Below are 144,179 nucleotides of genomic sequence, written 5' to 3'. Positions count from 1 at the left end.
GCTGGCCATCTTTTAAGCTGGTAAAGTTTAACAAAATTCTGAACACACCTCTTAATATAGCTGATGTACTATTCAACATACCTACCACCTTTTTGAACATTAAACTTTCTTTGTTACTCTATGTGTTAAAATAAAAAAAAAAGTAATGAAACTTTAGCATTCAATATATTTACCCGATTTTGTATTATGGGTTCATCTTTGCCCATTTTTTTCTTTTTTTTATTGCTCCGCCACGAAGTGTCGCCGGAGGCATTATTCTCTTTTAAGTTCTACATTTGTTTTTGCATGAAAAGTTATGGCGGTGTTAACACGGTGTTATCACGGATCTTGCGGTGCAAACACGGAGGATGCGTTCTTTACACGGTGGACGGCGTTTTGAACACGGTCCATTTCAAACTGCCGAGACCGCCACGAAAAATTAAACATGCTACGTGAACCTGTAAGTTATAATATGTTGGGTTGTGCTTTCGTGATTATGTATGCCTTTTTGTAGGAGTACATGTTAATACAGATATGTTGAAAATTAATTAAGAGAGTAGAGGGAAAAGCGATGTTGAAACTTAAAAAAATACACCATTATTATGTTACGTAAACCTGTAAATGAACAGGAAACTATGCAGAAATGCTATAATTATTCTTCTTTGATATGTATGTCTTTTTATTGACTGTTGGTAGAGATATATGAAAACTTAATTAAGAAAGGGAAAAAGAAGATGTTGGAACAAGCAAGTACTTCTACATCACTTGATATATGTGACAATGCACCTCAAAACAAACAAAAAGTCGCCAGACATGAATTTTTAGTTAAGACCATATTCTGAAAGAACAGACTTGAAGCTCTAAAATGATGTATAACTCAAATCAAATGGACTCTCTTAACCTATCTAAATATTGGAAAAAAAGCACAAACTCAGGAAAAGTGTGAACTGAGAAAAGAGGCTCTGAAGTACAGTGTCTATTCAAGCGCTTAATCTTTACCAAACCGTGCTGGCTCTGCGATGAATGGGACAAAAAACAGGAAGTAATCCACCAGAGTAACAACAATGAAGGGATTATCAGATTACATTTAAATTAAGCATGCCTCATTAACACATTCTGTCCATAATTAATGCCAACTTTCAAAGCTGTAGGACTATCCTTTCAAGAGTTATTAGAGATGAAAGTGAAGAGTGTGGACAAGGTTTTTCAGAAATGAAAAAGGGATTCTAAAGACACACCTAATCACACTATTCTACCAAAAATATTCGAGATAAACTGCTAAAAAAACACACTTTCTTGCCCGTTTCATGATACCAAATTTTAGCATAATGTAAAAGAAGACCCGCTCTTTCAGAAAATATGAAAAAGTCAAGTTTGGCTAGGTTGACCCATTTCACTTATTTTCAGTCCTCGCGCAAAATCAGTGTGTGCGACTTTATGTTCGTTTTGAGGTGCACGGTCACATATATAAACCTGCAAATGAACAGAAAATTTGTAAACTATGTTGGATTCTGCTTTGACATGTATGTCTTTTTGATAACAAATAATACAGGTATTTTAAAAGTTAAAAGAGAGAGAAAAAAGCATGTTGAAACTTGAAACAAGACAATTGCTTATTGCATCACTTATGTCAATCTGTAGATACAGAGGGTGTTACAACGTTTCGCAATTTCTTTTGAATTGTGTGTACCTAACAAAGCAATACCTCCTTGTTGTAACCCATTGAAGACGAGCGAAAGGGCTCTGATTGTAACCAGCTACAAGGGCTTGGTATGGACTCCTCCACCTTTCGGGGAGATCCGTGTTTAAATACTACCGCGCCAATCCGTGTTAGTGCCGTGTTCAAAACGTGTTGAGAACGTAGTCACATCGCGTTTAAGTGCTTTCCGCCATCGTTGGGACACGGTTCACGGCGATTTGAGAACCGCCATGAACCGCCATCTAAACCGGCGATGTGTGATCGCCCCATTAGTTGAAGGGTTATGCGAAAAACAGGACCATTTGGGATTTCTGAAAGTGGTTAAAGGGGATGGCTAGCAACTGATCAGTGGGAATCAGTGGGAATGTTGGGGATGATAGCTCCAATCCTGTGGGATTCATTTGAGAGTACATTATATATCTATTGTTGTGTGAAAATTATTTGCTTCAGAATGGTCTCATACTCAAGTAATGTGCATTTTAATGTTTCCGTAGAGTGACGGGGCGATCATTAACGATTAATTGCAGATTACTTGAATATGACACCATTCTGAAGCAAATAATTTTCACAGAACAATAGATACAGTTTGTATATAATGTACTCTTAAATAAATCCCACAATGATTGGAACAATCATCCCCCAGCATTCCCACTGATTCCCACTTATCAGTTACTAGCCATCCCCTTTAAGCGCTTTATGTGCGCTTCAGAATCTCTGAATAAGTATTTTATTTGGTTCCTTGTGACCCAAAACGTATATGACGACATTTAAAGTGCATGTGCACTGGTGATATCTACTTGCAAAGTTTTAGAGAAAAAAAAAAGGAAATGGCGGCCATTCTGGACGCCATATTGGATTATTAGTCGGGTACCTAAGGGGGCGGGGGGGGGGGGGGTCACCGTGCACCCCCCCTCCCCCCCAGGACTCCTCGAAACTTACATTTTCAGAATCCTCATGACATACCAAAACATAATCAAGATGTTAACAGGAACGAAAAGTGGCTGTTCTAGGTGAAATTTAATGTATTCTATTGTTTTTCATAATTTCTTATGTATTTCTTTGTTTTTCAACTTTTTCAACTTTTGTTTTTTCTTTGTTTTTCTTTTGGAAATTGTCACTGACCACTTTTCTACCATAATTAGCACAAAACTAATCAATGAAAGTGATTAATTGTAAAAATAATCAGGTTTTCATGACCTTCATGACAGAGCACCTGTTTTCCATAGGAAATGTACACAAAATCACAAAATTGTGCCCGTTTTGGGGGGACATTCCGTTACAATAATGGGCGTGACTTCGCAAAAATATACGCGGATGTTGCAAATTTGGTCTCAAAAGTTGTGCGAGATTTGAACAAACAAAGTCAAGAAGCCTCGCGACAGATTTATAGCGCGAAACTTCGGGGGGGGGGGGGCGGATCCCCCCCTGTCCTTACAGGGTTAATGTTGCATGAAAAAAAAATCAATTTTCACATAATCTCATTTTTAAGGAGGTCGTATGCTTTACTAAGTATTTATTCATATCTTTCTTTTTGATAAACCGAAAGTCACTTAACTTCGTGGGTGCGTTCGACATAAATGTATTTCTTCTGTTTCCACGACAACAGGGTGTGCTATATATATATGTATGTATATAATATATGTGCTTACATGTAGGGCCTACATAGTAGGGTACCTAAGGAGGGGGGGGGGGGGGGGCACCGTGCACCCCCCCCCCCCCCCGGACTCCTCGAAACTTACTTGACTTTGTTTTGTTCAAGTCTCACGCAACTTTCGAGACCAAATTTGCAACTTCCCCGCATACTTGTGCGAAGTCACGCCCATTTTTGTAACGGAATGTCGTCCCAAAACGGGCACAATTTTGTGCTTTTGTGTACATTTCCTATGGAAAACAGGTGCTCTTTCATGGAAGTCATGAAAACCTGACTATTTTTACAATTAATCACTTTCATTGATTAGTTTTATGCTAATTATGGTAGAAAAGTGGTCAGTGACAATTTCCAATAGAAAAACAAAGAAAAAACAAAAGTTGAAAAAGTTGAAAAACAAAGAAATACATAAGAAATTATGAAAAACAATAGAATACATTAGATTTCACCTAGAACAGCCACTTTTCGTTCCTGTTAACATCTTGATTATGTTTTGGTATGTCATGAGGATCCTGAAAATGTAAATTTCGAGGAGTCGGGGGGGGGGGGGGGGGGTGCACGGTGACCCCCCCCCCCCCCCCCCTTAGGTACCCTACTATATGGTATTCGTGTGCGCTAACATCTCTTAATATGTATTTTATTGAGTTCTTCATGCTTCAAAACGTATACTTAGACATTTAAATTTTGAATTTGGGATACCTCGTTGAAAAGCTATAAGAATTTTAGGAAATGGCGGCCATTTTCAACGCCATCTTGGATTGCGGAAAATGCTCATGGAGAATTTATCGGGGCTTTTAGTATGTTATTCGGGACACATTCCTCGAGCTATCGTTAAAAAAAAAAATCAGCTTGTTACCAGAAACGTCCATGTTAAAGGTCCTGTTTACCTTTGAGAGCAGTGATTTTACAAAATGTTCAAGATATCACTTTTGATGCATATGTGTAGGTCAGTTGTATCACAAAACATCCTTCCATACATTTTTTTTTTGCAAAAAAAAACTATCAAAAGATATCACAATTTTTCTCAAGAAACCATAACTGTAGACGGTTTTGTCTGGAAACATTTTTATTATAACTATTGTTCACATTTTGTATATTTAACAATACTTAACATCTATCAAACTGGTTCAAATTTTTACATTAGTTGTTTTTATCAATAACTCACATTTTAGAACAATTTTGAAGCACTAGTTCTGGGTTTTTGTTTCATCTGCAAATGTTAAATTATACCTTTAAAACTAATACTCTTGACCTAAAACATAGAATCGCATGTACCTGTCGTTCAAAAGACCTTTAATAGAAATACAGGAGAACATAATCATAAGCAAACGCCTGAGGATAATGGCCTCTGAAATTATTGTCTAAACAATACAACAAGCTGAGGTGATATACTCATGTCACCACTCCCTGAGTGGAGATAAAGAAAGTGGGAAATATAGACAAAAAGGGGCAGAAATGTGAAGTGTTTGTGTGGAGATGAGTTGTGGGTATGTGTGATAATGCATACCCTTGTCTTTTATGTATACGATTGTTCTGTACGTTCAGTTCGGGGCCCATTCTTTAAGGATAGCAGTGAACAGAAAAAAACAACCAACGAAAACACATAAACAGCAACCTGCTCTGGTAAACAGACATACATTTAATTCGGATCATCTCTTTAAGCTGTTTTTTAAATAAGTGAATATATGTACGTTAGTTATGGTTGTCGGGTAAAAATTTCCAAACATCAGGGCCATGATGTCTTAAGGATTTTTGTGCTAAAACAATAATTGGGTTGTCAAGATGATAACCAGATGAACGGCGAATTGGGTAAGAATGAATACCAGTACTGGAATTAGGGATTAAGAAATCATTGAACACCATGGGCCGTTCATTGAACGTGTATTTGTGCATAAAAATAGTTGTTGTTGTTGTTGTTGTTGTTGTTGTTTTGGAAAAACGTGATAATCATCAACCTTGAACGTTAAGAAAACAATGGGTCTGAGGGAGATATTAAGTAAAAGGAGTTTGTAATCAACCGCACTGCACGCTTTTGTAAAGTCAAACCACAATTTTCCCACATGATGTTACAATACGTAATGTATAAAGATAATATCAAAGCATTATTCAAATAAACAAAGACTTCTGAGAAACCAAGTTTCTCAGGTGTTATACGATTCCGATGCCTCTAGAAATTGAAGTATGAACATTGTGTACGTGATCATTCCAAGATAAATTTAAGTTAGTAGTAATGCCCAGGAACTTAATAGATGTCTTTTCAACAATTGGCTGTCCGTTAATACATATACAATAATCAATATTTGAAATATTATGTAACTTAAGTCTCACAAAATTTGTCTTTTAAATATTTAAAGATACAGGCAATAAGTATCATAATTAGTTCTACTTCTATGTGTAAAGGTATTCAAATTTTGTGTACGGTATTGTCTTCTGCACTGATACTCACCGCCATCTGGCGCAGAAATGATGGCACCATTAGTAGAATCGCATGAAGAACTATCTCCCCCGCATACACGACAATCGTCATAAACGAGCGCTGTGTTCCCACTGCCATCACAGCCAAAGTTCTTGTATTGATGATTGCCATAAACGAAAAGAAATGTATATTGAGAGAGAAATGATTACTCGATCATGTTAATGCCACATCAATTGTGGGTGATGTTTGTTTATTCCAAGAATCCGAATGTTCCGAATGTTCGAACAAGCAACATTTGTAGAGTTATTCCGAAGGTTAGTTTGTTTGTTTGTTTGTTTTTTGTTTGTTTTTCCCGAGGTTCGTTAATCCGAAAATGCATCTGAAGGATCGATAGTTCGAAGATGAAATAGGGTTCGGACTAACGAAACTTGTTTCTTCTCGGAATAACGAACCTTCTGAAATAACAGACCGGTGGAATAAAGAATTTCGAAATACACTGTAACTTTTCTTTGGATTAACAAATTGTAACCTTAATTTTACCAAAATCTAACAGATAATCTAACCTCTTAACCTCTGAATTTCCTCAAATGTAACTCATCATAATTATGAGTATTAGATAGCGCAATGACATGTGTTACACATTATGTGTTAACATCTATTTCAAAGATATTAATTATAATACGTTATTATCATGACAGGCATAGAAATGCACAATGATAAAATCGTTACAGAAGGGTTAACACCGTTAAGCTCAGGTGTAGAGCACAATAAAACTATTGCATGAACTTGTCAACATCCAAGGTAAAACAAAGATTTACTGCAAAAGACTGCAAACAAGAAAAGGGGAAAATGCATCAAGAAATAACAACGTAATGTGGTTTGAGAACTTTTTAGAGTTTGGAAATATTGCGTCTCGTGATAGACACCTGAGGATAACATCACTTTAAGAGTTAATGATATCTTCTTTACTTTACTTTCAAAAAAAAAAGAAATCGTTCTCTCTTTATGAATTTCTAGCCACACCTAATCAATGTTAGGTATTTTCTAAGATTTTTCATGGCAAAAAAAAACCACAACAACAACAACACAGACCCTGTCAAGAGTCTTGTGGAAATGTCCCTAAACTAATATCTGTATTTTGTGTACCCGGTCTTTTACAAAAGAGTATTCGACGGTCATAGTAAAAAGCAATGGTAAACCAGTCTAGGCTGAAAGTTGAATTTAAGCTTACTTTGGCAGCTTGGTTTTGACAGCCCTAAGTTAAACGCCCTGTCCATTATAATAATTTACAGAAGTTATCAACAAGATAGACTTCAGTTTTCGAAGTTTGTTTCTGTGAAAATGAATGGCTGATAACCGGACTATTGCAAACCGTTAAGTGGTATAATAGGTAAGTGAATAAGAGCATATTATAGACATGAACCCCAGTGTATTTGGATTGCAACGCTTTAGGTTGGTACCGGAGGAGCCATTCAGACTCACCTCGATTCCAATCTTTCACTAAAGCAAAAATGACAACAGCGACTAGTTGGTCATTTGACATTTTCCAATAAACCGTAGATCGCATGGTCTCAGACAAGACATTCTCAAGACATAATTGAAGCCTTATCCTTTACCATTTTCATTGTATTCTGATGTTTCATTGGCAGCAAATACAAGGCAAACAATATACAAGACACTGGATATTTCTCTAAAGACAGCGCATATATCGAAATAAAATCTAAGTGATACAACCTCATTCCATATAAAACATCATTTCATATCCTATGGACTTTAATAAGTCACGGTTATTAAACCTGTTTTTTTTTCTGTAATTATTATAGAAATAACACTACGAACAAATAAACACTTCTCAACTCGAAGTAATTTTGTCTTCGTAGTCGTCTCTAAAGACAAAGCAACAATTCCCTGCCTGTATTGAAGGAAGGACTGCTGCTACTGTGCTGCTGTATCATCATTTTACGATAATAAATCATTGTAACGATAATGATCATCATCATTGTAACGATAATACCATGCGTATTACCTCACACTTGCCATTGACGCATAACTTATTCGTTCGTACGTCTGCCAAACGATCATCCCAGCAGAGAGTGCCGTCGTGGAAATCCCTCGGTCGAGTTTGCAAGAGATCCGTGTCGGAAAGGCAGTGCATTACACACAGATCATCACCTGTTGGCAGAATTTGATCCCAAATAAGACATCAACTCATGGGAGATCAGAACAAAATGAAACACAAATATTGAAATAGAAAGCAACGCAGAAAGTTACATAACCTCACTTTACAACAGGAACGTTTCATGAGGTATTTGTCTGCCCTCTGTACAAATGAAACTTGTAAGATAAGTCATGATCTGTATTTTCAACAAAATGTAGGAAAAAAAGGAGAACCAAATGGAAACTTTCATTTACTGTATTCCGGGCAGCAACACTACCACCTGGCTGTCCCTGATATGAAGATCAGCATTTGCCGTCTTACAAATTTCATTTGTACAGAGGGTAGACAAATAGAGGAAACACGTACGTCATATCTTCATCCCTCTGTAATAACATTTTGCTTTCAAGAACTTTCTAATATGCCCATAGGCCTACATGTCGCTGTTGGGCTATCTTCCCAAACCGCAAAATATCCCGCTGGTTTGAACTTCGGGCTGATGAAGACACTCCTATAAAAATCTATAGCCTGTGGAGACCATGAAAAGGAAGGCTGGTCCTACTAGGATAAACACGGAATTCCCCGTTAACAAATATCGTGAACAAAACTTAAACGTAGCACACACGTCTTTTAATATAGTCCGGTGGGCAGCGAATGTTTAACTGTATAAGTAGAACATATTTGTAATGATTTCAAAACCGTAAATTAACAAAATACATGTGATAATAAGTAACAAAATGAAAAAAAAATATTGATTTTTTAAAATATAATATTATGCATATGCACAGTACCAATTGAATAAGGAGAGGAATGGAAATGGAGGGTCCCAGTAAAAAGCCATGCGTGTACGATACGGGACCCTCGGAAAATACATAAGAGAACGAGTACTGAATCAATGAAACTACAAACAGATATAAAGCAAACTAAAAGGAACCAATGTCAAATAACATGAAATCAAATTAGGAAGGAAAAAAGACGGGGGAAAAATGAAACTGCAACACGTGTCATCGTGGACACGAGAAAACTGGATTCCATGATGTATTGATTGATTGATTCAATAGGGCCTGTCTCTCCCTGTGCTACCAGGTTTGTTTGTTTGTTTTTTTTTTTGTTTTGTTTTTACCCTGTAGCATGGGTACACATACATGGTCGGTCCGATTTCATAAATCTTTATTTCATCTGCACAAAGGAAACCATTCGAAACCACTAGCGTAAGTCTCGTGAAATAGAATGAAGCGCACCGTCGACCCGAGTCGAGATTATTCGGCTGTGTGTTTTGTACTAACAACAGAGATCAGTTGTATACGATTCGTTACGGAGATTCTCAGCGTTCCCACTCTATGGTATTCCCACCAAGTTCTTGGTCTTTAACTAACCTTGTTTTTTTCTTATTGGCGTTGTTATTTCAACTTTTGTTTCAACAAATGGAATTTACTTTGGTCTCCCTTGTCCTCTACCGGAAAGAACACAGTGCAAAATACAATAACAAAAGTACAGCGTGAACCTTGTCCCACAGTGTTCACAAAGTCAACTGTATTAACGCACAGCGCTTGAACACACTGTAGGACAGTGTGTTCCCTCCGGCAGGCTTACTTTGGAAACTATTTGTGCAGAAAGGACCTAGTGAGTTCGCTTTCTGTACGCATGCCAGTATCTTGTTACTGTGTACCATGGTTATACGCGTGTTTGTTTCGCAGATATTGCTGGCTTTCAGGATGCAAATGAAATCTGCAGGGATAGTGTCAAAGAGTGGATGTGTCATCCACACCCAACTTTGTCAAAATTGTGTGGGGTTGCCCCCCCCCCCCCCCAATAAAGATCCTGAGTAGGTATAACTTACCATTAGGTGATCATGGATGTCTTACGTGATATCTACAGTGCAACCAGATGAAAAGCCAAATTATGCAACTCAACTGTACCTATGTTTATTGATCCGTTAAGATCAATGAAAGTTGAGGGAGATTTTGCGACATATGATGAGCAGACTTACTGTACAGGGGAGTACCATCAATATAACAAGCAGAACAAGAATCTATTTACGTACCTGTAAACGTTGAGGTATAATCCTTCCAGCTGTATAACGCACCATTGTTTGCTACCGAATTCGTACCAGCACATTGTTCATCACGGAAGGTATCTTGTGCCGTCGCACACGACTGAAGAATGTGAAATCCACAAATAGGCATGGCTAACAATTTCTGCATATTTCCTCTCTGTCTCGTCTGTCTACATTTCAACTGTTTTCCAAATGTATTATGTGCTAGAACATAAGATTTATAAGTTATAATGCATATTTTCCTTGTAGTACCAAAAGGAACCGTTTGAATTTACTATTAAAGGGAGATCATTAAATTTATCTCGCTGTCTGCGAAAGGTTAATGGTTTTGCTCACCAGGTTTGTACAAGCAGGGAGTTTGGGTAGCATCCACCTCCCTGTACAAGACATTTCGAGATAAATGTAACCAATGGGCTAAAGCAAGCAGTGACATGCTCATCATGGCATTTCATCAATAGGAAGTAAAAAGCATAATCTATCATTATAGCCCAACAAAGAATTCTAATGCTCCAGCAGGCTGTACCCCGACATCAAGAACCCATTAGAGACCACTAGTAGAGACCGTTAGATAAATCTGATGGTTTCTAACGGTTTCTGTTGGAGTTGTGATGGACCAACAACAATCATGAACATTCTAATGATCTAATAGACACCGCCAGAAACGATTATATAATTTTTTCCCTTGGAAAAAATATAAACATCCAAGACAAACTAAAAACAGTCGACGACTCTATCAAAACCTATTGGATCATTACAAACCAGCATGAACAGATTTTTTTCATCAAAACCTATCGGACCAATAGAAACCAGCACATACAGTTAGAACAAATTTTCCATCAAAACCTATCGGACCAATAGAAACCAGCACATACAGTTAGAACAAATTTTCCATCAAAACCTATTGGAACATTAGAAACCAGCACATACAGTTAGAACAGATTTTTCCATCAAAACCTATCGGACCATTAGAAACCAGCACATACTGTTGGGACAGATTTTTCCATCAAAACCTATTGGACCACTAGAAACCAGCACATACTGTTAGAACAGATTTTTCCATCAAAACCTATCGGACCATTAGAAACCAGCACATACAGTTAGAACAGATTTTTCCATCAAAACCTATTGGACCACTAGAAACCAGCACATACAGTTAGAACAGATTTTTCCATCAAAACCTATCGGACCAATAGAAACCAGCACATACAGTTAGAACAGATTTTCCATCAAAACCTATCGGACCATTAGAAACCAGCACATACAGTTAGAACAGATTTTTCCATCAAAACCTATCGGACCAATAGAAACCAGCACATACAGTTAGAACAGATTTTCCATCAAAACCTATTGGACCATTAGAAACCAGCACATACTATTAGAACAGATTTTTCCATCAAAACCTATCGGACCGTTAGAAACCAGCACATACAGTTAGAACAGATTTTCCATCAAAACCTATCGGACCATTAGAAACCAGCACATACTATTAGAACAGATTTTTCCATCAAAACCTATCGGACCATTAGAAACCAGTACATACCATTACAGGAGAGTTTTCCATCAAAACCTATTGGACCATCAGAAACCAGCATATACTATTAGAACAGATTCTTCCACCAAAACCTATTGGACCATTAGAAACCAGCACATACCCTTAGAGCATATTTTTCCATAAAAACCTATTGGACCATCAGAAACCAGCATATACTATCAGAACAGATTCTTCCACCAAAACCTATTGGACCATTAGAAACCAGCGCATACTATTAGAACAGATTTTTTTTTTTCATCAAAACCTATTGGACCATTAGAAATCGGCACACACCGTGAGAGCAGATTTTCTTTTTTTAATCACAATCTATTGGACCATTAGAAACCAACGGGACCAACAGAAACTGAAAGAGTACAATCCTTTGGAAATGATTTGCATGTCTGTGCCAAATTTTATTGTATTTCCATTTTTTCTATAAAGACAGTGACTGCAGCACGTTTTGTTTCCTCATATGCAGCAGGAAATTTATCACAAAGTGTCGGACATCAGGAATTTTTGCAAATGCGATTTCACACTTTAATATTTATAAAAGATGAAAGAAAAGATTTTTCTTACTAAACATGATGATAATGTTGTTCAGTGCATAGTGACATTGTGTTAGAAAGAATGGAACTCACTATCATGTAGGCCTATGAGAGGTTTGTAATCAAGGATTTCGCAAGTATTTCAATTTTTCTGATGCATGTTGTGTTCTAAGCCATGTTAACAATTAGGCTTACTGCCGGAATAAATTTGCCAGATCATTAAAGACAGCCAATCCCTTTTACATGCAAATTTTTGAAAAATTGGTGAGAACACATAGATATTGAATAAAACATTATTTGGAAACCTCCTGTAAATTTTGAACTCAAGAGGGTCTTCATTTGTTTAGTAAATTGACCGTTAAGATTAGAATATTTTTTTCGTACTACGAAAAAATTACAAATCTAAACTACTAGTCTAGTTTTACAGACCTGTGTGATGCATTTAGTCAAACGTGTAGATCATGTAAATGGTGTGTTGTTATTTGCTATCGACAACAAAGTAAGAGAAGCTAGTGAATTCTTCATTTCTAGCTGACAGCTTTAATATGCATATCTTTTGTTCGAACTTCGAAGTATAAGTACAATTATTACAACCACAGGAGGATTAATGTATGCAGCTGTGCCTATGTCCACAGAATACGTTACGGTGAGCGTTTGGTGCATTATTAGAATTTTAACGGCTAACATCCTTCTAATATCACATAAATGTTATAGATTTACAATAGTCTTGTCATTCTGGTAGAATATATCATGTTCTGTGCTATTTGGGAAGGAATGCAAAAGGGAAGGGCTATCTTTAAATTGTGCATTTTACATTGTACATCTAATTACATTATACATTGTACATTGTACATTGTACATTGTACATTTAATTACATTGTAAACTTGTAAATTCTACTTTTGTTCTGTATTCTAAATTCCTCTTTGGGTTTTCTAATGGTCCATTCCAACTTTCATGGTCGATTAGCGTAATGGTTTTTTTGAGGGGGGAGTATAGTATTCTTCTCACGGTTTTCTCTAATCATTTTTCAATCGTTTTTAATGATCCATTAATATTTCACTTTCCATATCGAAACTATTAACCTAATGTTTTGTTCCAGGAGAATGCTACTGGACATAACGCAAATGCATTTTAATACACAGCATGGATTTCTAGGCTAGTGCACATGTTGTTTCTTTGAATTAGGCGTATCAATGTTTACCTGTTATGGGCTACTGGCAATGACAGAGTCATTATGGGAGAAGAATGCTTACAATATGAGACTAACCTTAACTGGTAAATGAGACTATGATCATGGAACTACAAGAGAATGTCTTGTAGCTTCATGTCATAAGTGCACGTACCTCTTGATTGCACAGTTCATAATCATGGCTGTCCCCGACGCATGGCTCTCCGCCCCACTGTGGCGTAGGATTAGTGCAATTGCGGATTCTGACTCGAACGCCGGTGCCACAGGTTCGTGAGCACTCGCTAAAGTTGCTGTATTCAGTCCACCCGCCGTCCACCGCTGGGGCTACGTCTAGCTTTGAGCTGACACACACCCCTCCGATACACCACTGAGAAACACGAGAGAAGATCAAACCAAGACATCATGAAATCAGGGTATATGAAATAATGGGACAAACGTTCAACAATAATGATAATAATAATAATGTAGCTGCGTCTCTTGCCCCTATGCCTTTATGTTATTTGACAGCCTCCATCTAATAAGCACGACAGCAGCAACAACAAAATGTTAGCAAATGTGTTTGGTATATATAACGTTAAGATTGAGAGTTTTATGTGCAGATTTATAGGTGTTGTAATATATATTTATAAATATAAGATAGGGCCTCATCCACGTCAAACTCTGCTCATGATGACGGTCCCCTTTATTGACTTCTCCTTTGTTCATATACAAAATTTATGCCTTAACATGTTGCTTTAATTCATATGTTATTAAAGACTGATGTTGTTATGAATTTGTATTGATTTGTATGTTATACTCTCCTATTTTTTTTCGCATACTCTGTATCACTTTGTTTCAATTTGTTATTGTATTTGGAGAAAGAAAATGCAGAATAAACCAAACCAAACCAAACACTAATATAACCATTGTGTGTTTTTGTTTGGAATGTTGTTATTTGTCAATGTATTATTTTTGTGCACATGACTCAATGAATAAAGTCTGTACCCCAATATTTATTTCATTTTAAGTTTGTATGCTGTCTACATAGATACTTTAAAATGCTTTAAAAATGATTATTGTCTATGATATATCATTTCAAATTACCTGCATGGTACACAAAAATATATTTGTTGTAAAATGCTCTTACTGTAAAGAGATAAAGTTGAATGAAAACATGATTTGGGGATTTTGATTCTCGACTGATCTACGTTTTACAAACTCCGTTTTCTGGTAGATCAGTCTTTTCCATCTATTTATCTACTTTTCTGTTACCACTGCAAAGTATGCATTGTTTATATTCAGTTATTTGCACATTGTATAAAAACTAAATTGTTACAAAAAAAACTAATTAAGATCTGCATTGCTTACAAATTGGTAATAATGCATGATTTATTAATTCATACTTCAAACACGGCAGGATTTCAAACCGGGTCCATAAAGAGTTAAAAGCGTATGGACCCGGTTAGAGCCGTAGAGACCCGGATTGACCCGCATCGTAACCAGTGTCAATTCCTGATGGATTCCGGGGGAAACGATATCGGCGGTGAAAAATTTTTGAGTCATGATCAAAATTTTCTCACGGGTTTCAATTCCGTATTGATATCCGAATTGACCCGGTTCGAACCGCATTGACTCGCATCGACTCCCATCGACCCGCTGAGTAAAACCGTATGGAACCTTGCCGTATACCGCATTGCCTCCAATCCAACGGATGATGACATGGTTTACATCCGGGTCGGTACGGATCGAAGCGGCTTGACACGGGTCGATAGGGGTCGAAAATGATTCAAAAGGATTTAAAAAGCGGATTTTTATGCGGTTCGATACTTGTCAATACGTGTCTCTACGGCTCAAACCGGGTCGATACGGTTATAATTTCTTATAGACCCGGTTCGAAATCCGGCCGTGTGTGACTGTAGCATAAATTACCCTCCATTCCGTGACTAATCCGGCTCATTTTCACCCTGATCAAATCCGTTTTGGTACCCGACCGTGTGTGACTAGCATTACAATCTATTCATTTCTGTGTAAGAACATGTCAGCTCTACATCACGTCGAAATCCCGTCCTGGGCCCTGTTGCATAAAACCCTTAATACCGCTGGACTTACCGCTCCTTTCTAGCGGTAAGTCTTTAAATTAGCGGTAAATTTTATAATCCTTGATGCTGATTGGCTGTGATGCCTAATTTTGACGGTAGTTACCATTGAAATTCAATGGTAAGTTTCATGCAACGGGCCACTTGGCTTTACACATTAACTCTTTCACATGACTTAATTGTGTAGTTTGTAATAGCAGCTGGAAGCTTTGTGATATAGGCTACAGTGGTTATATGTCTTATAACGTTTTGGCCGTACAATTTATGATCAACATTTATGATGGGGAGGATTATCTACATTTGTCAGAGCTTCTGTAAAATCAGGCTCTCCGTGCTGGATTCGCCTTTAGGAAGTTGTGAGAGCAAGAAAGAGAGAGAGAGAGAGAGAGAGGGCGGGGGGGGGGGGGAGGTTTTGCCTACCATTTCTTCTCCACACGATGTTCCTTCTGCTGTTGTCCCATAGAACTCTGATAAAAGTGGTGAGTTGGGCAGCATGCACCACAGCTCACCACAGTCAGTCTGTCAGTTGCCGATCCAAGACAAGACGGAAAAACAGGGGGGAAAAATAGCCAACAACATAAGAGAATAGAACATTTTTGCATAGGGCCTGTGACGATTCACTTCTCTTAAAGGGATAAATGATGTGATTTACACGGGAAGTCAGTGCTTACATGATTGCATTTTCATGTCACAAATGTGATGAACAAAAAAAGGAATAATCAAAAGGTATATGATTATCTGAGTGTGGTAGAGAGTACAGGAGTGCAACAGATTATCTCTTCACCCACAAGGGTGACAGATTCTACTTCGTCTGTTATTGATCATATTTATACTTTAGATAGTCATACAATTCATTCAGATATCATTGAGACAGATGTGTCAGATCATTTTCCAATTTTTGTCATTTTTGAAAATGGGAATAAAATCATGAATGCTTTTGTGCTGAAATTTGCCCGATCCTACAAGTTATTTAATGCCCAGTCATTTCACGAGGATCTAGGGAAAATTGGATGGGCACATGTATCTAGATACGAAGATGTAAACACAGCTTATAAAGTTTTTCATGATAAGTTTGAGAAAATATGTGATAAGCATGCAACTACAATAGAATATAATGTATCCCAGAAAAAGAACAGCCCTAAGAAACCTTGGATCTCATCAGCGATTCTTAAATCTATCAAGAAAAAGCACACCTTATACAAAAACTACAGGTCATCAAATTTTAGTGACGAATACGGAAACAAGTATAAACGGTATCGAAACACTTTGGTAACAGTTATTAAAAATGCAAAGAGATTGTACTATTGCAATTCTTTTAATCTTAACAAAAGTGATATGACAAAGACCTGAGATACCATTAATGACTTAATTGGTAGAAAGGGTAAGAATAAGCATTTGGATATAAAATCGTATCTTCTGAAAATGAAATAGCCGAAGAACTCAATAACTACTTTGTCACTGTTGGGTCAAATTTGGCAGAACGGACACCAAATGGGCCTCCCAATAGTTGTTTTCAGGATTATTTGGATGCCAGAAATACAAAGTCTTTGGCTCGGAAACTTATAAGAGAAGAAGAAATTATGGATATTGTATATGCTCCTGATGCTACAAAGTCTCATGGATATGATAACTTGTCAATAAGATTGATCAAGGACACAGCACCATATACTCTTTCCCCATTGACTTATATCTTTAATTTGTCATTAGAAATGGGCCAGTTCCCAGATGCACTTAAGATTGCAAAAGTGACGCCTTTGTCCAAGAAAGGTTCGAAAGATGACCCAGGTAATTACAAACTTATTTCAGTTCTGCCAGTAATTGCAAAAGTTTTCGAGAAATTAGTCAATGGTCGTCTAATGGACTTTTTAGAGTCCACTATAATTTTGTACAGACACCAGTATGGATTTTGTAAGAAATACAGTACAAAATTATCATTAATTGATTTGGTTAATACATTAATACACTCAAATGATAAAGGTGAAATAACCCTTGGTATATCTATAGATTTCAAAAAGGCGTTTGACACAATCAATCATCGCATCCTTTCAGCGAAATTAGAATATTATGGCATAAGAGGCATTGTGTTGCAGTGGCTCCAAAATTACTTCTCAAACCGATCGCAGGTATTGTGCTTCAAGGATGAAATATCCAGTAGTAGAACGATCACATGTGGAGTACCACAAGGTTCAGTGCTGAGACCTACACTGTTCCTGTTATACATCAATGATTTACCTAGCTCATCGAACTATTTTCAGTTCAGACTATTCGCTGACGATTCAAACATTTTCATATATTTCCGAAAGGTACAAAAGAACTTGATATGAATGACGTGAATGGAAAACTGATTGAGATGCAGAAATGGTGTATTGTGAACAAATTAACTATTAACTTGAAGAAAACAAATCATATGATTATTAAAGGACCAAGACAACCAATTGCAATTAAAGGTGTGTTAACAGTCTCTGAAACGGTTATAGAAAGAGTACATGTAGCATCTTTTGTAGGAATCCAAATTGATGAGACCTTGATGTGGAAGGATCAAATTCAATGTATCAACAAATGCATTAGGCGCAAAATTGGGCGCAAAAATAGTTTTTAAGTCAAGATACTTTGTTCCAAGACATGTTTTTATGCTTTTATATAAATTCCTTTTACAATCACATATACTTTATGGAATTAAAGTATGGGGAAGTACCTACAGAAACCACTTAAATTGTATATTTTTAGCACCAAAAAAAAAAAAATGGCCGTGAGAGCAATTACATTTTCCCCCTTAAGAACAAGTTCTAGGCCATTATTCACCAGTCTAGGAGTATTAGATGTTTTTCACCTGCATGAGCTTGCAGTGTCAACCTTTGTATAATGATCCTCACAAGGCACATTTACCACATTCTGTAACGCAATATTATGAGCAACGCATACAGGACTATATAGAGGCAAAGATAATTCCATGCTTAGACTCCCGAAATGTAAAACGACACATGGTACATTTTCTATATCTTTTGTCGGGTCAAAGTTCTGGAATAGTTTGCCCAGAAATATTCAAGTGGAAAGAACAAGATCTTCATTTCGAGGAAACCTAAAAAAAAAAAATCACTTGTTGAATGAAGTTTAGTGATTAAAAGAAAATTTAGATGTTTAGTTTAATGTACTTTTATAGTACAGTTACTTTAGATAAGAAGGGTAGACCTTGCAATAAGCATCTTTAAATACATGTAGCTATAATGGGAGAACCATTCTCGACTAGCACTTGTGCTAACTTTTGGTTCCCCCTTTAACAACACTATCTTCTGTTTTCTAGTTGTGTTTTTTTTCAGAACCTTTGTCTATGCATACATGTATATATTACATACTTATTCATTCTCTTTGCCTTTTCAGTGATAAATGTATCACAATGAAACTAAATCAATTATGCCACATGTATTTTTATGTAAGATAAGTATAAGTATGTAAAATATATGCTTGCATAGCTGTAAAACCTTGTATGTCATTGTATTCTCGTAAAAGATTTGCATGTTATTGTATCTCACAATATGTAATTTCATGTTATCATGTTATCATATTCACATGTATGTTGGTAATAAACTCAACTCAACTCAACTCAAAAGACATTGCAGGGAAACATGCAATTATTTGCATTTTGTTAATTCTATCAGTACTTAAGCCATTGTTGGCAAAAATGATCTCATTGACAGAATAATGAGTTCTCCTTTCTTTTGTAGACCTATCCACGCATTCTGAATATTATGTTCTTTTGTCCACATAGTGATGATCAGGGTAATATGAATCAATACAACATCTATTTGCATTGCATCGTCCCTTGTGAAGGAAGTCCCGCAATGCGTTGAACAGTACTTAGTGAATACAGTGCATATGCACTGCATGGCTTCTACCAGTAGAGATTTTTTTTTTTTTGAATTGAATTTGAATTGAATTGAAAATACTTACAAAGAGAGTGCTGCTGTAAGCAGTTTCATCTCCTGTAGCTATTTGACACTGTTCGTCTGCGTCATAGGTGTAACCCGAAAGGTCAACAATGCTGGATAGATTGCTTCCGGGTACGTCATCCAAACATGTCTGAGTGCTAGAAAGTGGAGGGGTTAAATAAAGTACCGAAGTTTATTGATTTTATCGCAGACAGAACCGAAGTCGATTCGTACCATGGTAGATATGACGATATGACAAGACATTGAGATACAGAACATTCCCTTTTGTACTACCTTTAATAGTGACAATGTTTCACAGTACTCCCAGTTAAGAAAGACAAAAACAAAACAAAAGCATAGGGTCCTACATGCTTCTGTCGATACAAATATTGTGGAAAATCTAAGGTAACGGAAGAAAAAAAAGAAGCACAAAACATGCCTTCCATGATAAGAGGAAAGTGGTGGAAATCTCAAAGTCATTGATGTCTTGACATGGTATGTCCTCGAAGATAGTATTTGCCATGTACTAAAGACCGGCTACAGAAATGCTAGTTAAACTGATCAGATGTTGGGAAAGATAACACGCATATTATGTGACAACTTTAAACCTCATGAACTTCCAGTTACGAATATATTCTTTTTCTTTTACCAATTAGTAACTGAACCGTCCGAAACCACACGTCAGATTACTCCCTAAACAGCCCAAAACTGCCCGTCCGCTTTTTTTTTAGTTTTATGCTTTATTTATTTGTAATGTTTTTAAATAGAATATAAGATTACGTAACTTGAAAGAGGTGAAAGGTCCACAAAAGTATATCATAACTATCTCTGTGACACACAAGTCTCTTTGCAACGTCTTGATGGGCTTTCAAATAAACATAACTTATAATAGGCAAAAATAAACATGCGTGATCCATTTTGCATAATTTAGAAAGTTGTCGAAAAGAGAGTGATATTGCTGTACCTTCCACAGAACAATAGATTATTACATGCGAAATCTTCGGTTGCTAAAGGGCTTAGGATAACTCCATCCACGTATCATCTAGGCCCTTCTAAATTTAATGTAGTTAGCATTGTCATGATCCTTTTAGGTGCAGTAAAATGAGAATATTTGTACAAATTGACGACGTTTTGGGTAGCTTCATTGAATGTGCGTGCTTGCTTGCGGTATCAAGTATCTTGCCCTTTTGCAGACCCACATACTCTATTCATGTGGCTTCCTGCATTGCCACTAATATTCTTGGGAAAAACCAAAACGACGTACTTGATGAATATCTTCATATGGTTGGAGCTGCACGAGGACCACTGAAATGATTCGCTATCTCTGGCGAGCGATGCCGACATTATGTTGACGCCTTCTGCGCAGCCGTAGGTGCCGTCGTGCCATAAGCCCAAGCTGTCATTAAGATAAAACGACCTCAGCAGTCAAAATCGCGACGAACTCATCCAGAGCTACGCAGACACTCAAAGGGATGGTGTGGTATTGGCCGAGGTGACGATTCAGCTTTTAACTTTTGCAAGATACCTAGGCAGCAGTCACTCATATGAAATGTTAAAGAGCATTCAATTCTATACGAGGAATTCGAGGCTTTTGGTGAAAACCGGTTGTGAAATGGCTGAATGAAAGAAAAACAAAGCGATCCTAATACAAGGTGGGACCTACCTTTTACTGTCCCACTTTTTTATTAGGTTAGCTTTATTTTGGATATCTCGGCCATTTTAACACCAATTTTCATTAATGAACTTTGAATTCCTCTTAGAATACATTATGCTCTTTCTTATGTCATAAATACGTTGGAAACTTGAACCCCATCTCAACCGAAACTGTACTATTCCTTCATATCAATTAGAACATGCATGGGGTACTGTACTGTACTGATCCTTGCCTGCGACGTTAGAAGAGCACATTTTACAGGCACAAATTCATAGGTCGTCGTGTCTTCATAAAGGTAAGTAACATGTCGCGGATCACTGCACGAATTGAAGGGAGAGAGAGACAGATACAAATTTTGTACAGACAGACAGACAGACAGGGGGATGAAGGGAAAGAGAGGAAGGGTGTGTGTGTGTGTGTGTTTGTGTGTACGTGTATGACGGATTGTGATGTGAGTGCATACATTCTCGGGACTATACTGCCTCTTCCCATGTTTTCATGTACAAGTACATGCATAATGTTTTAAAGGGATTGTACAGTTATGGTTGAGACCTAATTTCAGGTTTCTAACATTAGGTGAGATAATGAGAAACCTGTTATAAAATGTGAAAGAACATGTAATTCTATGAGGAATTCAACGTTGATTTGATGAAAATTGGTTTTGAAATGGCTGATATATAAAAAAAGAGCGATTCTAATAAAGTGTGGGACCCACACTTTATTACGATCGCTTTGTTTTACTTTGTTTTTTCATGTTTCAGTCATTCCAAACCCGATCTTCGTCAAATAAACTTTGAATTCCTCTTAAAATGGTATGTTCTGTACTATATCATAAGTGTTTTCTTGGTATCTCGCAAAAAGTTAAAAACCCAATTCTCATCTCCACCAAAACTGTACTATCCCTTTAAGTGTGTGTTTTGAAGAGAAATAGGAAATCGTTGCAATCATAAGCCCCGTCTTAACAGATCCTTCCATAAGCACTATAGTTACCGCAACCGCGCCAGGGTAGCTCTTCTATAAGAACTCCCCCGCGGTAAAATTCCTTTGATACACTCATCACGCATGTGCAACATTGCAGACATAGGTTTGTGTCTGTTAAGAATGGTACCCCTCGATCTCTCCTACGTTTATTTTGCCCTGAGGCGAGAAATTTGTTCTCCGGACGCTGTCCTGAACATGTCTGGGTACTGTGCTGCATTTACACCATTTTTTTTTTCCGGCGGCCAGGGCAGCCCCGCTTGCCCCAAACCTAGTGCGCCGCGGGTAGACGAGATATTCTCCTGTTTTTGTTTTTGTTTTTGTTTTCCTCCGTATTCTAGTCCTGTTCGTTTCGGCCCTCGCTCCGGTGAACATGTAACTATCAGATGCTGTTCTTACGGCGTCCGATTAAATTCCGGATTGCCTCCAAGTTTTGATACGGTCTATTACGTGCTGTCACATTTTAATGCGTTCACTCCGTTTTATTACGGCCTACAAGGTACTTATCAAAAGCGGGACTGCCGTGGCATTTTTTTTTTTTGACAGTTTAAAAATCTCACACGGCATCCATGACAATCACGGCCTGTCCCGTTTGCCCATCCCGTTTAATTCACGGTGGCCTGAAACGTGACTGCCGTGGCCGCCAGAAACATGGTGTTAACGCAGCATTAGGTCTGTTTAAACAGGACTTTATGAGACAACGCAGTGAGATGGGATAGGCAAACGTGACAGGCCGTGATTACCGTGGATGCCGTGGATGCCGTGGACGCCGTGATAAACCAGGGTGAATGCAACAACTATCAAAACACGACGGCACATAATAGGCCGTAACAAAACCTTGTTTTGTTATTGATAGTCTAGACTTACCAGACGCCGTGAGGACAGCGTCTGATAGCTATATTATGTTCACCAGGGCGAGGACTGGAACGAACAGGACTACAATGCGAAGAGAGAAAAACAGGAGAAGTATGTGTCATCTACCCACGGCGCACTACGTTTCGGGTAAATGGAGCTGCCGTGGACGCCGGGAACATGGTGTCAACGCAGCATTAGTGTCCCCGTCTCACTGTCTGATGTGTTGTTTGGGCAATCCATGCATGGTTAGTTTCACGATCTGAAAACCAGAAGTACGTACAATGGCAGAACCACACTTGTCTGGAGGGGGAGGGGGATCACAAAAACCATGCTGGCATCAGCACCCTGTTGTGGAATGGCTACGCCATTTCTTACCAAAAAAAATGAAAACAAAAACAACAATGCCACATTTTCAGAACTATTATTCTATTTTCTTTCCCTATAAAAAAGTGTGTTTTTTTTTTTTTTTTTTTTTTTTTTTAGGAATTGCGGTCTAAACATATTGCCCTACCAGCAATAGAAAGCTAGATTGTTTATTATAAAGACTGTAAATCTGTTCGGAATTGTAATGATGTGCGCCAAACTGATGTTACAGCGTATTCAAATCGTAGTTCCAAGACATGCGTTCTCAGTGAGATCTTGTATATATTTTGGGTAAAATCTTATTTCGCTATTATTTTCTTCTAATTGCGATGATTGTACGTTTTTCTTTGACAGCCCTACAGTATGGGACGGCATTGCCCACTCCACAGCTTGGCTTAGGAATTTTGACACCGGTTTTTCTCCAAAATATACTACAGTACAAAGTGACTTCATTTGTTTTGTTTTATTTTGTCATCAAGAGCAATTACAATCATTGTGAATCATAATTACAGTTGGATTTTTCTTGAAATTTTTGTTCTTAGTATCTCAAATTTGACCAGCAAATATAGTAGAAACATTAAATTGTATCAACAAAGATGATTAGCGGATAATGAGCAGTCAGGTTTCAATCACGCGATCACTGATCACGGAAGTGTTGTTCATTCATAAAATCCTATTTATTCCTTTCTTTTAGATGATGGCGACTAATGTTGAGCTACTTTTAACTCCAAGAGATGTGAACCCACACTATTCTTGCCTTGACAACGCTGTATCGATGGTGAGCCCCTTTCCCAACTATATTATTAAAAAATGCACACGAACAAGTTGAATGTATACCGTAATTATGAGTTTATATGTAAATATGTACATTAATGCGCGGACCACTCACTACCACCCATTTGGTAACCATTATGTGTGTGTTAGTGTGCGAGTGTGCGCATGTGTGTGTGTCATATGTATAAAACACAGACAATCACAGTTCTTGTCTTACGCGATACATGTTGGACTCACCTATGACCACTTTCGTGCGACATCACAAACCCAGCACTCAGTCCGCAGTTCTCAGTGATTTGACACTTGCTATTCAGACTGCACACTGCCCCTACGTACGACAGTCCAAGGAGGTTATACTGATTTGATGAATGGAGATCTTCCCTGAAGAAACAGATAACGATAATAATGATAATTGCAGATACACACTTACAGATATGCATTACCATGATACCCTTATGCCACATAATGAAAGCAATCGATCGTGTATAAAAAAGTCGATCACAGGCAAACATATAGATACGCAATAATAACGCACTCATATAAATCTAGGGTTGTTGGTTTTTCTTTGGCATAAAATGTGTTTATTATGATTGAATACAAACCAACACCGTTCGTAAACAAAATAAAGTCAGAAATCACTGGCAATTCCTTAATTTTAAATATTCACCAAGTACCTTAATTTGAAGATTTTAATGCGATTTTATCGGTACAGAACAATGAAACATGAAAACCTTGATGAAGTAAATAATTGCTTTATATCTTTTTGTGTATAGAACGGATGAGAATGGAAAATTTGTGTTTGTATTTTCACGTTTGGCCTTATTGTAGCTCTTGTGCTGAAAATTTGAATATAACATAAATAAATTTTGTACAAGATAGGAAAATTTTGCAGGCACTCAAAATCTTACTTTAGTATACGTTGCGTTATTCACAACACGGAGATGGAGAGAAACTAATGTTGAAATCACAAGACAGAGTAAATTAAATGCGTCACTACCTTGCAAAATTTGACAGTTTTCTTGAGAAATTATATGTAAGTTCCAATATTTATTTGTTCTGAGAACTTATGGAACAGTTTAGTCTTTTCTCAATAAATACAATGATTTTTTTTTCATAGAATTGATAGAATTACAGCATTCATCTCTGAACAAATTGTTTAATGTTTTTGTTTGTGATTAGACATAGTATTTTCTGAAATTTAAAGTTATTCAATACCTTACAAGTATATAGTAACAAGTATAGTATTCAAAAATCTATACAATTTTGTGAAAGTGGATGTATCGTGGCTCCGTAGATAAGACCGAGGGCTTTATGAGGGATAATTTTGATTATAGTTTTGGTTGAGATAGAGATTCAGCTTTCCATTTTTTGTGAGGTAATGAGAAATCTTTTATGAAATAATTATGAAAGCATACAATGTGAAGAGGAATTCAAAGTTTATTTAATGAAAATTGGTTATGAAATGGTTGAGATTTCCAAAACGAAGAAGTCCTGATACAAGGTGGGAGCCACCTTTTACTTTTTGTTTTTCTTATTTTGTTTTTAGGATATCCCGGCCATTTCAAAACTGATTTTCATCAAATAAAATTTGAATTCCTCATAGAATTGTATGCTATTCAACATTTCGTAAGAAGTCATAAGAAGTCATCTCGCAGAAGGTTAAAATTTGAATCCCCATATCAACCCAACTATATCCATCCCTTTAATCTTCAGGTCTCTGGTTTTAAGTCCCTTGAAAGCATACAGTGGTTGCGCTTTTCTAGGCGAGGCACTTTATCCTTATTACCTAGTCCTTCGGAGGAGACTTAAAGCCATGCACCGGTGGCATGTGATTTGCTTTCCAGCATGCATTACTTCCTTAGTCACCTTGTTGCGCTCATCATACTTCACTTCAATTCAGTGACTCCTCTTAATACCCAGAAAGCACACCTACCCGCTAAAGAGGATAGCCAAGTCCCAGTCGTCCTGATTGTCGTCGTCATTATAGCTGAGTTGAGCCTGCCACTCGCAAAAGTCATCCAGGGTGCTGTCCGCATCTGGTGTAACCGTGAAGGAACTGTGCTTTCGTCCCGGCAAGGCGCCTGCATTAAGAAATGCGGAACGCGACGAACTTTTATCAATAAAGATTCTAACTGTTGAATAATTTGGTCATAATCACAAAGTAATCATGGTAATGAAGAACAAAGATGAATAAATCATAGTAGTGGGGCAGATATGTAGCAAAAATTGGTCGAGATGCTCAGATGCGGCAAAAAGTGTGAAATTTTGCATAGAGGGTATTTTGAGGCGCTGATTTAAAAAAAAAAAAAGCCGGATCCAAGAGATCTGACCACGGGATCGGCCGCCACTTTGAATACATATCTAAAGATCCTTATCTTCAGTTCCAAATGACCTGTGGCACTAAAATTTTGTACACATGAGCGTTTTGACACGTTGAATTTGAGGATAGATTAATTTGAAGTGTCTGACAGACATCGAATGGCTGCCATTTCGAATTCCAATTTGGCCGCCTCGACGAAATGTTTTAAATCTTGTCTCGAGCTCTACTTGACGAGCGACGCTGAAATTTGGTTCAAACAGGTATTTTAACATGCTGGGTTAAAAAATAGAATAATATGACTTGTGTGACAAACGCTATGCTCGCCATTTTTGATCTTGATATGGCTGCCAAGACAAACAGCACGACTAACATTTGCGGGCATGCAAAAAAGAGCAGCAAAAATAAAACATAATGAACTCTTGCTGACGTCACAATGTACAAATAGCAGCGCGCACTCAATCAGTTACAAACGCGCGCTCAATCAGGTAGCCTTAATTACAAACCCGAGATAGAGATTTTTACCACTCCAACATGGCAACCATATAGGAAAATTCAAACTGGCTGTCGTGCAGCTTGTCACACATGTCAAATTAATCTTTTATCAAAGTTATCACATTACCATGCTTTTATGTATCAAATTCCAATGGCCTATGTCATTCAGAACTGAAGAAAGGGATCTTTGACGGCGCCCATATTGGAATTCAAAATGGCGGCCGACCCAGTGGACAGATCTCTTGGATCTGGCAGTTTTTGAAATAAGTGCCCCCAAATACCCCTATGTGCAAAATTTCATACTTTCCCCAGGATGTGAGCATCTTTTTCACATATCTGCTCCACTATAGTAATAATATAAAATACATCTCCAGGAGGATGACACCAGTGAGAAATACTGCCATATCAGCAATTCGTGGTTGATGATTTTTTTTTCTATTTTACGAAGATGCCAAAAAAGATAAAAAAAACCTTAAGTGAAACTGTTGAGACATAGGCGGAAACGTGTGTCACATGCTGTGCGATTAGGTTTCTTAAGAAACCGTTGCTTCATGAATAGTCACCTTCTATGTATCAAATCAATCACATTACGCTACTTCCAACCTCTTTTTCAGTTCATATTGTTTCAAGCAGAATAGATGGATGCGCTAAACTGATACATGAGTGACTGATTGGGCTTTAAGATTAACCATACATTGGTATCTGATTAATTGTTTCATTTCAATGAATAAACATGCTCTGAGAAAATACTCGTGCCAATATAATCAGCTTCTTGGCACTTGTATTACTTGGTTTGATAAGAGTCCACTATGTTATAGGGTTATGACTGAATTTAACAGCACTTTCCATCAAAACACCAAACGAAAATACAAAGCATAGGATCTGAAAAAATACTCCAGGTAATATGATAAACTTCTTCATATTTTCCTTACTTGGTTCAATAATTATCTACAATGCCTGCCTTATGACTTAATTCAAAATTCTTTTCAAACAAAATACCAAATGAGGATGCAAAATATTAAATATGAACGAATTTTCATACAATTTAGACATTTAGGCCTACACATAATTATTTCAGCAATGTAGGGTACAGTCCCTTCGGTAGGCAATATCTTTTTGCCTTTCATATTCAAATTTCTGACTTCCTGAGAGTGTATATATTCTAAAGTTTTTATAACAACTGGAATTAAGCTTTGTGTAAAGTTTTAATCAATATGTGATATTTTTGGGAAAAATCGATTTACTTGAAGGTTACGTCTTCCATTTGTGGATCAAAACATCATGTTTGTTATCAAGTCATTTTCATATTTATTCATTATTTCCATTTTACGTTTTGCATGTTAGACATGAAAAATACGAACAGGTTTAAGGAGACATTAACTTCTAGATAGACAGAGACAGAGAGAGAGAGAAAGGGAAAGGGAGAAGGAGACGGAAAAGCAAATCAAGGGGGACCCTACCGATGGAGTGTTTGTGATGGCTATCATAAATCGCACCACTGAAATCCGTATGTCAATATCCAAGCTTGGGTCGCTAAATCTGCGACTCATCTGCAAACGAAGTGAAATGAAAAAAAAAATGTAGTAATAAGCACTGCATACTACTGAGCAAAATGACAACAAAGAAATGGACGCTGCTCAATACTAACTCATACATGTAATGTCAGCAGTCTGAAAACATGAAATGGAATGGTCAAAGACTTAAGTTCAAAGATGATCAAATGAAAGTGGAAATATTGAAGCGCACAAAAGTTTGGAAATTAGACTGTCTATGTTGATACATCTATGGACAATTATCCCCATGGCAAAGCAAATAGTTTCCGGGATAATCTAACAGCAGAGTTTGTGAGAAAACTTGAGTTTGGTTCGATCGGAGGCGAATTATGAAAATTTCCTTTATCATGTGTCCATCTTTGCTCAGTTTCTGGACAGTGCGACGCATGTATATATACCTATACAGAAACAGACACAATGAAACTAGCATATGAGGATTTGGTCCAAGTAGACGTTGATAGCAAAACAAACAGAACGTCAGAAGTCTCATGGCAAACTTAGAAGAGCTACTAAAACGATAGGGCCTATAGTATTTTTCAGTCATCAATTAGCACTTAGTGTCTCTTTCACATTTCAAGCTCCATTATTGCCGATATAAGTAAGTAAAATCTATTTCAATGATTTTATAATCATAATGGTAATTGCAAATCTTTCAATTCCAATTCAGTAAGGATTTGCACAATTAGTTTGGAGATATGAGAGACCATCGCATGATTTTGTGCCTAACGAAATTTGCATGATATTCCATTATGAGAATAGCTTCATGAAACACTTTTTTTTCTAATAAGGCCCTTTCTTAATGAAACCTTTGTAGATAAATTTGTTGAAATTAACTCTTAATCAATAAAGTCAACGGTTATCCGAGGTCATATATTGTTATATAGAGAGTATGCAATTACACATGATACTACATAATTTCATCTTACGATGTTTAGGATGGTCATTGCATAGCTTTCTGTATCGTCTCCAAATTCCTGGTAAACCAAGCTGTCTGCAACGTAGAAGATCTCGATGTACTTTCTACCGAGGTATGGGCCGTCGTAGGTTGTCTCGCTTTCACATGCAGTATCGCCACCGCCACCGCTATTACCGTCGACATCTCCTGAAAAGAAGAATGATTAGGAATATATATCCAACAAAATCTCTCACTAATACCAATCTACAAAGTAAGAGTGAAAAAAAAAATAGCGCAGGGTTGGGAGGCATTCTAAAATTACGTATAGGCCTAGTTTAATCCAAAACCAAGCTCGACCCAAGGCAAAGAAGGCACATGAGTCGAACACTAGGCAAACAAGGTCCAACAGATCGAGACTAGCAAAATAAGTCCCTCGAAGTCGACACATTGAGCCCGGTGATGAAATGTCGGTCTTGTGGGCCTTTTTGTCTAATGTCGAACTCATGGGCCTTTTTGCCTAGTGTAGGACTCGTGGGCATTTTTTTCCTAGTGTGGAACTCATGGTTCTTATACCATTCTCAGCTTTGAATTACTTATAATATAAACTATGGATAGTTCCTAACAAATCAAAAGACAATGAAAGAAATAATTTTTTTTTTCAGTAATAATGGCGTCCGATGAGGTGTTGTTGTTTTTTTATAGAAAGAAAGAAGAGAGAGAAAAAAATGGGGCCCTATACAAATAATTTGCCCCAGACAGCACTTAACATAAAACAGACATTATAAATCTTAGAAAAATATAAACATTATTAAATATATATATATGTATGAACCAAGTCTCCACGAGGGAGCCCATATTGTCTCCACAAAGGAGCTCATTAAGTCTCCACGTGGGAGCTCACCGATGAGGTGCAGTGAGTCTTCTTTTTATCTATTTTATTTTTTGCTGGTGAAACCAAAGGGTATCTAACTGTGTGAAGCTCAAACTTAGTGTACTGTTCTCATACTGTATGACATTGTATTCGAGATTTAACAGTATCAAAGGTACAACATATTGATTTTAAAGCTTCTGCGGGATTTTTTTATGCACACTTTCCACATAACTTATGAATGAAAAATGGAGAAAACCGACTTGAGATCAAATTGAAAGTGTCTAAAATACTCAAGACTAGACTCTACTTTATACAGATCTACTCTCCATCATTCCAATTTTTGAAATTCAATAGAAAAGGTTGGGCCTATATAACTGTGACAACCCCCCCCCCCCCCCCATCCTAATCAACCGGTATCCAGGAATTCTGGATAATATTACATTGCATCGGATATATATATATATATATATAAACTCTATATTGGCGAAATATTGCATTACCGGTTTATTCTTCGTTATATATATATATATATATATATATATATATATATATATATATATATAAAATAGCATACATACTTATGATACAGGCCGGCAGTGCATGACAAAAGTTATAGTGCACGCAAAATATAACGATTGCAAACGATATCCCGCTATCGATTTGATATCGGTTTTTGCCCCCTCATTTTAATCATCGAGTACTGAATCCCGCACCTTATCGACGCGATTGCGCCACAACTGCGATATGCTTTGCTCGATATTATCGTTATTCTCAATTCTCGCTGGCTATGCCAGCAACTTCTCTGTGTGGGACTAGACTTTCAGCGGTAGATTTAAACATGGAAGCTGAAATGAACAGGTTCGCTACTTTTACAGAGACTGATCTATATAAACAGTATCTTAGACAATAAGGACACAAAGGATGCCATCAAATACGCCCTACGAATTTTGGACTCCTACTGTTCTGAAAAAGGAATCAATCCGACGGATATTGAGCAAGTCAACCCAAGATTTGTGCCGTTTTCTCCGTACATTCTACGCGGAAGTGCGCCGTGGAAATGGGCAGCGTGTGTACGGTATACGCTAAGCGCTCTTTGATCACGCTACGCTATGAACTTTTACTACGACATTTACAACACACTCTCGGAATCCACATGTGCAGCAATGGTGACTCCAATGATGCCTGACACGAGCCTTGTGTTTAAATCCAGTAGATCCCTAATCCTACAAAACATCGTCCAGTCCTGGTCCTGGACCCACAGTGCAGTAAGTAGGGCGTCTAACGTGTTACTGTTAGATCCATGGTAGACCTATTTTGTATTGTAGGGTCAAGTGTTAACTAACGTTAGCTCTGTCTCTCGTAAGTGACGTAGATCTAGTATAACGTTAGGCCAGGACCCCTGAGGCTAGACCTAACCTATCGTAGGGCCTAGAAAAAGTTAGATATAACCACGTAGACCCTAGACTCTATACTTGAATGTGGATCTTCAGGATTTTGTCTACACAGGTTCAAAGAAACTGGTATTATTGCTTGTCTAGAGACACGTGTAGAGTCTTAAATGATCTAGGCTGTCGTATTTTTTTTTCAATTTATCTTGCCTGGGTATGTATGCCATTTTATATAACACATAGTGCATGACATCTTATTGCACTATAAGTACCAAGCAACTCCAAATTCTGAATTTGCCCTCAGGCAATTATATTCAATTCGGCCTGCGGCCTCATTGAATATAACTGGCCTTCGGGGCAAATTCAGAATTTGTCGGTGTTTATATTGTTATAGTGCATTCAGCCTCATGCACTATATATATAATATATATATATATATATATATATATAATATATATATATATATAATACATATATATATATATATATATATATATGTATGTATTATGTATGTACATACATCGACTGTATGGAACGAATATCGCCCAATATTTTCGAAGTTTGAAGGGTATGATATTATCATCATTACATGCAGCTACTAAACAGTGGGATACAAGAACACAGTCCCCGGTCAACAAATATTTTCGATTATCGTTTGAGATATAGTTGGGGAGTGAAACTTGAGGAAGTATATTTTCAATTTCAATTTCAATTCAATTTCAATTTATTGAAAACCAGACATAGTCACAGTAATGAATGAACATGAAGCAAATGGATATGAGTCCCTAAGAAGCAGAGCTTGTGAGTGGGGCCCATTATGAATGGACATCTCGGTCCCAGCTGACGAGCAAAGAGACCCACAACGCGTAGACATTATATAATTATATCAAAAAAATAATCCAACCAACGTGCAGAGTCTCAAGAATAAGCAGATCCCAGGTCCAGCCAGCCGAGATCGAGAAGTACATACATGAACAACAACATGGTAATATACAAAGTTAAATAATGGCAAGGTTTAATGTGCAGTGCGACCCAATGAAATGGAAACTTGATTTATAGATGAGACATCTCCATTGCCTCTCAAGACTGAAGAGAAACCATACCCTCCGTCATGAAGATCACCGCTTATTCACCAGTTATTTTCCTCTTCCGTCACATACATATGTACCAGAAACGAATTTTGAACACCGTAAATCCTCCCCATTAAAGTACTACAGTTCCTTGGCAAGATGATTCAATGCATGAGTTTCCCCTCTTCATGGGACACACTGTATAACGTGATTTTTATTATAGATGTACGAGGGAAAAAAACCCTGAAACATTGAAGATAACATGAGTCACACCCCCCCCCCCCCCGCTAAAATATTTGAAATGTGCTAGAGCATCAATTGGTCACACACACAAACACACATACACACACACACACACACACACAGTGGTTTGTCGGCACTATACAGAGGAAAATCGATATAAATAGATCCAATATAACAAAATCTGGTAAAAGCAAACTGATTTCATCAGTCCCAATTAATGAAATACACTTCTCAGGGCAGTTTTGTACCTTTTTTTGAAAATAACAAGTGATGACAAGATGTCTGGCACAATAAACATACCGAGCCTCCTCCGTAGCAGTCGTACATCTTCATAGAATGATATTGCTACTGGTAGATATGACTTACAACAAAAAAAAAAAATCTTGAATCTATAGTAACAGTCGTATTGTCCTTAACGTTTGCAGGTACCTGGTTCCAATCTTTAATGCATGTGATTTGGAAGGAATACTGCATTCAACATTGTCCTAACACGTGGTTGATGCATAAGGTTTCTTTGACGTGTGTTGTAAGTATGTATCCGGGAGTTACAAGAAAATAGGCATTTCAAGAGGCATATGAGGACAAAACTGGAGTTTAAACATGAACATCATATCGAAAGACACAAGTTCATCAAAGGGTAACAACTTCATCTTAAGGAATAATGGCTGACTAGGTTCCCTTAAGCTGGAGCTGGTGACAAGCCGAATAACTTTGTTTTGTAATACTTTGAGTTTATCAATTTAAGTCTTAAAACTGTTACCCCATGCAACATTACAATAGGTAAGGTAAGGGGGAAAATACTGTTATAAAGCATAACTAAAACCTTCCTAGTTAGGATAAATCTTAATCTACTTTATCACATAAACACCTCGAGAAATTTTAGTGCATAATATAGCATCTATATGCTATTGATATTCATCAATAACACCCAAGAATTTCACATGCTCACTTCGTGCAACACTGTGATCACCCACCTTCAGGAGAACAACATTGTTAAGAATTTTCTTACCTGTGGATCTAAAAATAACACAATTTGCCTTTTGAACATTGAGCAACAGCTTGTTACAACAGAATCAGCAAAATATTTTTTCGGAAATAAAATAATTTCAGCATTTGCGATGGCCATTGGAGTAGAAATATTTCTATGGGATAACAAGAAGCTATTATCATCTGTAAATAGTGAATAAGAAAATAATTAAATGAATTGATAACATCACTGATATAAATTAAGAATAACAAAGGGCCAAGCACTGACCCTTGTGGTACACCATACTGGGTGACAGTAGTCTGGGATTTGACACCATTCTTGGATTTGACACCATTAACTCAGAAGTATAGAGTGGTCAATGGTGTCAAATTCCTTTGACAAGTCCAGAAAAATTCCCAAGCAATCATACTTATGTTCATCCATCGACTTTATAATAAAGGAAATCCTAAACGTCACACAATACGTTACACCAAAAACTGAAGCCGGGCAATTTTTGAGAGGATATAGACAAGAAAAAATAAGGATGTAGTTCTTACGTTGCACTACAGGGCACTTAGCCGGTTCCTCACTGGACGCATCTCGCTTGTAGATCACATGAGGATGACTTGCCAAGGAGTCACTACGACGAACTCTCCGTGCGTGGTCGTCTTTGAGTGGTTCAATGTGCAGAACCTCATTCCCAACACTTATGGAACCCCGCTGAAAATACACCATCCAGTGATATTCGTAAAACATGAAAAGGCATACGGGTGAAGTAGCCGGAAATCCAATAAGCAGATGAAAAGTATTTTTAAAGAAATTCGGCACATTTTATATATATATATATATATATATATATATATATATATATACATATATGACCCTGCATCACAAAACAAACTAAAAGTCACCAGACATGGATTTTTAGTTAGAGCAGATTCTGAAAGAGCAGACTTTAAGCTTTGAAATGATGTATAACTCAATTCAAATGGACTTTCCTAACCTATCCTATTATTGGAAAGAAAGCACACACTCTGGAAAGTGTGAACTGAGAAAAGAGGCTCTGAAGTACAGGGTCTATTCTTAATGATTACCAAACCATGCTAGCTGTGCTATAAATGGGGCAAAAAACAGGATGTTAACCACCGGAGGAACAACAATGAAGGGGTTATCAGAAAAAGCTGGAATTAGGCATGCTTTGTTAACACTTTCTGTAGATGATTGCTGCTAGCTTTCAAAGCAGTAGCATTAATTTTTCCAAAGTTATTGGAGTTGAAAGTAAAGAGTATGGACAAGGTTTTTAAGATATGAAAAGAGGACTCTATGAGAAATACTTAATAACACTAGCAGTGTTCAGGAAAAAACTGCTAAAAACACAATTTCCTGTTCGTTTTCTGATCCAAAACTTTAGTAAGATATAGAAAAAGACCTGCTTTTCAGAAGATATGAAAAACTCAAGTTGGCTGGGTTGACCCATTTCACCTATTTTCAGTCCTCACACAAAACCAGTGCGTCTGACTTTTTGTTGGTTTTGTGATGCACGATCACATATATAATCATATATATATTATATATATTATATACATACAATAATATGTGTGTATATATACATAATTATTTCAAACTGACAACGTGACATAATGTGTCATGTATATGTACGAATTTCTTAAAAATACATTGTATATAATACTATTGTATGTACATAATATATTATATAATGATATACATTTATATGATTCAAATTCATAAAATTCTTCTGTCGAGATTTTTCATTGCAACTGATTGGCAAACTGCATGCCATAAGGATTAGACCCACCACTTCCTGTCGGGCGGAAGCTCGGTGGCCTAGTGGAGATGAAGCCTGTCCGGAGATCATGAGGTCGTAAGTTCGAATCCAGCTCGAGTACTGGTATGATTTTTTATTATGGCTACTACTGATACACTGATCAATTCAGTGCTTATTTACGTCGATGTTGGGCAATTTGTCGATCAGTTACAATTCATATGATTGTATTGTAAGACGCAGTGTTATAACATGGATAAAATACTAAACTCTACGCATCATCTAAGAGTAGATGACAAAATATGGTCGTACAATTTTCTTTGTCAAGCCCTCTGCCATTTCCAAACAATATTTGTCTAAACTGTGATAACCATCATCGTCAGTAATTTTGATTGCTTGACTTTGGTTTTTAATCACATTGACATTCTTTGTGATCATGTTTTCTCAAAAGTCATGGAAAGCATTTGCACCGGGATGTTTTCTCCAAGAGCACATTTATTTTAAATTACTATATGTGACCCTGTATCACAAAACCAACAAAAAGTTGCCGGACATGGATTTTTATTTAAGAGTGGACTCTGAAAGAGCAGACTCTAAGCTTTAAAATGATGTATAGCTCAATTCAAATGGACTTTCCTATACCTATCCTATTATTGGAGAGAAAGCACACAATCTGGAAAGTGTGAACTGAGAAAAGAGGCTCTGAAGTACAAGGTCTGTTCAAGCGCTTAATGATTATCAAGCCGTGCTAGCTGTGCGATTAACGGAACAAAAAACAGGATGTTAACCACAGGGGTAACAACAATGAATGAATTTGTTTGATGAAGCTGAAATTGATTATGCGTTATTAACACATTGTGTAATTGATTACTACCAACTTCCAATGCAGTAGCACTATTCTTTCTAAAGCTATCAGAGTTGAAAGTGAAGAGTTTGGACTGGGTTTTTAAGAATAGAAAAGATGACTCTCTGAGAAACACCTAATCACACTATTCCACCAAAGAGTGTTCAAAAAAATAAAACCACAAGTTCCTGTTTGTTTTATGATCTCAAACTTCAGAATAATGTAGAAGAAGACTTGTTTTTTTCGGAAGATACGAAAAACTCAAGATTGTCTGGGTTGACCCATTTCACCTTTTTTCAGTCCTAACACAAAATCAGTGCGTGCGACTTTTTGTTGGTTTTGTGATGCACGGTCGCATATGAAGGAAGACTTCCTTTCTTGTAAGATGATAATCATTGCAGCAGGGTCACAAATCAAGTCAGTCATACTGACAAGAAACCAAATGTTCAACTTCTTTGAAGGCAATCACAGTGAAACTTAAATTGTTAAGTGTAAAATGCACAAGATATTTACGATAGTCGTGTGTAGATATACAATAACTAAAGCTTTTAAGCCTCAGAGTATTTTTTTTTATATTAAATGAAAGTACCATTCCATCACATGTGCTGAGAGCGCCTTTTGCTTGTTGATGTGTGACGGACGTGGAAAAGTAATGGCAGTTCTTTGTCGCCAAAGGTTGCTTCCGAATCGTGCCATTGGCCAATACGTACTCCACTTCAAGATCAGGTTTCAAGAGCCAATTGTTGAGTTTCAGTTTCAAGTGGTGGTCCTCACCGAAGGCGGTAAATTTGACTTCCTGCGATATTGGATGTTTGGTCGCGTCGAGACCACGCTTTGAAATTCTTGATGACGGTCTGACAAATCTTGGGAGAATGATGTCATATTCTGCATGATATATATAAAGCAAAAACATCATAGTATTCACATTAAGCAAGTGGTGATAAAGGATAAAGACCATACAGTGATTCGCTGTGTTACTAAAGACAAATTGTCAATGTCATATTTCATCAGAAAGTTTATACTTGTTTTCTTACTTTCATTACAATTGAAAGTAAGTCTGTAGTTTTTATTTTCATCTTTAATAGTGAGTAAACCTTTTTTCGTGATGATAATGATTATTAGAAAGACACTGCAGAACAAATTGATGCACCGCTGAGATTCTGGGTAACTGAACACTATTAACGGAGCCTCAATACTACGAAGGTATGAACGTTTACCTGATATTTTGGAAGCCCTGGAATACGTATGCATTTCCTCCTTTGTGAAGACATCGTGGAACTGTAAAAGTCAAGAAAAAACAAGATACATAAAGCACTAACTCCTATCTTGTCGTCTGAGACTTTTGCACACATTAAGTTTGATTTGAGGTCGTAAGATATCATGTCAACTACTACAAAGCCCTACAAGTTTAAGGTAATTTTTTTTCATCGTGACCAGTATGGGTGTCGTATACAGCTCCTGACGGACATTTGTGTTGCCATTACTTCTACAGCTGCTCCATGATTCTTGTCGTAGAGGGCACGCATGTAGACTGCCGGTTGACTGCCGGCCAGTCTGCGTGGGGTGCCCGCCCGTTGCCTTATTTGGTAATACAAAGGTGGTAGAATAATTATGTTGGAGCGATCCTCAGCCGAGGATATGAATATTATGCTGTAGGATTAGGGTTAAAGTTTATTCAGTTTATTACCTGGGACACCGAGGTTACGTTAAACTCTAATCCTAACCCTAACCCTAACCCTAACCCTAGCCCTAACCCTAAACTGAGTAAACTCTAACCCTAATCCTAGAAAGCATATTCATATCCTCCGTTGAGCATCGCTCCAACATAATAATATGCTACCTCCAAAGGATGCTCCGAATGTTGGACTATGCCTTTTTTCGATATGCGCATGCACCGTGAAAACAGGCCTTTATTATGCAGGCGTCACACTATCCGAAATTGAGCAAAAACAAGTACCTATAGGAGTGGCAATCACTGATGACTTGGGCTTGAATAGGCATTGCCAGTACATCAGGCACAGAGCAAGCAAGACACTATATAGGGCTTTTTTCGTAGAACAGTATCACCATGCACCAAGAAAGTAAAGGCCAGAGCTTGTACTGCACTTGTCCGGCCCCAACTGGAATATACAACAGAGGGCTGGGACCCACACACAACAGCAATGGTAAACTCTCTTGAGCAGGTGCAGAAAACTGCTGCTCGCTTTGTAGATGGAGACTACAGGAATGCAACATCTTCGTCAGCGCTGGTCTCAGCTCTTTGTTGGAATAGTCTCCACACACGGCGCCTCCTTGCTCGGTGCACCCTCTTTCATACGATCCACTATTGTCAAGTTTGTCTACGATTATCATATGTAATTTTCCCAGCTGCCTACATACACTGTAGGAAGGCATGGCCATATTAAAGTTCAAGTATGTAATCCAACTCCGACCATAGATGCGTTCTTTCCTCCTCCCCCCCCCCCCCCCCCCGGAGCTGTTAGAACCTGGAACCACCTGCTAGGACCTGTGGTCGAGATTACCAACCCATCAATATTCGGAGAGGCTGCTCTTCCAGTCATCCAAGTGATGCAGCCTCCTTCTGGGTCATACATTTTCTAAGCAAAGAGGCATTTTTTACTTGTACTATGTACAGTCACTTTTATTGTACATCAGTGACATCTAAAATCGTCTTGTTCACCATGCCAGCTCTCACTGACGCACGACACTTCTTCCATCCCGGGATAGTTCCAAGGAGCTGCTGAAAGTGATTGATACTTTAAGGTTTTCAAGGACACGATTAAGGAAATGTACAAATTCGGCTATGATCGTAATAAGCTTGAGGTCATTAGTGGGGGTAACTTAAAGCATCGTATGACCGCCAATGGAGTTTAGGCTTCGGCAGCAACTCCATGAGCATCGGCAAAATATTTGGAAAAAAAAAATACAGTGTGATACCACCAACTGTGTCGCGGACACACGCATCACCGGTGATCTACAGCCTGCATGTCTATGGATTCTTGAGCGTGATTAGGGCATCTTTACGGCCAGATCGGGGAGAACAAAGTAAGAGAACAGGAAAACACGTAAAAAGGACTGACTCCACTATACCGGTTCAGGTAGACAGAAAAACCTCTTGCCACAAATCCTGCAGGGTCCTCAAGGTCCCGCGTCACCACATGCATGGTTCATGCTGATCTCAGGGCCCCATTAAGACACATGTCATTACATTCTGTAGAGCCTTGCTCTCTATGGGCAAAAGCGTGTGCTCTGTTAAAATGGAATCGTATTCCTACGGAGTTATGCGTGGTGGTAAAGATACCGTTACTAACTAGATTATACCAAACCTTATACTTTTGCACTATTTAGTCCCGTAATTTCCGTGTAACCGTACATTTTCTGTATCCCGTCTCCAGTTTGAGATTCCTCTCCTTTCCCGTCGCTTTCGTTTTTGTTCTTTTGTTTGTTTGGTCTGTTGTTTTCATATTGTTTGTTTGGTTTTGGTTTTGGTTTTGGGTTTTTTTGCTTTTGTTTCTTTGTTTTTTGTTTTTGTTTTTTGTTTTTGCTCCTGACATTTTCCTATTATTGTATGGATCATACGCCTATGACTCCGCATCCCCCACACCTTTGAAAAAGGAAGAATGTGTATAGACAATCTTTGACCAGTAGTCCGATCAGAATTATGAAAAATACAAACAATGGAGGCTCAGATTTTATTTTCCCTTCGACATCTCTGATTGTCAATCAGTCGGATTACCTGTGTAGTGAAAAGTTTTATTGACTTGTAAATCGGCTTCAGATATTCAGAAATTCTTGTGTTACTACATGTATTCCACCTTCTCGATAAGTCGAACTTACATGAAGTTATAGGACAACCTAGCAACATGGACGTGACATTAAAATACTTGATTTAAACAGTACGTTATCAACTGATAGCGTCATTATACCTCCTTGACATAATGTAACAACACACGCATACACAAATACGTTCGCGCGGGCGTGCTCGCACATGCTCAAAGCACACAAAGCACACAAAGCACACCACTGGAGAATGTAATGAAATGTTTGCTTGTTTGTTGTTGTTGTTTTTTCTTTATCAATAATTGTCTCATCTGAAAAGTTTCCAAGTATGAAAACTTTTTCAATCATGTTTTATTCAACTCTGTTGATATTGTGTGATGTATACAATGCAGCAGTAATGTTATGATCATCTGTCGTCACGTAGTATCAGACAAAAATTATGTCTGTTATTTTTCTTCTCATGCACCAACAACAAGACATTTCCAAGGACATAATACACTTTGCAAGTTGTGGAGAAAGAAAGAATATAAAGACTTTTTGTTTGTTAATTGAAAGGTACATTTTAGCCCCTCAGACTCGAATTCCTGTCACGGGATAGAGTGCTTACATTACACAACTTAGTGTGATAACAAATAACTTTAAATTTCATAATACTAATGATTAAGTTACAAATTATATATGACGAGTTTGTTCGCAAAAACCGATAAGTCTATTTTTGAAAATTTTGAAGTGCGGTCTCTGTCATAAAGTACAAAATAATACCTTTTAAATGATATATTGGTCATTGCATATAAAGATACATTTTTGAAGTTATGGTCAAAAGACACGAAAAATTTCTTATCATTCTCTTTATTTTTCTTGACCTTTCATCGCAAATATCTCCATTTGCAAATATGGACTTATCGGTTTCTGCGAACAAAATCTTCATATGTACATATCATGCCTGAATAGCAACACAGATTTGGTGTAATGAAATATGCGCCTGTGATCCGATTATGCTCAATTATTTTCGGCTTAGTTGTCATTCACACTGGGAGTGTGTTACTCCCTGTCTCGCGTGAAAAAAAAAAATGTGCTCATTGGCACAACTTCATTTGATCGGTCCAAAACGAAAGAAACAAGTCAAAACCTTTCATACAGAATATGAATGGATACCCTGTTTTGTTAAAGCTTGGGGGTGTTCTTCCTGCTTGTTTGATTTTATTCATTTAGTTGTACAGGTGAAGAGTAGAAATAAACGGCGACTGTATAAATTCGCCTTCGTTTTGAGTTTCTATTTTTGCACGCACAGTGAGATAAAGGTGGACTATAGGGAGAGGATGAAAGAACAGTGATGAAGGAGAGAGAATGAAAGTATAGCAATGAATTATACTCTATATTATTTATTTGTTCTGATGACCCATGCTCCTAATGGAAAATCTGCGTATGTATATATCTATTTCGTTAGAGTCTACCTGTCTACAGCAGGGATTGAACAAGACACGAGAGGCAGAGGAATTCCAAGGAATTCATGGTCGGCGTTACGGCAATTGCACTCCGATACCATATCACGCAAATCACATTTTACTAAAAGAACCTCACGTCGTTCTGATTGGGTCCTGAATAAATACACATTCATGAACACAGAACAATAGGTACGCCTACCTGGGACACGCAAGGGTAAATGATAACAACAACAAGGAGACCCGTCATTGGCCCGAGCAAGTCATTGGCATGTCAAGGAAGCGCAACGCCAATGGAAGAGTTAACGAAACCGGATAATGGAAGCAGTGAAGTGGAATGATGCGGGGTCGTGTAATAGTTTTAATGTACTCAAAGCTTTGTGCAAATACACGCAAAGATGATTCCGAGATAATTATCAACTTTAGTTCCATCGGGGTTTGTTGGGTAAAAAGGTCAGTGCAAAGAGCTTTTTAAGTCATCAACCTTTTTCTTGCATGATCTCTTTTTGGTTTTGATGTCACAAGAGAAATACATTTACTAATGAGTGAAATGATCAGCAACATCGCCAATATCTGGTTCTAGTTAGAAACCCTAATGAAAGACTAGGCGCTATTTTTGTTTCGTTATAGATTTTATCAAATGAATGCGAACTCATCACGTGTCAAACGAGAGAAATTAAACTCCCTTGCCGATGAATGTAAGCATATGCCACCATCGCATGAATATGCATATTTCACAAAATCTGTAACAGTTTCCATTTGCGACTGCATTACAGTATTGTTTTCACCTTTGCCCCCCCCCCCCTCCCCCCCATGAAAATACATTCCGCCGCCTTTGCATTTCAATTTTTAGCAGATCGGAATCACAGCTAGCCCATTCCGAATTTTGTACGTAAGCAGAAGAACTTTAAAAGATATGCGGTAATGTATGGGAAGCCAGTGGAGATAACAGAGGATTGGAAATATGGGCTCGGATTTCCTAGAGAGGGAGACAAGCATTGCGACAGAATTTTGTACCCGTTAAATTGGGAGTAAATGTGTATGAGGGAGGTTAGAAAATATGGAGTTACAATAGTCTAGGTAACAAAAAACAAATGCATGAATTAATCTGTCAGTTTTAGGTCGGTCAAGTAGTTTTCTTCCCAATTTTAGACAATTCAAAAGATGCTGACTTACAAATGTGTTTAATGTGTTGTTGTAGGGTAAGATTTTTGTCGATGATCAAACCAATATCACGCACCCATTCACTATACTTAATAGAAACATGTGGGGGGGGGGGGTATCCCCCTCCCACAGTAGGCAGATTTTTCATTTTTAGGGTTGCCAGCTTGCGATTTTAAGCATACTTGCATGCTCTATTTTTCTCTCTTTTTCTTTTTGCCCAAATATTTTTATTTCATTTCATTTTATTTATCTATCTTTTTTTTTTTTTTTTGGGGGGGGGGGGCTGCACACCGGAACACTTCTGGGGTTGTTTTGTTTTGTTTTGTTTTTGATGTGGTTGTTTTGTTGTTGTTGTTGTTGTTTTTTTTTTGTTCAGGTTTTCCCGGCCAATTTCGCTCTTTTTTTCAGTCTAATTCCTAATTACTGCATTCAATTTAGCAGAATTTAGCATAGATGGCATGTTTGGTATTTCAATTCTATAATCTTTTCATTGAGATTCATTTTGGAGCATTCAAATTACCTTTAACATCATTCGAATCAACACTTTTTCTGTTCAAATTCGTAAGACAAGCACCATTTCGCAAATCATTCATTCAATTTAGCATGATATAGTCATGTGATCACGTATACGCAGCGCTCATTCATTTGAATTCATACTTGGGCATCAAATTTCGCATTTACTGCAGTCAATTTAGCAGACACGTTTATGCTTTTATTCCTCTTTTCATTTTCATTCATCATAGGTACTGTTTGCAAGCATCATAACATTTCATATTTTCGTATTCATTCTTTATTCTGATATCACCCTTGCAACTTTATAGTACTTTCAAAAATATGTGTATGTCTTTATGGTGTTCTATAGCATTATTTCATTCACAGATACATTACTGTTGTTTTGACATTATTTGGGTGAAAGAGGTCTCAATTTACATCGTGATTATTTCTTCAATTCAATTCAATTCAAAGTTTAGTTCATTTTTCGACAAAACATGTGTTTCACTTCTATTGATAACAGAGAATAAGGTAAATAGAACATAGTGAAATGAAAAGACTGTACAACAATTGAGGACCTATAGTAATCATATATTGTATAGTAAAAAAGATACAGAAGTGATCAAAGTGAAGTACATGTATACCGTTGCTTAAAGTGCGAAAAATGGAGGGACCCACTAAAAAGACAGAGCTTGTAGTATGTGGGGCCCCTCTGAAAAAGAACATCGATGGAAAGATAAATTGAATCATCGTAGATACAAAAAAAATAACAAAGTGGAAGAAGTCTGGAAGCCCACTGAAAATTAGATTACCAGGTATACACTTTCATAGAAGCGAACAAACATGAAACAGGACTAGACAACAAGACAACTACTGAAGAAAAGGTTGTACAGGACAAAACGGGATGGACAAGACTGACAAACTGAAGACAAAATAGCAGACAAAAATGCACAACAGAAGCAGAAACAGAACAACAGAAACAGCGATCTTCGGCAGAAGCATGCCAAGAGAAACAGAAGATAGTGGTGGGGAAAAGGTAATATTTTGACGAGACAAGAAAATAGAAAATAGAGAGACGTATGAACAGGAGTAACATACGGAAAGTCAACTTCAAGACGCTATGGGCTAAATGGCATAGATGACAACATTGCGAACATCCAGGAAAAAAAAATACCATTAATTCTTCGAAGAGGGGACAAAGTGAGCAGGTCAGTATGTAAGAAAAAAAGGCCAAATGGGTAATTCGGTATTGTAGAGTCATTATACGATTGCAATAAAAAAGACTCCAGTCTCCTCTTGAAAGAATATATGGATGGAGCGTTTTTTATGTGATGATCCAAAGAATTCCGATGATTTGGGCCTACATGAATAAGTGTGTTTTTAGCAAAAATCGTTCTTAAAAGAGGTAAATGAAATTCATTGGAACGCCTAGTGGGATATTCATGAAATGATTGATTTTTAATGAACATAGAGTCAAAAATGGACGGAAAGCAAGTTATTACAATACTTGTACATAAATTGCCCTAAATTAAACAAAAACAAATCTGCAATTTTTAAGAGCTTGTTGGAGGCAAACAACATATTTGTATGAGAACGTACAGGGGAATAACAGATAACACGGAGAGCTTTCTTTTGTAAAAGGAACACTCTCTCTAATAAATTCTGATGCGTGTTGCCCCAAACTATATAATATTCCATAATTAAGATGAGGCAATATTAACGACGAATATAGCATAATAAATGATTTTTGTGGAATATGAAATTTCAGTCTATGTACCATGCCTATATTACATGAAATCATATTGCAAACATTATCAACATGTGATTTCCAGGAAAGTTTGTCATCCACAATGACACCCAAAAATTTGATATGTGAGACTCTTTGTTAATGAGAGTCATCTAATACTATATTTGTACTTAAACTATCAACAGTATTACTAAAAAGCATATATTTCGTTTTTTGAGCATTGAGTGATAGCCTATTGGCCCTGACCCAGTTTGTCACTTTTTTCAATTCAATGTTAATTTTATGAACGAGAAAATCAATATCATTAAGGGCAAAAAATACATTAATGTCATCTGCAAAATGAATAAAAGAGACGTCGTCGCATACGCGACAAAAATCATTGATATAAATAATGAACAATAACGGCCCTAAAAGACTTCCCTGTGGGACGCCACATTTAACTTCTCTGATAACGGAATCATTGTTTTTAATTGTAACAAATTGTTTTCTATCAACTAAATAACTCTTGAACCACTCCAAGGCCTTCCCACGTATTCCATAATGCGATAACTTATAAAGTAAAATATCATGATTGATAGTGTCGAAGGCCTTGGAGAAGTCCAAGAAAATATAGGTTTTCCCGGCCAATTTCGCACTTTTATCAGTCCAATTCCTAACTGCTGCATTCAATTTAGCAAAATTTAGCGTAGATGACATGTTCGGGAGTTCAATTTTATGATCTCTTCATTCAAATTCATTGTGGAGCATTCAAATTACCTTTAGCCTCATTCTAATTAACACTTTTTCAATTGAAATTCGTAAAACAAGCACCATTTTGTTATTCGTTCATTCAATTTAGAATGATATAGTCACATGATCACGGACATGCCGCACTCGTTCATTCAAATTCATTTTGGGGCATCCAATTTAACATCTTTTGCAGTCAATTTAGCACGCATGTTTATGCTTTGGTTCTTTCTTTCTTTTTTTCAACATAGTTATTGTTTTGCAATCGTCATTACATTTCATATTTTCGTACTTATTCTAGAGATTTTGGCAACAGTTTTTTTTTTCTTCAATGTGCTTAGTGATTCTTCCAGTCCGAAGATATAGTGCATCATGTGGCCACAACTTATCTGGCCGTTGAGTGCTTTATTCCGAGTGTGTCGGCCAGTTCTAGGAAGTCAAGGTTATGATCATCAAATGTTTCTATAATTCTTTTTCTGCCTTCTTGAGAAATACGTCTGTATCTAACTTGTGCTGTCATGACTGTAAGAAGGTGAAGTTAATCTGTAGTATTGGTACATGTAGGCCTAAAATGACATGTATGAAAGAAAAAGGGGCGTTACAGAACAACAGACCCGAGTTATGTATGGTAAAAAATATGATACTTTTACTGCTTAAAGGGTGTGTACAGTTCTTGTCGAGGTGTAGATTTAGCTTTTAACATTTTGCGAGATATTCAGAAACCACTCTATGAGATGTAAGGGGGAATGCAATTCTAAGGGGTATCAAAAGTTTATTCAATGAAAATCGGTTTTGAAATGGCTGAGATACTACTATCCAAAAACAGGGCGAAACAAAGAGGTCCTAATAAAGTTGTGGCATGTCGCCTTTTATTATTAGCATTTTTTTGGATATCTCAGCCATTTGAAAACCAATTTTCATCAAATAAACGTTGAATCCGTCTTAAAGTTACATGCTCTTTCATATTTTCATAAGAGGCTTTTCATTACCTCACTTAGGAATGTTCAAAACATGAATCCCTACCTCAACCAGTACTGTACAGTCCCTTTAACAGTGCGTGGATGAAACAAAAATCACATAGAAAAACGCGTTTAAATGTTATCACCTTTTCAAAAAAGAAATAACATGGCGTTAATTTGAATGAACATGTTAGGAATTTGACTGCCCATACGCGAAATTGAATGACTGAAATACCCCTTTCACAAGTGTTGGCGAATTTGAATGACTGAAGAGCACGTGCCAATTTGAATGCTCGTTTAACGAAATGCTAAATTGAACGACCAACTTGCAATTTTGAATGACAGAATGTGCAGTGACGAGGATTTTCGCTAAATTGAATAAACCTTTTATCAAATGGACTGACAAAAGTGCGAAATTGGCCGGGAAAACCTATACTAACTAAATGAGAATGGTTATCGATTGCGTGAACAACTCTATCAACAAAATACAAAAGAGCATGCGTAGTACTATGTTTCTCACGAAAACCAAACTGAGAATTCGTAAAAACGTCATGTACCTTCAAAAAATTGATCATTCTCTTGTAAATACGTTTTTCTAAGACCTTAGACAATGACGATAATAATGAAATTGGACGATAATTGCTGACTTCAAACTTATCACCTGTCTTAAATATTGGGATTACTTTAGCCAAATTCATATTATCAGGGAACACACCAATAAAAATTGACAAATTGAATATATGAGCAAGTGGATCAGCAATCGAGAAAATAACACCCTCAAGTATGAAATTATCTATCTCATCATGACCAGAACATCGTTTATTTTCAAAGAGGAAACTATATCAATAATTTCAAATCTGTTAGTTGTATGAAAAATATGGAATCAGAATTACGCTCACCTAAAAATTCAGTAAAATGAGCCTCTGTTGCAGGAATGTTTTGAGCATAATTTTCGCCTATTTTCTTTCATCTGCATGTTTCATTATTTTCATTTGATGGGTGCTATATTGCGTTAATCATCATTAGGAATAAAATTCTTGGATCCGCTCTAGCCATCAATTTGTCAAGGTTATTACCCTCGAATGCTTCTATGATTTTTTCCCTGCCTTCTTGAGAGATACGCCTGTATCTAACTTTTGCTGCCATGACTGGACATAAGAAAGTGAAGTGAATATATGGTACTGGTACATGTATAGTTCTGATAACATGTATGAAAGAAGAGGGGCGTTACAGAACAACCAACTTGAGTTATTTAGGGTCAAAAATACCTTTACTATATACTTAACAGTGTGTGGATGAAACAAAAATTCACATTTAAATACGCATAAATCACGGTTCTCACCTTTTCAAAATAGAAATAACATTTAGCCAATTTGAATGAACATGTTTGGAATTTGACTGCCCATACGCGAAATTGAATGACTGAAATACCATTTTCCGCAGTGCTGGCGAATTTGAATGACTGAAGAGTACGTGCCAATTTGAATGCCGTTTTACGAATTCGAAAGGCACAAGTGCGAATTTCATTGATCGAAATGCTTACAATTGAACGAACAAGTTGCAATTTTGAATGACAGAATGTGCAGTGACGAGGATTTTCGCTAAATTGAATGAACCTTTTATCAAATGGACTGACAAAAGTGCGAAATTGGCCAGGAAAACCTATATTATAATTTACTAGAAAGCATAGAAGAAAAGGAAAAATGTAGGGTTTACTAAAGTTATGTTCCACGGGGCACACTCGAGGACGCGAGGCTACCATCTTTGTATACATTAAATTTACTCATAAGTAAATATTAGTGTATAGATATAGTAAAGTATATTGTTAGTGTATTATAATTTTCGCCCCGTTAAATTTTGCATTTTCAATTATGAAATTGACAACTTTTAGACAAAAAAGTGCTTTTATGTTTATTTTGATCTTAAAATAATTTATCATTTATTTGTTGTTTGTTTGTGTGTTCTTTCTTTTTTTTACTTGGCAGCCCAAGGAATGGGCTACCAAGTAAAAAGTAAAAACATTGGGTACAGTGTACAGAAAGTAATAAAATTGGGTACATTGTAACACTAATTTGTGATCAGAATCTGTATCATAATGATACTTTATTATTCCTTGTTTACAATAGAAAAGGGTTGACAGGAGGAAAAAAGAAAATGCCACCTCCGCTCGTCATTCTGTTCACATGTTTAGGGGTGAGTGGTGGCCACAAATTGTCTCTATTGGAATCGGTTAAAGAAATTTTTAATTCCGTTCTCGTGTTAATGGTATTCTTGCTTCTGTTCTCAAAGGTTGAGACAGTTGCGTTTACCTTGTTTGATATATATAGTAAGTTTTGATCTATGCACACTGTGTTCAACGTCAGTTATTCCTTCTGTTTTTTTTTTTTTATAGAAGGTTTAATTTTGCTGAAATGCCAAATGCAAGCTCCGCAAAGATTTTTTATTTCTTTCACATGTATGCCAAGCGTGCACTTTTAAATGCCTATAATAATAGCACTAAGTGCATCAACACAATTTGTATTTGTGACCACGTGAAATTGACCCTTCTCTTTCTGGTATGGATATATCCCAGTAGCCAAATTCAAAGCCCCTGACATTATTCCACACCCAGTGAACACGAGCCGTTAACATGTCTCAAATGTTGCTTATTTTCTGGTCGTAACCGTTCAACCGACATTTTTGCTGTCATTAGACGTTTACAGCATGATGGCGAGCACTCAGTGTAGATCATTGAGCAAGAGGAGGAACATCCTGTGTGATTTATACTAAGAGCGTGGTAAGGGCCAAAAGCTGCGACAAAACATTAAGTGCACCTACCCCAATGCCCATGAGCATCATGAATAGCATGAATATCATCTGTAGAGCGTAGAAAACGTCAGTTTTGGGGGAGGGACAAAGACTAAGCTAACGGGAGCAGGAAGTTTTAACAAAACAGCATGAATAAAAGAAGATTAATTTTGGCGGTATGCTAATTCTGTGAAACTCACATGTTCAACGATTTCCGCATAAGAGTATGATAAGTGTACAAAGTACTAATATATGCAGGAATATCTTTCTCATTTTCGAAATCCTTATAGGGATCATAAAATTCGTTCAAATTTCCCCCGTTTCTGCTGCAACGCCGTTCCTTACTTAGATTTCTTTGCGCCCGAGCTGAGCTGTCACTCCCTTTTGTTCAGATCTTATACCACCTCCCTCTTAAATGTCACTTGCGCCTAGACTGTCTACAACAATTGCCGATTGATCCTATCCAAAAAGGGATGAAAACTGTAATGCAAATTTGTTTGTAGTTAGATAAAAGGCTCAGGAGGCAATTAGTTTATCTTCAAGTTAACATCTTGGAGTCTAGCTTACTGATTATGGCCTTTTGATTGAGAATAAGAGAAGACGTAAAGACAGTCTTTCGGGGTACAAACACATTCTTCTGTTGTCCCAATAGCTTTGCCTGCAGCATTTTTAAATTTCTCAATCATTCTGTCTTCCTTATGTCAAATAAAACGCTTTTTCATGAGTTGCTTTATCTCTTTAAAAAAAAAACAGCACTGAACCGCAAATTTGAAAACACCATGCGAATTGATGATAAAGAAGGAAGTCTTCTAATAACTATTGATGATTACAGATGCTTTTTTATTCAGTTATGAGATGCAATGTTAGCAGAAGGCTTTCTTTAAATGTATATTCTGTGCACGTCAATGTTTATCGTCACGTGCAAAACTTATCACCCAGTTAGAAGCCACACCAAGAACACAAATTTAACACAGTCCACGACTGACGTGAACATCTAGTTATTGTTGATTTAAAACAAAATTCATAAGAAGTAAAATAAAACAAGAAATTAAAATATGATAAATAGATAATCGTTGCCCACTAGAATGTCGCTTCAAGGAATTATTCTTTCTAGAAGAATTTTGTATTCTATCAATGTCACTTGAGGCAATTGTGTAACTAGAGTAGCTCACATCACTATAACATAGTCAGTTTTATCCGTGCCTATTTATCATACTTTAAGATTGATCTCCTTAATACTTAATACTGATTGGGTGGGAAGATCGTAGCTCCATTTATTTTAAGAAAAAAAAATCCGAGAAGATACTGATACGATTGTACTTACATCTGAAAGTGAGTGGCACAACCGGACGACTGCCAGAAAGATGATTAACAGAGGTAGTCGTTGCGCCATCACATTTGGAGAGACTTCCAAACGCTCTCAATCAGATTGCCTAAAAATCCCGAAGTCCTCCCTTTGTGTTCAGTTTTTGAAACCAAGGATTACTTGAATTCATGTGAAACTCGGCAGCCTTGCAGCACTCTCCTCACTTCCAGGAACAAAGTCGGTAGCGACTAGCTCTTTGGGGGTGTTATCAGTAGTAATCATTCAGTTGTATCTGACTGCCTTATCCCACTGCAGTATGAGTGGGATACGTTAATTAAGTATGTAACCTTGAAAATGATCTTACAAGAGTAACTACTGCGCACACTATCGATAGATGCTATTCAGTCCTATGACTATTGACCCCCCCCCCCCCAAAAAAAAAAAAAAAAAATGTCTGCCTTCGTGATTTTTGTGCAGTCCTTCGGTTTTGTTGTCATTATTCTCGCCCACTGCCTGTCAGACATGAATTCATCCGTGCCAAACATAAACGCGATAACTTCTTATGGACGTAACATTGCGTCTTGGGCGTTTCCAGATGAAATCACATCTAAAAGAATAAATAAAAAAAAAGATGAAACAAGATCAAAGTTTATTGTAGCCGTTAACCTTCATTGAGTTTTTGAAGAAAACAAGAGGAACCTGAGTGATCCAAAATGGAAGAATCAGGAAAGAGTTTTTTCTTCTTTTTTTGCAGAGACCCATAGACCTTGGAGAGACCTATCTCTTAAGTCGTCTTGGAATTACCTTCTTGGTGAGAGGGCAAGCCATTTCTTGGTCTTCAGAGTCGCACGAGCATGACGAGTGGCGGCAGTCGAGGCCGAAAGCCTACTTTAACTGTGCGACCTGAGTCTGTGAGCTGGTGTGAGTTGATGTGCGTTGAAAGTGACCTTGAGCTCGCACCAGCTCGCCAGCTCACCAGATCGCCGTGAGCTAGCGCGATCTCATTGCGGACGCGACCTCTTCAATGCCCATCTGCGCGACCTCTTTGCGAGTTCACTGCGAGCTCCCTAGTAAATTCCTTTTGATCCATTTCTACTCATGCGTGCACTTTCATTGGTCCCTGTCTCACTGCACGATTAGCTCTTCTCGCACAGGATCTAGCCTGAATAGGGCTTTTAATGGAACAGACAGTGTCACCTTAGATTAAAATTATATTATGTGGCTTCTTCACATTTTTCACATTTTTTGAAGTGGAATTACTGTGCAGCTGAGTGTTAGTCTGAAAGGAAGGAATAATTTTCTTGCAAAACAATGAAAATTTGATCAAAATTGGATGAAAAGAAAGAGATCATGACATTTTGAAGTTTCGTTAATTTTTCTGGAAACAGTCTTTGAACATGCAAGATTGCATTTCTTTTTACAACGTGCCACATAGATTGTACATAGATATTCATTTTCCAGATTCCCGTTTATTACTCAAGCTCAATGTCGCCTGGGTCCCAAGTTCTGATAGTATGTCTAACTGAACATTATCAAAGTTATTTAACCAGAAATAACATCATATTTTACACTTTGATAATAGAAACATTGAGTGTTTTGAAATAACTTTCGTTCACCAGCAATGATTATTGAGAGGTTATGAAATCATTAACTCATATACATATGAATAACAACTGTAAGAGAATTGTTCTGCAGAAATTAGTGAAACTGTCTTTAAAAATCAACTTTCCCACGAATTCTCTGAGTTTTCTACCCTTTTGGAAGGACATTCACGTATGCCTAAATGCTTGCGATCTAGGTCGAGCTGGGGACGCTCACTATGCGACCTGATTGCGAACATGTCCGAAAACTTGCGAGCTCACGCAACCTTACCTTTGTGGCGGCGAGCTGCTGCGATCTGGTGCGACCTTCGGTCGCCCACTGTGCGACGCGACGTCAACGCAGTTCGCAGGAGATCGCTCCAGCTCGCGCCAGCTCGCAGGCTCAGGTCGCACAGTGGGCATTAGGCTTAAGTCTCCTCCAGTGAGATAGGCCCTTTATAAATGGAGATTCGTGTGAGCATGGTAGGGCCATGGTGTGAGTCTCACTAGGAAAAGAATTTCGTAACACTTAGTGGGGGATCGTGTTGTACACAGTTTATGCAGAAGATTCACATTTCCATGAAAATGTAAAAGACACGATGTATCGTGTCTCTTCTTTGTTTAAGATTCAAGATGTTCGCTCTCGTATAATAGTCTCCGTGTGCGTTTGTGGGCGTGACTCAATGACGTAGGATTACGAGTTGTTTAACAGCATTTTGTGTTGTTTTTTAGTGTGGCTGTTCAGTGTGAAAGAAAATAACCGCTATCTTTAATAATCTTTTTTTCTCTCTTTATCTTTGTCCCTCTCTTTAGGATCTTCGACACGCAAAACTGCAAAGTACGAATGATACATCATTACAAAAGGGATGAATAGATTAATCAAAATGTAATTGATTTCTTTTTCACCGGGAAAGAGAGAGACAGAGAGATAGGGGAGGGGGTGAGAAACTATACCTTTATTTCCAAACCCTGAAACCGAGAAGGACAGTTACAACAGTAACAGGTTCCATGGCTAAATTGCCATTATAGAGCTCCGAATTCAGCTATTCATGTTGCCATGACATCGAATGAGAAAAAAAAAGCTTCAGACATGTCGAGAAAGTTGGAGACTTCAACAAAAGGAAAAAGGAAGCGAGTAACATTTTCATATTTATGATTGTCACTTGCTTCCTTTTGCCAGATTGTTCATGTTGCTAAAAATCTGAAATACTTTGGCAAAAGGAAGCAGGTTACAACCTCATGATATGGTTGTCACTTGCTTCCTTTTGCCGAATTATTTATATTTGGACACAATCTAAAATACTTCGGCAAAAGAAAGCAAATGTCATCCTTATGATATGATTGTCACTTGTTTCCTTTTGCCAATTTTCTATGTTTGCTACAAATCTATAATACTTTGGCAAAAGGAAGCGAGTAACATACTCATGATTTGATTGTCACATGCTTCCTTTTGCCAGATTTTTCATGTTTGCTACAAAGCTATAGTACTTTGGCAAAAGGAAGCAAGTTACATAATAATGAGTTTCTATGGGAATATCAAAATTCTTCGAATTGTCATAAATGCATCACCATGTGACTTGCACGAATACCGACATTATTTCTCATCACAAATTCCATGTTGAAGGGCCTACCCAAAAACAAATTTTCTTCATTTGTAGCATTTGGACTCGATGTCACTTGCTTGCTTTTGCCAAAGCATGGTGAAATAAACTCAACTCAGCTAAACTCAACTCAGTCACTAGGTCGCCACCTAATCTCCAAGCTAATGACATACCCACTTACTAAATCTCTCCAATTTAAAGGAAAGGGTAGTCTAACCTATTTACACCTTGACATGTGTCAGACGTGCCATATTGTTATGGATGACGGTTTAAAGTGCGTCACTCAAGAACAATTTGTGAACAATGGTGCATAAACCATGTTCAAAGATTCATGTTTGCATTAGAATTACCATGAGAGTGGTATCCAAACAAAGATGAAGGTTGCTGCTTAAAAGAAGTGCAACCGCAGGCAATACAATAGTGAAGATAACTTGAACGATCATTAGTCGTTACGTGAAAGTCATAATCACTCAGGGGCGGCGGAACTTGAGGGGGGTGCATGTGTGTGTGTGTGTGTGTGTGTGTGTGTAAGAATTAAAAAAAAGATAGGTGATTCAACAACACAAGTGAAAATAATACAGTGGCTTAATTTTTTGGGGGGGATACTTGTTTCATTGTGAAAATGATGCTGATATTGAACAAAATTTTTAAAAGAGTGAATATCAACGTGTGTGTGAGTGTATGCGTGTGAATGGGGCTAGTGGAGCAAAATAGCCCAATTGGATGCATTGTTCCTTTCAGTTTTATGGGTACAGAATCCAACTTCTAGCTCGTCAGTGTGTGTGTGTGTTCGTTTCCTGTCGTTTAATAAGATACGATAAAAGTTTGATTACTCACAGGGTGGAATGAGCTTCGGAAAAGAAAATGATAGGGCTTCGTTGTTATTGGTATTGTTGTTTTTTTAGTGTGTTTTTATCAGGAAACTGCATGCGAGCTTACACGATTAAGTAGTCACCGCCTCCATACCTTATTATTCGTCAACACTGAGCAACTTGAATGCTGAAACTCATTGTACACCACAACAGCCGTACATAACAGCGCAATGTTGCATGTTCGCATGAAACAAGAGACACGAGACCATTTTGGGTGTATATTTGTCTGTGAACCAAGAACATCAATGGCATGTTTCATTCGAAGGCGTCGCATCATCCAGAGCAAGTCAACTGCAGACAACCGGAACAGCAAACATTATCGTGACATCTCCAAAAGTACTGCCAGAAATCACAAACAGTATTATTGAATTGAGAAGGTGATGTGATGTAGGTCAACGTTATAAATCGGCATGAACTTTTTCAAACTTTAATTGTGAGAATGACTGAAAAAAAGAAAAGGTCAAAAGCCTCTCTTGTAGATATTCTGTTTAGTGAGAAATAGACAATATTTACGTATGTAATCGTATCTGATAAAGGCAGGCGTGTATTTTCTGTCAAGCCCAATGCACTAGAGAGAAAAGTCTGTACTTGCCACCACGTTATTGAAAGACCCTTGAGTTGGGCTCCCCTTGACTCCCATAGACTTCCTGGTCCTAGCTTTTAAAAGTACCTCGTAATACACTCAATGGCCCAAATTCACGACGGTGATACAATTGAAACCATGATTTAAACCATGGACAATTTGTATGGAGCGCCAAGTGTCGCATGGCCTATTTCGTTATACGAAATCAGTCATTTCGTCGACGAAATAACCATTTCGTTGAAGAAATCTTCATTTCTTTAACAAAATGTTGTCATTTCGTTACGAAACTTCTTCGATACTTCTTTTGATTTATCACGTTATTGAGGGAACAGCTCCTGATTACAATGTTTGTTTGTTTCGTCAATACCAACCTTCACGAACTCTTCGATCCTCAACTTCAGGTCTCTTACATATTCCGTTTTCTAGGAAATCTTGGGGGGAACGAGCTTTCGCTCACGCTGGACCAACACTGTGGAATTCACTTCCTCGTGAGCTGAAAGACTCAAGCTCTATAACATCTTTCAGGAGTAATTTAAAATCCTATTTGTTTAGCAGTGCATTTTGAAGACCAGTGTCTTTTGAAGACAGACTTTCATGTCTTTTTTTTCTGCTTCTTCATCTTCTTCTATTACGGTGATGTACTTGTATCTTCAGTCTGTTTGCTTTGATGTACAATTGTAAAGCGCCTTGAGCATTTAATCAAAGTGGAGAACGGCGCTATAGAAATTGTATGTATTATTATTATTATTATTAAATGATCATTCCGTCGACGAAATGACTGATTTCATAAAGAAATAAGCCATGTGACAATTGGATACGGGCCTTTATGTCTTCTGTGTTATGTTAAAAAAGATGAATTTCGAACAAATGAAAATGTATGAGTCAAATTTATAAATTGTTACGTCAGGTTGATTTTTTTATTACAACACTAATTGACAGATTGAACTTCATTCACAATAACAACTAGACACAAGAATCCATTACTGTGAATAAATACGAAATACTCCTACTATTAGGGATAAGAACCAGCACTGGCTCTCGGGGGAAAGTCCGGTAGTAGTCTAGTTCATACGACGCCTGTCTAGTAATCGGGAAATAATTGGTTCCAGTCCAACCAGAGTATGTATACCCATGAATATTCATTATGGCTACTTTAAAAACACTGAATAACCGGTGCTTAATTTGGTCGATGAAGGGCAATTTGTCACTTGCAAATAAGTCAGCTTCCTTTTCAACAGGCTTTTCAAAGTTTTGCTGTGTGTGATCTGCCACCAGTGGGAATGTTCAATCTATACCGCAGAAGCATGCCGCGAAAAAAAAATGCTTTCAATTTCTATCGAAGCGCAGTCATTTAATAATGAAATTTATGTGGGTTGTTGTTTGTTTCTACATTCTATATCATTTTTCTACTGTTTCTATTTCAGATTACTTGGATATGCTCAGATAAAAAACCCCACACGAAACAACTTTCAAACCAAGGTTCTCTCAGCGATATAATTTGTCAATCTTTGGTAAAGTACTAATATGATTAACAAAAGACATTGGAATGCACCTTCCCCCAAGACTAATGATAACTTGCATGTTTTCACGCCTTTTACTAATACAAATGAATGTTAGCAACAAAATACATTACAAGGAAACATGCAAGTCATACCCATTCTAGGGTGATGACTGACAAAATTTTGGTTTGGAAGATTTTTGTGGGCGTATCCAAGTAATAAAAAAGTAGAAATATTGGATACAATACTAGAAAAAAAAGTAGAAAATCATTATAAAATGCATGACACATTTATGTTCTTTTGGCTGTGCAAGCTTCGATTGATGTATTATGAATCGACACAAGTTAATAAGCATTTGTATTACATAGTCTCTTTAATTTGTTGCTTGTCTTAATTGTGTCACAAATGTACACACTAGTAGTTATGTACATGTATGATGTACATGGTTGTTTTAATGTGTATGTACACAGGTTGACCAGATTAATGGAGAACATTCTATGTGGTAAAGATATAGTACATACAGGCTGACCAGATCAGTGGAGAATTTTCTAGGTGGTATACAATGTAGCTATACAGCACATGTATGTAACAGGAAATACATTATAGCTCACTCAATCTAGAATGATTTCACCCATTCCAGAATGTTCTAGGAAGTGCTTACATGTTTGGCTGAGGGAGGCACTGTCCCTGTAGCCCAATGTGATCAGTAGTTAATTTTAGCAATGATGTTATGCAGTGAGTCATCCAGGTTTCCTGGAACTAGGATTTGCTAGTATGTTCAGGTATGTGGCCCCAGGTTGGAGAGAGTTACAGAATGTGCTAGAAGGGGGTGAATGGACAGTATATAAGCCAGAGAAATTCTGCAGTAGGCAGAGTACCCAACATCTCTGCTCTGAGAGTTACGTCACTTCTGGCTCTGAAGCGACTTGTTATAGTCAGTCCTGTGTTACCTGCTGACCTGTTATGTTTGTGGAGATAAGGCCTGGGAGACATTTTGCCTGCAGAGAATTAATGTGCCCTCAATGGAGATAGACTCCAGTTTTGTGTCAATGGACATTGCTACGACAAAGCTGTGACGGGCTGGACTCCTAGCTGGATATTATCAAGTGAATTATCATTCAACGCATCGACTGGACGCGGTCGTCATAACGTTGGATTCTGCACATTTTGCTGTGAACATTATACCGCATGGGCGTCACCAGGGGGGGTGCGTTGGGTGCGAACGCACCCCACTTCAGATCCTTAAAAAAAAAATAAAAAATCAGTCTGCGAGCGACCTCAATGCCGGACGCTAAATAATTACTCTTTTCTATTTTTTGTTTCATATTTTGCACCAGGGACACACACACACACACACACACACACACACACACAAATCAATTCGCACCCCTGGTTCTGGCAGCACTGAGTTTATACATATCTATTAGTATTCTACAGTGTTTACTATTTATCGACCGTACGGTACATCCCTACGATACCGAGCACTTATACCCCCCCCCCCCTCCATAATTCCAGAGACGAGAAGATTTTCTTATCTTTTTTTTTTTGGACCGAAAAACAAAAAGTTACCCCCATAAAATATTGGAGGGGCAAGCATATTTTAATTTTGCCCCCCCCCCCCATAATTAATAATTCCCGAAATGAGAAATTTTCTTGCTTTTGAAATAAAACAAAAATGTTGCCCCCATAAAAATATTGGAAGGCAAGCGCACCATTTGCCCCACCCCACATGATCATAATTCCCGCGATGAAAAGATTGTCTTGCTTTTTTGTTAGAATTCAAGAAATCTGTCCAATTATTTCACCCAAAAGCAGTGGCGTAACTACGGGGGGGGGGGGGGTGCGCCCCCTCATAATCCGCTGGTAAAAAAAAAAAAGACTTACCGAAATAGTAATTCAAGTGTTAGTAAACTGCTTTTGAATGAAAGGGTGATCAAGAAATAAGATATTTTTCTATGATTTCTTTTAACCATAATTAGATAGGTATATAGTGTGAAACATTGTTCAAAAAGCCCGGACCCGACAAAAGATTGTGATTCAGCGTGATTCCTGGTTGGCATTCTGCATATAAGCAGGATGTGCGCAGTGTACTCAGTACATCCGAACGAAGAGTCGCTACAATGGTTCGCAATGTGATATAGAATGTACAGCACCTTTGTACCTTACGCTTCGTTGTATCAAAGCTAGATCATTGCTTTTGCAGTGTTGCTTTACATATTAGTCTATGTAAAAATGTCTTGCATTGCCAATAAAAAGACTTGACCTGGGCTAATTCCTAACTTTTCCATGTACATATAATACACACACACAAACAAACACGCACAATTAGTTTAGGGGATGCTCTAAAGTGCAGATTTTGGACATCCTTTCCCCGCTTGGTCACTTCGACGCCACCTCGCTGGTCATACCTCCCCCAGTCATGAACATAAACCCACACCCTTGACTACCAGTGGCGGATCCAGGGGGAGGGGCACACCGGGCGCGCCGGGCGCACCGGGCGTCCGCCCCCCTTTAATTTCCAAAGCGAAAAAAAAAATAATATAGCTTCAAACGGCAGTTTTTGGACAGTAAAATGTCAACATTTTCAAGCTCGCTCGCTCCTCTCGCTCGCATTTAGTCGTAATGCCATTCTCCTGAAGTTGCTGCCAGTAATTGCCGGCAGTTGCGCCTGGTGCGCCCCCCCCCCCCTTAATTTCCAAAGCGAAAAATTATAGCTACAAACGGCAATTTGGGGACTGTAAAAATGTCAAAATTTTCAAGCTCGCTCGCTCCGTTCGCTCGCATTTAATCGTTATGCCATTCTTCTGATGTTGCTAGATACCAGTAATTGCGTGCAGTTGCGCCCGGTGCGCCCCCTTAATTTCCAAAGCGAAAAAATATGGCTAAGAACGGCAGTTTTTGGACTGTAAAATGTAAAATTTTCAAGCTCGCTCTCTTCGCTCGCTCGCATTTAATCGTTATGCAATTCACCCGGTGCCCTTCCCCCTTAATTTCCAAAGCGAAAAAATATGGCTAAGAAAAGAACGGCGGTTTTTGGACTGTAAAATGTAAAATTTTCAAGCTCGTTCGTTCTGCTCGCTCGAATGTAATCATTATGCTCTCCTGATATTACTGCCAGTATTTGCCAGCAGTTGCGCCCGATGGGCCCCCTTAAATATAGAAATATACCTACAAACGGCAGTTTGTTTTTTACTGTAAAATGTCAAATTTTCAAGCTCGCTCGCTCGCATTTAATTGTTACCCAATTCTCCTGATGTTGCTGCCAGTAATTGCCGGCAGTTGCGCCCGGTGAACCCCCCCCCCCCCCACCTCCTTTATTTCCAATGCGAAAAAATATGCCTCCAAATGGCAGTTTTGGGACTGTAAAATGTCAAAATTTTCAAGCTCGCTCTCTTCGCTCGCTCGCATTTAATTGTTATGCCACTCACCAGATGTTGCTGCCAGTAATTGCCAGCAGTTGCGCCTGGTGCGCCCCTTGATTTCCAAAGCAAAAAAAAATACGGCTACAAACGGCAGTTTTGGGACTGTAAAATGTCAAAATTTTTTAGCTCGCTCGCTCGCTCGCTCGCTCGCTCGCTCGTATTTAGTTGTTATGCAATTCTCCTGATGTTGCTGCCAGTAATTACCGGCAGTTGCGCCCGTTGCACCCCCACCCCTCCTTTATTTCCAAAGCGAAAAAATATGGCTCCAAATGGCAGTTTTGGGACTGTAAAATGTCAAAATTTCCAAGCTCGCTCTCTTTGCTCGCTCGCATTTAATCATTATGCCATTCACCTAATATTGCTGCCAGTAATTGCCAGCAGTTGCTCTCGGTGCGACCCCCCTTAATTTACAAAGCAAAAAATTATGGCTACAAACGGCAGTTTTTGGACTGTAAAATGTCAAATTCTTCAAGCTCGCTCGCTCGCTCGCTCGTATGTAGTCGTTATGCCATTCTGATGTTGCTGCCAGTAATTACCGGCAGTTGCGCCCGTTGCGCCCCACCCCTCCTTTATTTCCAAAGCGAAAAAATATGGCTCCAAATGGCAGTTTTGGGACTGTAAAATGTCAAAATTTCCAAGCTCGCTCTCTTTGCTCGCTCGCATTTAATTATCATGCCATTCACCTGATATTGCTGCCAGTAATTGCCAGCAGTTGCGCTCGGTGCGCCCCCCTTAATTTACAAAGCAAAAAAATATGGCTACAAACGGCAGTTTTTTGGACTGTCAAATGTCAAAATTTCCAAGCTCGCTCTCTCGTATGTAGTCGTTATGCCATTCCCCTGATATCGCTGCCAGTAATTTGTCGTTTCACACCGTCATTCCATAATTCATTTATAAGGGATGCAACCCTCTCCGGCACTTCCACACCCTCCCCCCACCCCCCCCCCCCCCTCCCGATGAAATCCTAGCTACCGGCGCGCCGTTGCCCTTTCCCCGCTTGGTTTCCCTCAAAAAACAGTAAAAGTCTAGGGATTGAGAGCTTCCTATTTTCCAAATGTCTGTCCAAAAAAAATCTCGTAAACATTTAGTGTCAAAACGCACCCCCCTTGAAAAAAAGCTGGTGACGCCCCTGTACCGTGGACCTATAACGTGGACATATACCCTGGATTTATACCGTGGAGTATTGTAACCTGCGCCTCTGGATTTATATGTACATCGGAGGTATCATTCATCAGTGCATCAAGGACCATTCATCTGTGCATCGAACATCGTAACTGGACACTACCAGGGAACTATAGGAACTCTGTGATTTAAGATTCGGATGCATGTAAGTGATTCCATTACCGCTTTGGAATTGTTTCTATTGATCATTATTGTACTGACGTGAAACCGATTACCAGTCTGTACCCACAATTTCACTGTTAATAAACCGCCTGAACATTAGTTGATTGTTTCTTTTGTGCGATCATTCTCAGTGTGATTTTGGTCGTAACAATTGTTTCAAGTTGTTCTGACCTTTCCTGACGGGTCAACGGAATTTACCAATGTATTTTCAGAGATCTTAACCAAGATTAACTGAGAAAAAAAACCCGCACTTTCAAAATTTAGAACTGACAGGTGATTATCATATTTCTACATGTAGAGCTGCATGCAAGGCAGAGAACTGGTAGGTCAGAGGGATGCTCTTGAGGCAATGATATGACTATTTCATGTAATATGTGCTTATATATCGCGAACACATGAAACATTACAATTCAATGACGTCCTTATATCAGGTCCGATTTGATAAAACCTCTAACTCTCTGTTAATCTGATTTCATGAAAGAAGAAAGAACAACTTGAATAATGATATGAAATCGCGCTTAAAACACCTCTGCTCCTAAAGTCGGTATTTCATAGGCTTGGAGACTAGGTGGCGACCTGATGGAGACTCGAGATTTCGGAAATTTCGGAGATTTTTCCCGGTATTCAGGTGGTCTCGAAGACGTCTCCGTAACGTCTTCTTGTAGTAGCGGCCAACATGTGGAGACTAATCTTGTCCGCGACTTACTAGTATCCGAGACGTCCCCATGACTAAATAGACGTCTCTAAGACGTCTCGACGACGTCCCCAAGACTTAAGGGACCGTCTCGGACGTCGCCCTGGAATCGCTTGCTTGCTGAGAGCACGAGCCATTTCTTGGTCTTTAGAGACACACGAATCGCGGCAGTCGCTGCGAAGTCCGCTTCAGTGAGTTAGGACCTTTAGAGAGGTTTGTGTAATTTTCGTTGGGAAGGGAAAGGAAAGGAATTTCACGTGGTGGGGGTAGTGTGATGTATGCAGCAGATTCCTACTTCCGTGTAATAATGTTAAAGATACGGTGTATATCGCGTTTCTTTTCCGTTTTAAATTCAAGATGTCGTTTCGGTATTATTCATGTAATGTATGTGTATGTGTGTGTTCGTGTGTGCGTCTCGATGATGTATGCCTACACGTTAAGGCCGTGTCACACCATTCCGGGCAAGCTACGCGGGCTTGTGGCGAGGGGGTAGTTTCCAGCACGTATAGAAGATTTTCAGCAGGCGAATGAGAATGTTTGCAATTTTCATTCATGCCTTGTCATACCGTACGGGGGGGGGGGGGGGTGCGGTTTGACTTGCGGGGAAACAAATTTACTCCCAGGAGCTGTCCGCAGTTGGTCCGTACCTGACAGTATCTAGCGCGTAGTTGCCCGGAGGTGCTCACGCAAGTCCGATTTAACCGCAGCAAAGTTTTGAGCATGACCAAAAAATTTTCCTGGTGAGTCGCGGGAATGCCCGTAGAGGTCCACGCAGAACGCCAGTATGAGGCCCTTAGCGGCAGCACTTCCCAGGCAACTCCCACGCAGGTACTTCGCAGTCCCGTATGCAGCCAAGATAATGAAATTCTATGGGATTTCAGCCATTCCATCAGAGGAATTCCTTCACTGAGTTGTCAGCCCCCACGCGACCGGTACAAAGGTCACACAGTATACTCGCAAGTATAATTTAACTAGAATGCGTCCAGCAAGTAAGACACATGCGCTGACTCGCTCAAATCCTTTTCCGCCCTCAGGAGTGTCCGGTGTGCTAGAAAATCCCTACAGGTAACAAGCCCGAGTAGCTTGCCCGGAAAGGTGTGACAGGGCCTAAACACGGTTGCGGGTAAAGAAATATGCGTGCGCACCTCCGGGCAACTACGGTTGAGATACATGCTAGGTACTGTCATGTACGGATCATCTACGTGGACCTCCGGGTAGTCAAAATTGTTCTTTGCAAGTCGCACGCAAGGCTTGCCCGGAAAGGTGTGACACGGCCTTTAACGCTAGGCATGTCGTAAGTGTGGCTGTTCATTCAATGTGGGAGAAAATAATGACTATCTTTATTTTTTTTTTCGCTTTGTCCCTCTCTCGAAACTGTGAAGGTACGAACGATACATTATCAGAAAGGGGACGAATAGGTGAATCAAATATAATTTGAATTTAATTTACAAAGGGAGAAAAGAGAGAAATTACTACCTCTATTTCCAAACGCTGAATCATCAGATATCAAGGAAGACATTTATGATGATAACATGTCCCATGGTTAATAATGTTAACACAGAGCTCCAAATTTCTTCTGTTGCCGTGATATTAGAAAATAAAAGAATTCAACCATGAATCGAGGATGCTGAAGAATTCATTGCGTTTAAGATGTAGCATCAACATCGCATGTAGGCCTATGTATGTGTATGTATGATTGCATTTTGATTCATAATTAATCAACCTTTGTGCTTATAGCTTTTCGTCGTATCCACTACACAGAAATGAACATTTTTATGACTGCTGATTACCGTCAACCTCCAAGTTAAGTCAGTCCCAAAGAGTTTATACCGTGACAGGTTTCCTAGACTAATAAGTTACGAAGCCTAACTGTTCTGCCAATTTCAAACATCTGTTTCAGTGGTATTGTTTGCACTGGTTCGAAAGGGCCTTTGTTTGACATCTGTTATTGTTTTCCATCTCAGTAGTATGAACGATATGTCTGTGTAAATAATGGTTTGTACCTTTCTACTGAATTGCACTGATGTTGCTATGAACATATTTTCCAAGTGACTTGACAAAAATTGTGCGGCTTTCTGCAGCTCACTGGCCATGTCAGAAGACACGCCCTCGTCATGTTGAAAAACAAACAGACATGTCAAGGTAAGAAAGCAATTATCAAATGAAAAAAAGATTGAAAAAACAACACATAGATTCTGTCGCTGATATCATCTGTCAATCACTGGCAAAGTACTAATATGATACGCCCCTATAGACTAAAACATGTTTCCATGCATTGTATTAATATCATCAACAAAAGACATCGCAGGGAAGCATGCAAGTCATACCCAGTCTATAGGGTAAGATACATTCCAATGTCTTTTGTTAATGTAAAGCCCCTCCCGAAGAGGGGGCATATCTATTGAAAGAAGAAGAAAGAATCCACGTGATGCTTGAATGGTGGTGATGAGCACAACTACTTTATTCAAATCATAACACAAATCATGGTTCTGTAAAACCATTTACAGGATGTATATCTCATTATTCCACTTTCATAGAAATATTTTTATGTTTTGTCTCTTCACCAACTTATTCTTTATATCACACAAAGAGATTAAATATGAATATGATACTGAGTTTGTCTCTCACTAGTCTAAACTCTCCTCATCATAACCATAATTATTGTCGACAGTCTGTATTATAAATAACGCATTTACAGCACATGACATAATTTTTACCATGTCACCATTTGATACATCGACGACAAAGTAGATGTTAACACACCTGGATAATGTATATCCTTACAACCAATTATACCTTAAGATAACTATAGAGTAGAAGTCGCCAAAAAAACTGTGTCCATATAGGAACATTTCAAAGAATTATCCCTAATATAACCATCAGTCATTGTCAGCTTAATACATCTATTTTAGGACTGAGGGTTATTCATGCGTATTTCACCCTGGAAGTATAATACTTTTAATTTCAGACCCAATTCACATATTTCACGCAACCTGTACAAGGGAAACCTTGCATAAGACGGATATATAAAAACTTCTTTCGAGAATCATAAATTTCGTCCTGATTGGCATGTACCAGGGTCGTCTCTTCATCCCCGTACCCGCACCAAAGGAGCGCTCGAACGCTCCCAAAGTGTATTGCATCGAACTGAACCAATCCAAAAGTGGACTCACACCTGTAAATAAAATGGACTGTCCCAGACGCCTTCACAAATTCGTACCAAAGATGCCAAAATAAATGAAGAAAGAATTGATTAAAAATCAATGATGTAGTGTGGCAAAAAACTGAATAGCTGTAGATATTGAGTATGAATTCCTCAACAAACTTCATTTTGGTTGGAAGATGAAAGCTTTTCTGCTGGAATTCGAGGGGACTATATTTCAATGGGTACGTGTACGGAAAATAGGTGATTTTTTGAGTGACAAGAACTCGTAGTCTGGCTTTGCGGACCCTTGGACAGAATTTGAGCAGAAGAACCCACTCTGGAAATTTGATGGATGAAAGAGTATATCTCACTTATCCAGGTTAGTGAAGATGAAACACCTCATTTCTCCTAGCTATTTTACAGATTTTTTTGAAATTTTAATTTTGACACACGTCTCTATGGGGAATTATTTACCCGTGTGAGCCCTATAATAGAGAATGCATGCAATGCATACAAGTCTATGGGAAGTATTCATCCCATACAAGCTCTGCTGGTTTGTGTTGATCTTGTATTGTGTCAGATCTCTTCCTCCCTCCCCCTTCTCCTCCCTACCCCCCCCCCCCCCTTTACTTCTCTCCTCTACTCCCTCCCCCCCCCCCCCAAGTCTGCCTTGCTACAATTTGTTTTCTTATTATGTTCTTGTGGTACTAGATCTTAGTACATAAGCAGTCATCAGTATCACACAACTTTGAATGACTGTGTTATTTTTATGTATTTCTTTGTTTTGGCAACCACTGAAACAGCTCAAAATACATGAAGTTAGTCTGTTTGACAAAACAAAGTCTTTTCAAGTACTTTGTAGGTAATAAGGTGATGATGACACTCCCATAATCAAGGATAATTGCCTGCATCTATGTATTCATCTTATGAAGAACTGATCAACACTGCAAGATTTTTTTTTTTTTAACCCAAAGGACATGATTTTCAAAAGTGTCCCTTTGAGAAGCTTCATAACCCTCGAATGTGTAGTTTCTCATATGATGTAGGGGCAAATATCATCAAAAACACATTTATGATGTTAAAAAGTCAAATAAGAAATATGACCTCCACTATAGGGCTCACACCTGTTAATAAAATAGACTGTCCCAGACCAGTTCACAAATTCGTACCCAAGATACCAAAATCAATGAAGAAAAAATTAGTTAAAAATCAATGATGCAGTTTGGCAAAAAAAAAACTGAATAGCTGTAGATATTGAGTATGAATTCCTCTACAAACTGCATTTTGGTTGGAAGATGAAAGCTTTTCTGATGGAATTTGAGGGGACTATAATTCATTGGGTACGTGTACGGAAAATAGGTAATTTTTTGAGTGACAAGAACTCGTAGTCTGGCTTTGCGGACCCTTGGACAGAATTTGAGCCAAAGAACCCACCTTGGAAATTTGATGGATGAAAGGGTATATCTCACTTATCCAGGTTAGTGAAGATGAAACACCTCATTTCTCCCAGCTATTTTACAGAATTTTTTGAAATTTTAATATTAACACACGTCTCTATGGGGAATTATTTACCCGTGTGAGCCCTACAAGATTACCAAAAACGCACCAAAAATTGGCATCTGAAGAATGCGCGTAACATGCACATACATCACAATGCAAAAAGTTCATTCTCTTTGTTCGGAACATTTGTGAGAACCTTAAGGTGCAATCACACATCGCCGGTTTAGATGGCGGTTCATGGCGGTTCAGCAAATCGCCGTGCTCCGCCAAAGACCGTGTTTACACCGTATACAAACCCTGGTCATCCGTCACTCATCCGCCATGAACCCCGAGAACCGCGGGAAACCGCGGGAAACCGCCAGAAAAATTAAACATGTTTAATTTTTCGTGGCGGTCTTGGCGGTTTAAAATGGACCGTGTTCACATCGCCGTTCATCGTGTACAGAACGGTATCCTCCGTGTTAGCACCGCAAGGTCCGTGATAATACCGTGTTAACACTGCCATAATTTTTAAGCGAAAAGAAACAATGAACTTAAAAGAGAATGATGGCTCCGGCGACACTTCGTGGCGGAGCAATAAAAAATGGAGAAAAAAAAAGCAAAGATGAACCCATAATGCAAGATCGGGCAAATATATTGAATGCTATAGTCTCCTTATTTCTTTAACACATATACAGTAACAAATAAAGTGTAATGTTAAAAAAAGTTGTTAGGTATGTTGAATACTATCATTTACATTAAAAGGTAAGTTCATAATTTTATTAAAGCTTAACAGCTTTTAAGATGGCCAGCAACGTGAACCTGATAGGCCTAAGTTATACACAGAAAACTTATGTAAATATGTTGGGTTCTGCTTTCGTGATCATGTATGCTTTTTTGCAAGACTTGTTGATACAGATATGTCGAAACTTAAGAGAGTAGAGGGAAAAGCAATGTTGAAACTTGAAAAAAAAAAACACCATTATTATGTTACGTGAACCTGTAAGTAAAGAGGAAACTATGCACAAATACTGTATATGCTTCTTTGATAATGCATAATGTACATATTTATGTCTTTTTATTGACTGTTGTTAAAGATATTATCATTACATTATCATCATTACCGTTCTTATATAGCGCATAATACCTTCGGCAAGGTCTCTATGCGCTTTAAAGGGGGAACAAAAAGATAAACAGGAAAAGGTAATTTCGGAAACATCAACATGCTGCATTAATCATTATCTACAATCACTATGTAACTATTTTAACATATAGGCTTTGAAAACATTTTAGACTTATTGATGGAACTTGCATGTTTTATCACTTGGGGTGCTGTTCTACAGTTCTGGGGCGGCATAAACCACGTTTGCCATAGTAGTTTGTTGTAATGGATCGAGGGTATCACATACAGATTCCCCTTACGATTTAGGAACTCTCATAGGCTCATATTTCACAAGGAGCTCTGAAAGGTAAGAAGGAGCAATTTTGTGAAAACATGGATAAACGAGCAACAAGATCTTAAATTCAATACGCGAAATAATTATGTGAAAATTTGATTAAAAAAGAGAGATGTTGAAACAAGCAAGTACTTGTACATCACTGATAAATAAACCTGCAAATGAACAGGAAACTTTGGAAACTATGTTGGATTCTGCTTTGACATGTATGTCTTTTTAAAGACAGTTAATACAGATATTTTGAAAATTAAAAGAGAAAGAGAAAAAGCACGTTGAAACTTGAAGATAATTGCTTGTTGCATCACTTATATCAATCTGTAAAACACAGGGGGCTACAACATTTCATAATTTCTTTAAAATTGTGTTTACCTAACAAAGCAAAACGCTCCTTGTTGAAACCCATTGAGGACAAGTGAAAGGGCTCTGATTGCATCCAACTACATGGGCTTGGTATGGACTCCTCCACCTTCCGGGGCGATCCGTGTTACTACCGCGTCAATCCGCGTTTGCACCGTGTTCTAAACGTGTTGAGAACGTAGTCAAAGTGCTTTCCGCCATCATTGGGACACGGTTCACGGCGGTTTGAGAACCGCCATGAACCGCCATCTAAACCGGCGATGAGTGATCGCACCTTTAGGCTCTCAAGGTGAATGACCCTCGCGCAACAAAATGCGTGACCTCCTCTAAAAATAACTCATGACATACGCTTTCTCGACGGAGCACTCGAACGCTCCAAATCTGGCACAGTACAGTACTGTTCGTTTTGGTTTTGTTAGCTTTAGAGCGCTCGACCGCACCCCGTCCATAGTTCCTTGACCCCGTTACAGAAGGAGGAGGTCACACGTGCTCATCGGCGTTGGCTTGTCTGTTTGCAAAATAATTCAAAATGTTGCGAACGGATTTAAATGAAACTAGCAGGAAAAGTCGATAATGACACAAGAAACAGAAGATTTAATTTTGGTAGTGGTCCGGGAATTTTTATGAATTTTTGAAGGATTTTTATTTTCATCTTTTCGCAGATCATCTGGAGTCAATGAACTTGGGAGTTCAAGCTGGGCGTATTTGAGGTTTGTATATGCACTCTAAAGTGCGTTCTCTGCTCGGGCGAGGAGCCGCGCAGCTGGAAGCTGACGACGTATTAAACAAAAGGCATTTATACTGGGAAATTGGACGATTTTTGGCATATGTGTATGATAATGGTGGAAATGAGCTGTTTGGTGCAGGTCTGCGCTCTACTAGTGCTTTTCTGGTGTTGTTACCTCCGCAAATGGAGGAGGTTATGTTTCCATTACCGTTGGTTTGTTGGTTTGTTTGTCCGTGTGCAAAAAACTCAAAAAGCAGTTCACGGATTTGGATGAAACTTACAGGAAAGGTTAAGAATGACACAAGTAACAAATGAGTAAATATTGGTAGTGATCCCAAATTTTTTTGGGAATTTACTAAAAGGATTGAACTTGGGAGTTCAAGCTGCACATTTTTTAGGTTTTCAAACGCGCACTTAAGTGCGTGCTCTAGTTTCTGCTAAGGCGAGGCGCGCAGCAGAGGGCTTATGACGTAACAAAGGCTTCTATATTGGGAAATCGGGCGATTTTTCAGCATGAATACCTATGGGTGGAAATCACTGATCTCTTTGGAAGAGCTCAAAGAGCTTTTCCCCGGTGGTGGAGAGGAGAAAAATCCCTTTGGGAAGAGCAAGATCATCGGTGGAAAGTAGCTGCTTGGCGGAGGTCTGTGCTGTCAGAGTGCTTTTCTAGTTTTCTTTTGTTTTTATTTCTTTTGTCCCTCTCTCGAAACAGTGGATTAAGGTACGACTGAGACAACATAAGAAAAGGGACGAATAGCTAAATTGAATACAATTTCAATTTGATTTACGTAGAAAATAGAGAGAGAGAAACTACCTCTATTTCCAAAACCTGATATCAAGAAAGACATTTTACAATGATAACATGGTCCATTGTCCGACATGCTACTACCTTGACTAAGCTGTTGCAGTGACAGTAAAAAAACAAACAAAAATAAAATCATCGATGCGTTGAAGATGTAGAATCAACATCGTATGAGATTCTGGATATTCAAGATTCAAATTAGTTTTTCATTTTCCATCAAATAAAGAGAGAAATTATATACAATGTATAAGCAGAACATATTCGTAATAATTGCTTGTATGTTTGTTTATTCATTTCCATCTAAGAAGATGGCTGGATAGCCCATATTCAGATACTTTAAGCTGGTCTTCCATGGGGTCCAGTTGGATGTGAGGTGGGACCACTTCACCGGGTTAAACACCCTGCTCTTTGCGATGGATGAATGAAGCGGGATCTTTTACGTGCAGGAGTTGTGACTCTCTCATACACGGGACCTCCATTTTATGTCCTATCAGAGGGACAGAGTGTTTTGCCTCTTGTTAGAGGGGACGGTATGCTTACACACAACATTGCTCAGTCCAGACTCGGGTTCGAACCCGGGCCACGTGATCGTGAGGCAGACGCGCTACCGACTTTAAAAGCCAACTTACCGCCCTTGCAACAACGTAAACTGATAAAAATTGACATACAGGTACAATGTATGTATGTAACTTTGTGTTTTGATTCATGATTGATTATCCTCAGTGTGGGACAGTATTTCATTGTATCCAATTACACAGAAATCTTAAAATGACAATTGTTGAATATCGTCAGTCTCTAAAGTTACTCGGTACTGTTTACCAATGGGAGCAGGGATTTTAAGAATGTTAAAAATATCACATTTGATACATAATACCTTGTAGGTAAGTTGTATCACAAAACATCTTACCAAGTAAAAATTTTGAAATAAAGCCTAAAACATAAGGAGTAAAGCATAACTGTGAACGGTTTAGTCTAGAAACATTTTTATTATAGCTATTGTTCACATTTTGCATATTTAACAATACTTAACATTAACTATACTGATTTAAATTACATTGGTTGTTTCTATCCCTAACTCACATTTTAGAACTATTTTGAAGCCCTGAAGCTTTGTTCTCGTTTCATCTCCAAATGATGAATTATGCCTTTAATACGTTTATACCACAATAGGTTGCCTAGACTCGCAAGTTGCAAAGTCAAACTGTTTTGCCAATTTCAAACATCCGTTGACTTGTATTGTTTGCACTGCCATGGTTCGCAACATCTTTTTTGACATGGTATTTACTTTCACATTACCGCATGAACGTCATGGCTATATAAATAATGGTTTGTAGGCCTGCCTTTCTATTGAAGCACAATGATGTCGTTATGAATATTCTTTTTTTTTTTCCAATGACTTGACAAAAACAGCGCTGCTTTCTACAGCTCACTGGGCATGCCAGAGGATTCACCCTCGCCGTGTACAACAGCAAACAAACATATTCCCTTAAAGGCTACTTTATATCAGTAAATGTGTGACTGCAAGTTGTATCACAATTTATTCGCTCATGTTGGTATAGTTGTTCAGCAAAGGGCCTATCTCACTGGAGGAGGCTTCGCAAGCGATTGCCGCGACTGGATAAGTCGCCTCGACTCATCAAGAAATGGTTTGCGCTATGAGGCCCCCATCTCACTAGGAAGTCGACTATGGCGACCATGGCGATCTGTGACGATTTAACAAATCGTTGCACAATTGCCGTCCGTCTCCATTTTTGGCCTCCGAGGCGATTACACTACGGTTTCTCCACGCTCAGCCTGCGCTGTAGGCGGTAGCGCCACGATAATAATACGACTCTGCCACGTTGTTGCCGCATTTCCAGGCCAACAAGACGCGCTGCTTCTGCGATCGAACCGACTGTCTTCGTACGCTTATCAAGACCTCGCTACAACAGTGATACGATCGGAGCGACAGTGATACGTTTACGCTGGGCTCATGCTACGATCTCAAGCGATCGGGGTATAAAATGGGTTTCATGATTGAATTTCTTCAGGCAGATGTCAATGTCAAACCAACATGGATATGCAGAATATGGTTTTACCCTTACATCTAAGCATTCTAGAACACACCAGTTAGAATCTGATGTGAAATTGCACTATTAGTTAAGTCATCCATTCAAGGTTAAAATGTGTAAAGAACCGGCTTACGAGCAAACTACAAATCGTATCCTACAATGAGACAATTTAAGGAAGATATATTTGAAAAGATTACAATTTGATTTGCTTTCACTGACTTGGAATGGTATATGACAAACAAACAGAATAAACAGAGTAGATTCGTACCGAGTGTACAAGGAAAAATGAATTTTATACGTTTTTCTTCATGTCCACCTTCCTGGTCTATGCATCACTTTCTATCGTTCATGGTTGTTTCCTGTTACGTAATACTGTAAAAGTGGTAATTTTCATGGGCGATGGGGGCCGCTTTCGATGCGCTTGAGTTACGCCTAACGCGTTGCTACCCCGTCAGAGTTACGAATATGTCGCTTTTAATGCGCTCGTGAGGCGATTGTGATACGCTCTAAAACCACGGCGACCTCGCTACGGAAGTTCAAGTACGGAAGTTCAAAACTTCCGTAGCGAGGTCGCCGACCAAGGTTATGGTGGCGACCCTCCGCGCTTCTGAACCGCTCAAGATTCGATGGAGAAGATTTAAAGCGATTAACCCGCGATCCGCCACGCTTTGTCGATTTTTGATGATCGTAGCGGAATCGCCGTCTAGTGAGATGGGGGTATTACGAAGAAGGCGATTACAAGGCGACGTCCGAGACGTCTCCAAACAAGGTGACAACTATGTTCGCCGCCCGGCGTCGCGGAGACATCGTCACGACGTCTCAGAGACGTATTATCAATCATCAGAGACAGCTCCGCGATGTCTCCAGTAGGTCACTAATATGTCACGGCAAGGTCGCAGAGACGTCGTGGACAAAATTGGGCTCAGCGATTTTGTCGCGACTAAGGAGACGTCGCGGAGACGTCTCGTAGACCAGCTGGAGACTGAAAAAATATATCCTAAAGATAAATCAAACATGTTCGATTAACTTCAGAACGCCCTCCCCACGACCAGACTACAGGAGACATCTCGGAGACGTCTCCTAGACCAGCTGGAGACTGGAAAATGTCTCCTGAAAAGCAACGTATTCGATTAACTTGAGAATCCCCCGACAAAAGCGTAGTCTCAAGGAGTCGTCGTGGAGACGTTGCAAAGACGTCTCCGCGACCACTCTCCGACCAGCGAGACTCGAGTCTCTACCAACGTGTAATTCAGGTCGCCATCTACTCTCTAAGCCAATGAGATACCCACTTACGACAGTAGGCCAAAATACTTCTAACGTAAACTATAGGGCAGTCCATAATTCAGTTTACACCTCGAGTCAGAAATGCCGTACGTATCATTATGGATGACGGTGCGTCAAATAAGAACAATCCGTGCACACTAGTGTATAAATCATGTTCAAAGGTTTTTTGTTGTTTTTTTTTTTTGCATTAAAGTTGCCATGAGAGTTGCATCCAAAACAAAGCTCACGGTTGCTACTAAAAAGTGGTATGCGTTTGCCCTGCTCAGGTGAGTTTCTGCCTTTGTGGAAAGCAAATGCACCCGTAGGTAATGCTGTGGCGGAGATAACTTGAACGATCATTGTCGTCATGTGAAACCAGGGAGGTGGGGGTTTCCACTTCCCTGATGAAACTTATACTTACACAGTAGCAGCGGAAGGGGGAGCTGTGTGTGTGTGTGTGTGTGTGTGTGTGTGTGTGTGTGTGTGTGCGCGCGCGTGTGTGTTTGTGTTATGCTCCGTACAGAATCCAACTTCTTGAGTATACATAGCATTACGAAAATTAATTTGTTATACAAAAAATCACACAGATCGATGTACATAAGGCTATACGCTAATCGCTCGTCAGAAAGGGTGTGAAAATCTCTTAATTTGAAACAATGCGATAAATGTTTCATTTGCCACAGGGTGGAATGAGCTTCGTAAAAGAAAATAATACTGTGCTTGTTTTTTTCCACGAAACTGCATGTTATATATTGCAAGATAAAGTAGTCAACCCACTCATGCCTCCCTATCCGTAGGCCTATGTGAAAACTAAGTACTATGAATATACTAAAACGGTGTACCGTAACAGTCATACATGATATTTCATATTTGCATAAAATACGATACATGAGACCACTTTAGGCGTAAATTTGTCTCTGAACCAAGAACATCAATGGAATGTTTCACTCGTAGGCGTTGCACCAACAAAGCAAGTCAACTGTGGACATTTCTAAAAGTGACAAATGTGACAACTCCAAAAGTACTGCCTGAAGCGCAAACATTATTCCTGAAAAGATATGCAATGGAGGCCAAAGCTATGGTCGGCATGAACTTACTCAAACTTTAATAGTGAGAATGTCAGGAAAAGGAAAATGAATAACCTTATAACAATTATGGTACTTATTATGCTTCTGAGAAATAAACCCTTGAGGTGGGCTCCTTTTACCTCGTAGACTTCTTTGTCCTACCCTTTGGACGTAGGTCTACCTCGTTATACACTCTTCATGTCCTTTGTGTTTTGTCACAAAAGATGAACTGAGATCACATGAACAAAAACATGTATAAGTCAAATTCGTAAATTCTCTTGCGACGAGTTGTTTTATCACAACTGAGAAGTTGTCCTTATAGGCATACGTAATCAACGATTATTGAGTCCTTTAATAGGCGCAAAAATTCAATAATTTGAATAAATACGCGCTACTCACTGCTATTACCAGGTTGGGCACGGATAATGATTAGAACCAGCACTGAAATCTGTTTTGTGCTGTACAGGACTATCCCGCTGTACTGTACTCCAGGGTTGTTGCTATGTTAAACCAGCTATTTCTGCCCTCAAATTCTGTCACTGTGTTTAAGACCTATTGCATATTCTTCCTTCTCTAAGGCTGCGTTCACATAGAAGTATTCGGTATTCGGTATTCGCTATTCGCTATTCGCTATTCGCTATTCGCTATTCGGGCACCGAATACACCATCACCCGCACCGTCAACTCACCATCCCATGCAGTGAGGATTTCTTCCTCCTACATCCCAGCAAATCTTATTAACAATTTCTAAACTGCATCAGAATGTCAGTCTACATGCTTATTTTTGCTAAAGGGCAAATCCAGACCAAAAGTGTCATTATTTCATAAACGAGGGACGGTATACGCTGCAAGAAAATCGAACAAGCTCGATTCCCACTTTGCTATACTTTTTGCAGCTATTCGGTACTTTCGAATAGTGCCCTCTTATGTGAACCGGTGTGAGGAAATCCTATCGTTCGATTCAAGCTATTCGCGTGCCCTCGAAAACGAGCCCCGAATACCCGAATGGTATGCTTCTGTGTGAACGCAGCCTAAGACAGTTGGGGCGAGGTAACAGCTGGTATGTTAATTCCTTCTGCACTGTAACTGGTTGTTGAATGTCTTTTTTTTTTTGGGAGGGGGGGATTTGCAGGTGCATGTGTTCCCTCTTTAATATACGCAATGTATAAATCTCTAATACTTTTTAACCGTATCATTGTTATTATATATTAAAACGGGCAGGAAAGTGTGTTTTTTTTTAGCAGTTTATCTCAAACATTTTTGGTAGAATAGTGTGATTAGGTGTGTCTTTAGAATCCTTTTTTCATTTCTGAAAAACCTAGTCCACACTCTTCACTTTCAACTCTAATAACTCTTGAAAGGATAAAGCTACTGCTTTGAAAGTTGGCATTAATTATGGATAGAATGTGTAAATGAGGCATGCCTAATTTCAGTTTAATCTGATAATCCCTTCATTGTTGTTACTCTGGTGGTTTACTTCCTGTTTTTTTTTTTGTCGCATTCATCGCACAGCCAGCACGGTTTGGTAAGGATTAAGCGCTTGAATAGACACTGTACTTCAGAGCCTCTTTTCTCAGTTCACACTTTTCCTGAGTTTGTGCTTTCTTTCCAATATTTAGATAGGTTAGGAGAGTCCATTTGATTTGAGTTATACATCATTCTAAAGCTTAAGGTCTGCTTTTTCAGAATATGCTCTTAACTAAAATTTCTGAGTCATATTGTTATTATTCCCAGAACGACAATGGTTCATCCGCCTACAGCATGTGGCTTATCCGACCCCAAATCTGCATTAGAGAAGAATTTGCTATATAACTGTATAATTGTACTTTTTTTCTCTATGTTTCGGTCATTGTTGTACCCGTGCTCCCCATCTTAATCTTTAACTCGATTTTAACTGGGACCTACGCTCAACAAGCTCGCTTTTAAGTAGGTTCCTTCATATTTCTTTAGCATTCATTCACAGATTCAAAACTTAGATCGACCACTATATGTTTTATATATTTGCAATATTTTATGTATGTCTCCAGCTTGATACCATGTACTTCATTTAATTTTGTTATATTTGATGTATTTTTTCATCGAGAAATATGAAAATAAATCGAAATTGAAATTGAAATTGAAATTATAATCCCTTTGATTTGCCCTGACATTGCTTGTTGCGTCAACGGGGGTTACCAAATTATTTTCAAAGATGTCTATCGAAAACATGCAACGCACTTTCAGAAGTTAGTGCTCACAGGGAAGTATCACATTCCTTCATGCAGAGCTACATGCAAGTCAGTGAGCTCATGATATTCAACCTATCAAAAAACTTTGGGTAAAACTTGGTAAAGGTGTTACATGTGGTAGCTGACAATTTATATTTGGGGGAGTAGTTTCGACGGAATTATCCAAGCATGGAGCTACAGAACAATAGCTCCATGATCCAACGAATTTGAATCATGGCAACATACTGGTTAGTGATAAGGTTAGAGTAAAGATTAGGGTTAGGGTTAGGTTCAGGGTTAGAGTTTGGGTTAGGGTTAGGATTAGATTCAGGATCAGAATTAAGGTTAGAGTCAGGGGAAGGGTCTGGGGTGATTGCCCAGGGGGTAATTGCTCCAGACCGGAATTATTTATTTATTTATTCAATCTTATTTCAAAACAGGGTAGTCTTTTCAGTACCAAAAGGCCTACTTAAAAAAAGGAGCCCTGTAAACCGAAATATACAATACAGATCGGATCTTATCATTTGCACAATGTAAAAAAGATATTACGACAAAACCAAAATATACCAAGTCAAACACAATAACAAACAAACAAACAAACAAACAATTAAACTAAGCTCATAACAGAACAATGTACTACATAACAAGACAGGGTAATCAACGTGACACACATCTAATCCATCCTTCATGGAAACTACCAAAAGAGGGCGTCGTCGTTGTTGCCTACTTCGTTTTTCCTGCTCGAGCGGTTTTGCTGCACCAAAAGGATTCCGAATATCATTACCGAACTACTAGAGTGTACAATGATACTTGAGAGAAGATCAAGGGGTATCGTACTTTCGTGGCATTTGCACCGAACCCCCCCCCCCCTTTTTTTCGATAAAGCCTTTGACTTTCTTATATCCTTGTTAATGGAGGTCATTGACATGAGCCGATGCATAAGGGGAGGGTCAGAACAAAAGAATCACCTTGGATGAAGACAGATATTCTGATTTCGATTGGCTCCCTGGACCAGATTAAAGCTAAAGCCAAGAGAGGAACTTTACGCATGATCGGAAGTTTGTACTACCCGGAGGTTTCCGCAGATGAACCGCACATGACAGTACCTAGCACGTATCTCACCCGTAGTTACCCGGAGATGCTGTCCTGTCACACCTGTCACACCTTTCACAACTTTCCGTTGAAGGAGGACAAGGATTTGGGCAAGTTTCGCATGCGTCTTACCTGCTAGACTCGTGCTGCTTACGTTCTACTTCCGTGTGACCTGCGTGTCAGGCGTAGGAATCCCTCTGGGGGAATGGCAAAAGTCCCACAGAATGTCATTATCTTGGTCGCATACGGGGACTGCGAAGTACCTGCGTTACAGCTGCGAAATATTTGCGTTGCAGTTGCCTGCGAGGTACTGCCGCTAGGGGCCTCCTACTGGCGTTGTGCATGAACCTCTGCTGGCAATCCCCGCGACTCACCCGGGAAAAGTTTTGATCATGCTAAAAACTGGCTGTGTGTAAATCGGACTTGTGTGCACACCTCCGGGCAACGCATGGGCGAAATACGCGCTAGGTAATGTCAGGTGCGGACCAACTGGAGGTCCGGGTAGCAAAAGTTTTCCCCGCAAGTCAACCCGCAAGGCTTTCCAAGACGCGATGTGACAAGACCTTGAGCATGGTCAAAACTCGTTCCGGATGAGTCGCGGGGGTTTGCCCCCAGAGGTACACGCAGAACACCAGTAGGAGGCCCTTAGCGGCAGCACCTCGCTGTCAACTCCCACGCAGGTACTTCGCAGCTGCAACGCAGGTACTTCGCAGTCCCCGTATGTCGCTCGTAGCTGAAAATGGATCGGTTTCAAAGCTCTCACGCAGGTCACACGGAATACACGCAAGTAGCAGGTAAATAGCACGCGTCTAGCAGTAAGACGCAAGTACGGAACTCGCCAACATCCTTGTCCGCCGGCAGGGAATTCTCCTGCGTGCTGGAAAATCCCTACTCGCGACTAGCCGCGTAGCTTACCCGGAAAGGTGTGACAGGGCCTTGAGATGATTGACTCTTCGGAAGATAGTTCTAAAGAAGTATGGAACTCGCTGAAATATTTCATGTCAAAAGAGAAAAATGCAGGCCTTTGATTAGTTTCACGATATAGATATTAAAAAGATGTCCACCTATGGCAAATAGCTGGTATAAGTGTTTTCGACAGCATTTACTTTTTTTCACCAATATTGGTACTGGTGGTCAGAATGAAAATGGTGGAAAAAAGTACAAAACACGTTCTAATAATGTAGCAGTGGCTGGTATTACGAAGCTTGTGACAAGGATATCAGACTCAATGTTGTAGGAGTGAAAGTCAGTCATTTCAGAAGACGTATCACAGCACAACCTCTTTCTGATTTCTGATATCATTGGTTATCTCTTGACGAAAGCATGTTACAATAATACAATGGAAAACAGCCCAGGTGACCTCCACTTTTCGAGGTTGTGACAAGTGTGTCACGGAGTGTTTTTCTTTCTTTCCATTTTTTCTTTATTTGGGGGGGGGGGGACAGGTTAGGGACATCCATTTGTATTGATAGAGTTATACAGTATTTACAGGTTACAGTCTGTTTTTCCTGAGTCTGCTCAATTAAACCCTTCTTAACTAAAAATCCATGTCTAGATTACTTTTTTGGCGGTTTTGTGATGCAGCGTCAGAGGCAATCGCAAAACCAGAAAAAGAAGGAGAAGAAGAAGAAGAAGAAGAAGAAAGAACAAGAACAAGAAGAAGAACAGCAGCATATCTATCTGTCGCAGAAGTACAACAGCCTGGTTAATCATATTAAGAGAAAGCACTCTTTCCAGTCGAAAGTAGATAGAGGTTTACGTGCCTAATCACCCCTGCTCTATCTTTTTCTTTTCTCCATCACTTTGAAAAGAACGGTAGTGGTATTAGCGTTATTGGCGTTTTATTGATCAAAGTGTTTTGCTGCAGCTATCATCCGTCCAAAGCTATGTAATCTAATCTAATCTATACACTTTGACCGCACAGGATACTATTTGTCTATAGGCCTACATTAAACACTAGATGCTTTATACATGGTCAAATTTGGTAAGTAATTGTTGGTAAACAAGGTTAAAATTGATTTGTGTAGAAAAGTGTGTGATCGGGTGGGGTTGGGTAGTTGTAGTCAGTAATACTAGGGTAATGGTTTGTTAAAGGGTGTGTACAGTTCTGGTCGAGCTGAAGATTTAGCTTTTAACGTTTTGCGAGATATTCAGAAACCACTCCGCTATGAGATGTCAAAGAGCATGCAGTTCCAAAGGGTATCAAAAGTTTATTCGATAAAAATCTGTTTTGAAATGGCTGAGATATCCAAAAACAAGGTGAAACAAAGAGATCCTAATAAAGTTGTGGCATGTCACCTTTTGTTATTAATGATGATGATAATAAACCATATTTATATGGCGTATATCACAAAAATAGATTAATGTCTCTATGCGCATTGAAGGAAAATGAACTGATAAATAGAAATAAGGAAAATAGACATGTGTGAGAGAGAGAGGAGGCAAAAACAAGATGAAAAGTGACAGAGCTGTGATAAACATTGCTTAGTTTTAAACCTGGTCCACAGACATGTTAAAGAGATATGTTTTCAACAAACGTTTAAAATCATGTACTGTATTAGTTTGCTTAAGATAGGTGGGTAATTTGTTCCATAACTCTGCTGCTGCCAGTTGAAAAGATCTTGCGCCATAAAATTGTGTTGATATTGTGGGGTGTACAACAGAAGTTTGGACTGAGAGCGAAGATTCTTGCTGGACGATATTTTGTTATGAGCTGTTGGAGGTATTAAGTAGGACCTAGTTCTTGCAAACACATAAATACCATAATTAAGATCTTGAAATCAATCCGTTGCTTTACTGGCAGCCAATGCAGTTGTCTTAAAATTGGACTTATATGTTCATTGAGTCGAGTACGTGTAACCAACCTAGCAGCAGAGTTTTGTATTCTCTGCAACTTTTGGATTTCATATTTTGGATTTGTTATTAGCATTTTTTTTTGGATATCTCAGCCATTTGAAAACCAATTTTCATCAAATAAATGTTGGATCCTTCTTAAAATTACATGCTCTTTCATATTTCATAAGAGGCTTTTCATTATCTCACTTTGTATAGGAATGTTCAAAACATGAATCCCTACCTCAACCAGAACTGTACAGTCCCTTTAAGATGGTTAAAGCATAATTTACCATTTGCAGATGAAACAAAAAAAAAACAGCTTTAGTGCTTCAAAATAGTTCTAAGATATGAGTTAGGGGCAGAAACAACCGATGTAAAATTTTGAATCAGTATAATCAATGTTAAGTATTTTTGGATATACAAAAATGTGAATTGTAATTATAATTGAAATGTTTCTAGACTTAACCGTCTACAGTTATGGTTTAGTGGGAAAAATAGTGATATTTCCTTATATCTTAGGCTTTAGTGCAAAAATCTTATATGGTAGGATGTTTTGCGATACAACTGATTTACACGCATGCATCAAATGTAATATCTCGAACATTTTTTAAATCACTGCTCCCAATGGTAAACACCTGCAGACCTTTAAGTGGGGATATACGGTTTGGTTTGAGAATATGAATATGTGATTATTCTGGCTTTGTATAACAAAATCAGATATGGGGGTAGGGGTAGTTTAGAAATATAGTGGTGTGGTTTTTTTTTTAAGTAATCTAATTATGAAATTTTAGTTTATGGCATGTTTCGGTGAAATGCTGCATTCTCAAGTGAGTGGTGTGTATAATGAAGTGGATATTGATTTATTTGATTGGGTTAATCAATTTTAGAGCTTTTCTGAGAGCCTTGCAGAGCTTTATAACACTTTAGTCTACGTGGTATTTTTTGTAAGAAATAAAAAGGTGGTATTATATGTTAAAATGTGATTCTTCAGCACAAGTGTTATTGCTATGTAGCAGATATCAATTAGTTTCAGTTCAGTTCAAATTTATTTCATATTTCCATTTTGTCAATAATGAGATTACAAGATTATTGACAGCAAAACAAGAATACAAATATATACAATCATGTTTTTTGATTGTAGAAGAAAAAGAAAAAAATATACTTGACACAAATGTACATGGTCATATCGTGTGAAAATGTCACTAGTAAGTATAAGAAATATGATGGGGCCTACATAAAAGCTTTAAAGCTTGTAAAACTGTAGGTTCCCGAGTTCATAGGTATATAATTTTACACGGAGAACGGATATGTTTGTCTTGACCAACTAAAATGACACCAGTACAAAAAAATCGATAAGTACTAAACTAATGAACCACATAGATATCGCACAAACCAGACTTCATACAAATCTCGCAGTGTTTGAAAAACAAAAATGCTATATTATTAAAAGATGTATCAGTACCATGAAATAGCTTGAATAACTTGGTGCTGCGGACAAGGACAAAAGACTGGGAGCATAAAAAAGTTGCTAAAAGCTTGGTAGTGTGTATCCACTAAGTAATAACTGTTTTAATTTGCGTTTGAAGGTGAATAAAAATAAGGAAGAAGTGATATCTAGAGGGAGATCATTCCAATATCTGGGTCCAGTAAATATAATTGTTTTCTTTGCAAAAATAGTGCGAGTACGGGGAAGGTGATAGGCGTCACTCTGGCGAGTGGGATAACAGTGGATAGAGCGATTCCTTTTGAACATGTGGATGAAAACAGATGGTAATTCATTAGTTGTAAGTTTATGCATGAAAATTCCGAGATTGTAATAAAATAGGTCTGGAATTTTCAGAATTCTGTTTTGATGAAAAAAAAAACAGTTGGTATGAGCATGGTTTTATGATTCTTATTGCACGCTTTTGAATACGGAGAAGGGAATCTAGTAATGAGTGAATTGCATTTCCCCACGCCAAAATTCCATAATTAAAGTGTGGAGATATTAAACAAGAATTTATACTCTGCAAAATATAAACAGGAAAGAAATATTTGAGCTTATTCAAAATTCCAATATTTCTAGACAAAATTTTACTTACAAAATTAACATGAGTTTTCCAGGATAATTCTCGGTCAATCCAAAGCCCTAAACATTTTGTGTTATTAACCTGCTTTAAACATAAATCATTTATTTTGATATCATATGGAACAACATTCAAAGAATTACTGAATACCATATGATGAGGTTTTTTCTATGTTCAAGGATAATTTGTTCGCATAAATCCAGGATTGCACAGACCTGAGCTCAGTATTCATCATATGTATTAATGCATTAGGGTCTCGATGTGAAAAAAAACCAAGCTTCTGTCATCGGCAAAACAAATGAATGACAAAATTTGCGATGATTTTGGAAGATCGTTTATGTATAAGATAAATAAAAGTGGGCCCAAGAGGGAGCCCTGCGGGACTCCACATGACATAGGCTTTAATTGCGAATCATGGCTATTGATATTAACAAATTGCTTTCTTTCTGTTAAATAACTCTTAAACCATTGCTAAGGGGGTCCCGCGGATTCCATAGTGACGCAATTTATAAAACAAGATTTCGTGATCTATCGTGTCGAAAACTTTAGAAAAATCAAGAAAAACTCCAATTGTATGTTCAAACTATCTATAGCATGAGCTACCTTGTCTATTAAAGTAAGTAAGGCATGGGTTGCGTGATCAGGTTGTTTGATCATGTTGATCAAAATAGATATATGCAGAGTTTTATATCACTTTTGTATAAATGGTTTGATTTTTTTTTGGGGGGGGGGGAGGATCCAATTCAGCAGCACAAGTAAGGAGAACAGCTGCTGATTCTTGTTCAAATTAATTTCATTGTGGAAAATAGCCTGATATAGAATGAAAATGAAATAAAGAATATCATAAAAAAGTGCGTCACATTATGTTCTTTCATTGCCAGTCCGGCTGTAGACCAAAGATTTAAATCGATTGCACCTCTGAATGCAACGTATAATTGGCCTACATCCGGACCTACACGGACCTACACGGACCTACACGGACCTCCAAGTATGCCCAAGACGTCAACATTGATCTCTCCCCGGATCACGGCATGATCCGGCATGTCTATATGTCACTGGATAGACAGAGGATAATTAGTTGGTTTAGTTGTGATAGACCTTAAAGGGAAAGCTTCCCAAAATACACATTTGAACTGGGACATTGCAGTAATATCACTAGATAGCATCAATGAAGTTATGGGGAAATCGGACAATCCGTCTAATAGTTATGAATTTATAAAGTTTCGATGCGGCTCCAGCTTGATGAAGAGAATACAGCAGTTCGTGACATTATTAAAAAAATTAAAGAAAATATTGAGAGAAACCCACAAAATTCTTTCCTTTTTACTGAACGTTGGCCTTCTTATTCCTTGGACTTGTTAGTGTCATTACGTGAAAGGTAATAGTCCCCTCTCACCACTTTCCGAAATACGTAAGAATAACGCTCTCTCATTATGCTAGAAAGAGAAAATAAGTTGGATTTTCTTCGATTATTTCCCCACATCATTGTTCGGTCATAACATCACAACTCTTATGTAGTGTCCTCGTCCTGCGATGATGGCACCGAACATGAACATTCATAATTTTCGGACAGATAGTCTGATATTTCTCAATTTCACAAATGTGCTCGACAAATATCTCTGCATTCATTTAAGCCACATGTTTATTCCCTTTTAAAGAAAAAAGGCCCTTGACACCGTAGACTATAATTGCATAAATTGAAACTGTATGGTTTTGAAAACATGACAGTGCAGAGCAGTGAAAATGTTCTGTATAGCCAAAGATGGCGATTCAAGATTACTGATTGCATTTCATCCTCAGTGGGAAATCCATCTCTAGCTTATCCCAGGGATTATTGTTTTGTCTCTTAGATATTTCTACTATATACAATGGCTTCCCTGAAGAAAAAAAAATATATTATTGCAATTTTTGTTTCTGTATGCACATGATACATGAAAAACTAATAGGGACACAAACAAGCTCTATGAGAATATGGATTATGATTTGAAGATAATTCAAAAACTGTTGAATGTAAAAAAAAAAGACTATGTTGAATGTCACAAAGTGTGAAAATATAAAAATTGATACCAAAAAAGACTGAAGAAGTGTTAGTAGGGGGTCGTCACGTGCATTGTAGATTGCACATATTTTGAAAAAAAAAGTCTTGTACGAATTCCGGAATTCACAACATTTCATATGATTGAAAATGGAATAAACGTTCTGAAAATTTTGTACTTGAAAGTTGCAAAAGATTTGACTTTGTCAAAAAAATACAATTATTACAGAGGAAACAGCATCATTTACTTTATATTAAATCTGTCATCTGAGCTTAGTCTTACTGTTCCGTGGAGTGGTGTAACACCGACAAAACACACTACTGTTGGACAAGATCCAAACTCAACAACATGGATTTCTTAGGAGAGTGTTAAGAGTAATTCACTTGTTCCTAACAAAACTATTGCAGTTTGTCATTAAAACTGGATCAATTGCACATCCGTAGATGAAACCCTTTAGTCAAGTTATGTACCAAATGATTAAGGCTAAAGAGATGGTTACACCGTGGGTGGTAAATAAAAATCGTAATTGAAAATAAAATACCAGAATCGGTTTTTACTCTACTAATAGACTTTTGCGTACATTCTTTAACTGGCTGTGTCCGCAGTAGATTATATACGCGAGCTTTAGCTATGCGACGCGAACGCTGAGACGACGCGAATTAGACCAATGGTGTTCTGCACATGCGAGAGACAGCTATTTCCATTGTCAACCCGTAAGGTTGCGTCGTCTCCCTAGTGTTCGCGTCGCAGATCTACAGCTTGTTATGATTTCCGTTGTTGACTCTGGTCCCACGATCGTATTCTATTGATTTTGATGCATGAAAAAAGAAGAAACTGAAAACGAATACAAATCATCACATGAAATTGCTTATTTATAACTGGACTCTGATTGTCACACACAAACAAATTAAAACAAAAACAAAATACACATAGGCAAAATCACAAGCTTTGATACATGTGAGTGTCAACGCAATGTTCCAGATCATTGACCGTCTGCTTTCCAATCTTGGAACATATATATATATATATATATATATATATATATATATATATGTATATATATATATATATATATATATATATATATGTATATATATATATACATATATATATATATATATATGTGTGTGTGTATGTATGTGCGTGTGTGTGTGTGTGTGTTGCGACTAAAGGAGAATAAAAAAACGAAGAAGGACATTGACCGATTAAAATCTGGTGGCCAGACGCTTAATAGTACTATATTGTTGCATGAAATCCTGTAATTTTTAAATCGCATATGTCCCAGCGAGTCTCAAATGAAGGAACGAAACTGACTTTTTTTTCACATTTAATCTTTGAAATATAACTGTTGTATGCCCCAAGGAGACCTGATAAGAAATATTGATAATTTGTTGATTTCATTTATAAAGATATAACATGAACATAGAACATAATAATAGAAATTATTCAAGAAAGCACATAAGGAAAAAAAAAGTTTTTATGTGCATTCCACTGTATAATGTGATTATCCATACATAGGGTATACACAAAAAAAAAAAACGCATACGCAAACACACACATAAATACCGAAACACACGCAACACGAAGAAGATGGTGACTGACTTACTCAATAAAGTACTCAATTTATTCATTTGATGTAAAATGTCGCCATTCGGCTTCAGGCTGCTACGATGTCGATAGCATTCAAACCATTTCAATTCAATCGAATTTATTTGATTATACTTCTTGAGCGCTATCTTTTCTTTTTCCTTTGCTTTGAATAATGTCGAAACAAACAGACCTAAAAGTGGAGTCCTGTACACACTAAGAAAAAATGGTTCATTCTTGCACCTTTTAAGGGTGCAAAGTGATGTCACACTGGTGGCTTCCTATGGGTGTTATCTTGCACCCTCGAGAAATGGGTGCAAAAGTGGTACCTTGCGCAAGGGTATAACCTTGCAACCTGTGGGTGCACCTTTGCACCGCCAAAGAAGGTGCAACATTGCACCCTTTATTGAGGGTGCGAAGTGGTTCCCTTGGGTGCATATTTCCACCCACACTAAGTGGTGCTAAGTTGCGCCCTTTTCTTGAGGGTGCATCTTTCCACCCACACTAATTGGTGCTGAGATGCACCTTTCTTGAGGGTGCGATCTTTCTCCCTTTAATTTTCGGCGCAACTTTGCACCCTCTCTTGCCTCTACTTTTGGTGCAACTTTACACCTTTCGTGAGGGTGCAAAGAAGCACCCTAAGTTCCAAGATTGTAGCCTCTTTTGAGGGTGCGATTTTGTGCCATATATATAGGTATAATGTTGCACCTATGTGGTGCTTATTTGATCCATGACTGCAGCAAAATTGCTTCTTTAAAGGAGCCAGTCAGTGTCACTGTCTACGCCTTTAGAGGCGCAATGCTGCCCAGTATAACCTCAAGTGAACCTTGAGATTACTGGGCAATATTGCGTCTCTAGAGGAACAGGCAGTGACACTGATTGGCTCCTTTAAAGAAGCAATTTTGCAGCAGTTATGGATGAAATAAGCACCACATATTTGCAACATTATACTTATAAGGTAAATATACTTAACATACATAACAAGGTACAATTTGGTTACTTAACTACTTTAAACCTTGAATAGTGCGAACTAATGCAAGCCTGTTTGCTCAGTATATCAAACTTATGCTGTTGTTGCACTCTGCAAAGTAAATAAGATTGGTGTAATTTAGATCCTGTGAATCATGAAATGTGTGCGTGGAATTTGTGAGTTTTGAGATGTTAATGTAGAAGTTAACTTATAGTTGTGTTTGAATGACATACTGAAACCAAATATTTACCCAATTACCTTTCCAATGAGGTGAGCACTATCACTATCTATCAAACAAACCCCTACGCAAGAGCATACATCTGCATAAAGGAAGAGGTAAAAATATGATATACATTTGTTTGGATACGTTTTATTCAAAACGTATTTGAATACGTACTTATTCACATAATCTATAAGAATAAGATATGCTTTTTGCCAGTACACAAAGCCTCAAAAAACAAAAGCATGCTACGTACATTTCAAAAGTATGCACCATATCTAAAAAAAAAAAAAAAATGTAAGAGGATTTAACAAGTTGTTTGTATGCATTTAAACGAATAGGCCTACATATTTCCATGCGTACAATATTCATGTAACAGTGACGTCATCATGCATCATCAAAAAGATATGTTTCCAGCATAGACATGAATTCATCTAAAATTTAAAACATGTCTTACAATTAGGAGTTTGTTTTATAATGACAATGCCAATTGTCTTAAAGTCCTTATCACGACATGTCTTGGTGTTCACACTTATTCAAATCATGAGATTTTTGGCACTTAGATTACGACTACAATTCATTATGGTTTAGATACTTAACTGACATGCGCATACCATATTCAGGTATACGGGCATTTCGATGAAAACATCTAAATACAAGGTATAATTATAATATGAAAATCGAACTTGATACCAGCCCTTATGGGCTACCAATGGAGACTAGGCAGAATCGCAGTTATCATGGTTATGTATTCAGATTTTGTTTTGGGTGATCAATTCGAGTCCCTCGAGCTGAGATTCCGGAACTGCAATGAGCAAATCATCATAATGACTAACAAAGTGACTGAGAATAATACATGCACCAGTTTCTGTTTCGTTGTTCTATACATAGAAAGTTGTTACGTTTTCCAATCCTCTGTAGGCACACGGGGATTTGCAGATCACCTTTGGCTATAGCGCCATGGTCGCGTGCAAAATGATTGCAGCTTATCTATTCAAGCACAAGACATTGGTGATTATATACCTAGTTCGATTAAAAGTATACATGGAGTCATTGCAAAAGTATCTAATGAATAGCATGCTTCAGAACTACATCATTGTCATTTATTCTATGACGCTAATAATAGAGTAATTGTTCCACCATACTGCCTGGCAGGTTGTAGTCCTCCTACGACGTTTGTTCAGCAAATAAGGCACAAAATAAAATTTTGCGAATTTTACACGCTGTTGCCAAAGTATCTAATCTTCTTTACCACTATTCTCAGACATAAGGTATGCTGATGCTGTATGATTTAGAAACGGAAGCTTCACAAATATTCACCATCTAACAAGGTAAAAGGGAAGTGATGTCTTGCCCACATATCGAATTTGTGATTACACTGATTTTCAAATGTAAGCTCATTGACTTTTTGACTGTTGATGGAGTCGGACTTCACCAATATCAACACTTGACAGCCATCTTTAGATGTTCTGGGGAGTGAATTTGGTGGTCATATAGCTCAAAAGTGTGGAAAGTTATTAAAAGAACACCACAATACTATGTCAACAGTGCTTACAAGGTGAGATACAAAGAAAGAGCACGAAATGACATTGTAGAATTTGACAATGACCTACAATATTTGACCTTGAACGCTGGCACCCACAAGGTGGTAGAAGTAACTTCATCCAATCGTACATACATATGCAAAGTTTCATTTGGATACCTCAAACAGTACTTAAAGGGGAATGAAACCCAAATGTACCCGTGGATTGGAGCAATATCATAAGAACACATAAGTGAACATGGAAAATCGTATGATCCAGTGGAAGTTATGCATTTTTTAAAGTTTCAGTGTCACTTTCATGTATGGAAACGTATATGAAGAAAATATCAAGGGAATTCCATAAAATATTATTCTAAATAAAAAGTACAAATTGCCTCCCCGTATTTGTCGTTGCCATAATGTTAAGGGTAATATTACCCCCACCCCCTTCTGGAAGAAGTAAATCAAGTGCTCCTTTTGTAATGCTAGAAACGTGAAACTATGCCTATTTTCTTTACATTTCTTTATATAATTTTCCATGGTTGACGTCAAAGATGTAGCTTTCTCATCTCGTAATGGCGGCACTGAAACTCTAAATATATGTGTATATATAGCTCTTCAACGGATTTTCCGATATTCCTCAATTTGTGACGATGTGTTCAACTGCTAAAGTAATCTCCCTGCATTAACTTGTCCACTTGTACTTTTCGTTTCATTTCCCTTCTTGATACAACGTTGCCATAATCGATAACAGACTGATGTACGAACGGAAGGACAAGCTGAACAACATCATTTCTCTGGTGACAATTCCTTGTAAAAGTATACACCATGAAAACTTTAGGCTGGTAAACTATATCAAGACAATTATTGAACAATATTGTTAATGAAATGCCATAGGTTTTTCTTCGTGATAGTTGCCTGTTCAGATCAAGGCTTGCAATGTACTGCTGAAGTATGCATCGGGTGTTTCTGCCTTGTCTGGGATACTGAAAGCCACAGAGCACAGAAGGCCGGAAACATTGTAGCGAAGGAAGACACGATTGTATACAGGAATTCGGGCAGATTTCACAACCATCCAGCCAAATAGTGCGCAGCATTCACAGTGAAGATTGTGGGATTTAGTCCTGCCAGGTTCTGAAAGAGATTTTGGCATGAATAAATAATGACTGAATAAAATTTCGAAGGAAATAGGTCGTTTACACTATAGGCGGTTTTGTTGCTTACATAAACTAACAGGTTGCAACTATGACCATTGACCAGAAAATGGAAAATTAAATTGATTGCATAGATCTACTTCAGGTTTCTAACGTTTTTTGCTGAAATAATGAGAAATGGTTTTGAAATAGCTGCGATATCCAAAACAGAGCAATAATAATATAATATAAGACTCACTTTTTATCACGATCGCTGCGTTTTACTCTGTTTTTGGATGGCTCATCCATTTCAAAACCAATTTTCATCAAATAATCTTTAGAATTCCTCTTAGAATGGCATACTCTCTATTATTTCATAAGTAGGTTCTTGGTATATCACAAAAAGTTAAAAGCCCAAATCCTCACCTCCACCAATACTATACCATCCCTTTAAGCTTTGATATTGGTTTCTAAACAAATCCGGTCGGATAGATTTATTTCAGCTCTTTGTCATATAAATAAAACATGATAATGTTGCAAAGAAATATTCCTCTTATATTTCTAGTCACAAAGCAGATGGAATTCCCGTCTCCCATAAAAAAAATAAAAGTGCAGCACTCACTTTGTCACAGACATACAGCATGTCCTCTCCAGGCAGACGGGGAATTAGGAGACAGCATGCCGACATCACTAAGTTAGAGCTGAAAAAAAAAATAAATGTGGAATAGGATGAGTAAAGTCATGTTGAAAAGAAAAATGTGGCGAATTTGGACTGAGATGAAAATACACACCTTTTATGTAGGCCTGCATACATTTATGACATAGGGCATATTCAAATATTCCCACATTTTTCCTGACCAACTCAAAGTCTTCATAACATAAAATAACAAAGTAAGACAACATCAAATTACATGCCAATTTAACATCAGTTTGCTGTATATTTTATACAGTTAGGAAAGGAGTAAGACTTATAGACCTCGGCCATTCAGCCGTTGCTGAGCTTGCCACAGATGATGGTCCGGGTGCTGGCCATGGCAATGGGTTTAATGATGCCAATTATGGTTGACACCTCTAATCCTGCTACCACACACACAAAAAAAGAGAAAATATAGCCCCCTCTACTTATTCATAACATTGATTTGATTTACTTTGATAATACTGGTTACAGAAAAGAAGCTTACCCCCCCCCCCCCCAAAAAAAAAAAAAATAATAATAATAATAATGATAATAAATACAATAAAATAAAATAAAATAAATAATATATAAATAAATAAATTTAAAAAAAAAAAGAAAAAAAATGAAGATTCTTGCGGGGTAGAGATGCTGCCTGTATGAGTTACAATCCATCATGGAGTTTTCAGGAAAAAGTCCAAAAAAACTGAGAAGACGCAGAACGGAAAAGGCAAGAATGAATGATCGCAATGGTCCACTTGAGTAACATATCTCTCGATTATAGATGGTATCAAAAATTGCACTATAGTCTTATCAAATTTTCCGCAACCCACTAAACGGTGGCTACGTTATAGTAACTGATAAAACTGCGTTCATGTGTAATAATACGCTTTAATATAATATACTTCACGGATATCACATGCTGAAAATCTAGATGAATCAATAACCTGAAAATACATATACAAGTGTACATGTATTACGGATTAATCCATTAATGAAACTTACATATTCTGTTGAGGAATCACTCTGTCCTTCAGAATTGCATATCAGTTTACGTGATCAGGAGAATGCGCGCAAATTATTGTATCTTGCTTGAATACCTGAAAAGGAAAATCAAGTGTCATGAGTTCAAGGCCACAGTTTATGCGTGTGTAATAATTTTGCAGAAGAGCTAACTTATGTAAATGTGACTACATAACTCTCTCCATGGCAGCTTAATGTATAGTTCAATTTTTATGCACTGCCTTGCTGCATACAGGGTGAACTTAAGTCTACCACTAACACTATACCTGACTACAGAGAATTATCCCAGCATAAAGATAAGCGGGCAATGTTTGCCATTATAAGTTTAGTTAGTACACTAGTCTATTTATCCATAAGTTTATTCGTTATCAATCAAATGTGGTATGGCACGACGCGATGTATTATCCTTGGGGATGTGTGTTTGTGTGTGTGTGTGTGGGGGGGGGGCGGGAGGTGGCGTAAAGGTTATGTTAAGGATACACTTCCTATAGGAATATCCGATTCCACGTTTTCTTAACTATTTTGTTTTGTTGTTGATCGGTAAATATAAAGAATTACTTGAAATTTGTGATTATGTATGTGTTCACTGTATTGTCAGTATAAATTATGCTTGTATAATTGTGTATGTAGTGAAAATTGTATCATTTATAATGTGTACATGTACATGAATATATGTGAGTTTATGCATGTATGTAGATATTCCTATGTGCACGCCCATGTACCAACAAAAAGAATTTCCTAAATGAACAATAAATGAATCTGAAATCTGAAATCGGAATGCCATGACGTCTTTAGTAAGACATTTTATCGCTAAAGGTGCTCTAATTCCACAGAATGGTTACGAAACAAAACAAAATAGAACAGAAAACAGCACGCATAAAACTAGCCAGTTTTAACAGAACTCTAAAATGAACATTTTAATATTACTGCCTGCAAGCCTACATTATAAGACATGGCTATACAACCAAAAACATAACAGATACAAGAAATTTAATGAAGGGTAATATCGAGAGTAAGGCCTTGGTCGAGAACATTGTGGATATTTCAAATCATGCTTTACGATGATGTTTTAACTCACCATTTTCCACGTGGTAGGAATCTGCGGGGTCTTGATATTATGAAGTGGACAAAATAATTTTGAAGTCAGAGTTGCAGTAAGCCGCTACGAAAAACCTCAGAAGAGCTGATCTGCTATGGAAATGGAATTTGCGCTAGATGCTCAGCTCAAACACGCATGAACGAGCTGTGTAATGAGCCATCTGGGAGTCAACTTATGTGCACATAAGTTTGCACGACTCAACAATTCATTGAATTCATAAATCATGTTCAAGAAAAGAATGAACATGCCCACACCAGGTGACCAAACTACTGGGTCCGTGAATTGACACTCTAGGAAACATCCATGTCATTATTTTGCATCGAATGTATTCTATGGATTAATAGGCGTTTAAAAAAAAATCCACTTTTGATTCTTAATAATTCAGTAACTATATAACAGATAACACTATCATTGATATGGGAAATAGTTGTATAATGTACAATTTCGTTGGAGGTGGTTTAAAACACAAATCAGTTTCATGAAATTCATGATCAATTTCACAGTTAGGTTACAGATTTTGCTCTATTTCCAACCCTCTGTACAAAATTTTCACTTTGCACAGGGGTCAATGGGTGTGTATGGGAGTATGTGGTTAACACCCTGACAATGGTGTTGAACAATAGTCAGGGTTTTAATGCTTTATTATTTATTCATGAGAAATTCCACTATCACAGCTAGTCTTTATTCATTCTAAAATGTGGTGTTTGCAAGCACACGGAAACATGTGCTTGCATTTTTCATGTGCATGCATTTTACCCTTAGGCTTTACCGTGCATGAATCCATGAAAAAAAAAGGGGGGAAAAAATCAACCCTTACAAATAAATCGTGTAGTTTGCACCCTTATATATCCGCGAGTTTGCTCTCTAAATGATTTTAGTTTATCATTTCCTTTACGTTCACTTAATAAAATATGCATACATAAAATGTGACAATGGTATGAATAAAATGACAATGTGACAAACAAACAAACAAACAAAGCAAACAAACAGCAAAAGATATCAAGTGAAGGGTTGAGTGAGAAGGCAATTGGCCTTATTTAAAACTAATCCCGGAAAAAGTAAATACATTGTATATACAGAGAAAAACATTGGCAAACACACACACACAAACACACACACACTCACACATACACACACATGCACACACAGACAAAAACATGGACCAGCGCATATTAGCAATACACAAGATGTCATTTTCACAAACACACCCTATCTTGCTAGTCTCCAAATTCGTAAAATGATATTGGTAACTTCCAGAAAACCTTTCAAGTAAAATACGTTTTAAAGCTTCCTTAAAACTTTGTACCGTTTTCTCACATTTCACATCAGAGTGGATGGAATTCCAGATTTGAGGGCCTTGAAAAAATATTGACTTTTTTTTCTGTCCCGAGATCGAGTCGCAACGAAAATCTTTAGCGTGTAGTAGGGTTTGATTCCATCGTCGCACAGTAAGCATGCGGGGAATGCTGATGTGACATATTCCATTTCGATTGGTCAATACCAGACGAGCAGTCAAGTATTCTTCGTTAGCTTGTTCGCAAACCCTTTCATCAAAGACTCAACTTCATTTAAAAATGCTCCGATGAATGATTATGAAATTATGGGAGAACATCAAGTTTTATGATGTCTTTAAAAAAAACATGTACATAGTAGCACCACGACGGTATGCAATATTGTATTCAAGTGTCGATCAACACCATATGGGTCTTTCTTTGAGACTTGTTATGGGCTCAATATTGCACCTTAGCAAGAATGAACCACAAACAGGAAGATATGTCTTTGTAATGGTAATTACGTTTCGACATCCCCACGATAAGAGATAGGTTAGGTGAATGTTAAAGACACGGGGATACACGAATAGAAATTGCTCCAAAAAATGAAATAAAACGAACATTATTCTAATAGGCATGCCTGGGCAGTAATCTGATGTTTCTATTGATAGAGAATTCTATTTGAAGATTCATATCAGTTTGCTTTGTCAGAATCATGAGGAAAAGTGATAAAATAAACCGGCTATCCAGGGTACAGTTTAAACACTTTCACATGAAACAGCTCTGATTAACACTTTTGCACAATAATATTTCTGTTCAGAATTGACATTTGTTTTATATGTTTTTATCTTAAAGTATAGGATTTCATTTGAAGCAAAATATAGCCAAAATTACGTAAACGTCCACAATGAATCTTCAGATTGCTCAGTGAGACGGCGGCATCGAATCCCGATCAGCGAAGGCACAAATGCACCTGTGGAATTGTTTTGTACAGCAATAGAAATCTGACGACTATTTGAATAATTACATCCAGTTGGAACTTCATCTGTTAAACCTCCTAGGTTATGTGTACAATGTGATTGGTCAATACCAGACAAGCAATCAGGTATTCTACTTTTGTTTTTTTTAGTAGACCCCTTTCATCATGGACTCAACTTAATTTGAAAATATACTCTCGATGAATGATTATAGAATATAAAAGAAATTTAAGTTTCCTGATATCAAAAAATATATGTTCGTAATATCAGCACAAGGATATGTAATATTTAATATTTTCATCGGAACGTTTTATTTTAATCATTGAAAAAGATTAAAGCGTGACCCCACCGTCAAGAAAGAAAACCCTGTCCATACAGGTTTCAACATCAACCTGTAGTTGAAACTACCTGGAACTGCATCTGTTCTTGCAAAGGTAAGAGTTTTATGCTTAGTATAACACGAATTACCGATTTTATTTTTTTTAAACACTGAGAAGAGTAGAAGTACCCCGTAGTCGTACAAATGTATATAAATGTGTGTTCGTGGGTACGAGTTTTTGTACTTTTTAAGGACAGGGGGTCTTTGGTTTCGGACAGTGGTCAAATCTTTGACATATTAAGAGGGAAATATGTTATGATTTTGATGTCATCAATCATCAATAAAAATCTTTGCATGTTTAAGTTGATGCCTTGCAACGTTTTCCAGCTTTAATTTTTTCTACAATGTAATAATGCTTTGTGTGTGTGTGTGTGTGTATGTGTGTGTGTGTGTTTGTGTGTATGTGTGTGTGCGTGCCGTGTGTTTGCATTCGTACACAAAATGTGCACAAAGTAGTATATAGTAGCCCCAGTAAACAACTACAAGACAATAAAAACAACAAAATTTGCCTGTTGCAGGAATATCGTTGTGTAACAGCTATAGGTTCATCAAATATCGAGAAAGAACGTCTCCCAATTTGACGTACAGAAGGCTTAGCTCCTTGAATTAAATAGTTTACGGGTGCAACCACCCCTATAGTCCACCCTTTTCTTTCCATCGCTTTAGATAGAACGGTAGATAGTCCAGTCAAAATATGAAATGACCCACAACTAATTGCAACAGAAACGATTCCACTTGCATTTGACCCGGAAGAGCTATCAAAATAACATATTAAAAGTTCCCTAAAATTCGAGTGGTGGATCAGTGTCTAATTTGCATAAATTCAAGATGGCCGCCGTACAACCTATTTATGCCTATATCTGGGGATATGTAACCCACAGAAAGTAAATTCCGGTGTCTAATCCTATGTTTTTTAGGTCAAGGAATACAAATATGTTATGTATAGCAACTTTCAAACATCCTTTTATATAGTTTTTGCATATATTTGCATATAATTACATGCAAAATGGTCGCCATATTGCCTGCGCAAGCCCGTATCTTCGTATATCATTAATGTAGTACACTCAGGAATAAGTCGCTATATATCTGGACATAAAACCGCAGAAAATAAATTCTGGTGTCTAAACCTATAGATGTTTTTTAGGTCAGGGAATACAATTATGATATAAGCAGTAACTTTCAAACTTCCCTTTATACATTTTTTTGCATATATTTCCATTCAATTAAATGCAAAATGACCGCCGTAGTGCCACTACAGGCTTATATTTCTATCTGTAAAAGGTACCTAGTGATGGTGTCTGTGGTCTTAATTTTACTACTGAGAATCACTGATGTAGAATACGTTCCACTCAGCAATAGTTACCTATATTTCACTAAAAATTTGCATATATTTATACATAAATCTATTCAAATTACTACCGTGAATATGATTTCAGATATACGAATACAAGCTGCAGAAGGTTGATTGTACTGTAATGTCTCATCCAAGATATCAAGGGAAAATTGTTATACCATTTAAAACCTTGATGATTATCCTACACCTAGTGTGTATATTCTTGCATTTATTAAAAGTATTGTATTACATTGTACTCACATTTTCTTGAGATACAGCCTCAAAACAGAGAACAACTGTAAGTAGCATCGAATAGAACATATCTTTATTAACTGTAGATTCAACTTATCTTCCAAAGTGTGCTCAATAGGTACACAAATATTAAAGTCTAAAATTATGTAGTAGGAATCGTTAAAATATTTCATGATTGCATGATATCTAATGTATTATGTTTTGTAATTTGCCCTCATGTTTACTGCTTATTACTTGTGTCTATGTTGCAATTCTTTATTTCTTCTCTCTTTTTTTTTTGCCAAGGGGGGGGGGGGCATGTCATCAAGTTCATGATTATCCATAAGCTACTCTACAAAAGTTTAATGAGTTTGGACATATCTCATATAGCTTTCAAAGTGTGCTTACGGTACACAAAAATTGGTCTTAAATCATTCAGCAGGTTTTTTTTTTTTTCAAACATCTTTTTTCTTACCTACGATGATTTACATCCATGTTTAGTTGATACTTGTGTCCTTTGTTGCAAAACTTTTGGTAAAGGCATGTTTATCAATGAGCAACATATGACCGTGATAATTTGTATGGAAGTGGATTTTGTCATATTTTTGCACGGTTTCACCCAGTGACTCAACTGAAAATGTAAAACATTGTGATTTACAGCCAGATACAAAGAAAAAGAAAAAAAAAGGAAATGCCTTAACATTTCTATTACTAGTACTCTGGATTCATCAGTCGATCAATACAAACAGCATCCTTCTCATTGGCTTCAAGCTCATACAACACATATAAATTCTTATACGTCTTACTTTCACCATTTTTCATGTTGTATCTGCAGCTTTATTAAAAGAAATGTTTCCTATTGCATTGAGGCTTCGCACTAATAACATTTTCACCAACACACAGTTGTTGTTTTTTAGAAATGCGAGCAGCATGAAGGCTGAATTCAATTTTGCTGGCGAAAAAGCAGTCTTAAGTCAGATAAAAAACAAAATACATAACATCATTTTCTGTTCCTAACCCTTCCAAAAGGTCCCTTCCCTCCAGCTTTTCTTCAAGTTAAACAGTGGAAGGGAAATGACATACAATCATTGGAATTGGGACGATTTTAGGAAGATGTTTAATCAAAAATATGTTCTGATCACTACAGACACAGTGCAGCTATTAAGAACTCCTGAAGAAAGTCTGATGCAACTGCAAGACAGGATGTTAGCAACTGGCAGTGTATAGTTGCAGGGCAAGCAGATTTGACTGCACACAACCCATACCAGTGTCAGATGCGGGCCATTATATATCAGACACTTGTAATGTTGTATTTCTAAAATATGTGAGGAGTGAGATTATGCTGTTCTAATTGGTGACTAGGAATAAGAAGCATTCTCGAAAGACATCGACACAGTTTACAACAAACGTGAGACTTACCACGCTTCAGTATGAAATAGAGCCGAGATCCTGTTTGCTTTAAATTAATCAACTGCAATTTCACACCATCCTAGTCCAGAATTTGTGGTAAACACATAAAACACTGTGAGTGTAAGCTATAGTTTTGTATACTCGTGTTTCTATTTTGAGAGATCACATTACATACCTTAGTATCTGTATTATCACAAGCTAGAAAATGAAAATGATGTACAGGAAACGAAAGTTTTCTTGAAATCAAGTGACTCATCTTAGCCAAAGGTTCAAGACAGCAAAAAAGATTCAAGCTAATATTGCAAATAGCCATCATTTATATTCTACTGTCCGGTCGTCGGTCATGCATACATTTTCAAAAACCATTTCCAGCTAGGTTCTCTTTAAAAAAAACCCATGTAATGACAGATTTTCAACAAACTAGGCAAGTAGCATCCCAAGGATGATAGGCTTTCAAGGTGTTCAAATAGACACCATATTCCGAAAGGTCCCAGAACCCCGAAATTAAGGAATCTATTATAAAAAAAAAACTCCCGTCACACACACACACCCTCACACACACACACACACAAAAGTAGAACCAAGTGTAACAGAGCTAGGTATAATGTACAAAGTTGAATATCTTGGAGATTGCATATAGATTTAAGTTTACTTTCACAGTTTAACTTATTTTCGAAATATTACACATTATATATATATATATATATATATATATATATATATATATATATATATATATATATATATTGACAGCAAATCTTGCACATATAGACGTGGCTGGTGTTGGGTAGCACCCCTTTAATCATCGAGTGTGGTCTTGTAGTGTTGTCTGTGTACAGACAACACTACAAGACCACACTCAGCACCAACACAATCCTGAAGAAGGGCTTTTCGCCTGAAAGCTCGATGATTAAAGGGGTGCTACCCAACACCAGCCACGTCTATATATGCAAGACTTGCTGTCAATAGATTTACTGTCCTTGCACCGCCCCGCCATGTTGTGGTTAAGTCCTTTGATGTCAGTATATATATATATATATATATATATATATATATATATATATATATAATGATACTTGTAATCAATGTGTTGGTACCAGTACAGAAAGATGACGAATCAGGGTGGTAATGCATTTCAGTCCAACAGTGCTATTTAGTCAGACCAAATTTTCGACGCAAACATTCGTCTTTCTTCACAATTGTCATTGTCGATCCTGAGGAAGACGAATGTATCCGTCGAAAATTTGGTCTGAATAAATAGCACTGTTGAACTGAAATGCATTGCCACCATACTTCGTATGTATATATATATATATATATATATATATATATATATATATATACATATATCACGGGTACCATCTACCCCAACCCCCCCCCCCCTCCACCCCAGGCCACAGGATGCCCAAAGGCACCTTAAATATTACCTATAGGTGCGGATGCCTTGGGGCTGGGACCAGTTATTGGTCCCAGCACGACTCAACAATTCATTGAATTCATAAATCATGTTCAAGAAAAGAATGAACATGCCCACACCAGGTGACCAAACTACTGGGTCCGTGAATTGACACTCTAGGAAACATCCATGTCATTATTTTGCATCGAATGTATTCTATGGATTAATAGGCGTTTAAAAAAAAATCCACTTTTGATTCTTAATAATTCAGTAACTATATAACAGATAACACTATCATTGATATGGGAAATAGTTGTATAATGTACAATTTCGTTGGAGGTGGTTTAAAACACAAATCAGTTTCATGAAATTCATGATCAATTTCACAGTTAGGTTACAGATTTTGCTCTATTTCCAACCCTCTGTACAAAATTTTCACTTTGCACAGGGGTCAATGGGTGTGTATGGGAGTATGTGGTTAACACCCTGACAATGGTGTTGAACAATAGTCAGGGTTTTAATGCTTTATTATTTATTCATGAGAAATTCCACTATCACAGCTAGTCTTTATTCATTCTAAAATGTGGTGTTTGCAAGCACACGGAAACATGTGCTTGCATTTTTCATGTGCATGCATTTTACCCTTAGGCTTTACCGTGCATGAATCCATGAAAAAAAAAGGGGGGAAAAAATCAACCCTTACAAATAAATCGTGTAGTTTGCACCCTTATATATCCGCGAGTTTGCTCTCTAAATGATTTTAGTTTATCATTTCCTTTACGTTCACTTAATAAAATATGCATACATAAAATGTGACAATGGTATGAATAAAATGACAATGTGACAAACAAACAAACAAACAAAGCAAACAAACAGCAAAAGATATCAAGTGAAGGGTTGAGTGAGAAGGCAATTGGCCTTATTTAAAACTAATCCCGGAAAAAGTAAATACATTGTATATACAGAGAAAAACATTGGCAAACACACACACACAAACACACACACACTCACACATACACACACATGCACACACAGACAAAAACATGGACCAGCGCATATTAGCAATACACAAGATGTCATTTTCACAAACACACCCTATCTTGCTAGTCTCCAAATTCGTAAAATGATATTGGTAACTTCCAGAAAACCTTTCAAGTAAAATACGTTTTAAAGCTTCCTTAAAACTTTGTACCGTTTTCTCACATTTCACATCAGAGTGGATGGAATTCCAGATTTGAGGGCCTTGAAAAAATATTGACTTTTTTTTCTGTCCCGAGATCGAGTCGCAACGAAAATCTTTAGCGTGTAGTAGGGTTTGATTCCATCGTCGCACAGTAAGCATGCGGGGAATGCTGATGTGACATATTCCATTTCGATTGGTCAATACCAGACGAGCAGTCAAGTATTCTTCGTTAGCTTGTTCGCAAACCCTTTCATCAAAGACTCAACTTCATTTAAAAATGCTCCGATGAATGATTATGAAATTATGGGAGAACATCAAGTTTTATGATGTCTTTAAAAAAAACATGTACATAGTAGCACCACGACGGTATGCAATATTGTATTCAAGTGTCGATCAACACCATATGGGTCTTTCTTTGAGACTTGTTATGGGCTCAATATTGCACCTTAGCAAGAATGAACCACAAACAGGAAGATATGTCTTTGTAATGGTAATTACGTTTCGACATCCCCACGATAAGAGATAGGTTAGGTGAATGTTAAAGACACGGGGATACACGAATAGAAATTGCTCCAAAAAATGAAATAAAACGAACATTATTCTAATAGGCATGCCTGGGCAGTAATCTGATGTTTCTATTGATAGAGAATTCTATTTGAAGATTCATATCAGTTTGCTTTGTCAGAATCATGAGGAAAAGTGATAAAATAAACCGGCTATCCAGGGTACAGTTTAAACACTTTCACATGAAACAGCTCTGATTAACACTTTTGCACAATAATATTTCTGTTCAGAATTGACATTTGTTTTATATGTTTTTATCTTAAAGTATAGGATTTCATTTGAAGCAAAATATAGCCAAAATTACGTAAACGTCCACAATGAATCTTCAGATTGCTCAGTGAGACGGCGGCATCGAATCCCGATCAGCGAAGGCACAAATGCACCTGTGGAATTGTTTTGTACAGCAATAGAAATCTGACGACTATTTGAATAATTACATCCAGTTGGAACTTCATCTGTTAAACCTCCTAGGTTATGTGTACAATGTGATTGGTCAATACCAGACAAGCAATCAGGTATTCTACTTTTGTTTTTTTTAGTAGACCCCTTTCATCATGGACTCAACTTAATTTGAAAATATACTCTCGATGAATGATTATAGAATATAAAAGAAATTTAAGTTTCCTGATATCAAAAAATATATGTTCGTAATATCAGCACAAGGATATGTAATATTTAATATTTTCATCGGAACGTTTTATTTTAATCATTGAAAAAGATTAAAGCGTGACCCCACCGTCAAGAAAGAAAACCCTGTCCATACAGGTTTCAACATCAACCTGTAGTTGAAACTACCTGGAACTGCATCTGTTCTTGCAAAGGTAAGAGTTTTATGCTTAGTATAACACGAATTACCGATTTTATTTTTTTTAAACACTGAGAAGAGTAGAAGTACCCCGTAGTCGTACAAATGTATATAAATGTGTGTTCGTGGGTACGAGTTTTTGTACTTTTTAAGGACAGGGGGTCTTTGGTTTCGGACAGTGGTCAAATCTTTGACATATTAAGAGGGAAATATGTTATGATTTTGATGTCATCAATCATCAATAAAAATCTTTGCATGTTTAAGTTGATGCCTTGCAACGTTTTCCAGCTTTAATTTTTTCTACAATGTAATAATGCTTTGTGTGTGTGTGTGTGTGTGTATGTGTGTGTGTGTGTTTGTGTGTATGTGTGTGTGCGTGCCGTGTGTTTGCATTCGTACACAAAATGTGCACAAAGTAGTATATAGTAGCCCCAGTAAACAACTACAAGACAATAAAAACAACAAAATTTGCCTGTTGCAGGAATATCGTTGTGTAACAGCTATAGGTTCATCAAATATCGAGAAAGAACGTCTCCCAATTTGACGTACAGAAGGCTTAGCTCCTTGAATTAAATAGTTTACGGGTGCAACCACCCCTATAGTCCACCCTTTTCTTTCCATCGCTTTAGATAGAACGGTAGATAGTCCAGTCAAAATATGAAATGACCCACAACTAATTGCAACAGAAACGATTCCACTTGCATTTGACCCGGAAGAGCTATCAAAATAACATATTAAAAGTTCCCTAAAATTCGAGTGGTGGATCAGTGTCTAATTTGCATAAATTCAAGATGGCCGCCGTACAACCTATTTATGCCTATATCTGGGGATATGTAACCCACAGAAAGTAAATTCCGGTGTCTAATCCTATGTTTTTTAGGTCAAGGAATACAAATATGTTATGTATAGCAACTTTCAAACATCCTTTTATATAGTTTTTGCATATATTTGCATATAATTACATGCAAAATGGTCGCCATATTGCCTGCGCAAGCCCGTATCTTCGTATATCATTAATGTAGTACACTCAGGAATAAGTCGCTATATATCTGGACATAAAACCGCAGAAAATAAATTCTGGTGTCTAAACCTATAGATGTTTTTTAGGTCAGGGAATACAATTATGATATAAGCAGTAACTTTCAAACTTCCCTTTATACATTTTTTTGCATATATTTCCATTCAATTAAATGCAAAATGACCGCCGTAGTGCCACTACAGGCTTATATTTCTATCTGTAAAAGGTACCTAGTGATGGTGTCTGTGGTCTTAATTTTACTACTGAGAATCACTGATGTAGAATACGTTCCACTCAGCAATAGTTACCTATATTTCACTAAAAATTTGCATATATTTATACATAAATCTATTCAAATTACTACCGTGAATATGATTTCAGATATACGAATACAAGCTGCAGAAGGTTGATTGTACTGTAATGTCTCATCCAAGATATCAAGGGAAAATTGTTATACCATTTAAAACCTTGATGATTATCCTACACCTAGTGTGTATATTCTTGCATTTATTAAAAGTATTGTATTACATTGTACTCACATTTTCTTGAGATACAGCCTCAAAACAGAGAACAACTGTAAGTAGCATCGAATAGAACATATCTTTATTAACTGTAGATTCAACTTATCTTCCAAAGTGTGCTCAATAGGTACACAAATATTAAAGTCTAAAATTATGTAGTAGGAATCGTTAAAATATTTCATGATTGCATGATATCTAATGTATTATGTTTTGTAATTTGCCCTCATGTTTACTGCTTATTACTTGTGTCTATGTTGCAATTCTTTATTTCTTCTCTCTTTTTTTTTTGCCAAGGGGGGGGGGGGGGGGCATGTCATCAAGTTCATGATTATCCATAAGCTACTCTACAAAAGTTTAATGAGTTTGGACATATCTCATATAGCTTTCAAAGTGTGCTTACGGTACACAAAAATTGGTCTTAAATCATTCAGCAGGTTTTTTTTTTTTTCAAACATCTTTTTTCTTACCTACGATGATTTACATCCATGTTTAGTTGATACTTGTGTCCTTTGTTGCAAAACTTTTGGTAAAGGCATGTTTATCAATGAGCAACATATGACCGTGATAATTTGTATGGAAGTGGATTTTGTCATATTTTTGCACGGTTTCACCCAGTGACTCAACTGAAAATGTAAAACATTGTGATTTACAGCCAGATACAAAGAAAAAGAAAAAAAAAGGAAATGCCTTAACATTTCTATTACTAGTACTCTGGATTCATCAGTCGATCAATACAAACAGCATCCTTCTCATTGGCTTCAAGCTCATACAACACATATAAATTCTTATACGTCTTACTTTCACCATTTTTCATGTTGTATCTGCAGCTTTATTAAAAGAAATGTTTCCTATTGCATTGAGGCTTCGCACTAATAACATTTTCACCAACACACAGTTGTTGTTTTTTAGAAATGCGAGCAGCATGAAGGCTGAATTCAATTTTGCTGGCGAAAAAGCAGTCTTAAGTCAGATAAAAAACAAAATACATAACATCATTTTCTGTTCCTAACCCTTCCAAAAGGTCCCTTCCCTCCAGCTTTTCTTCAAGTTAAACAGTGGAAGGGAAATGACATACAATCATTGGAATTGGGACGATTTTAGGAAGATGTTTAATCAAAAATATGTTCTGATCACTACAGACACAGTGCAGCTATTAAGAACTCCTGAAGAAAGTCTGATGCAACTGCAAGACAGGATGTTAGCAACTGGCAGTGTATAGTTGCAGGGCAAGCAGATTTGACTGCACACAACCCATACCAGTGTCAGATGCGGGCCATTATATATCAGACACTTGTAATGTTGTATTTCTAAAATATGTGAGGAGTGAGATTATGCTGTTCTAATTGGTGACTAGGAATAAGAAGCATTCTCGAAAGACATCGACACAGTTTACAACAAACGTGAGACTTACCACGCTTCAGTATGAAATAGAGCCGAGATCCTGTTTGCTTTAAATTAATCAACTGCAATTTCACACCATCCTAGTCCAGAATTTGTGGTAAACACATAAAACACTGTGAGTGTAAGCTATAGTTTTGTATACTCGTGTTTCTATTTTGAGAGATCACATTACATACCTTAGTATCTGTATTATCACAAGCTAGAAAATGAAAATGATGTACAGGAAACGAAAGTTTTCTTGAAATCAAGTGACTCATCTTAGCCAAAGGTTCAAGACAGCAAAAAAGATTCAAGCTAATATTGCAAATAGCCATCATTTATATTCTACTGTCCGGTCGTCGGTCATGCATACATTTTCAAAAACCATTTCCAGCTAGGTTCTCTTTAAAAAAAACCCATGTAATGACAGATTTTCAACAAACTAGGCAAGTAGCATCCCAAGGATGATAGGCTTTCAAGGTGTTCAAATAGACACCATATTCCGAAAGGTCCCAGAACCCCGAAATTAAGGAATCTATTATAAAAAAAAAACTCCCGTCACACACACACACCCTCACACACACACACACACAAAAGTAGAACCAAGTGTAACAGAGCTAGGTATAATGTACAAAGTTGAATATCTTGGAGATTGCATATAGATTTAAGTTTACTTTCACAGTTTAACTTATTTTCGAAATATTACACATTATATATATATATATATATATATATATATATATATATATATATATATATATATTGACAGCAAATCTTGCACATATAGACGTGGCTGGTGTTGGGTAGCACCCCTTTAATCATCGAGTGTGGTCTTGTAGTGTTGTCTGTGTACAGACAACACTACAAGACCACACTCAGCACCAACACAATCCTGAAGAAGGGCTTTTCGCCTGAAAGCTCGATGATTAAAGGGGTGCTACCCAACACCAGCCACGTCTATATATGCAAGACTTGCTGTCAATAGATTTACTGTCCTTGCACCGCCCCGCCATGTTGTGGTTAAGTCCTTTGATGTCAGTATATATATATATATATATATATATATATATATATATATATAATGATACTTGTAATCAATGTGTTGGTACCAGTACAGAAAGATGACGAATCAGGGTGGTAATGCATTTCAGTCCAACAGTGCTATTTAGTCAGACCAAATTTTCGACGCAAACATTCGTCTTTCTTCACAATTGTCATTGTCGATCCTGAGGAAGACGAATGTATCCGTCGAAAATTTGGTCTGAATAAATAGCACTGTTGAACTGAAATGCATTGCCACCATACTTCGTATGTATATATATATATATATATATATATATATATATATATACATATATCACGGGTACCATCTACCCCAACCCCCCCCCCCCCTCCACCCCAGGCCACAGGATGCCCAAAGGCACCTTAAATATTACCTATAGGTGCGGATGCCTTGGGGCTGGGACCAGTTATTGGGGGCCACTTTTGATTTTTGATCCTCTTTTTGAAAACATATGGTCAAATTTTCAACAAACTTAGTACTGTAGGTGCATTTATCGCTAGTGTCATGAATATATGAACATCATGCCTCCCTGGGCCATGGAGGTCCCTAAAGGCTTGTAGAAATGGCCCTTCCCAAAGTCTTCCAATTTCCTCTCTCCCAAGTAATAGTCTGTAAGAATGCATGGAAGGTGAACTTGAGATACTCGAGTGAGGGCTGGACCCCTGGGTCTTTTATTCAGAAAGTGAGTGAGTGACATGGTATCCTGATATGACAAGAACATTCTCTAAACAAATGTCCAAACTCACGAAGCTTTTGTAGAGTAGCTTATGGATATAAGCTACTCTTAATTTGAATAGATTTATGTATAAATATATGCAAATTTTTAGTGAAATATAGGTAATTATTCCCGATTGGAACGTTTTCTACAACAGTGACTTTCAGCAGTAAATTAAGACCATAGACACCACCACTGGGTACCTTTTACAGATAGAGATATAAGCCTGTAGAGGAATTATGGCGGCCATTTTGCATTTAGTGAATGCAAATATATTCCAAAAAATGTATAAAGGGAAGCTTGAAAGTTACTGCTAATATCATAATTGTATTCCCTGACCTAAAAAACATAGGTTTAGACACCAGAATATATTTTTTGTGGGTTTTATGTCCAGATATATAGCGACTTATTCCTGAGTGTACTACATTAATGGTATACGAAGATACGGGCTTGCACAGGCAATATGGCGGCCATTTTGCATGTAATTATATGCAAATATATGCAAAAACTATATAAAGGGATGCTTGAAAGTTGCTACAGATAACATAATTGTATTCCTTGACCTAAAAAACATAGGTTTAGACACCGGAATTTACTTTCTATTGGTTACGTATCCCGAGATATAGGCATAAACAGGTTGTATGGCGGCCATTTTGAATTTATGCAAATTAGACACTGATCCACCACTCGAATTTTAGGGAACTTTTAATATGTTATTTTGATAGCTCTTCCGGGTCAAATGCAAGTGGAATCGTTTCTGTTGCAATTAGTTGTGGGTTAACCCACTTTTTGTCGTATTTTGACTGGACTAAGATCCATTAGCGTAATTGTCGTTCTATTGATCAAAGTGTTCTGCTACAGCTACCATCTGTCCAAATCTTGGTTTATCTGCATACTTCGACGGCACCGTGTATCATTTGTCAATTTCCTTACATCAAACGCTAGATAGATGCTCAACCTGGATCATATAATATGCATTTCATTACCTTCAACGCAGCACATGATTACTATACACCTGTCGTACGTGTAACTAATGTTGTGTTCTGCAACAACTGCATACATTGGTTTATATCCATGTTTTAATGACATGGAAACAGATCAAAGTCGAACGAGAGAAGGTCCTACACGCATACAAAAATGATTGAGAATGGGGACGTCCTCGTCGAAACAAATAAGCTGATAACACCATGCTGACTGAAGGAATGACATCTTTATACAGTGCAACATGCAGGCAATAGGGACGCCTCCTACCTGGCCTCATCATAAACCTTTGTATTTATGGGGTTTTTTTACAAATTTTATAGGATTTCAGCTTTTAAAGAGATTATTTCAATGCAAAAATGTCTGTCAAATAATAAACTTGATACTGAGGATTTAACGTGCACGGAATGAACTTGCCCCCCCCCCCAAAAAAAAAAGAAAAACAAAACAAAACAAAACAAAAACAAAACAAAGCAAAAACAAAAAAAAAAACTCGTATCCCAAATTGGGCATTTTTTTTTCACATAAGATATAAGTTCATATATAATGTCAACAATACAAAACATGATAAATGACATTTATGGATATACAATTGGGTGAAATATACAATTGGGTGAAAAATAAAAAAACACAAAAACATTCTTAAGTTTAGAAAACGCAGCAGATGGGGACGAATGCTAAAGTAGCAATGCTCATTCCCCCAAACATAGTAAAACAATAAAATCATATACATATATCATTGATCTTCTATATGTACATGAAACTAAATTTAAAAAAATATATATTTACACGAACTACAAATAAAAACCTAAATAATCCTAGACAAGCACCCACCCAAATCATATCATTAAATCGCTGTCATGCAGAAATTAGACCAGTTGTCATAGTCATAGTGTTTACCGATTGCTGTCACAAACGTTAAACATCCTGCTGATATTATTACCACAGACACCCACACATACAAACACACACACACACACAAACACACACACACACACACACACACACACACACACAGAGTACAAAAGTAGAGTAACTACTTTCTCGAGTAAACTCTTGGAATATCCGAGGTTAAAAAACACACTCTTTGATGAGATGACTCACCAAGACCACGTGAAGACAAACAAAATTTGATATAAATCATCAAAGCGTACATATTTTGATACAGTAGAGCTACGACGCTGACAACTTTAAGATCGCTAACTCTGTCTGTTAACGCTATCTTTCAGCACATTAGTCATTACAAACTTTTGAATGTCACAAAGTACATGCTGTGGTGGTTTTCTCCAACTTTTAAGATTACTTCTGCAAAACAATTCAGTTTTAGACAAAGGTCATCTTTGCTTGATTGTCTTACAGAGTCGTCTGGTCTCCGTAAAACAAAGACACCATTATTTCATATTTGACCGTGCAGTGATACAGGCTCCAGAGGAACGTACTGGTCCTCACCATCCTCACACAGAAAAGAAAAGAAAAAGTCAACTCAGTGATGGAGAGAACAGGAAGGATGTTTGGTGTCATCTTTCTTCTCCTCATCGTTAGTAGCGTCCATTCACTCTCGAAAGTAAGTGTATATCTCTATTTTCTTTTAGGCTTTAGCTGTTACGTTCTGAAATTGCACACTTATTCTAATGTGCATACGGATTTGTTGATTAATCAATCATTCCTGATCAATGGGTAGTGTCAATGTTTTTGCTGTCTTTTCTCATTAGCTGAGGGGACAACGTGTATTTTATGTCATATTTTTATGAAAATTGAATTAGGTGCATTTTTGGTACTATGCCGAAGTGATCTTTTCCCAGACATTTCAATATACTTGTGTTGATTTTTATCTGTCTTACTTTTTTTTAAAGATTTGATTTGCACATTTCAATTGTGTAGAATTCAATAAGACAAAAGAAACATATTCACTGGGCGAAATATAGGAATAATCATATTTTTCTGTAATTTTTCCTTATTCTCATTAAGGGGTTTTACCTGAATTCTTACCTTCGTATTTTCCCTACAAACAAAGCGCCCCACCTTAGATTGCAAAGTATATTATGTCCCTCATCTACGATAAATCATTGTCGAAGATGACAACTTAATTCGTGTGCTCCTTCTTTCCCCTGCTGGGAAGCATTTCTATGCTTCCCACACGCAAATTACTTGAAGCTGTATCGATATTTGGATATGTTACCGTAGAGTGATAGTATCTTTGTGCGTATCAGTCATTGTGAGACAAACGTGCAGACGCCTGCATATGAATATTATTTTTAAAAAAGGGGAATTACATATGCATCAACTATTGTCAACGAAACTACCAAACAGCTAACCCAGCAATGTTGGGATCGCTGGTGCGGTTACCAAACAGCGAGCAGTTGCAAGTTACGTAGCATGAAGTGTTAGTGATATTAATGAAAGTCGTGCTTGAAGAATGCATTCCACCAAAATATAGATCGAGGACGTTTCTTGTTGGATAACAGCAGGGGCCCCCGTGGCACCATTATTTAATCCTTTACGCATAATAGACACTTATAACCAGAAGTTGATTTTATTTTTGTTGATTTCGTTCTTTGCGTAAAAGCTAACGGGATAAAACTTTAGTGAAACAACGTCATTTGTCTTATCTGGGCTGGAAAGACATGACTGAAGGCATTTGCGCATTTGTAACCGCATGAGTCCTAATTCCCATCATTGAGAAGTCGGGGAACAATTATGTTGGGTTTTAACAAGGAGCTTAAAAGCTCTGTTTGAAGCTCCTTGGTTTTAATTATCAGCATTCACGTTTTATCCATGATTTAAAAATCAAGACATTCTCCCGTCTTATGTAGAGCGACGTTGCCAGTCCGTTTTGGAGTTAGACCAGGGAGGTTCGAGAGATGATGGAGTTCGATTATAACCAAATGGGGTGAAATTTCACCTGATGAAAAAGTACAAATTGTAAACAAAAGTCCACCGTGTCCCAAAATATGTGCAAAAGTACAAATCTGAGCTGTATGTTGCGAAAGTGTTTGAAATTTTACCCTCGTGATTATCACTTTTCCGATTATTTCTGATGAATGAAACTAAACATTGTATCATCTATAATCATAATTCTTTATAATTTGATACGTCAGATTTGTGTATAGACATGTTCAGTTGAGTAATTCTGTTTTATATTCTTTTCAGCAATATCAGCCACCCCTTGACTTTACCACTGTTTATACCACCTATCGTTTATAATTAGGCAATAATTGTTAGGGATAGTGTATGAGACGTAATGAGAAGTGAATTCATTACTTCCTATTTGTGGGGCAGATCGAATTCACAAATAGTTCAAACATTTTGAGTGGGGTCTACGAGCATGGGATCAGAGCGAATAAGATTGTTGTGACTCCATGTCACGAAACTCCTTGGTTGGACGTAGTCAATAGTTGATCCGTTTCAAGTCCGGGTTATCATCAGGGTGATCGTAGCTATCGTAACTTGTTATTGATGGCAAGTTTTTTTTTTTTTTTTTAAACTGAGTCCTGGTCACAAAACACAACACACACACACTATAGTTCACGCTTTCACTGCCAAACTTTAACCAAAGGGGCGGATCCAGGTATTCCGTAAAGGGGGCGGCGCGCAAAGCCAGGTGGCATTTCCGGGTTTCATAAGCTGACAAATAAAAAGAAGCCTTAAAGAGAGGCAGTCCTGAGATTTTCACTGTACTGATAATTAAGAATAGTACAAGATATAACCTTTCACCAGTTTATACGGATGGAAATTAAAAACTGTCTCCGTACGCGATTTTTGACAAATAATTCCTGCAGGTGATCATGTAAGAGCCTGTAGAAAGATCCTACGTCGTTGACGCCCTACTCTCAAGTTGACAGGCGTGCCTCTAAAAACCAATTCAAGTGTTCAAATGATCAGTTGTAATTTTGTCATAAAATGTGAAAATATGTGATTTTATTATTTTTAACAAAATATTTTAAGCTTAGTTAAATATGATTCATGTAAATTGATATTTTAAACATACATCTATATATATATATATCTTTAAAATCAAATATACCATGTACTTGACATCAAATAGCTTCTGTCCGTGTTGCATACTACTTTGCGTACAAACCACTCTCGCGCGCGAATTCTTGCCATACTTACGTACACATAAAGACATTTTTCTCCTCCCCACCAGTTACTGGGGAAAATCTCTTTGTGTATACAGTACTCCGTCGAGCTGAGTTTGGCGTTCAGACCAAAGATTACCATAACAATTAGCGTACGCATAACGAGCAGAACACGGCTGGGAAGAGTTGTGCCTCGGTGACGTCGGACTCTCCGCCAAGACTTGCTCATTAGCATATTCACCATGCAAATTCACACTAAAAATTACGAGCTTATCTGGTGATTTGAAAGTTTGTTTTTGGTGAAAGTAGTTCATTTGAGGTACCAACAACAACATATTTTAAATTCGTGAGGACTGCCTCACTTTAAGTAAACAGACATGTAGTGAACATTTCTCGTTTTCATTACAGAAAAAAAAAGAGGGGAAAAATAAGGGGGACCACGTTTGCTGCCTGTTAGGTCTTAATGTTTTCTTTTCTTTCACTTTTATCAAACACACACACACACACACACACTCACACATTAAAGGGGCGCCCCCTCCCCCGCCCGTCAATAACCACCTTCAGTCAAGCAAACAAGCACTTGGGGTTTCTGATTTCTGTCATTCAGAGCCTAAAACAAATATAGAGGCATCCAGTCAAACTCGCCCGGTGGGAGAATGGAAGGGGAAAAACCATGAGACCGGGGAGTGATCGGTAAAGGAGAGAGAGATTTGTCATGAGCAAACATCTCGCAGGACGTTGCGAGAGATTATGAGGGAAGAGAAAAGCGGTATCAGACGTCGACTGACGTATAGGTACAAGCAAATGTCCAGTTGTAAAGAGCGGTCAAAATCGCAATAGTCTTCATACTGTTTCTGTGAAACTCACAGAAATCCCCAAATTTCGTGTACAGTGAACTGTTTCCTTGGATGAAATTGGTAGCCATGTTTTATAAAGAGAACTATAAAATACACCACAGACAAGAACAAAACGTCTGTATTCACATCATTGTACAAGATACCCTTAAAGTTAATCATGCATAGAGCTATTCTTTTCGCTCTCCACCTTATAAGTTAACTCTCATACCTTTTTAATAATATACGAGGTAAAATATGACCCTGCATCACAAAGCCAACAAAAAGTCGCCAGGCATGGATTTTTAGCAAAGGGCAGATCCTGAAAGAGCAGACTCTAAGCTTTAAAATGATGTATTACTCAAATCAAATGGACTCTGCTAACCTATCTAAATATTGGAAAGAAAGCACACACTCTAGGAAGTATGAAGCGAGAAAAGAGGCTGTGAAGTATAGGGTCTATCCAAGTGCTATAATCTTTACCAACCCGTGCTAGCTGTCCGATTAGTGGGACAAAAACAGGGTGTAAACCACTAGAGCAACAACATTGAAGGGATTATCAGATTAATTTGAAATTGACCATGCTCTATGAACATATTCTGTTCATTATCAATGCCAACTTCCAATAACAATAACATTATCCCTTACAAAGTTACTAGATTTGAAAGTGTGCAAAGGATTTCCAAGAAATGAAAAATGGCCTAAAATACATACCTAATGTCACTACTCTACAAATAAAAGGGTTGTAGAAAAACCGCTGAAACACACTTTCCCATTCATTTTAGGATCCCAAAATCAGGTTTAATGTAGACGAAGAATAGCTGTTTCAGAAAATATGAAAGACCCAAGATTGACTTGGTTGACCCGTCTCACATTTTTTGAGTCCTCACTTAAAATCAAAGAGTTCGACTTTTTGTTGCTTTTGTGATGCACGGTCACAAATGCAATACCATTGTGATGAGATAGTAACAATTTGTCCCTCTCATGTCTTTCTTTAATTCTTTATGATTCATTCTCTCTCCCACACACACACATCTTTCTCTCTCTCTCTCTCTCTCTCTCAATTATTAAAATATATATATATACACACATGTGTGTACACTATGATATATATATATATACATATATATATGTTATATATTCATATATATATATATATATTATATATGTATATATATACATATATATACATATATATACATACATATATATATATATATATATATATATATATATATATATGTGTGTGTGTGTGTGTGTGCGTGCGTGGTCGTTGGTGTACGTTCAACTCACCTACTCTGCCGCAGTATGCGGATGTTTACTCACGGGAAGAACACTGCAAATATAACATGTGACTACTATACACCATCGTGGCCTTTACACATAGCTTCACTTTCTTTCTTTAGCACATGACCATGATGACATTTCAATAAGTGTTCCTATTATTCCCTGAAAAGACTATTGACAGTGGAGACCATAATTTGCAGAACAGCATGAATTGTAATTGATTAGGGCTAACGCGACCACACCGCAGTGGTGATTAATTTTGTTGAAGGTTGGTTAAAGTTTAAAGGCAAGACAAAAAAAAAAATCTGGTTTAATATGAAACCAAATATTTGAATGCTGAATATTCAGGACGCCTTAAACACTGACTTCCCTGTGGTTTTTCGTTCCATTTGTGATGCAATCATTAGGGTTTTTTTTTTGTTTATTGTTTTTAGTAAGAAGGGGAAAAAAGTTTTGTAGCTCTTATGACATCAAGCATTTGGATACCTGTTTTTTGGGCTTTGTTGTTTTACGCACGTAAGGTTTTCGTGGCGTGTGTAATATCCTTGTTCTGTGTGTAAATGCGTACTTTTTGCTCAGTCGCCCACGTAGACATAGAGGATGGAAGAAAAATGTACACAAGTCATTCATGCATATCAGTCATACCAATCCCCGCAATACGTGTTCAATAAACCTTGGGGTGTGACAATGGTCTAATAATCATCAGACCTTCGCATAAAAAAAAAACCCTCTCCTTTGGAATTGTGTGGTTTTATCTATTGGCAATGGATATATCAACCTCTACCTTCCCAGGATAACTTGGTGAATTGTGTGAAGAGTGGCTGGTCATTATGTGTGGGGCAGATCGAATTTACGCATTTCCAGCAGTTCCAGCAGCAGCTGCTACGAGCATCGGATCAAAGCGAATAAAATCGTTGTGACTCCATCTCTCGAAACTCCTTGGTTAGACCAGGGAGGTGGAAACACCACCTCCCTGGTTAGACGTCCGTACTCGTTGGTTCAATTTATCCGAGCTAAGTCCGAGTAATCACCACGGTGGTCACTCGGACTTAGCTCGGATAGTTAACAGCTATCTTAACTTGTTATTGATAACAAGTTTTATGAAATGCGGGACCCTGACCACAAAACACATCACAACTGCACACTAGTCCATGCTTTCACTGCCAAGTTTTAACCACAGGGGCGGATCTAGGAATTCCGTAAAGGGGGCGGGGCACAAAGCGAGGTGGCACTTCTGGGTTTCATCACCTACATTAACTGTCCCTCACGTAGACATAGAGGATGGAAGAAAACTGGACGCAAGTCATTCATGCATATCAGTCATGTCAATCCCCGCAATATGTGTTCAATAAACCTTGGAGTGTGACAATGGTCCAATAATCATCAGACCTTCGCATAAAAAAAAAAACTCTCCTTTGGAATTGTGTGGTTTTATCTATTGACAATGGATATATCAACTTCTACCTTCCCAGGATAATCTGGTGAGTTGGCAAGGTTGGGTGAAGAGTACTTGGTCATTATCTTCTTCTTCTTCTGATTAAGTCTGCCTCCTTCAATAGACTGAAGATTCTTGCAGACTGGTGCTATTTACATTATAATACAATTTATTTACAGATATTTACAAGCACATAGAAAATTTGACGAAAATACTAGCCACTGTGATCAACCATTAGACGGTTTCGAAATGATCCCACAGATGGCGCTGAAACAATTTCTGACGACAGGGAATTCCAGTTCCTTACAGTTCTTGGGAAGAACGAATGGCGATGCGATTCAGTTCTCGAATATGGTACCTGGTAGGAGTGTGGTTGCGAGGCTCTCGTTAACTGAGTAGCCTGTTTGATGATATAGTCCTGTGCTGAAAAAGGAGTGAGATTATTGTGTATTTTGTACATCATAATTAGCCTGTCATTTTCTCTGCGCTGTTCCAGAGTGGTCCAATTAAGTTCTTGTAGCATTTTGGTGACACTCGAGGTGTTATGGTAGCGATTTAAAGTGAATCGCGCAGCTCTTCTCTGGACCATTTCCACTTGGTGGATTAGGTTCTTGGTAGATGGGTCCCAAACTGTGGAAGCATACTCAACAATTGGTCGAACCAACGTTTTGTAAGCTGTGGCTTTAACATCAGATTTTATGCGAAGATTGCGTTTTAGAAATGCAAGCACGTTATTGGCTTTATTGACAGTATTGTTAATGTGTTGGGTCCACTTCAAATCAGAAGTGATGGTTACACCCAAGTACTTCACGGATTCAACAGATTCAAGAGGGGCGTTATTTAGATGATACACGTGTTGCACCTTACTTCTTTTCCTGGATATTGTCAAAACCTTACACTTATCTGTGTTCAAATCCATCATCCATTTTTTCGCCCAGTCACCAATTTTGTTTAGGTCCTCTTGAAGATTTTGCGTATGATGTTGATTGTCGATGGTCATGTAAGAAATTGCATCATCGGCAAAAAGGCGAACCTTTGACGCGAGACCATCAGGCAAGTCATTGATGTAAAGTAGAAAGAGGCAAGGCCCAAGAACCGACCCCTGAGGCACTCCAGATCCTACCGCTACTGAAGAAGATTTAATACCATCCAAAACAACCCTCTGACTTCTTCCATTGAGAAAACTTTGAATCCATTTCAGATTTTTCCCCCTGATACCATAGTAGTCCAGTTTACGTAAAAGCCGCTCATGCCCAACCTTGTCAAAAGCTTTTGAAAAATCCATGACTATAACATCCGTTTGACGTCCTGCATCCAAGTTCCTATGTAAATCGCTTGTGAAACCAACTAATTGTTGTTCACATGACATGTTCTTACGGAAGCCATATTGCAGGGGAAAAATGATGTTATTTTCGTCCCCGTGCTTCATAATTTTGCTGGCTAAAACGTGCTCCATTAGTTTACAGCAAATACATGTCAGCGAAATGGGGCGGTAGTTTACAGGAGTAGATCGATTACCTTTCTTGTAGACTGGTACAACATTTGCTTCACGCCAATCATTTGGTATTTCACTTGATTCATATGACAACCGGAATATATTGCAAAGAATTGGAGCCAGAAGATGCACTGAAGAAGAAGATTGGAGATGCACTGAGACATCAAGCCAACACTTCGAAATGCATCTGTATGAATCGCAATCATAACGATTACAATTCACAGAAATCACAGTTTTGATTTAACTAAAAGACTTCGTGTCGAAACGAAAATATAGCCTGTAAGGTAAATGACTAACAATGCAGTTCACTAGTTCAATTAGATGAATCAATGCCACCGTAATACCATGAGCTCCATTACTTCCGCAGAAAATTGAACAGCTTTTGATCCTCATACATACCGGTATACTTAAAACTTTACATTAGTAATGAGACTAACAAATAACCACACCAGTGATAGTAATGCTTCAGAATGTTAGAGGAGGAATGAGTATCAATCTTTCAAGAAATGAGAAAGACTCTAACTTTGATAGGGAAAATAAATTCAGATTCTGAGTGTGACTTTCCTAATTCTCGAGTGATTGTCTTTTTTGGTGACAACCCACAGTGACAATTCTTGTATTTGCCCATGGGTTACTTCATGTCACCCCAGTATTGTCATAGGGTTAAAAAGCATAGAAATCGATTATGTTTTCTTGAACGTAATCTGGTTGACAGAAATCAATTGAAAGTATACAGATGGGATAACATACTGTACATCAAGAGATAAAAATGCCGATTGCTTATTTGTAAAGCTCAAAGGTATATCGTTTTATAGTCGTATCAAAGAATATAGATATTGAAGTAAATTATGCGTCATATAAAAGGGCTTATATATCAGAAATGTGTAAACCACCATAAGGTGGGTGCAATTCAATCGACATTAAAAAATTTAATGACAAGAAACTAGCGTGTCAACTATTTGTATCTTATACATTTCTTTTTCTGCCTGTTTTATAGTTCCAAGACGTGCTCAACGAAGATGAACTCCGCCAGTACTCACTAACATCTGAAATCAAAGGTATGTTTACATCATTTTTTTGCCATCTTTGCTCACCCCTTTATTGGGTACTCATCGCTGGGAATATATTGCCTTTAGAAACATATCAATTTATGTTACCCAAGTGAACTAAAATTATAGTTTTACGTTTTACATACTTTTTTTCTCTTTTTCTTTTAACCTACACACCATTTCTGCACCAATACAGACATGTTTTCCACTGACTGTGTTCAATAGTTTAATGTTTCTGGCAGGCTTCGAAACTAGTAATTCTAAAGAAGGAGAGCCTTCGAGGAGGTACAAAAACCACAGTGTTCCTGTCTGGTTACCTCACAAATGAATGAATGAATAAATAGATAAAAATGAATTAATAAATACAAACATAAATACAAATAGGTAATTTTCTTATCACGAGGGAGCGTCTATAAAGCTGAAATCATCACTATTTCTTTGAAAGTATGAGGTATCTATAGGTTTGTTTCGTCTCAAAGGGTTTAAGTGTCTTTTTAAAGATATTCTAGAAAAGTTGTTTGTGTGTGTGTGTGTGTGTGTGTGTGTGTGTTGGTTTTTTTTTTTTTTACCTATTCCTGATTCTCGGAGGTTACGTTTCCTTGTATCTGTTCATGAACATGCCAGGAAAAAAAAGAGGTTTAAAAGATATTTGGATAAAAACTTTTCCTCTCTTCTGCGGTAAACTCTAAGGTAATAAAGAAAAAAACTGAAATGAGACAAATTGCTGATTTGAGGGTCGATAGTGCTAATTCGACATGTCTTTCTGATATGACCCCCAAAACACATCCATAAAAAAAAGATCTCTGTTTCGACTGTTACTTCTCATTCTTCTGAGATGCTGAGGTCAGCTTTTTATAATGCTAATGTTCCAACTCTGTTACAACACACAGTCATCTCAGATGGAGAACCTCGAGAACGAAATCTTTCATTTTGCATGTTCTTCTTAGTTGCTAGCTCTGTTGCTATTGCCAGTTTTAATTTGTGAGCTTTGGAAGTTTTTTTCTTTAATCGTTTGTTGATCCTGGAAATGAAATTGAAATTAGAGCAAGAAGAAAGCTAAAACATTATGCCTTAATGAATATGTTAGCAGATTTTTTTTTTTTTTTTGCAATCCTATTTTGCATGATATTAAGCATTCAAGTTTGATTGCAAAATCAAGGTGATAGATGATTACCGTTAATGCAAGGAAAATAATTATGGATTAATTATATTACAAGGAAATTAATTATATTAATTATATTACAAGGAAATATTACAAGAAATTACATATATTACAAATATTACAAGAAATTAATCATATTACAAGGAAAATAATAATGCAAGGAAAAAATTTGCCCAAAATACATTTCTTTATACCGGACCCAGACTTTGGAATAATTTAGATAATAGTTTAAAAGATTCCCCCAAATTTGTTACATTTAAATACAAACTCAGAAAATATTTACTTTCTACTTATAATCTTAGATAATTTAGATTGTTTTGATTCATGCTTGAGCCATCACTTGTCCTGATGTCGCAGCACTTGGCGTGTTCTGTGTGCAGACTTCTCTTCTTTCTTCTCTCCTCTTCCTTTCCTGTCTTTTGTTCTTCGTAGACTTGTATTGTTACCGTCTTCTCTCCTCTTGGTACTGTCTCGCGTCTTACAGTGTATACGTGTGGGTAATCGAATGTGTGTACGAACGTATTGTCCTTGTCATATTTTCCCGGTACACGTGGTTCAGTGAGCAGTGTCCGGGCACTAGCATTGGTATTCTATATTTTTTCCCAACCGGTGTATCTCAAAATAATTACATGTATATTGTTATAGAATAGTATATAATTTACTCATTATTTGTCTAGCGATCCACGTCCGACAAGCTATGCTTTTTAGTGGATCACTATTTTCCATAATCGAATTTATTTTCCGCTCGCCCACGAAGTATTTATACAGTGTTTTCCTAAATATTGTACATGTTATATGTTGTTCTATAATTTGTCTCGTATATATATTACATGAATCTTATGCAAACGTGTGAACAATATTTCATCACATGTATACTTTGTACTATGTTTTTTGATTTTCGATGATTGGAAATAAACTATGATTAAATTGAAAGGATTACTATTAAGATCAATGGACAGTTTCCTCTTGTTTTGTTTGTTATTTTTATAGTTAACAAAATGATGTTCTTTTGTCTTTGATCATACAGAATACGACATCATTTTGCCCAGTTTCAGTCACCCTTCTGGGATTTCAAAGCGTAGCCTCCGTCATGCACACTATCCGAGAACGCATGAAATCACATTTACGGCCTTCGATGAATTCCATCATTTGAAACTCGTGCGAAACGACTGGCTTATGAGGCCAGGTCTCGACATCGAGTACCTTGAGGGAGACGGTTCTATCCGACGAGAACCGATCAGGACCAGAGACTGCCATTACTTCTCTACCTCGCTCTCACACGGCAACTCCCCAGGAGCTTTCAGCACGTGCAATGAACTGGTATGAATATCAAAGTCATGTCGTGACACATATTTGGGTTTCCTCTTTTATTTGAAATAATTGTTTCTATTCATAATCAATGATTAACTGCTATTCTGCAGACAAACGAAAAAAAAAATCGTACATGCTTGGTTTTCACCATTTTTGGAAATAGGGAAGTAAGTAGACGATTGAATTCCAGCACATAGGTGACATAAATGAACTCTTTTACAAATGGTAGGTATCATAAACCTGAGTCAAGAAGATGACTATAAGCAGGGGATAAATATCGTATATCTTCGGGACCATGTAAGCATGATAACAAGTGTTTGTTTTCACACCTTAGCAGTTGTTTACGCTTACTTTCAAGGGCGAAGTGAATGGAAGTAGGGAGGTAGGTTATCATGTGTCGTTTGTAGTAGATTAAACCCACAAGCAATTCCGCTCCATACAAGCCCTCTACGGTGGTGTAGAACTTCATGGGGAACCTACGACCAATTCTGAAGATGGTATGGAATGCGGCTTTTCATAATTTTATTCTGTTGTCCCCTGTGAGGCAAAATGTATAGAGCGCTTCATTTGTCTTAAGGTTGTTGTTATCAACCATAATGTCTAAAGGACTCTAATTCCATCTAATCATTCAACGAAACTGATCTATTGTGGTTTCATCCGGTTTCTTGTTTTTTCTTTTTCTTTTTTCTTTTTTTTATTTTGCTTTTTTTTGGGGGGGTCTCAAATCTGTTTCTAAGAAATGAGCTTCTACAGTTCTGTCTGAATGTTATAGTGGCTTTTTAAGTTATGTTTTGTTCTTGCTTTATATCAGCGTGGAGTGTTGACCATCGGGGATGATGTGCTGTACGTGGAGCCTCTCAAAAATGACCACGCCCAGAGAGTTCGGAGGAGTCCATCGGAGACGTCGCATCCTCATCTCATTTACAAGCGAGAAACGATCAGCGAACATGAGGCTATTCCATGTCCCGTTTCAGGTATACGGAGCAATCCTTTCAGCACCTTTTCCGACGTAAAGCTGTTTAAATGTGGAAAGACATCTCCCAAATTGTTTCGATGAAGCTACTCATACCTCATTTTCATAAGTATTTTGTTCTTTGCATACTCTGCTTATGATCCAGGAGTGGATGTGGCGGGTAATACCGGAGAAGGGGAGAGTGCGAGTACTGTCCCGGGGAATGAAACTTTCTATGACGGCCCGTACCTCGGGAGAAAGTACGTCGAGGTCTTCTACCTCGTGGACAGCTTGGTCTTCCAAGACTTCGGGCAAGAGACAGAGAGTTACGCAATGACCATCATGAACATCGTGAGCGATAAATAGAAACACCTACCCTCTAGATGCAGCAAGCGAGTTCGGTCTAAGTTGTTTTTGTTATTATACATTAAATGCGTTAAATAGGATGTCAAATTTGTTACGAATATGATATTGCCGATATTTCCGACGATGCTGATGTACGTGGTTAATGTGTGTTAATGTATTTTGTTGTGATGATAAGGGGTCTATATTCTCGGAAAATCAATTCGTTCAGTCAATATTCCCCCATTGTTCAGAATCTACAACCAAGTATACTTGAATTACTTTTGGAAACAGTCTTGATATTATATTTCTTCCACCTCATATCGAGAGTCATGTTATGGCTCATTATACAATGTTATACGAAATCCAGTGCTGGTATTCAAAATCTGCTGTTGATGTTGATATGATATGTATCATAGTTGTTCTCTTTGAAGAGATTAAATTGTGTCAGAGCTATTGCAAATCAACATATTTTAGAAAATAAATATCATATAGCTATCGACGCTAGTAACCCGCCTCAAAAGAAAAAAAGAAGAAGCAATGAGCAGATTAGGTTTCAAATCTACGGCTAAACAGGCCTACTAACATATGACGTGTCTTGGGACGGTCGTTACAACATACTACCCAGTAATCAGCTTACAAGCGTTACAAGCTATAATGAACCTCTAATGTCTTGTTATTGCAAAAGGCATGGATTCTGAAAGATAATAAAAACAATTCCTTTCAATCTTGATGCAATAAATAGGCTGGAACATATTGATGCTTTCAAAAACCTATTCTGAATTATATGTTTGTGTGTCCCCACTATCACCTTTATAGATGAGTCGGAGGTACCTCGATCCCAGCTTGGATATTGACTTACGCTTCTCAGTTGTGCGATTCATGATCGCAACCACCAGTACGCCATCGGTAAGACATCTTGTAATGTTTGTTTCTGGTATCACCGACGGACAATATATCACACTTGTGTCCATTGATGTCTGTTTTTCTATAAAGGCGTTGCTGCTTTCAGACAACATGTAATAAAATCAGGCAATTCATTACGATTATGGGCAATGATCATTTGTGTGTATTGCCTCCAATCGTTAAATATTCAAATAAGGTCTTCTTATTCCGTCATATTAAATCAAACAGGGAAGTCCCCTCAGTTCTCAACTGCTTTCCAGGGAAACCCTGTGTACGTATACATAATAAAACACTGGAATACAATAGACTTCATAAAAATCAATAAAACAATACACGCTTAAAAAGATACGAGACTGAAATATACTGAAATCGGCATAGACGGAGTGAATTATTCAAGAAAACAAACAAACAAACCTAATATTAGCTGTGTGATTAATGTAATGACGCGCAACACATAAAAACTGAGTTTAAAATAACATAAAAGGCAATATGAAATGGGTTAGTGGAACAAACAATTATTAAAAACAATGCAAACAGTTAAAAGAAATTGTAAAACAATCAATTTATCACCATTGTGTCATAAAAAGAAATCACATCTTCGTCTAAGTCAAAGTTTGACGACCTTAGTATTTTGCCTTTTCAATAGGCCACCGCCCTGCAAGGTGGCACCGTCACTTTTACCGTGACAGCAGACGCATCGACAACCTTGGATGATTTCTGCGACTGGCAGGCCCAGCTCAGTTACGATGACGACACCAATCAGAACGACTGGGACTTAGCTTTGCTTTTCAGTGGGTCAGTGCACTTTAACCTGTTAGCTGGTGATGAGAATAGGTTGAAAGCCTGTATAAATTCATGCTGTGATGTGAAATTCTCTGTTAAAGCATTTTTGAATCAATTACATCCTCACGTCAGAGCATGATTGTAGAAACCGTACGCCTTCGATATCTATTCATCCTAATTTGCCAAGAAATAGTTTTTAAGCCATAGAAAGGCCCACAAAGGCATCCAAATCTGATTGCCTTCTCACATGCTCATGCTTATTAATCATATACATATAAACATGATACGATTTATATACATATTCAACAGTTCATTTAGATTACAGTTTATAATGGGTATGTCACATGTTCGCTATCCTGGACTTGTATGTTCATAGTCCAAACGACATTCTTTACTCTGTCCGTGTTTAGGGAAGACATTTATCGATCCAACTCCTTCAGTCTCCTCGGGCTAGCGAAGGTGTCAGGAGCGTGTCGCCTGAACTCCAAGTGTTCCATCACCGAAAACAATGGACTACAAGCCGGTGTGGTCATGGCGCATGAGACTGGTCACTCGTGAGTATTTGTCATAATTATTTGATTGTATTTTACTCGTTTTTCTCACTTTCTTTTGACGTTTGTAGCGTGCAAATCTCCTTTGATTAAGACCAACAGATATGGATGGGTCAGAATTCCTGACATTTTTTTGTTTTACATTTCTGCATTTCTCTGTAATATAGTTGTATTTTGCCCGGTAATAAGAAATCCTGACCGAGGACTGGAATACTAGGCAACAAGACATGTATTCCAATGTGAATATTTATTGCAATCATGCTGATCACCAAAATTACTTGAATTGAATCTACTCAATGTTACAGCATTTGCTAAGAGGTTTTAGTGTTTGATTTGTCATAGAATGAAAGTATCAATTCAACAATGACACTGAGGATAATACATGCAATTGATAATAACATTATAATGATAGTGATAATGATAATAATGCCAAAGATAACAGCAAGTAATATTACATCATACTGCCCTTGTTGGAACCTCCGGTTTTTCGAGGTTTTGCACCATTTGGTTCCTGTCTTTTAAATGTCTCTACAGCCTTTCATTATCACACGATGGAGTGTACGGCTGTCCGGAAGACACAAACATCATGTCTGCCGTCGTCCCCAGTGGCATCGAAGCCTTTCGCTGGTCCTCCTGCAGTTCCAATTTTATGAAGATCTTCATAAAGTAGGTGACGTAGGTCATCTCAGCAAAGTACTGTAATCGCATTAGCTTGTGTACAATTGCCATAGGCGTAGCTTTCCAATTGTTTTTATAAGTTGATTGTTGTTTTTTTTATTTACAGATGTGAATCTAGTTTTGATGTTGTTAATTTTTTCAGGCATATTTTTAGTTACTTCGTTCTATCTTATTGTATACAGAAATATTTTATCAATGTCATAAGAGATGTTGTGAGGAAATATTCAATACATAGATTGGACAGCAATTGATATTGAAAACTAGATATCCTTTCCTCTCTATAAGTTGATTGTTGTTTTTTTATTTACAGATGTGAATCTAGTTTTGATGTTGTTAATTTTTTCAGGCATATTTTTAGTTACTTCGTTCTATCTTATTGTATACAGAAATATTTTATCAATGTCATAAGAGATGTTGTGAGGAAATATTCAATACATAGATTTGACAGCAATTGATATTGAAAACTAGATATCCTTTCCTCTCTCTCTATTACGTTTCATCTCGCTGTCACTGTAACTTGTAGGTAAAATGCTCTTTTCTTCTGCGTGATCATCTTTGCTGATCTTTGTTGATTGTTTTAGGTTTTTTCCCCTTTGTCATTTGTCTGCGTTCCATTTTTATCATCATTCTGAAAAAAAAAATCAGCTTTGATGTATAATTCACGTTCTTTAGTTATACGTAAGGACCCTCTGAAAAAAAAAGCTGTCAGCTATAAAACTTTTGTAAAAGAACAATTACAATTATTTTTCTTAGGCAGGGGCAAAGTCACATGGATCAAATAGACCGTGACGGTAATTGATGAATAGTAATTGAAACAAGTAATTACAAAATATATTGTTTTATATAAATTTATTGGGATTGTTACTTTTTGCTTCATCATTAAATTCAGTGCACATTGATTTACTGACAGTATAACGTATCAATTTATGGAAATTCGTTTGTTTTAATCATTCATGATACGGTTTCGTTTTAGTACCCAGACCTGTATGGATGACATCCCCGGAAGTAATCTTAGCAGCATTGTTGACCTTCCGGGTCTGACGTATGACCTTGATCGACAATGTCAACTCGCTACCGGAGATACGACGGCCTTCAGCAACGCTGCAGTAAGCACGCACTATTGTCATCATCAGCGGCAAAGTACATTGTATATGTATATAGGTTGCAATGACGGCCGCAGGGCCATCAGACAAATTTGAAATTGGCAGCATTCAATTACAATGAGTCCATTTTCCACTGAGAATAATCATTAACAATGAAAGTGATTCAATCCTTTGGTGTGTAATGGGTACCAAGGAGGTATCTAGTGATACCTCCTTGTGGGAACCATAGCAGATGGTTATTCGACTTCCATTTCCATTATTTTCCTTCTAATTCTAGTGCGAATAGATATGTGATTTAATTTTATCGTCGATAGAGGGTGCACTAATCATGCATATCACATTGCCTTATGTTCACGACAATGGTATACGTTGTATTAAATAGTCATTACGTTATCCCAAAGCAAGTAAACGTAAATGATAATAGTAATGATAATAATCATCATCATCATCAACAATAACAAATCCAAATACATTTCACTCCCGGATTGTTATGATAAAAACAAACAAGCCTCGCATTTACCAGATTTTCCTAATGTTTATTATCACCTGCAGGCCATATAGAATTTAAATGTAGCTTCCACTCCGTATAGAAAGTACGGTATTTAAACGTAATCGCTAATATCATACAATTCAGGTTAATAAAACCAATTATCATTGTGTTTGAACGCACTCTTTCTTCCCTCCAGACAACCTGCACAGCGCTTTGGTGCTCCAATCCTAACACACCTACCTTCAGAACGCTTCGAGGGATGCCTGTAGAAGGAACAACTTGTGGGGATGGATTGGTAGGTAAAGAGCACTTGGCATGTATAAGAAACACCAAATCTCGTATATGAGTCAAGTGAGTGGCGGGCATTGTCCCGTTTTTTGCAACAGCATCAATGCGGTGACTGAGTTGAAGGGCGCAGGGGATAAAATTGAACCGGAAGTAATCGTGCGACAGTGCTATTCTGTACGTACACCGAAGAGTGTTGCTAGCAGTTCCAGGGCCCCGTTGCTAGAAACTTTGCGTTTTAACGCAACTTGCAACTGATTGTCACTGGCCAATCAAAATCATTGTTGCATGCATGTCTTCTTAATAGGGCAGACCCTGAGCCAATCAGAATGGTTGTTTCAAAATTAGCAATTATTTGCAATTGATTGCAACTTTCTTGCAACGGGGCCCAGGTCTTATAGGGGTCATATCGTGAGCATTTAGATTCAATCATTTTACATATTATGTCAAAAGCCGTAGGTGAATTATTGTGTGGGGGAGCTTAAACAGTGTTGGGTTTATGACATTTTTTGATGAATGACATTTCTCTAATTGAACCTGTTATGAAAGCCAATTCAGTAGAGAGAGAGAGGTCAATTTGAGAGTGATCAGAACTTTGGAGTATGATAATCATTATTAAGATAATAGTCATGAGCGACCAAATGATAACAACCCAGCATAATGATGATCGAGTTTCTATTAGAAAACAACTAAAACACCTGACATAGTTGACGTCAGTTAGTGGTGTTGAATTGAACCATTATTTCATTAAAGTTAAAAGATCAACGTGCAGTCCTGACCTTCTATTTTCCCCAGTGGTGTATTGGAGGGCTGTGTGTCAACTCAACGCTAGACGTAGCCCCAGCCGTGGACGGCGGATGGACCGAATACGGCGACATCAGTGAGTGCTCGCGAACCTGTGGGACAGGGGTTCAAGTACGGAGCCGCAGCTGCACTAACCCAACACCTCAGTGGGGTGGACAGCCGTGCCTCGGGGAAAGCCAATTGTACACACTTTGCAATCAGCAGGTAAGCCAAACATTTCGACATAGGGCCTATACGTATGTGTATATTACATTTAGGATCACATTATATCATTGTATTTTTTTTTTATTTCAAACATCCGTTGATGCGAGAAGCCCAATGCATCTGCATGCTTGTGCCAGAAATATCAAATGTTGCACAAATGGATTTTTTTTTGTAAATTTAGTCTAAGAAGTGATTGTGCAACAGCGCAAGCTGCAAATTCATACTATATTCATAGTTTAGATGTGTGTGATGTAATACTTTGCATAATATGCTCATATTTGACAAGGAATGCATTGCTGTATTGGTGTTCATATACGTTCAATTTTGTTTATTTTTGTTTGAAAGTGAAAGAATTAAAAAGAAAAATGCATTATTTTTATCTTTTTATTTATTCATGTATTTATTCATTTATTTGTTTATTTTTTTATTTATTTATTTATTTATTTTTTTTTTTTTTTTGGGGGGGGGGGGGGCTTATCAGCTAATTAACACGGAGGTGGCTCCAGAAATATCCCCCCCCCCTCTTTTTATCAACGGAATTACTGGATCCACCACTGTAGACTCGCGGCATTTCGTGCTCATTCACTGTCGATTCTATAAATAATATATGGGTGAAACGAAAATCAAAATTTTTAGGCACATGTGATATTCAAGTTAAAACAAATCATGACATTATATCGCACTTTGCAACTACTACTAATGAAACTGTGTTTGCCTAGCTTTGTCAGAGATTCAAAATGTACAACTTCAGACTTTGCCCATGTAACCTCACCTTTCTCTTCCTCTTCTCATTGCAGCCTTGTTCAACATCTCAAGACGATTTTCGAAATGAGCAGTGCAGTGCAACGGATTCGATCCCCTATAATAACGCACTTTATTCTTGGAACGATTTCACGACAGGCCTATCAGGTGAGGCACTTTCATTGTTTGTTTATTTGTTCATTTTCCATCTAAGAAGATGGCTGAATATTCAACTACACTAAGCTGGTCTTCCATTGGGTCCAGTTAGATGTGAGGCGGGATCACTTCACCGGGTTAGACACCCTACTCTTTGCGACGAATGAATGAAGCGGGATCTTTTATCTGAAATGAGTTGTGACTCTCTCGTAAACGGAACCTCCATTTTATGTCCTATCCGAGGGACAGAGTGTTTTGGCTCTTGCTAGAGGGGACGGTATGATTACATACAACATTGCTCAGTCCAAACTCGGCGTCGAACTCGGTCCTAAAGGCCCCCTCACACCAGAGCGAATTGCCTGAAATATGACTTGCTATGGCTGGCGAAAGGCATTTTTTGAAAAATCGTTTTCAATGGTAATTGATAGTAAATCATATTTACCCTTCGTGTTTGGATTCGCACACCTTCTGAACTAACATTTGCGATTATTCAAATTCGCAAGGGATTTTTGAACATGTTTAAAATTTCCCGACGAATTGAAAAATCGTCATTTGCTTTGCATCTCTTTAGTCTGCGGTAATCGTTCGTTTATCGTTCGTGTGCTATTGTCACGCATAGTCCCTCATCGCGCTTTTGCCAAGGTAGACCGATCTCGAAAGAACCCAACACGATGACTAAATGACTTGCGCATAGAAACGAAGATACTATGACAAACGTATTTTCGCTTGCCATCTTCTATGCGAAGGGAAACCAAGATTGACTTTTACTAAATTTGAATAGCGAAAGTTGAAAGTTGAAAGTTTCAAAGTTTCTTCAGAAAAATGGAAGATGCAGCCTGCCTCAGAGTCCAGTATTTACTGGCAATGGCTCAGAATGAAGTTATACATCAGCAGCTGAACCTACACCAGTTCATCAGAGGCCCCTTCAGATGAAGACGAGGCTTCAGACGACGTCGTATCTGGAGAAGGACGTGGCTGAACCCTGCCAGAAGAAGGGCTTTTGGAATCTACGACCAGCTGTTGGTTGAGCTCCGAAGAGAAGATCCTTCGACTTTCAAGAAATTTCTCTGCATGCCCCCTGAACTCTACGATGAAATCCTGGAGAGGGTCAGAGGAAGACTCAGGAGGCGGTACACCTGGTACAGGGAGTCGCTGGAAGAAGGTCTCAAGTTGGCAGCTACTCTCCGTCATCTTGTGTCTGGCGCCAAATACTCCGACATGCAGTATGGGTGGAGGGTGCCTGAAAACACCCTATCTTTAATGGTCAGGGAAGTGTGTCTGGCCATATGTGACGAGTATGCAGATGAAGTCATGACAGCCCCTTCAACCCCTGATGAATGGAGACAACTTGCTGGTGGATTCTACAAGCGGTGGAATTTTCCCCACTGTGTGGCAGCAATTGATGGCAAGCATGTGGCCATCAGAAAGCCTCCTCTGTCTGGCTCGCTATACTACAGCTACAAGGACTTTTTTTAGTATAATCCTGTTGACTATAGTGGACAGTGACTACAAATTTGTCTGGTGCGATGTTGGTGGTGGGTATGATACAATAGGGGAAAGGGGGTAGGTCGAGTTAATATAGGGGAACGTCAGATTTGTTATCACCTCACCTCCATTGTTACTGTTTCAATATTCATTTTTTGTTTTGCTACAATGATAGCAATTGGGGCAATCAATCTCAGTTTTTGCTTGATACCCCTTTTCTTCTTCAAAAACGTGCATTAAGAATAATTCATAATGTTGGATATTTATTTCACACAATGATCTTTTGTGTAGAAGCAATAATCTGAAATTGATTGATTTTGTTTCATTATAATGTTGGTATTTTTATGTACAAATTTTCAAATGATGAGCTTCCTGACATTTTTGCACACATGTTCAGACTGTGATTGTGAGGATTCCGAGGTTGTGGATTTCTTCCTTGTTGATGCAGTCTTTCGTGCGTTCCCTCTGCCTTTGCCTCTTCCTTTCATGTTGCGTTGATGATTTCTCTGGCCGCACTGATATCTGAACGGACCTGTTCGCTTTTATGCTCCCCGAGGAGCGCACACGCACCTACGAGAACGCCTGATCTATTCTTTCGTCTTCGTTTCCAATGGCACGCCATTTCAAACCATTGATCATTGTTCGTTCGTTTTATCGGGTCATATCAACCCTTCGCTCGCCTTCGGCTGCAATTTACTCAAAGAAGTGAACCAAAAAATCGTTATCCTTCGCATGTCATATTTGTCCTTCGCTTACCATTCGTTAATCATATAAATTTGACTTTAGTTTATAACCGATGATTTGAAAGCAATTTTATTTGAAATCGTTGAATTCGCGCGCATTTCGTGCGTTTTTCCCATTTGTCCCCTTTTGTCCCCTACATTCGCTCACGTGTGAGGGGGCTTTTAGGATCGTGATCCAGACGCGCTACCAACGGAGCCAACTCACCGCCTATTCAAAACAATTACCATGTATTATGATTATTATCATTATTATTATTACCATTATTATTACTGTTGTTGTTAACGACCAATGAATTGTGTTTAATGGATTCTCTTCTGATTTTTCAATTTATTCGATTTACTGGATTGTATATGCCCTTGTGCAATTTGAGCACTGCTGAGAGAAGAAAACAAAAGCGAAATTTAGCTCAATATGACTCGACTCACTTCTACATAGCCAATTCAACATACTTAAACGATATTGAGTGCATACTTTGTCCACATATGGTGAGTGTAAAGATTAGCATCGTTGACATGACTTGTCGCGACATTACTTAGTATTTATCTCTTGGAACAAATCAATGTAGCCCCGGATAAAAGCTTGCAGGAATATTGTATCCCCTTTCCAATCCTCTGTCAGTTAATGCCCTTTCATAACCCGATACCTTTTTGCAGCTTCCAGGCTCGCCATCAAAAAGACAAAATGTAGTATTCAATAATAGTTTCAACATCATTTTACTCACCCCTCGGCCGAACCGTTTCAAAAGATGTTCAACGATATTTTCCTAAATATTGTTTTCTATCTATTTTTTCTATATGTCGATTCCTGTATTTGTATATTTGTTTGTTTGTTTATTTATCAAACCAGTCATACATTAATTTCTACAGTCTTATTTGAAGAAGATAGTTCCCTAAGTTTTTTTTTTCAATGCAAATTCAAACCCTGTTGAACTCAAATGTCGTTTTCATTCTTTTCGTATCTAAACAGAAAAATATGGTCGAGATAACAAAATAAAGAGGAATAAAAACTATTCTTGAATAAAGAAAACATACATATGTACAGAGGAAAAATGATTGAGGAGTGTTACAAGAGACAGAATGTCACCAACTTTGCAAACACACACACACACACACACACACACACACATACAAGTCATGTGTCATACAAGTCAATATCACCGATGCATTTTATCTGAATGGAACATCGTTTGAATCGTTTTTATTTGATTTGATTTGATTTATTTGTTACTGCATTATATCATTTCTCATGCAAATACATACACATGTATTGTATACATTGTCTCGTTGCTTGTGTGCAGGTAACGATCTTTGCGTGCTATATTGCTTGGCTCCGGAGTTAAACCTGTACAGCAACCGGCCTGGAGATTTCTGCGATGGGACACTATGTTGGGATGATCGCGTTTCCGATGTACGAACAAATAAGATATGCGTCAATGCCAGATGCGAGGTAAGATAAACCATATGTAATGATTGATGACGCTCATTGAATTATTGTTATACACTGCCGATGTAAATTACAACATAGAAAACAAAACAGTCTGTTGTTGCGAAAACGGCTAAAACAAAACTTCTGTCAATGGTATCAATATAGCTACTAAGACGGCATACTTGATACTGAAAATACATACGTCTAGTTTTCTGTATCAGTGTTTGTAGCGTCTCCACTGCACAACGTCGATGTTGTAATGTATAAGATAATCAAACTATTTTTACAATAATGTGATTATCCCCATAAATTTGGCAATTGAATGAAACTTAACTTATTATTATTATTATTATACTCTTTATTCGCTTCTTACAAAGCACATAATAGTATATACAATAAAATATTCCTAAAAATATGCAGATACAATGTATATACACGGATACACAAATAATGTATTAAACAAAAAATAACAGGCACACACATGGATTTAAAGATACCTTCAGGGAGATCCAACAGACAGCCACATATTTTCTGTTATTAATACATTTGATATTCGGTGTTTAAAAAAAATGCCGCCCATCAACCCTCCCTCACCCGTGCCCACTCTGACTGTTCGGGGAAGAGAGTGAAGCACCCATCCATATCCCGGCTAAAAAACTATACGCACCCAATCCAGAACAATGTACCTCACTCTCTCACTACATGATGTGTAAACACAAGTGCGCATTATAATCAATTGATAAATTTATCGTATATTGTGAAAAAAACATTTTCTTTATCATAGACCATTATAAGCCTATAATTTAATGTCTTTGCTATAAGTTTTTAAATGAATGAAGCATATCTATACATTATAATCAATTAATAAATTTCTCGGATATTGTGAAAATTATATTTTAGTATACACCATATGAAGCCTGTCTTCGTTATAAATTTTTACAATCGGTGTTAACTATATGGATAACCCGCAGTTTGATATTGGCCTTACCACTAATGTTTGACAAAAAAAGAAACGCCTCATGGTTTTACGATTCATAGTAGAGCAGAAGCCTCTTCACTGATAATTTGTATTTCTTTGGTATAAGTGACTGAAGTGACGAGACATTGGTTGCCAAATACGGGCATATTTTGAATCATTTCGGTAATTTTGTGGGTGTACATTGTGTCACATTAGGGTCGATGTGTCTGTGACTTCAATGATAAATAATTGAAATATGTTTGTACTACTACTCAAGCTGCATTTAACTGCTTTTTCGCTTTTTCTTCCACGCCTGTGATGCCTTCTTACACCCACAGAACTTTGGTTGTGACGGGAATTTGAATTCTGGTCTGGTTTATGATGACTGTCACGTATGTGGCGGAGATAACACCTTATGCAACTGCACCGATGGGGCAGTGACTTCAGCACCCTTTGGTGGTAAGTAGAGCACCCCGCTTCAGAGCCTCGCAAATCCTTCCCATTCCCATTCTTCCCATCTCTGCTCCATTGGTCATGTTACGGCTCCATTTTCCCCTAAACTTATAGTTACGAGCTGCGTTGATCTTATAGTTTGTCCTAAGAATTAGGCGTAAATAGAAATGACTTAAATACAAAAGTAGATTGATACCTGATGAAATAGATTTGTTCTTGCTATCTTTTTTTTCCTCTCATTATCCAGAGAGTCTTTTCGCCACTATACCAATTGGATCATCCAACGTAACCGTAACAGGAGTTCACCCTTCCTATATCGGTGAGTAATGTCAGTTTTTATATCGTAGTCAATATTCTTTTCATTCAACAGCGGTCAAGTATGCATCAACACACGCAGTTTGTAAATTTTTTTTTTCATATAAGTTTTAGTATTGGATTATTCTATATTCTTTTTTCTCCTTTCGAATAGGCCTACAAGTCAACGGGACCTTCATTTTTGGAGTTGACTCTTCGACCAATACATTAACTTCAACGGGAACGTACGCCGTTGGTGGTATGTCAGTGCTTTACGAACGGTCGGGGACTACATCCGTTATCAGGTCATTAACCGAACCAACAAGCGAGGTGCTCGACATACTTCTCTTCCGAGCTGGTAGTCCTGTAAATGCTGTGTACAACTACTGCACAGCCATGGGCGTCACCAGGGGGGGTGCGCTGGGTGCGAACGCACCCCCCTTCAGAACCTAAAAAAAAAAAACAAAAAAAAAACAAAAAAAAAACAAAAAAAAAACAAGCGACTTCAACGCCGGACGCTAAATAATTGTTCTTTTTTTTAATTTTTCTTCTTATTTTTTTTTTATTTTGCACCAGGAGGAAAAAAAAACAAAAAACAAAACAAAACAAAGACAAATACAAAAAACAAAACAATCGCACCCCGGCTCTGGCAGCACTGATGCTATACATACATCACGTGTTTACTATCTATCGCCCGTACTGTATACGTAAGGTATATTTCATTCATTGTGCAACGGATTATCAGTTCAGAATATACACAAGCTCCGTCGCATGGGAGGGAGATAACCCGCCTACACCCTCCCCCGCTATAGGTCTCCAATCAGTGGCGTAACTGGGGGGGGGGGGGGGGGGGGGGGGGGCACGTACCCCCCCCCCCCACCCGCCCCCATCCGCTGGTTTTAAAAAAAAAATCAAAATGGTAATTCAAGGGTTGGTAAACTGCTTTTGAAATTGACATAAAAGGGTGAGCAAGAAATTCATTTTTTTTTCCTCTAAGATTTCTTTTAACCATAATTAAAAAGGCATAAATAGCGTGAAAGAATGTTCAAAAAGCTCGGAGCCGAAAAAAGATTGTGATTCAGCGTGATTCCTGGTTGTCATTCTGAATGATAAGCAGGATGGAGCAGTGTACTCAGAACATCCGAACGGCAAAGAGTCGCTGCAATGTTGCGCAATGTGATGTAGAATGTACACCTCTGTACCTCACACTTTGTTATATCAAAGCTAGATCAGTCACTGAGTGTTGCTTTACATACTATAGTCTATATAAAAATGCCTTGCATTGCCAATAATAAGACTTGACCTGGGCTATTTCCCAACTTTTCCATGTATAAAACACACACACACAAACACAAACAATTAGGGGATGCTCTAAAGTGCAGATTTTGGACATCCTTCCCCCGCTTGGTCACTTCGACGCCCCCTCGCTGGTCATACCTCCCCCAATCATGAACATAAACCGACATCCTTGACTACCAGTGGCGCACCCCCCCCCCCTTAATTTCCAAAGCGAAAAAAAAAACATAGCTACAAACGGCAGTTTTTGGACTGTAAAATGTCAAAATTTTCACGCTCGCTCGCTCCGCTCGCTCGTATTTTAACGCTATGCCATTCTCCTGATGTTGCTGCCAGTATTCAATCAATTGCCAGCAGTTGCGCCCGGTGCGCCACCCCTCCTTAATGATTTCCAAAGCGAAAAGGAACAGCTACAAACGGCAGTTTTTAGACTGTAAGATGTCAAAATTTTCAAGCTCGCTCGCTCCGCTCGCTCGCATTTTAATCAATTCAATTCAATTCAAACTTTATTTCATTTTTCGAAAAGAACATAAACATTTCACTTTCTTTGGTAACATATAGAATAAGGTTGCATAATCAAAACAAAGTAAATTGAAAAAAAAACCAACATAATTGCGGAAATTTGGGGTAACAAAAACGTTGTAAGGAAAATTGATTGACTGAAGTGATACAGACGATATAATTGTTATGCCATTCTCCTGATGTTGCTGCCAGTAATTGCCAGCAGTTGTGCCCGGTGCGCCACCCCCTTTAATTTCGAAAGCGAAAAGGAATAGCTACAAACGGCAGTTTTTAGACTGTAAGATGTCAAAATTTTCAAGCTCGCTCGCTCCGCTCGCTCGCATTTTAATCAATTCAATTCAATTCAAACTTTATTTCATTTTTCGAAAAGAACATAAACATTTCACTTTCTTTGGTAACATAGAATAAGGTTGCATAATCAAAACAAAGTAAATTGAAAAAACCAACATAATTGCGGAACTTTGGGGTAACAAAAACGTTGCATGGAAAATTGATTGACTGAAGTGATACAGACGATATAATCGTTATGCCATTCTCCTGATGTTGCTGCCAGTAATTGCCAGCAGTTGTGCCCGGTGCGCCACCCCCTTTAATTTCGAAAACGAAAAAATATAGCTATAAACGGCAGTTTTTTGACTGTGTCAAAATTTTCAAGCTCACTCGTTCTGCTCGCTCGCATTTGAATCGTTATCCCATTCTCCTGATGTTGTTGCCAGTAATTGCCAGCAGTTGCGCCCGATGCGCCCTGCTTAATTTCCACGGCGAAAAAATTATAGCTACAGACGGTAATTATTTTTTTTTTTAATGTAAAATGTCAACATTTTCAAGCTCGCTCGCATTTAATCGCTTTGCCATTCTCCTGATGTTACTGCCAGTAATTGCCAACAGTTGCGCCCGGTGCGCCCCCCCCCCCCCCCCACTTAAATTTTCAAAGCGAAAAAATGTAGCTAAAAACTGCATTTTTAAAACTGTGAAATGCCAAAATTTTCGAGCTCGCTCGCTTGCTCGCTCGCATTTAATCGTTGTGCCATGCTCCTGATGTTGCTGCCAGTAATTGCCAGCAGTTGCGCCCGGTGCGCCCCCTTCATTTCCAAAGCGAAAACATATAGCTACAAACCGCAGTTTGGGATTGTAAAATACATTGTATCACAATTTTCAAGCTCGCTCGCTCCGCTCGCTCGCATTCAATTGCTATGCAACCTTTTTTTTTTTCTTTTTACAAAAAGTCCCTCCGTGGGAGGGGTATCCCCCTCCTACACCCTCTCCCGCTCGGTTGCTTCGCTCCCTCGCCGAGGATCTCACACCGTCACATATACCTCCGTAATAGTCCTTCATAGTATTTTTATTTTCACTATGCTCTGTAAACGCGACTTTTACACTCTTGTTTTTACAAAAAGTTCCTATCGTGGGAGGGGGTATCCCCCTCCCACACCCTCCGCACTGAAGGAGCGGAATGGATCATCGCCGAGGATCTCACACCGTCACATAATGTACCCCGTATAGTCCTTCATAGCGAAAGATTCGTGTATGTACATACAATCACATGTTTATGTACAATATATTATAGAGTATGTGTAAATGTACATGATGACACAGGAGCCAATAAATCAATTTAAAAAAAAATCTCACAGTTTAAATTTACTGTCAAAACGCACCCCCCTTGAAAAAAAGCTGGTGACGCCCCTGACAGCAGTAACAAATAGCCAGGTATTGAGCTCCACCATTAGTCCTATTGTATCGCCTTCAACATCCATGGCGACGTCGTCTGTAGCATCTAGCCATATCATGATGTCTTCATCGGTAATCCCCGAGATGTCTTCGAGTTTGCAGGAGTCAGTTTCATCTACCGTTCCTTCGCAATCTTCCTCATCGATGACTCGGGGTGTTTCAAGCTCCATCATGATGCTTACATCATCTCCTGTTCCCATGACACAATCTCCAAGTAGCATTGGTGTAACTTCTACTGTGGCCACTACGCAAGTTCTCTCAACAGTTCAAATGTCATCAACCGATCAATTGACTAGCTCGTCACTGACTCCAATACCGTCTTCGGCATCAACAATACAACCATCGTCCACCATTCACTCATCAAGTTCTCCTATTGTAGTAGTTTCAGCTCACTCCTTTCAAAATGTTCTCGTCTCGTCAACCATAGACGTTATGAGCTCTTCTGTATCGCCAACACCAATGCCCACGTCAACAGTACAAACTCAGTCCAGCCACCAGCTATCGAGCGTTCCCATGGTAACAACAACTCCGCCCTTGTCAACTGGACATGTCTCGTCAACCGATCAAATATCGATCCCCATCACTTCCGCGTCACCAACCCCGAGGCTTTCTTCAACAGCGCAAGTCTATTCAAGCAGCGAGATTTCACGTTCAGCTTCGCATTCCTCATCCGCAGTCCAAGTCTCACTGACAACTTCCCAAATACTGACATCACCTACGTCCCTAACACCAAGCCCGACAAGCATGGTAGTAGTTGCATCTAGCAGCCAAGTCTCACGTGATTTTATGATATCTGCAACGCCATCGTCAACAGTAATAACGTCGAGTAACCAGGTTTCGAGTTCGCCTGTCACACCCCTATTGTCTAGCGAACAGACAATGCTAACCTCGACGATTAGCGTATCATCTCCTTCCGTCCATGTGCCGTCTTCATCGCAGAGACAGACCTCAGTCTCAAGTGTTGTGTCATCCACATTGATGTCATCTCCGTCGTCTACCATCTCGATGTCGTCTAGTGAAATAACGACATCGTCAACGGCATCAATTGTAGCGTCACCTACATCTTTTCAAAGTGCTGGGTCGTCCACATTAATGTCATCTCCGTCGTCTACCATCTCGATGTCGTCTAGTGAAATAACGACATCGTCAACTGTATCAATAGTAGCGTCACCTACATCTCTCGCCCCCACCCCTACTCTGCAGCCAACAACACAAATGTCAGTTTCATCGCAGGTACACACCTCAGTCTCGTCGCTTCCCGTATCTTCTCTCTCTTCCGTAACATCCACAAGAGTTCCACTGCAGTCGACCTCTACCGTTACCCCACCACTCTCATCGTCAACTTTTCCGTCTGTGTCTAGTGCGCAGTCAAGTGTTGGGTCTTCCACATTGATGCCATCTACGTCGTCTACCATCTCGATGTCGTCGAGTGAATTGACGACATCGTCAACTGTATCAATAGTTGCGTCACCTACATCTCTCGCCCCTACATCTACTCCTACTCCGCAGCCAACAACACCTCTGGCAACAACTGAAGTTACAACAGGTGAGCTCCGTTAATCCCTTGTAAAGTCTTAGTTGGTTGTTGCTGCATCATGAATATTCCTTCAACAAGTCTTCAAAAAGACATTAGAACAAACAGCGTTACATGTTCATAGTTAAAGATGCAATGTATAATATTTTTGGTATCAATCCAATTTTTTACATCCACTTGAGAAAGCGGATGCTACCTTATTCAGTAAGATATAAGTCAGTGAATATTTCTATTTAATTACGTGAAAGGGGAACATTGATTATTTTCCCCAATGGGAAACACTTTCTGTATTGATAAATGATATTACACCTTTCTATACTAACATCCGTCGTGATGATGTGAAGGTAAGCACCGTATAGCAAAATTGGGTGCGAAAATCGGATGATTATATTACTAAGTTGGACACCGTTAACTTCTACTGTTATCAATTTCCAAGAGTCACCGCTCATATTGTGTTGAACTGTATTTGAAAGAGCAAATTCATTGACAACGAAATCAAACGTTTACAAGGAGCTACAGATTCCAACCATTGCATTTACACATGTTTCCTTCTTGGTTGTATAATTTCCTAGCCATCTATCTACACTGCAATATCTTTTGTCTTTTTGATTTAGAAGCAATGCCGTGTGCCGCCGACCCCTGTCAAAATGGAGGTACCTGTACAGAAGTTGATGCCAGTTACACATGTGAATGTCCGGCTTCGTATCGTGGCACGAACTGTGAACTTGGTGAGACAGTGTTTCTCAGTCTTTGCAGTGCTGATGAATATTCCACATAAGTTTCTAAAGTGTGTCTTAGAAATGCGGGGTAATTGCTAACATGGAGAGTTTACTTCTGTTTTTTTCTTTGACATTCAAGAGAGAAATGCAGTCTCAATGTAGCACTAAACGTTTCCATGTACACCTTGTAGTTCCTATGTTCTCTCACGTTATTTACTTTTTTTTTCTCACGATCAGATGCTTTTGAGGAAATTCTTTAGATTCTTACCGGAAAATTACTTTTCTACAATCAAGTTATAAAGTTGTGATAGGGCACAGCAAGATAGTAGAATGTTCCGTCATTGAAGCCTTCAAGATGGAAATTATGACCGATTACCAGTCACGTTTATGTTGTTAGAATTAATAATATGTACAATTCGTATAGATATTACTAAAATAGATGTCGTAAAATCAGGTTTGTTTTTGCCCGAATTATGTTTGTTTGTTTTTTTCATTGCGCTGAGAAGTGACACGCGATGACATCAATGTGGTCACCAAACACTTTTTAACGTTCATTTGTGGGCCCTGTGCATGTTTCATTCAATCCATGGCAGATTTCAACGAATGCGACGAAGAATCATTTAATGATTGTTCCCCATTCGCGACGTGTTCCAATTTGCCTGGCAGTTTCACCTGCACCTGTCTTGACGGCTACGATGATGTGAGCTCAACTGAGCGAGGACCTGGGCGAGATTGCATAGGTATAGCTACAATAATCATAAAACTCATCTAAATTGCATTTTCACCTTTTAATATAATTTTTATGAGTTCAGTGCATCAACTCCTGCTACGGTAAAGTAACATAGCAAAAGAGTTATGTGTAAAATTAAAGGTCTGAAAGAGAGCCATCGAAACATTGAAAATGTTGTTGAAAAAAAAAAAGATGATTCGTGAGTCACGAAAGTTATGTAACAATACCTGAACTGAACTTTCATCATCACCCACAACGATAGGTAAATCAAACCCTGCACTATCCATGACAGAACGCGATGGAAATGACCACAATACAATTGACACTGGCTTAAACTGTATCCGTATTTCATCCACGAAAAATCTAATGAAAGACTTCTCTATGTATACGTTCCTTTACATTTCATTTCACATTTCACACATGCATGTTCACATGCATGTTTTTTTTTTTATTTTCATTTCCAATCAAACACAGGTAATACACTTTGACATGATTACATATATTGGAACATAATAATACATATTGGTTCTTAAAAGAACTTCATGGAAATGGAAATTGAGGGGCTGCTAAAAAGCGAACTTGTAGATTGCAGTCCCCTCACTTACGTTACATTACTACAATACATTAATTATATATGCCTTTATAACACAATACAACGATACATGTACCGTACAAGCTAATCATTGAAAGTATACAGTTTTCATTCAATCAAATCGGATGGTTACATGAAGTACAGTGTATACGCTTTCACATGTATACACATACACATAGACATAGACTTACACATACACATACACATACACACACATACACATACACATACACACAAGCACACACACGTACCCACATACACATACGCACACACACGCACGTACACACACATGTATGCATCCACATACATTGTGCACACACAGAAGAGAGTAGGGAAAGAGAGGGCTGGAGGGGGAGAGGGGGAGTAGAGAGAGCGAAGGGCAGGTCAACATTCTCGATACAGGGTGAAGAAAAAAGAACAACAATTCCAAACAGTCAAACTAATCATGGGGTACATATGAGCTAATCAAATATTTCTTTAAATTACTAGAGAATAATTTCAAACTAATGGAATCTTTTATATGTTTCTCAAGGGAATTCCAAAATTTTGGGCCACAGTAGATAAACACGGATTTTGTAAATAGAGTTCGGGTAAGGGGCAAATGATATTCATCTGTTTGACGAGTGGGGTATTTATGAATATTTTTATTCTTATTAAACATATTTTCAAAAACTGAAGGAAGTGACTTATTATACAAACTGTACATAAATTGACCAAGGTAATAATAATACAAATCCCTTACTTTTAAAACCTTATTCTCCACAAATAATCAAATTTATTGAATTCGTAAATGCTAGAAGATGCTTAACAAAGCAAATTTCTCCTTACTATATCTGTAGATGTTGACGAGTGTGCCTTATCGTCTTCCAACGACTGCTCCTCCTTCGCGACATGTTTCAATGTGCCTGGTACTTACAACTGCTCGTGCCAGAATGGTTTTAATGATGTAAGCAGCGTAGACCAGGGACCAGGCAGAGAGTGTCAAGGTAAGAAAAACGTAGCCCATTTACCAATATTGACAACTTCTTCTTGAATGTATTGTTGTTGTTGGCATCCATCTGTCTCGTGAGACAATGGTATATACCTTGCATATGACACTCAATTTATTTCTTGCTGGAGCATTTCCTACTATGGCTGAAAAGGCCAATTCTTGAATGGCAGTCTCTGCTACACTTGCTGCAAATAAAAGAGGTTGGATGTGGGGATGTTATGGGCATAGCTGCTGACCTCTGTTTGCGAGCTTTCCTGGATTCCAGTGTCTTTGCATTTCTCTGTGTTTCCCCATGTATGATACCATCACGTACGACAAGTCTCCAACTTGTACGATCTGCAGCAATGGTTTCCCAACTCTCCACTTTCAAACCATTTGCTTTCATGTCACGCTTGCAGACATCCTTGTACCTGAGGTTTGGCCGACCAATAGCTCTGGAACCAGTGGCAAGCTCTCCATATAAGATGTCCTTTGGGATACGACCATCATCCATTCTGTACACATGTCCTATCCATCGTAGACGCCTTTGACTCAGCAGGGAAAACATGCTTGACATCTTAGCATGTTTTAGGACATCAGTGTTTGGGACTTTATCCTTCCAAGTTATGCCCAGTATGCGTCGAAGGCAACGAAGGTGGAAGCTATTCAAACGTCTTTCCTGGGATGCATACAGAGGCCAGGTCTCACTGCTATACAGCAATGTGCTCAGGATGCAAGCCTGATAAACGCAGATTTTGGTGTTTACTGTAAGCTTCTTGTTCATCCATACTCGTTTGGTGAGCATAGCCATAACAGTAGAGGCCTTGCCAATACGTTTACCCAGCTCAGCGTCCAGAGACATGTTGCTAGTAATGGTTGAGCCCAAGTAAGTGAAGCTGTTGACATCATCCAACTGGTAATTGTCAATAGTGATGGAGGGAGGGGTTTCAACTCCCTGGCACATGACTTTGGTCTTCTGTAGGCTGATTGAAAGTCCGAACTCCTTGCATGCTTGCGAGAATCTATCCATGATAGTTTGGAGGGCTTCTTCTGTATGAGCTGCGAATGCTGCATCGTCTGCAAACAGCATTTCCCTGATTAGTACATGACGCACTTTGGTCTTTGCCTTCAGACGGGCCAGATTGAACAGCTTGCCATCAGATCTTGTGTGTATGTAGATACCCTCGGTAGCATTCTCAAAGGCATAGGACAGCAGCATAGAGAAGAAAATACCAAACAAAGTCGGTGCCAGGACGCATCCTTGTTTCACCCCGTTACAGATTGGGAAAGGTGCGGAGATTGACCCATCATATCGCACTGTGCTGTACATGCCGTCATGGAATGAAGAGATGATGGCCAGCAATTTTGGAGGACAGCCGATCTTCTGGAGCAATCTGAAGAGCCCCTTTCTGCTAACTAAGTCAAAAGCCTTTGTTAAGTCTATGAAGGCTACATAAAGTGGTTTCTTCTGTTCCCTGCATTTTTCTTGCAGTTGCCGGAGAGAGAAGATCATGTCAATGGTAGATCTGCCTTCCCTAAAACCACACTGGGATTCAGGGTAGATGCGGTTGGCCAAGAACTGCAGGCGGTACAGAACAATACGAGCAAAAACTTTCCCAACTATATTCAGCAAAGAGATTCCACGGTAATTGTTACAGTCACTGCGATCTCCCTTGTTCTTGTACAGAGTACTAATGCTGGCATCGCGAAAGTCCTGAGGGACTGTACCTTCCTCCCAGCACTGACAAAAAAACTCATGGAGGTGTTTAAGGAGAACA

General features: G+C 38.0%; 1 protein-coding gene across 1 annotated transcript; it reads left to right on the top strand.

Annotated features, from left to right (window-relative positions):
• The first annotated feature begins 52,492 nt into the window (after positions 1 to 52,492).
• On the top strand, positions 52,493 to 128,886 carry LOC139721655 (A disintegrin and metalloproteinase with thrombospondin motifs 1-like). Its single transcript, XM_071632984.1, has 13 exons — positions 52,493 to 52,660; positions 118,432 to 118,492; positions 120,673 to 120,965; positions 121,768 to 121,930; positions 122,075 to 122,259; positions 123,070 to 123,159; positions 123,803 to 123,951; positions 124,350 to 124,493; positions 125,025 to 125,156; positions 126,142 to 126,274; positions 126,958 to 127,056; positions 127,842 to 127,926; positions 128,852 to 128,886. The coding sequence occupies exons 1-13, from the start codon at positions 52,493 to 52,495 to the stop codon at positions 128,884 to 128,886; spliced, it is 1,737 nt and encodes a 578-aa protein (XP_071489085.1).
• Positions 128,887 to 144,179: the final 15,293 nt, after the last annotated feature.

Source organism: Diadema antillarum, unplaced genomic scaffold, assembly GCF_040938485.1.
Source record: "Diadema antillarum isolate AM-2024a unplaced genomic scaffold, OU_Dant_1.0 scf00000146, whole genome shotgun sequence".
In the NCBI taxonomy this organism is placed as follows: Eukaryota; Metazoa; Echinodermata; class Echinoidea; order Diadematoida; family Diadematidae; genus Diadema; species Diadema antillarum.
Note: the sequence above shows the minus strand (reverse complement) of the source record. Positions and strands in the feature narration are given on the sequence as shown.

What these genes read in the sequence shown, in the direction of transcription:
- LOC139721655 (XM_071632984.1), top strand. Translation starts at nt 52,493, where the DNA reads ATGCGACCTGATTGCGAACATGTCCGAAAACTTGCGAGCTCACGCAAC. An exon ending in TTAGCTTTGCTTTTCAGTGG is followed by an intron (nt 123,952 to 124,349) that starts GTCAGTGCACTT and finishes GTCCGTGTTTAG; the next exon opens with GGAAGACATTTATCGATCCA. An exon ending in TTTATGAAGATCTTCATAAA is followed by an intron (nt 125,157 to 126,141) that starts GTAGGTGACGTA and finishes GTTTCGTTTTAG; the next exon opens with TACCCAGACCTGTATGGATG.